The sequence below is a fragment of the Myxine glutinosa genome, chromosome 13 (assembly GCF_964187855.1).
Source record: "Myxine glutinosa chromosome 13, kmMyxGlut1.1, whole genome shotgun sequence".
Classification (NCBI taxonomy): domain Eukaryota; kingdom Metazoa; phylum Chordata; class Myxini; order Myxiniformes; family Myxinidae; genus Myxine; species Myxine glutinosa.
The window spans coordinates 11,741,330-11,885,508 of record NC_136273.1 but is presented as its reverse complement, the minus strand read 5'-3'; the positions used below and the strand labels follow the sequence as shown (position 1 = coordinate 11,885,508).

Below are 144,179 nucleotides of genomic sequence, written 5' to 3'. Positions count from 1 at the left end.
AGGCAAAATGCCATATAAAACTAAATTTACTGGTTCTAATTGCTTTTATTTATCAATCCTCACATAGAAGAGCAGTTTTTAGTAATGAGCAGTGAGGAGAAGACCCCTCAGCCAATGATGCCACCCCGCAGCCAATGATGCCACCCCTCAGCCAATGATGCTACCCCTCAGCCAATGATGCTACCCCTCAGCCAATGATGCTACCCCTCAGCCAATGATGCTACACCTCAGCCAATGATGCTACCCCTCAGCCAATGATGCTACCCCTCAGCCAATGATGCTACCCCTCAGCCAATGATGCTACCCCTCAGCCAATGATGCTACCCCTCAGCCAATGATGCTACCCCTCAGCCAATGATGCTACCCCTCATCCAATGATGCTACCCCTCAGCCAATGATGCTACCCCTCAGCCAATGATGCTACCCCTCAGCCAATGATGCTACACCTCAGCCAATGATGCTACCCCTCAGCCAATGATGCTACCCCTCAGCCAATGATGCTACCCCTCAGCCAATGATGCTACCCCTCAGCCAATGATGCTACACCTCAGCCAATGATGATGATGATGCTACCCCTAGACGACCCATGACCCGTTGGGTCAATGTCAGTTTGAATAGATATGAGAATAGAACTAAAGCGAACGCTGGACATCATCAGGGAGATTATTTGAGCCAGCAAGCCATAAGGCTCACCTCTCCAGCGTTCTAAATCACTTACCTGTGACACGTGATTTCGGCCCTTATCTCCGATCACGTTGACGGAAATCACCACAGCATATCGTCAAGATCCCTCCAAAAGGCTCGTCTTTGTCACATACATCACGCAACGTGCGATCCACAGCCTCGAAACTCTGTCTCCTGATCATAGGACACTCATCCCACACGATGGGTTTTGTACTTCGAAAGAGGTCTGCGATAGTGGAATTTTTATCGATGTTGCATACGCCATCTTCCCTCGGTGTCAGAGGGATTTGGAACCTTGAGTGCGCTGTTCTTCCACCAGGCATGAGGGTAGCAGCTATGCCAGATGAGGCCACTGCAAGGGCAACTTCTCCACTCGCTCTCACTTTAGAGAGAATCAGGTTAATAAGAAACGTCTTCCCTGTGCCTCCAGGCATGTCAATGAAAATCATTGATGACTGATTCGTGCGGATGTTGCTATTCGCGTCCATAGACGTGAGGTGTGATTCGTTGTCTGCGTCCGTAGCGCCGTCGGAGGGTTGATACGACATTCTTCCTGCAAATAGTATTGTGTTTGTGCTATCATTTTGCCGATCATCAAATGACAAATAAATTACATTGTGAAAATTAAATATTTCAAATAAAGCTATTTAAAGTGTATGCGCATATAAATAATTTAGAAAATCGAAGAAATATCTCTCGGTAATTTCCTGAAACATATTTTACTTCCGGGTAATAATGTCGAATGAAATGACGAAGATATATACTGTATGCCTGTTATTTTAGGCGGTGTATTTTCGTATATCAACGTGGCGCAATTTTTAAAATATATCTCTGCAATTTCCCGTGTGTGCGTGAATGTTCTCAATTATTTCTTTTACCGAGTCTAAAACCATCGATAAAAATGAAATCAGATGGCGACTTAGATTGAAGATAAAGGTGTGAAACAGACTCAATGGCCTTGAAGATACAAGCCTTTCAGAATTCATTTCGTTCTATAAACGGAAACTTTCATCGGATTTTCTTCCCGTTTTTTTTCAACCGAGTCTAAAACTATGTTAGCGACTGTGAAAAACGAAATGATATATCGAATTTGATTTGAAATAAAACTGAGAGAGAGAGAGAGCAAGACACCACGGGCCTACAAAACAGGCCTCAAAGCTATGCGAGTTAATAAAATGGTGGATATTACTACTCTCTCAAAGGGGTAAGCCACGCCCCCGAACCGATCGAATGTTACATACAAACACGCAAGATTTCAATTTTATAATTACATATATATATATATATATATATATATATTGTTATGGAAACGGAGTACGGCACTCCCCTTAGGGGGGGGGGGGGGTTAATCCCCCCTTCTATTTTCACTGGCCGTCTCCGCTCCTGACGCTGCACAGCTACCTCCGGAAAGGCAGGTGCGCAGCCCTGTTCGTACCGCGGACAGATGTTAATTGCCGAGCGGTTTTAGCAACCGCGGCACGAACTATTAACAAGGACTAGACCGGATTCTTGAACGTTGGCCAAAATCGCGCCACAGGTTTTCAATGGGGAAATCACTAAAACGACCGAATGTGAAGAAGAAGCAGAACAAAGGTGGGAAATACAAATATGATTTATTTACTAATTACTATTTACACAATCAAAGAAACCAAGGAAGAAGGAAGAATAAGAAAATAATTACAGAAAGAGGGACGCACCAGAAGGACACAGTGCAACGCTAGCTTACCTATGGGTCTGACTTAAAAACCCAGGACAGAACAAACAAAGACAGACTCACACGAATGGGAAATGAAGGCAGGCACGAATGGCTGGAAAGGGAAGAAGGTTCAGCTCGGACCAGAGGGATGGCTGGACGGACGAGGCGGGATCACAAGGCGGGGAGGATGCGGGTCCGGTCCGTATAAACGGCAAAGCTCGAGGTGAGCGGCCGCTGACCCTCCGCAATCTGGGTCGCACGGTGGCGTTGCTTCGCAGCGGCGGGTCGAAACTGTGCATCAAAGCTCAACTTCTCCTCAGCTGAACTCCAATGGCACTGCGGTCCACTGAGCTCTCAGCTCCTCCTCAACTGAACTCCAACTGAACTGCGGTCCACTCAACTCTCAGCTCCTCCTCAACTGAACTGCTCAGTGCGTCCTCCTCACTCATCTCTCCTCAAGCAGTCCCTCCGTCGCCCTTTTTATTGCCCTCCCCGAGATCAAGCCGCTGGCTACCAGGGCACGCCTACCGGGCCGCTCACTGCAGTGCCGGTTGGCTGGCACGGCTCTTTTGCTCCACCTTTGATGACGATCGGCGGAGACACGCCTTTCTTCCCCAACTTGACCGCATGCGTAATGGAGTTTGGGGTGAAGGTGGTGCCAATAACCCCACCCAAAGTTACTGGCACTTCGAAGATGTCATGGGGGCGTCGGAGGGATCTATCTTATGTCAATTCGGTGCAATGCAGTGTCAACTAGTGGGAACAGAGCCTTAAACTAATACACATAATAAGGAGATAACTACTGAACAGGGAGATCTATGGTTTGCTACGTGATGCGATGGAGTAACTACGAGGACGACCTTTTGACCTTTACACTACGGAGGGTGATATTTTCACACAAAAAAAACACAAATCTCAAATCCACAACAATATATATATTATATATATTTTTTGAAGGTTAGGTGAAAGTGGATCTGAGTGGAAACACGTGGTCATAGTCGGGGGAGGGGAAGCCACGAGGAGGGAAGGAAATTATTATTAAGTGGGGAAAGTGGTGGAACAAAAGTGGTGGAACAAACAAAAGTGGGGAAAGTGGCTTTTCAATACTTGCACAAGTGCGAAAAGTGGTTTTGCATTGCTTGCCAAAGTGTGGAAAGTGGTTGTGCAACACCAACAGAAGTATGGAAAGTGGTTTTCAATGCCACCACAAGTGCAGAAAGTGGTTCTGCAACACTAACACAACTGTGAGAAGTGGTTTACAACACTAACACAAGTGCGGAAAGTGGTTTTGCAACACGACCACAAGTGGGGAAAGTGGTTTTGCAACACTAACTCAAGTGCGGAAATTGGTTCTGCAACCCTAACACAAGTGCAAAAAGTGGTTTTCAACACGAACACAAGTGCGAAAAGTGCTTTTGCATTGCAAGCAAAAGTGTGGAAAGTGGTTTTACATCACTTGCACAAGTGTGGAAAGTGGTTTTGCAACACGAACAGATGTGCGAAAAATGGATTTCAACCCTAACAGGAGCGCGAAAAGTGGTTTTGCAACACCAACACAAGTGCGAAAAGTGGTTTTCAACACCAACACAAGTGTGAAAAGTGCTTTTGCATTACCAGCACAAGTGTGGAAAGTGGTTTTGCAACACAAACACAAGGGCGGAAAGTGGTTCTGCAACACGAATACAAGTGTGAAAAGTGGTTTTCAACACTAACATATGTGCGAAAAGTGCTTTTGCATGACCAGCACAAGTGTGGAAAGTGGTTTTGCAACACAAACACAAGTGTGGAAAGTGGTTCTGCAACACTAACGCAAGTGCGAAAAGTGGTTTTCAACACGAACACAAGTGCAGAAAGTGGTTCTGCAACACGACCACAAGTGTGGAAAGTGGTTTTCAACATGAACACAAGTGCGGAAAGTGGTTATGCAACACCAACACAAGTGTGGAAAGTGGTTTTCAATGCCACCACAAGTGCGGAAAGTGGTTCTGCAACACTAACACAACTTTGAGAAGTGGTTTACAACACTAACACAAGTGCGAAAAGTGGTTTTGCAACACGACCACAAGTGTGAAAAGTGGTTTTCAACACTAACACAAGTGCGGAAAGTGGTTCTGCAACACTAACACAAGTGCGAAAAGTGGTTTCAACACGAACACAAGTTCGAAAAGTGCTTTTGCATTGCTAGCACAAGCGTGGAAAGTGGTTTTGCAACACCAACACAAGTGTGGAAAGTGGTTTTGCATTGCCAGCACAAGTGTGGAAAGTGGTTATGCAACACGAACGCAAATGTGGAAATGGTTTTGCAACACGACCACAAGTGGGGAAAGTGGTTTTGCAACACCAACACAAGTGTGTAAAGTGGTTTTTCAACACCAACAAAAGTGGGGAAAGTGGCTTTGCAATACACGCACAAGTGCGAAAAGTGGTTTTGCATTGCCAGCACAAGTGTGGAAAGTGGTTGTGCAACACCAACACAAGTGTAAAAAGTGGTTTTCAACACTAACAAAAGTGGGGAAAGTGGCTTTGCAATACTCGCACAAGTGCGAAAAGTGGTTTTGCTCAAGTTCAAGATGGCCTTAGGTTAATACTCCTGATTATTACAAAAATGATGCCTAGCCTACATTAACTTGCAAAACATCCTCCAGCATTCGACACCCGTGTCCCATTGAAATGGAATCTTTCACATGCATTCAGCAAATAATTATTGTGGAGGTGAACATTGTTGGTATGGCTGGGCAGGATGTCCTAGATGGAGGTACGTACACTCACCTCTCTGGAGGTACGCACACTCCAGCACAGCTGTTTCGCCTGGTTTACATTCCGACCCAGCTATAAACTGGGCAAATTCGAAACTCCTGCCTTAACTACAACTGGAAAGGCAATGGCAAAACCATCCGGTATTTAACCGTTGCTAAGGAACTGCTGCAGTAGCACCGACGCTGTGGTATAGAGTTTCAGAGACACTGTTAGTGGAGGACATCTTTCATGACGTCATTCTTGTGTATAAACCTTCATGCCCCCAAGGTACTCTTTAATACACGAGTCACTAACTGTCAGTGATCATTACCCTGCGCTCGCGAAGCGAAAAGCGGGGTTAAGAATGCCGGTGCGTACGTGTGCCGTATGTGTCTGCATTTAAAAAATTCATTTTCTCGGCAACCGTTGGTCTGATTGACACGAGATTTTACCATAGAATCGCCTCCGCCTGTATAATTTTTTTATTCATAATTATGACGTCATAGGTCACGTGGTACGGACGCCATCTTGGAAAAACGTTACACCTCTATATCTCCCAAACCGCTCAATGGAAAAAACTTGAAACGTGGCTCATTGTCAAGTACTCTCCATGGGGAATAAGATATGTTGATGATGATGTCATCGGTGCCTTAATTATGACGTCATAATTCGACAAGTACAATGCTTGATTTGATCAGTATATATAAAAAAATTCCTCTGCAACTGTTAGAGCGATGGACACTAAATTTTCAGAATATATGTGGCTCCTGTGGAATTTTTAAAATTATAATTATGATGTCATAGCTCACGTGGTACAGGCGCCATCTTGGAAAAATCTTTTTAAAAAGTTGCACTTCTATATCTCCGAAACCACTCCATGGGAAAAAATTGAAACATAGCTCATTGTCAAGTACTCACCATGGCAAATAAGATATGTTAATGATGATGTCATCAGCACCTTAATTATGACGTCATAATTCGACAAGTACAACGCTTGATTCGATCAGTATGAATTTTTTTTTTCTCTGCCATTCTTGGTCTGATTGACACGAAATTTTCACCATTGGAGGGCCTCTTCCTGTAGAATATTTCAGTGATTATTATGACGTCATAGATCACGTGGTACTGGTGCCATCTTGGAAAAACTTCGCACCTCCATATCTCTGAAACCACTCCATGCAAAAAATTGAGACCTAGCTCATTGTCAACTACTCCCCATAGGAAATAAGATATGTTAATGATGTCATCGGTGCCTTCGTTATGACGTCATAATTCGACAAATACAATTCTTATCCATCCGATCATTATTTAAAAAAATATTCAGCAACTGTTGGTCTGATGGACACTAAAGTTTCACTATAGGAGCACCTCCTCCTTCAGACTATTTTAATGATAATCATGACGTCATAGGTCATGTGTTACAGGCGCCATCTTGGAAAAATCAAAAAAACGTTGCACCTCCATCTCCAAAACCGCTCTATGGAAAAATTGAAACGTGGCTCATTGTAAATAAGTCTATATGGGGAATAGGTATTGTTAATGATGACGTCATTGGTGCCATAATTATGACGTCATAATTCAACAGGGACAATGCTTAATCTGATCAGTTTGAAATTTATTGAGCATGACCTATGCAACAATTATATTAGACAATATAAATTTATGATGTAATCACTCACGTTGTCTGGCAGCCATATTGCATCAAAAAAAAGAAAAAGAAACGTTCAAAAACAAAAGTTGGGTCACACCAAGTTGACTGCGCAGTGCAAGTATTCTATGAATACCATCTTGTTACAAAGAGGGCAATGATGCTTATGTTGACCAGGAGTGAACTAATATTTCTCTGTTTTCATCCTCCTTTTCCACCATCTTGATTTGGTGCACATACTGTACATCAAAGTGGGAAACATGGTATTGTGTGGTTATTACCAATGTTTTCAAGCAATTAATCTACAAGCATGACTGATTCGATAAACAGAATTCCTGGTGGATATTGAACCCCCTTTGTAGCCTCCAATAGGTGTCGAACATTGAAATAAACACACACGATTCAGGTGGCAACGAGAAGGCCGATGTACCCATTATTGATGTAATCAAGTATCAGAGAGGGTGAAGATGGAGTAAAACGTGTCAGGGAAGAGTAAAAGGCACAACAGCAATAGCCAATGTTTCTGGTCCTCTCAACACGAGTAGATGGATTAGAGTCGACGTGTGTGACTGGGTGAAGATGATCCTGCTTGCTGCCACCGCTTCTTGCAGCTGATTGGCTGAGAGTGCAGGTTTCCCATTGATCAACACGACTACATCGCCAGCCTTGAGTCCAGCTCTAAGAGAGAAACAAGGCACAAAGAGGGATTTTTGAATGACTATGAGTAAATACAGTATATAGTATACACAGTTGCTAATAAGTAGAATGTACATTATAATAAAATACGCCATTTGGTGTCTGTCTGATGAATTTTTGACGCCAATACATTCCGTCCTTACTTATCCAATCTCAACCAAACTTGACAAGATAACCAAGGATTGCACAATGAAGGTTGCAGCACATTCATTTGCCCCCCTCCCCAAGGGGGTTTTCTCCCCCCCCCCCCCACCCCCCTCCATCCTGACTTATCCAATCTCAACCAAACTTGACAAGATGACCAAGGATTGCACAATGAAGGTTGCAGCGCATTCATTTGCCCCCCTCCCCAAGGGGGTTTTCTCCTCCCCCGAGCGAGTTTTCCCGCCATTGCCATCAATGGTGTTGCATGTTGAGGTGTATATAAATGTTAAATTCGCTTTATAGTGGCGTTTTTCCAAAGAAGAAGATATATCGCGGTGTTTTCCAAAAGACGCTTTTAATAACAAAATGAATGATAATCGCAGATTGTTAATGTTATTACAAAACAATATTAATAGCCAGCGAAGCCGGTGTTGTCAATAAACGAGTACGTATTATGTTGAAAACCTGATTATGCCTTGGCTCGAGAATCCGAAGCGCAGTGGAGGCAGCCATCTTGCGGATGCGGAAGTATGCATAACAAATTTAAAACGTTCATTAGGAGTTTCTTTCACCCGTCATCGTTTGATTCACAATCTTATGCACCTCCAATGTATTAATAAAATAATTTAAGACCAACATCGGCCCGCACGGGCCTGGTTATCTTCAACAAAACGCGTCACCAAACACCGGACCCAATGAGAGTCGAGCATTTGCGAAAATATTTCTAAAATGAAATCACTCAATGGAGACCGCCATCGACCGGATGCGGAAGTTTGCATAAAACAATTGCGAAAAAGTTCAATAGGAGTTTGTTTCACCCGTCGTTCTTTGATTCACAATCTAATGAAACCTCTAAGTAGTAATTAAAATACGTTAAGACCAACCTCGTTATCTTCAACGAAAATCGTCATCAAACACCAGAACCAATGAGATTCGAGCATTTGAAAAAATATTATTACGCGTTTCGGATGGTGAAAACGGCGTTAAATATTCTAACATGACGAAGAATTATTTTTTAGAAATCTCGTGGCCGTATGGGATAGTTTTTCACGGCCAGAAATATGGTATAAGCGGTTTACATATTTAGTTTAGAAATACGGATAGTTTTTCACGACCGGAAATATCCGAAGTTGGGACGGAATTCACCGAATTAATCACTGCAAGCTAACTTCTTCTGGTGGAGGAAGCCGCAGTGCCCGGAGAGTCAGAGAACCAGCCCTGGCGCCTGAAGTTAGAAGACTACACACATACTGTGAAAACGTATGTTAAGCCCAGTTAAAATATCTTAAAATAGGCCTTAAGCTAGCACATCGTATAGTTACTTCCTTAAGCTTCTTGTATGCAGGTATTGCCATTGGGGAGGACTGTCTGCTCTTCTCTTTTACCAAGTCTTACCAGGTACGGTACCTACTACACCTACCTACTACCAACTACCTAACCTACTGATGCCATAGTGATGGGTAAAATAGTGGCAAGAGGCTTTGGCTTCGCCGGCTCATTGCGGCTTTGCAGTCGGTACTAGTACTAATAACGTCCCACTTCCCCAAGGCGTTTTCCTGCAGTGATAAAGTGTATAAATAGCTTATAGTTATAATGGCGTTTCCATGGGAGCATGGCTTCTACAGGAAGTAAAAATATTATAAACCACAAACACGTATGCTTAGCTTTTTAAACAGTCGCTAATGCTTTTTATAACACTAAATGAAGAAATTTGGAGGAATCCCAACATCCGTGAAGTAAGGTTTATGTACAGAACTGAGCGAAAATCTACTGTACTCTATATACCCAACAAATGTTGGGTTAATAACACGGCCCTTTCTGGCGCTACTGTGGCATTTTTCGTAGCGAACTTTTGAAATTCGCTCCTGCTGTTTGATACAAAACCGAAAGGGAGAAGCTCGGGTTGTGCTCTTTTACCAAGCAGCTAGCTAGCGCTTGCCAAGCCAGCCGTTCCTTAACGGTTTTGAATGGAGTGCTTGCTCGAATGCTTAAACCACTTGGCGATCTCTTCACAAGAAACTTGGCAAATGAACACACACCCAATGTTCTTGAGACCCGACCATAGATCGACTGTAATCTATATACCCCAAAGAGGAATGACCCTTCCTGCCCCTCCCGGAGTCTGCCGGTGTACTGGTGTTTCAAAATTCTGCTTTGGGAATAACAGGGATAATAGTGTTGACAGGTTGACAACCACCACGAAGAGGTGCCCCCAATAGTTGTGGATGCTCGTGTAAAAAGTGGTTGTGATGTTCAGTCTGTGTAATCCTTTGTCTTCCTGTTATCCTCAACGACAATCATGAGAGACTTCCAGACATAATCGTTTGGAAATCCTGGGAACCTGCTCGAGGTAACTGAGCAGATCGACAGTTGTACAAGTGAGAACCACCATCGCAACCATGGAGCACAAGGTCTTGAACCCACTGGATGTAGACTCAAGGTGGTGTCGTGATCAGAATCTGATGATTGGTCCAACACTTGGGCTGGAGAGAAGTTGTGTCCTCTGCTTGCTTTCCTCATTCAGATTTTGTCAAACCATTTAATTTCCCACCTATTCTGTTTTAATCCGACACTGTATTCAATAATTTATGTGATTTACTATCATCAAAATCCTTAGTCAATAAATTAAGAGACAACATTTTATGTTGGAGACTGTAGCCCGTAGGGCAATGCCACCTCGAACAGCATTTGTCTGTCCATATGTATGTTTGTCCCTCACAAGCGTCCACCAATCAGAGTTGAGGATCTGGTCACATGACAGGGGGACAGAGTTTATTACAGTTGCAAATTTTACTAAAAGGTAATATAATAACCTTATGTGGAATGTTTTGGGGGTAAGGAAATGACGTAAGAATTTCCATCCGTGACATTCGCGGATTCCCCATTTGCAGTTTCGTCATTGACTAGATATAGGGACATTCAGACTGGGTACGTTTTTTGTTCAAGTCCTTCACGAACCTGCTGTCAATGCCTGACGTTCGGCTGAAGGTGGCACAGGAACGTGGAATTTATTGGTTTATCATTTGGCATTCGCCGTTTTTTTTACCCAAGTCATTCACGAACCAGCTGTCCATGCCTGAAGTCAAAACAATTTAATATACACTATTTGATAACTGCTAACTGGTATCCCCACCCAGGTTATACTATCCCGGCGGGTTATAATGTTGTTAGACTATCGGTCCTGTTTTTGTTTTCCCGCTTCGATGATTTTTGGCTTCAGTACGGCTTGTGATTGTGATTAAAATCAAGTATTTTTCAGTTTTAAATATTGTTAAAAGTAGGTCAGGTGGCAACTCCCTTGTGATGTCATTTGTTCAACTGACACAGTGACCCCTGAGATCAAACATGAGGAATGCAAGGACATGTGACCAAGCAATAAATAAACAGTCGTCAAATAAGTTTCTAACTACTTTGACTGAACTTCCATCTAATTATAATAATTAATTTACGACATTATGATCACTGTACATTTCCAAATATATACATAGTGTCATTATCTATATATATAAAAGAAAGTTTTTGTTTGTTTGTTTGTTTGTTTGGCTGCACACACTAATCTCCTGAACGGTGAAAGATAGGAGGAAACCTCCATAACTAAAAATGTTGGAACCTGGCAAGGTTATAGGCTAGGTGCTATAACTATGAAAGTACGGTACCTTTGCTTTGCCCTATAACTATGCTATAACACTATAACTATGAAAACTCGTGCTCGCCAACTTGAAAGACTCCGCAATAAAACGGGTCTCACAGTTCACTCCCAAGCCTACAAGGACCACATACAACACTACAAAGATGCCCTCTCCCGCGCCCGCTCTGCCTACTACTCTCAAATTATCCACTCTGGCTCCGGAAACCCAAAAGCACTCTTCTCGACAATAAACAAACTCCTCCGCCCCCTGAACACCACCACCCAGTCATTCACAGTAGACAACTGCATCTCCTTCCTCTCTTTCTTCCAACGCAAAATTGACAACATCTACAACAGCTTGACCACCGCCGCACCCGCTCCCCCTCCAACCACCTGCCCCCCCTTGTCCTGCCATCCCCTGTCTCGGTTCTCCCCAATCTCTCCTACTGACCTCTCTGAACTCCTCATAGGAATGAAAACTGCCACCTGCACTCTTGACCCCATCCCCTCCAGCTTTGTCAAAGCCTCCCTCCCTGCTCTCTCTCCACTTATCATTGCAACAATAAACTCCTCCCTGTCTACAGGCATCGTCCCACCTTCCCTCAAAATTGCTGCTGTTACCCCCATTCTAAAAAAACCTGGTCTAAACCCTGACACCCTAAACAACTTCAGACCCATCTCCAACCTACCCTTTCTGTCAAAAGTTTTGGAACGCGCTGTAGCCACTCAACTCAAACATCATCTCTCTGCCAATAACTTGTATGAAACATTCCAATCCGGATTCCGCTCCAACCACAGTACTGAAACTGCTCTCCTCAAAATCACCAACGACCTTCTCCTCTCCTCTGACGCTGGCAACCTCAACATTCTCGTCCTCCTCGACCTCAGCGCTGCCTTTGACACCATCGATCACACTATCCTCCTCACCCGACTTGAATCCACCTTTAACGTCACCGGCACTGCCCTCTCTTGGATTAAATCATACCTCTCTGACAGATGCCAGTTCATCTCCATCAATAACTGCAAATCCCCCACTGCTCCCCTCCCCCAAGGTGTCCCCCAAGGTTCAGTTCTTGGCCCCCTCCTCTTCATCCTTTACCTGTCCCCGCTCGGTCACTTAATCCGCCGTCATGGTCTCCAATTCCACTGCTTCGCCGATGACATCCAGCTTTTCATCTCCACCAAGTCCGTCTCCACCGACACCCACTCTATCCTGACAAACTGCATCACTGAAATAAAATCCTGGCTTCAAATCAACTTCCTCAAGCTTAACTGTGATAAATCTGAAATAATCATCATTGGCCCAAAAACGCTCACAAAATCCACCCATAACTTTGCCCTCAACATCGACGGTATCCCAGTATCCACCTCCCCTCACATCCGGAATCTTGGCGTCATCTTTGACCAAACCCTTTCCTTCGACAAATACACTAAACAGATCACAAAGTCAGCCTTCTTTCACCTGAAAAACATTGCCCGTCTCCGCTCATCCCTCTCCTCCACGGCTGCAGAAACCCTCATCCACGCCTTCATCACCTCCCGTCTGGACTACTGCAATAGCCTCCTCTATGGTTCACCCTCAAAAATCACCAATAAACTCCAATACATTCAGAACTCCGCTGCCCGTCTACTCACTCATTCCCGGACCCGTGACCACATCACCCCCGTCCTTTACAAGCTTCACTGGCTCCCCATCCCCCAGAGAATCCAGTACAAAATCCTCCTCTTGACATACAAAGCCCTCCATAACCTGGCCCCATCCTACCTGGCTGACCTCCTCTCCAGACACACTCCCACCCGCAACCTCCGCTCTGCTGGTACCAACCTCCTGACCCCCTCCATCCGGACCAAATTCAGATCCTGGGGGGACAGGGCCTTCTCCATCGCTGCTCCCACCCTCTGGAACTCACTACCTCACACCATCAGAGACTCCTCCTCACTCACCACATTCAAAACATCACTAAAGACCCACCTGTTCAACGCTGCATTCAACATTCAACCCACAGCATTTAACCCCTGACTATCTCTTCTCCTTCTCCCTCCTTTTGCTTTAAATATTTCCCTATTGATTCTTGTCTTGTCTTTTTGATTCTTGTCTTATATATATGCCGTATATCGCTGCTGTTTGTTTTCTTGATTCTTGTCTTTTTGCAATTGTTGTTTTCATGTATTGTTATGCATTATGTTTTCCACTCTGTCAAAGCGCCTTTGGGCTTCTGGAAAAGCGCTATACAAAATAAATGAATTATTATTATTATTATTATTAGGTGGCGAGGCCGGTCGAGGCTGCTTCCGCCGGGCTGGGCCCATTTCACAATTAAAAGCTGAGCTGAATTATAGGAGTCAACCTTCTATGGCCGCGAGTAAAAGCTGAATTATAGTAGTAAATTCATTCCAAAAGAACCAAAAATGTCTGGACGGGCCCGGAGAAGGTCATCGGCTAGGTGGCGAGGCCGGTCGAGGCTGCTTCTGGCAGGCTGGGCCCATTTCACAATTAAAAGCTGAGCTGAATTATAGGAGTCAATCTTCTACGGCCACGAGTAAAAGCTGAATTATAGTAGTAAATTCATTAAGAAAAAAAAAATGTCGGGATGGGCCCGGGGAAGGTCATAGGCTAGGTGGCGAGGCCGGTCCAGGCCGCCTCGGCCGGGCTGGGCCCATTTCACAATTAAAAGCTGAGCTGATTTATAGGAGTCAATCTTCTACGGCCGTAGGTAAAAGCTGAATTATAGTAGTAAATTCATTCAAAAAGAACCCGGGCAACGCCGGGTGCTTTCAGCTGGTATTGAATAAAGAATAATATTAGTCGTACATTATAGAGTACAGCGAAAATACATGCATCGTAAATTACAAAACAAAAATTAAAAACAACTCGGGGCAAACAAAAACAAAACAAAAACAAAAAATATAACACACGAGAGATTGAAATACAGCATTACCTGTGGGCTGGGGAACCAGCGATGACGTCATGGACATATACACCTCCATTGACGTCGGGCATGACACTTCCAGGACTCAATTCTCCCCACAGACTGAAAAGAAGAAGAATCTATTCTCATCACCTGTGCTTTAAATTTATAGGGCATTGCCCGTACTATATCTATATCTAAAATTATATCCCCCCCCTCTATTTACATGAAATGGTTTGGTCCAAAGCGAACGGCTTCCGGAGTTTGGTAAAGCAATCGCCATCGCGTGCACAAACGCGCAGGAAAGCGAATGAATCGCAAATTCGTTTTTATTAGTTTAAAAACTTTATTAAAACATAGTTTAACGGCAACATAGTTTGCAAACGTGAAATAAATGAATACGCTGTCAAATGTGCCATCCGAGGCAGAGTGTGTCCGCCACGTTCGGCACACGCGATCGTTCGATGCTCTCTGATTGGTTGAATCGTTTTTTGGACATAGCTCGGTAAGTAATTGTCCGATTAATATGAAACCTTGAAAAGGCACATCCTCGGGTCCCCAGCAATATACCTGGCAAGTTAAAAGTATATCGGACCCGTGGTTGTCGAGAAACAGCGGTCACAGACAAACGTACAGACAGAGATTACTGGAATTATAGATAGATAAAACATAAGAAGGACACAAGAGTATTTCAAACACAGAGGAAACCCATTGGACGATCATGTGTGTCACATACATTCCTTATTTATACTTATCTTATACACACCCATTTCATTAAACCTACATTTCCTTAATATCCACATATATGGGGAATTCAAAATGTCCTCGTCTTTCCCATTCATTGTCTCGTTAGTGTGGGGGTTTGTTAAGAATTACATTAAGTGAGCATCATGAGTATTTGTCTCATTACACATTTCTCTTTCCTGTAATTTGTTTTAATGTTTCCCCACCCATTTTTTTTTTGATTAATTAAAACCTGTATTTTCCTTTAATTTCTGTGGTTATTTGGAGAGGAAGAGGTTGGAGTCTGGAGGGAGGGGAACGGGTGGAATGAGGGACGGTAAGGGGTGGGGTATGAGTCCGGAGGGAATGAGTGGGATGGGAGGATGTGGGAGGAAGGAGGGGAATCGGTGGGAGGAGAGAGGGGAATTGGTGGGAGGAGTGAGGGGAATTTGTGGGAGGAGTGAGGGGAATTAGTGGGAGGAGTGAGGGGAAGTGGTGGGAGGAGTGAGGGGAAGTGGTGGGAGGAGTGAGGGGAATTGGTGGGAGGAGTGAGGGGAATTGGTGGAAGGAGTGAGGGGAAGTGGTGGGAGGCACGAGGGGAAGTGGTGGAGGAGCGAGGGGAAGTGGTGGGAGGCACGAGGGGAAGTGGTGGGAGGAGAGTTGGGAAGTGGTGGAGGAGCAAGGGGAATTGGTGGGAGGAGTGAGAGGAATTGGTAGAGGGAGCGAGCGAAAGTGGTGGGAGGAGTGATGGGAAGTGGTGGGAGGCACGAGAGGAAGTGGTGGAGGAGCGAGGGTAAGTGGTGGAGGAGCGAGGGTAAGTGGTGGGAGGAGCGAGGGGAAGTGGTGGAGGAGCGAGGGGAAGTGATGGGAGGCACGAGGGGAAGTGGTGAGAGGCACAAGGAGAAGTGATGGAGGAGTGAGGGAAGTGGTGGGAGGAGCGAGGGGAAGTGGTGGGAGGAGCGAGGGGAAGTGGTGGAGGAGCGAGGGGAAGTGGTGGGAGGCACGAGGGGAAGTGGTGGGAGGCACAAGGGGAAGTGGTGGAGGAGCGAAAGGAAGTGGTGGCAGGAGCGAGGGGAAGTGGTGGGAGGAGTGAGGGGAAGTGGTGGGAGGAGCGAGGGGAAGTGGTGGGAGGAACGAGGGGACATGGTGGGAGGAGCGAGGGGAAGTGGTGGGAGGAGCGAGGGGAAGTGGTGGGAGGAGCGAGGGGAAGTGGTGGGAGGAGCGAGGGGAAGTGGTGGGAAGAACGAGGGGAAATGGTGGGAGGAGCGAGGCGACGTGGTGAGAGGAGCGAGGGGACGTGGTGAGAGGAGCGAGGGGACGTGGTGGGAGGAGCAAGGGGTAGTGGTGGAAGGAGCGAGGGGAAGTGGTGGAAGGAGCGAGGGGAAGTGGTGATAGGCGTGAGGGGAAGTGGTGGGAGGAGTGAGGGGAAGCGGTGTGAGGAGTCAGGGGAATTGGTGGAAGGAGGGAGGGGAAGTGGGGGGAGGAGCGAGGGGAAGTGGTGGGAGGAGCGAGGGGAAGTGGTGGGAGGAGCGAGGGGAAGTGGTGGGAGGAGTGAGGGCAAGTGGTGGAAGGAGGGATCCAGAGTTACCAGGCAACGCCGGGTACCATTGCTCGTAAGTTAAAAAAAATTAAGCTAGTGATGCTCCGTGGCCACAGGGGTATTGTAATGTTCATCCAATACAGTTGATTTCCCACATATGCGGTTGTGTACTCTCTGGCGTCATGTTCCCTCTGCCCCCGTCCTTTGTTTTTTGAATAAACGACCATCATTAATAATAACCTGTTTTGTGGCCATCAAGGAACAGGATTTCTGTAGCACATAGATTATTGGCATATAAGTCTTTAGACGGGCAAATTGCATTTGCGCATTAATGCGCTCTTAAAATTGCGATGTCTGTCACAGTTTGCTCGGCCATTTTGATATGCGGGTTTGCCACGGTCGTGTGGTCTTTACTACCGACCCTCATGCGTTTGTGTGACTTTCAAAATTATATAATCTGCACCAGATTGCTCGTTGTGCATGTGCAGAAAGCCCCTATAAACAGTGGTGATCAGGGCACCATAAAGTATATCTTGTGTGTGAGATAAGGATTGGGACCTAAAATGCTCCCAAAGCTACTAAAGGAAGCAGAAAATTATTGGAAAAGTAGCTGAGAGAAAAGGGCTGTGCCTTTGGAGAACGGAAGACTTGGAAAACTTTCTCAGCTTGCCGAACGGGCAGCTGCCCGCATTGCAAATTCTCGACCATGTTGGCCGGTGCAAGGCCCGAGTGAACGGGCTACCAGTGAATGGACTTTGAACCTTGTGGGAGTGCCTTCTGTGAACATGGCAGGCTTGGTGATTTGTTTAATATTAATGGACGTCTGCAATTGGAAAGATGATGCTGTTTGTCATTACCAAGTAACGGTAACCAACTCTTCGGAAAAGAACATGTTGACAAGAAAATACAAAAAGCTTGTGCCGGCTGTATTTACGTGGGAGCCAGATGCATCCAGTAGACTTTCCAAAGGAAGACACCGTATCGGGTTTGGGTGCTTATTAACACCGTTGCAAAGGTCATATATGGGGCTCATCAAAGCACAGGGTTAAAATGTCGATATTTACTATTAATTATGTTTGGGAGGAGTAGGTGTGGGAGTGAGAGCTGTATGGGCTGTGACGGCCGTTATAGAAAAAACAATTCTTTGGTTTCCGAGGCACAGAAATTATACCAGATTTTTTCATCTATTGGTAAAAGGAGAGGTGTCAGTCCATATGTGTGTATATTATATCCACTGCCACCGCTCCATAGTACCAACAGGAAATGGTACAAATTTGACACCTCTCATCCACGGATACCTCTCGTATTTCCTACATCTCCAAGAGTCCAATTTGCATTCAGGAGCAGAATAATTATGGTTAACTATTCTAAAATTGCCACTCTTTCATATCTAATGCTGAAAATTGTTTTGAAAAAATGATTCGAATTACAGATTTTGCGCTTGCAACGGCAGCAAGCAGAAGTCACTGAAAACGCATACACAGCACATGCACAAAAGGCCTCGTTAGAATTCATACGTCATTTCTTAACTCCTGTATTGGCCAGAATTTGCTGACCAACCCTAAATGTGCAGATGATTATAACGCTGAGTGGTTTCAGATCGTGGCTCTAACACGTAGCATGGCACATTTACGCATTCCTGAAGCCACATTTATACGCACAAGCTCCTGTTCTTTTTAATCAAAAATAGTTTGTGCCAAGATTTCACTCGTTTGACCCTGTTCCAGAATTATGGGAAGTTAGGTTCCTTCCTTGCCACATCGCCATGAGATGTATATTGATGTCAGCAGCAGTCCAAAGAGCTCATCAGGAGCTAGGTCTGGGCATAAATCATTTTGAGCGTCCATATCTGGTATTCATGCGAGTGCCTCGACAAGTGAAAGATGAAAAGCTTTGGCAATATCTATTCTTCTTGTGATATTTCGATTTTGTACCACCAAACAATTATTCTCTCCCCCCCCCCTCCCCCTTTTAATATTGGAGTGATGACTGATCTAAGATTGTAGCCCCAAGCCAATGAAACTGCCTCTCCAGACTTATATATCTGCCTGACAGCATGAACAGGATGAACAAACGAAAACTTTGACTTTTCTTGAACGATATTGAGATTATCTCGTTCATAGAATGTTTTGAATAAACACACACATGGAAACGCTGCAATTTTGCTTTCACCTTTAAATACGGAAAGGTGTTGTGGATAACAGCACAGAGGTAGGATAGCATGTTTGCCTCTGAAGCTTAGCCAGAGTTTCATTTATAATTTGAATAGGACTGACTACAAACTATCAGTTTGATCCAACAAAAACTACTGTAAATGAATGGTTAAAAGTTCAATTAATATTCACCTGCTAACTATGAATAGGAAAAGAAAAGTTAGAATACATGTCATGATAGCAAAGAGACAATATATGGAGTTAAAGAGGAAAAGGATGCAAGAGGAAGACAAACATCACACTGTCATGGGTATGTATGTATATATTGTGCAGAAGGAATGATGAATACCTGGGAGTAAGAGTGAGCATACGAATGCCAATAAACTGTCTGCTTTCCTCACTGTTGTCTGTAATGGCATCGAAGAGAAACAAAATGGCATCGAAGACAAACAAAATGACATCGAAGACAAACAAAATGGCATCGAAGACAAACAAAATGGCATCGAAGACAAACAAAATGGCATCGAAGACAAACAAAATGGCATCGAAGACAAACAAAATGGCATCGAAGACAAACAAAATGGCATCGAAGACAAACAAAATGGCATCAAACAGAAACAAAATGGCATCAAACAGAAACAAAATGGCATCGAACAGAAACAAAATGGCATCTAACCGAAACAAAATGGCATTGAACAGAAACAAAATGGCATTGAGCAGAAACAAAATGGCATTAAACAGAAACAAAATGGCATCGAACAGAAACAAAATGGCATCAAACAGAAACAAAATGGCATCACACAGAAATAAAATGGCATCACACAGAAACAAAATGGCATCGAACAGAAAGAAAATTGCATCGAAGTGAAACAAAATGGCATCATTGAGAAACAAAATGGCATCAATGAGAAACAAAATGGCATCAATGACAAACAAAATGACATCGAAGACAAAGAAAATTGCATCGAAGACAAACAAAATGGCATCAAACAGAAACAAAATGGCATCAAACAGAAACAAAATGGCATCGAACAGAAACAAAATGGCATCTAACCGAAACAAAATGGCATTGAACAGAAACAAAATGGCATTGAGCAGAAACAAAATGGCATTAAACAGAAACAAAATGGCATCGAACAGAAACAAAATGGCATCAAACAGAAACAAAATGGCATCACACAGAAATAAAATGGCATCACACAGAAACAAAATGGCATCGAACAGAAAGAAAATTGCATCGAAGTGAAACAAAATGGCATCATTGAGAAACAAAATGGCATCAATGAGAAACAAAATGGCATCAATGACAAACAAAATGACATCGAAGACAAAGAAAATTGCATCGAAGACAAACAAAATGGCATCAAAGACAAACAAATTGGCATCCAACAGAAACAAAATGGCATCGAAGACTAACAAAATGGCATCAAACAGAAACAAAATGGCATCCAACAGAAACAAAATGGCATCGAACAGAAACAAAATGGCATCGAACAGAAACAAAATGGCATCTAACCGAAACAAAATGGCATTGAACAGAAACAAAATGGCATCGAACAGAAACAAAATGGCATCGACCAGAAACAAAATGGCATCGAACAGAAACAAAATGGCATCGAACAGAAACAAAATGGCATCGAACAGAAACAAAATGGCATCAGACAGAAATAAAATGGCATCACACAGAAACAAAATGGCATCGAACAGAAAGAAAATTGCATCGAAGAGAAACAAAATGACATTGAAGAGAAAAAATGCCATCGAACAGAAACGAAATCACACACTAGTTTTCCAAGAGAAACAAAATCACACACGAGTGTACAGATCCATAAACATGGAGTTGCGAATGCACAGAAGTATAAGTAGTTGTCAGTATGGGTGCAACAAGATAATGAAAACGGTAAGAAAATCATCCATTTACCTGCCATGAAAGATGAAAATGTGCTGAAGTTTCAGCCTTTCCCATTTGTTAAAGCAAAAAGAGGGTGAAGCCTGAAAACTCAGCAACCATCCATCTTTCACAGGAGATGAATCAACTATTTTCTTCATCAGATTCCATAAACAGTTATGGGCGGATTTCAACGAAACTTGGTGGACAGGTCGGGTGTTTGACAAGGAAGAATCGATTCGATTATGGTGAAGATCCAAATCCGGATACAAGAATATTTAAATTTTCGAATGATTCTTCACCTTTGAGAGCTGTGGCCAAAAATGATATATAGCATGATATTTCAAAACTTTGTGGACGACTTATGACAAAACCTGGTGGACCAGTTCATAAAAAATAAAAAAAAACACCTTTAGAGGCCATTTTTCCCCACAAAGCGGAGGTTGGCCTTTTTCGGGGACCGTGGTTGTTGTTGTTTTTGTTGGTTTTGTTGGTCCCCTTTTTGAAGCAATGTTTTACGGCCGTATGCCCTTCCTGACGCCAACCCTTTTTGTCGCCTTTTACGACAAACAGGGAATTACCAGTGAACTGGTAAGGACGAGTTCATAGGTGACATGAAAAAGCCGATTAGATTTTGGTTCAGGTCCAAATCCAGATCTGGCCTATCAGTGGGAGACAAAACATAAATGGTTCAGCCTGGTGGAGGTATGCGCTCTACCGAGTGCCTTTCCAGTTGTCATCGTGTTTAATAGTTGTTTATCATCTTTGTGTTTGGGATTGCATTATGCGTCTTGTTTAACAAGCATTCTGAGTATTGCGCTGCAATACATGTCCCCTACCAAAGTTAAAAGTGCCATAACTTTGTCATAAATGATCGAATATGCAAATTTATGCACGGTTCATGCTGGTTTTCACACTTGATCTGAGGTATGCTGAGACATGTGTGTCACGCCTCGCCTCATTGATAAGCCTGCAAGGTCGCTCCGTGGAGCGGCCTGCACGTGTTGCACTGTGTGAATTATATAAATTATTACCAACTCACGGTCTGAGGTACTAGTGATTCAAGAGATATCCATTTTTTAAAATATTTCCGTTTAATTAACGATATCTGCCAAACCACGTGCCCTATCGCAAATTCCAAAAGGACATTTTAGTAGACTGACATGCTGAACAGATCTGTGAAGTTTCCCCTCGATTGGATCAAAAATGAGGGAGGGGCTCGGTTTTAAAGGTTCATGCTTAAAAACGTCATAACTCTGAAACCATCAGTAATTTATTATATTTTTCGGTTCACGATCAATGATCGATGTGTATATATATGTTGCTCGGCTTGGCTCCGGCCCTCCGGAAAGCGCGCGCTATGTCGCGCTGTTGACGTTTGCGAGACGAGGCTGAGGGAGCGTGGTGCGGCTTGAGGAGAACTCGAGAATAAACAAGAGATATCCATTTTTTAAAAATATTTTCGTTTAATTAACGATATCTGCCAAACCACGTGCCCTATCGCAAATTCCAAAAGGACATTTTAGTAGACTGACATGCTGAACATATCTGTGAGGTTTCCCCTCGATTGGATCAAAAATGAGGGAGGAGCTCGGTTTTAGAGGTTCATGCTTAAAAACGTCATAACTCTGAAACCATGTGACGCATGACGTCATGCTCGCTGACTTTTTTGTTCGTCATGGGTATGCGATTCTGCCTGCAAAGTTTGGCCTCGATCTGTTCAGCCGCTGCAGAGAAAAAGGGGTTTTCGTGTTTTCACGAAAAACAATATGGCGGCCGAACCACGGGACCTGTGACGTCATAATTACCATTAAAATATTCTACAGACCGAGTCCATCATATGGTGAAAATTTTATCTCAATCGGTCCTATTATTGCAGAGAAATTGGTTTTGGTTTTTAAAGGAAATTAAAACTTAAAATGGCACTGAGTTAAGGATCATCAGAATTATCAGAATTACCAAATTTCAAAGTGCCATAACTTTGTCCAAAATGATGGAAACGTCGTGAAGTTCGAACTTGACCTGCAACTTATCATGAGGAAACCATGTGCCAAGTTTGAAATCATCAGCATGTAGCGTTTAGAAAAAAAGTCCGGAAAACTGTTCTTTGCGTGACAGACTGACGGACCGACAGACTGACGGACGGAGGGACGGCGTGCAAACCTATAGTCCCCTCCGGTGTACACCGGTAGGGGACTAATAAATTATTTATCTCGTACAAGACTGTGTGCTGCAGTAACATCTGATATGCTCATGTTCCTGCCATTTTTCCATGCTGCCAATTGGGTTTATTTGGGATACCTGAAGGATTAACGTCAATGTAAAATCCTCGTTGATAACCGGAATGGTGCCAGATTGCGCCGACACATGGACTGACATTCACTCCTCACTATTGAATCATTCAGTCCTCGCCAATCTTTTAAACGAAGCACTAGCCTCAGTGTGATTTGCAACCACATTGATTGCAGTTATCGCATGGTTGTTGTCCTCATGGCAACATTTAGAATCAGACCATTTTATTACACCTACATGCATAACAACCTTTGCTAAATGAAAATCCTCACTTGAAGTCTATCGCAGTGTGGTACTATGTTTATTTTACCAGTCTGATATGTACCTCAATATTTATACACTGTTTTTAAATATTGCCCATAATTAAACACATGTGGTGTGGTGTGTAGAGGTTGCAGGTGTGGGAAAGAGGAGTGACAGAACAAGAGATACAGTAACGTACTTCTGTGAGAATGTGACAGGAACAGCTGGATGCGGTCAGCAGGGATAGCAAATGAAATTCCTGCTGCAACTTTCAGAGAATTCATTCCAATAACTTCACCGTCCTGGAACAAAATGGAAGAAAGCAATAAAAAATGAATGAATTTGGTGAAACAAGACATGTTGCACTTCCCTCCCCTTGCTCTATCTCCCACCTCCTCCATCAAATTTCAATTCCCATTCCTAAATTCCTCTCCATTTATTTTACTTCTCCTATCATCCTCCTTTGTCTCAGTTCAAACACAATTATAAACACAAGGGTAGATCTCTTTCTATTGTCGCATGGACGATGACCACTCGAAAAGGGCACAACCACAACCAAGCAGTTACCAAACACACTGGAGTCTAAGCTCCAAGGATAGCCACATATTCACGGTTCTTCATGGATCCATGCCGAGCGGTGATCTATTCCAGTGGGATTTATCAACATGTCCGCTATTAAACAGATTAATACCAATTTAGCCTTCCACGGAGACCAATTGAACCCAAATGAAGGGGCAGAAAAACGTCAGTAACGCAAGGTGCACACAACCTCTTAAACTAGAGAGTTCATAGAACATGACACCCTGTGCAGTGTTACTTCAATTTCAATAAAATCGTGTTTAATGATTGTTTTTAAAAAATCCAAAAGTTTATTGCTATTGAAGTAGTCCAGAAGCAGTACTGTACAACACGCTTATACACCACTCCATGGAACCTTTATTCAAATTGACGTACCGCAAAACTGGAGGTTCTTGGAAGTATTATGAATGCACTTTGTGTTATATAGTGTTAAAATATATAATTCAATTTCAATAAAGATTTTGAGGTTTAAAAGTGTATAAAAAAAATAATTCCAGGTTCTACTGCCGTTTTCTCCAGTGGCTTTTACACCACCCTATATAACACACTACATTAGTTATTCCTACCTGGTGTACGAGTCCATGATGACATTCTAAAAAAGAGTAAGTTTCCTCTTTGGAATGATTTTCAATTTTGTTTGACTGTCAGACAGAAAGAGTAAAAATATCTGAATATGAATTCTAAGCTAATTCGGGATGAATTATATCAGCCAAGGTATATATCAGTGTTGTCAAAACAACAGACTTGTCTTCTTATGCATGTTGCGGTTCGTGTTCAAAATATAACATTCGATTCAAATACGTTGTTCCTCGATCATAAACTGATGAGGCAGAACAATCGACGGATGGACGGACATGAGCCAATTGCATAACCCGCTTTTCGCTTCACGTGCGTGGGGTAATAAATAAATTATTAAGCACAAGTCACGGCTATGGAATCCTGATAGATATTGGACAATACAAATCAGAATCTGTACCTGAAAAACTAACCCCTCTATGATACCACACACAAACAGCTACACAAAAACCTGGAAAGTAAGAGGGGGAGGCATGGGGGGAAAAAAAACTCAGGCTTGCACAAAATCTGAGCATACAGCACTAGTGCAAAGACCCCAAGCAGGATGCAGGCCGATGAGGGCACGGGGCTGTCTAGAGTGCAGAGCCAAGAGCGCAAGATCCATCGGTCCCAGACAAGTGAGTGAGACACGAGCATGTGCTTTTATGACCATGTCCCCTCCCTTCCGACTGATGGCTCTGAACCAACCACTGTCTCCATGCGCTAATATATGTGGCACGCACCATATGTGGTCTCTCGCCCTGTGGAGAAGGCCAATCGCTGTCCTACACGTGGATAGATGACAGTGGAGAAGGTCAATCATAGTCTTCTGTCATGCATAGTCTTCTGTCCGAGGTGGTGCAGACCAATCACGGACCCAGAATTGTTGAAGGCCCGCCTCCCACACGCTCTTATGGACAGCTGGTAGGAGTCTTCTCGCTCTGTGGCTAGGAGGAAAACGTGCTGTCTCCCCTCTACATTTGGCCAGATTCAACCAGTTCAACATAGCGGAACGGAAGTGATGAAACCCCCTTAACCATTAACTATCATACTAAAATACGCCATTTCTGTCTGTCTGTCTGATGAATTTTTGACGCCAATACATTCTGTCGTTACTTATCCAATCTCAACCAAACTTGGCAGGGTGACGAAGGGTTACACAATGAAGGTTGTAGCACATTCATTTGCCCCCCCCTCCCCAAGGGGGTTTTCTCCCCCGAGCGAGTTTGCCATCAATGGGGTTGCACGTTGTATATAAATGTTAAATTAGCTTTATCGTGGCGTATTTCCAAAGAAGAAATATCGTGTGTTTTTTTTCCAAAGACGCTTTTCATAACAAAATTAATGATAATCGCATATTATTAGTTATTACAAAAGAATATTAATACTAATAATGTCCCACTTCCCCAAGGCGTTTTTCCTGCCGTGATAACATGTATAAATCGCTTATAGTTATAATGGTGTTTCCGTGGGAGCAACGGGTTCCACAGGAAGTAAAAATATTATAAACTACAAACACGTATGATTAGCTTTTTAAACAGTCGCTAATGCTGTTTATAACACCAAATGAAGAAATTTGGAGGAATCCCGACATACTTGAAGTAAGGTTTACTTACAGAACTGAGTGAAGAACTACTGTACTCTATATAACCCACAAATGTTGGTTTATAACATGGCCCTTTCTGCCGCCACAGTGGCATTTTTCATAGCTAACTTTTGAAACTCGTTCCTGCTGTTTGATACAAGACTGAAAGGGAGAAGCTCGGGTTTTTTTTGGGGGGGAGGAGGGGGGGTGGGGGTTTGTGTACATAATCGAGGCTCGTGAAAGAGCTAACATTTATCACACAAACAAATCAAACACACAAACAAACAAAGTATATAAAAAGGGGAGCGGTAGACAAGATGGGGAGAGAAGGGGAATCACATAAACACAACATTTGAGAGCAGGGACATCGGGAATGTGTGGGAGGGAGAGGGCTTGGGGGGAGGCGGTGTGGGAAGGGGGGGGGGGGCGTGGGAGAAGTATAAACACAAGGACACCAAGGACTTCCAGGAAAGAAGTTGGTATTTCAAAAAAGTGGATTTGGGGTGAAATTAGCGGGGGTAGAAAAGATCAAGGTTTTGGATGGGGATGGGGATGAAGCACAACTTCACCTATTTCGTATAAGAGATGCTGGTGAACAGCTGTTTTAATGACCTGGAGGGAGGAGTGGGATTGAAGAGAGTGCGGGAGTTTGTTCCAGATGCGGGAGAAAAAAGGAATGAAGGAGTGAAGTTGTGCTCATTTACCAAGCAGCTAGCCAGCGCTTGCCAAGCCAGCCGTTCCTTAACGGTTTTGAATGAAGTCCTTGCTCAAATGATTAAACCACTTGGCGATTTCTCCACAATAAACTTGGGAAATGAACACACCCAATGTTCTTGAGACCCGACCATAGATCGACAGTAATCTATATACCCCAAAGAGGAATGACCCTTTCTGCCACTCCCGGAGTCTGCGGGTGTACTATTTATCTAAATTGGACAACACCATTCCCTCGCGACAGTATCAATCACAACCTATCCTAGCCATGCTGACTTAATACATGAAGAAAAGGACTAAATGCTACAAAACACATGCGGTATCTGAAGCGTTTTACAACTTTAACATCCTTCGCCACAAACAAAACAATATATTTTTATGAAACATTCTGCTTACCATATTGACAAGTGGGCCTCCTGAATTTCCAAACTGCAACAACAGTGTAAAAAGTTATCATTAAACATTGCAGTTTTATTGCAAAATGGTCAAAGTGAGTTCCTCGACATAATTTAGATTCCATCTCCATACATTGATGGTGGCATCTGTTTGAATGAAGTCCAGGTCGGCCTGGCGCAGGCCGAGTCGGTGCCCACGTCGAGCCACACTGCTCACTACACCTGCTGTCACGGTGTCTGGAAGTGCCAGGGGACTTCCCAATGCCAACACAAACTCACCCGGGCGCACGGATGCCGAGTGGCCGAGGGGCAGGTAAGGAAGAGAATCCTGTGGAAAAAGGTAAAGTAGATAAGACCATGGAATTGATGAAGAACCTCTTATACCGAAGAAAAGAAACTTCTTCATATTGATAAAAGCAACGAGTTTACCTTAACCTGCCAACACCCAAACACTCCTGATATTAATACAAAATAGCTCTTCGTCATCACCTTCAAATATTACAGGATGTTTTGCTCTATTGGGCAAAAGGTAACAGACAAAAGATGGGAAATTTGTATACAGGAAAAAAGAAGGGTTTTGTACCCATTGCTTCTGCGTCCGAAGTTGTACCGTGAGTGTTTTAGGAAAGAAACAGCATTTCTGTGTCAACACCCACATCCCTAACCCTATGACTCCATCGATAAGGACGTTTTCATAAGAATCCGGGAAGTGCAACTCAGTGTTGTTACCTCCGCCACTGAAGGTGGATGGAGGTTATGTTTTCACCTTTGTCTGTTTGTGAACAGGATATCTCAAAAAGATGTCGACGGATTTGGACGAAATTTGGTGGACAGGTTTGGTATGTGATACGGACGAAATGATTAGGTTTTGGTGAAGATCCCTCTGCCAGCCACCCTCTGATGGTTAAACTGCCGAAATCTCGGCTCTCTGCTCACCTTCACTCTTTCATTCCTCTTTTCTCCCGCCTGTGGAACAAACTCCCACACTCCCTTCAATCCCTCTCCTCCCTCCAGGTCTTTAAAACAGCTGTTCACCACCATCTCTTATCTTCCCCCATCCATAACCTTGATCTTTTCTACCCCCACGAATTCACCCCAGATCCACCTTGTTTGAAATTCCAACTTATTTCCTGGATATCCTGGCAGTGTCCATATGTTTATACCTCTCCCACCCCCCCCCCCCCCCCTTCACATGCCTCCTCCCCAAAGCCCTCTCCCTCCCACAGATCTCTCGATGTCTCCATGTCTCTCGGTCCCTGCTCTCAAATGTTGTGTTTGTGTCCTTCCCCCTCTCTCCCCATCTTGTCTACCGCTCCCGATGTTATTTGTTTTATGTGTCTGTTTGTCTTTCTGTGTGATTAATTTTCGCTCTTTCACGAGCCTCGATCTTGTATACAAAAAAAAAAACAAAAAAAAAAAAAAAAAAAGATCCGAATCCAAAATTTTTTAAAGTGATTCTTCACCACGGAAAAAAAGAAGAAAAAAAAAGAACGTACGATATCTCAAAAACTTATGGATGTACGGACGAAACATGGTGGATAGGTTGGGTGTGTGACAAGGAATAAATGAGTCCATTTTGCTGACGATTCGAATCCGGATCTTGATTAGAGAATTTTTTTTTTAAGTGATTCTTCACCATTAAGTGATGGGGCCAAAAATGATATATAGCTCGATATTTCAAAAAGTTGTGGACGACTTACGACGAAACTAAGGTGGATGAATGAGTTGGTTAGACAACAAGAACAAGTCAAACGGATTTTGGTTCAGGTCCGAATCAAGATCCGGCCTATCCGAGGATAAAAACGTAAACTGTTCAGCCTGGCGGAGGCATACTCTCCACCGAGTTCCGTTCTTGTTAATTTTATAATTATAAGGAGTTTAAAAAAAAAATTCCCTTTTTAAGGCCAGTTTCCCTGCTGGAGCGGGGGTTAGGCTTGCGGGCCCCATGACAATCAGATTGGTTACCTTTTTGAGGGAATGTTTTTATGGTCGGATGCCCTTCCTGAAGCCAGCCCTTTAGTCGCCAGGCCCTCTTACAACACGCAGGGAAATGGTGTACCTATTCTAAGCCGGGGTACACACCGGCACATTCATCCCAGCAAGTTGGTACTCAATTTGCCGACCTCGGATGGATGACAAGCTGAGTCAACCCCCCTGGCGTTAATTCGACAATGGACCGGGATTCAAACTCAGGATCCTAGGTATCCCAAGCCGGCACCCTAACTGCTAAGCCAACACCCTAACCGCTAAGCCAACACCCTAACCGCTAAGCCAACACCCTAACTGCTAAGCCAACACCCTAACCGCTAAGCCAACACCCTAACCGCTAAGCTAACACCCTAACCGATAAGCTATCGCCCTAACCGCTAAGCCAACACCCTAACCGCTAAGCCAACACCCTAACCGCTAAGCCAACACCCCAACCGCTAAGCCAACACCCTAACTGCTAAGCCAACACCCTAACCGCTAAGCCAACACCCTAACTGCTAAGCCAACACCCTAACCGCTAAGCCAACACCTTAACCGCTAAGCCAACACCCTAAACGCTAAGCCAACACCCTAAACGCTAAGCCAACACCCTAACCGCTAAGCAAACACCCTAACTGCTAAGCCAACACCTTAACCGCTAAGCCAACACCCGAACTGTTAAGCCAACACCTTAACCGCTAAGCCAACACCCTAACTGCTAAGCCAACACCTTAACCGCTAAGCCAACACCCTAACTGCTAAGCCAACACCTTAACCGCTAAGCCAACACCGTAACTGATAAGCCAACACCTTAACTGCTAAGCCAACACCTTAACCGCTAAGCCAACACCCTAACTGCTAAGCCAACACCTTAACCGCTAAGCCAACACCCTAACTGATAAGCCAACACCTTGACTGCTAAGCCAACACCTTAACCGCTAAGCCAACACCTTAACCGCTAAGCCAACACCCTAACCGCTAAGCCAACACTTTAACCACTAAGCCAACACCTTAACCGCTAAGCCAACACCTTAACCGCTAAGCCAACACCTTAACCGCTAAGCCAACACCTTAACCGCTAAGCCAACACCTTAACCGCTAAGCCAACACCTTAACCGCTAAGCCAACACCTTAACCGCTAAGCCAACACCTTAACCACTAAGCCAACACCCTAACTGCTAAGCCAACACCTTAACCGCTAAGCCAACACCTTAACCGCTAAGCCATCACCTTAACCACTAAGCCAACACCCTAACTGCTAAGCCAACACCTTAACCGCTAAGTCAACACCCTAACCGCTAAGCCAACACCAGGCTAATTATAAAGAGTTATACACCTTGTAAAACTTGTCCAACAAAATGTGCACAAATGTGATTGTATTGATGAGCTCATCATAATGACTAGACTGGATTAAAAAGAGGATTTACTCTTGTTACCCTGCGCTCACGAAACGAAAAGCAGGGTTGGGCATTCGGTTGTGTGCGTACGCGCGAATGTGTGGCGTGTCATTTTCTCAGCAACCAGTGGTCCGATTGACACGAAATTTTACCATAGCAGCGCCTCCGTCTGTGAAATTTTTTCATCATTGTGACGTCATAGTTCACGTGGTACAGGCGCTATCTTGGAAAAACCGAAAAACATTTCACCTCTATATCTCCAAAACTGCTCCATGGAAAAAAATTGAAACGTGGCTCATTGTAAAGAATTCCATATGGGGAATAATGTTAACGATGACGTCATTGGTGCCTTAATTATGATGTCATAATTTGATAGGAACAACGCATAGTCTGAAATTTATTGAGATGATCTACGCAACAATTATAGAGGATATAAATTTATTATATAATCACTAACGTGGTCTGGCAGCCAAATTGGATCAAATAAAAAACCCTTCAAAAACGGAAGAGTTAGCTCGCACCAAGTTGACTGCACAGGGTAAGTATTCCATGAATACCATCTAGTTTACTTATTCATTCATTCTCTCGTTCTCTTTCTTTCTTTATTTTCCTGTTTGTTCATTCCCTTACTTCTTGTGTCCATCTCACTGCCCCACTGTCAGGTCAAAGCCTATTTGGTCTTTACCCATTACCCTCTGTCCCTTTTATATTCCATCAGTTTTGATCTTGCAGAAAAAAAACATTATCTAAAATGTATTTGGAACCTGAAGGGATGCCTTTGCGATACATCACCTCCGAGTGTAAGTGGAGAGCAGCGATGTCGAGGCGAGCGTCCATTTGGGTGAGGCTTGTGGCAAGAGCATGGCCGTCACGAAGACGTGCACGAATTATCTGCTCCTCGCCAGGCCCAGCCCAATTAGTGGCAGCCAATATGAGATGTGCATTGGTAATAGCAAGGCCAGAGGGAGAGAGCAAGAATCCAGAGCCTGACGACACAGGGATCGCTGAGTCTCCACTTTGTGAACTGAGGGTTGGGTGAACCATAAAAGTGAAAAAGAAACAGTGAACACTTCAGTATGGTGGAATTTTATGTGGGAAAATTTATATATATATATATATAATAATAATTTTTCACATTGAGTCTCATCCCGGAGACTCAATAGCTCAGTGGACTGTCACCGCGGAAGTGATGAGGTTCCTGGGTTCGATTCCCGGGTTGAGTCAGAATTTTTTCACACTAGCCCCACGCAGGAATTTACTTAATGTTTCATAAATTACTGTATATATAAAGCTCTTGCTAACCACTGACTCACTGATTGACTGATATGAATTTATGTTTGGTACCTTCCGGGTGTCGTAGAAAGCCGATATGAAAGCTGACGTCAAAGTCAGTATACCGGGGAAAATCACAGAACGGTCGGAAAGCATCCGAAAATGAAAATTTACGTTAAAAAATAATAATGTAAATGCATACGTAAAAAAAGAAAGAAAAAAAAGAAACCTCAAATCAACATCTAGCATTTCAAAATTGTAATTTCTATAACTGTTAACTGTATCTAGCATTTCAAAATTGTAATTTCTATAACTGTAAACTGTGAAATAAACATGACAATAATGTCCATAAATGGAAAAAAAGGGTCCGTAAATGAAAATTTACATTAAAAACTGTAAAGGCATCGGCAAAAAAGAACAACCTCAATCGATATCAAGCATTTGAAAATTGGAATTTATATAACTGTAAACTGTGAAATAAACATGACAATCATGTACATAAATGAAAAAAAAAAGAGAAAAAGCGTCCATAAATAAAAATTTATGTTAGAAAAACTATAAACGCGTCCATAGTTTTAACCTTAATTTTAAGTTAACTTTTTTTAAACTTAATTTTTTAACTTTAAAAGTTTTAACTTAATTTTAAGTTTAAGTTTTAACCTTAATTAAGTTAAAACCTTAATCGGTATCTAGCATTTGAAAATTGTAATTTATATAACTGTAAACTGTGATATAAAAATGTCAATGCAAATTTACATAAAACCTGTAAACGCATCCGTAAAATAAATAAATAAAGCTAAATTGATATCTACTAGGAAGTCGGTGATGCTTGCCTAGCAGGAGGTATAATCACAAAGATTCTATTTATTCTGTACCTACGTAGGAAGCATAGCTTGTTATTGCTTACACACAATGTGTAAGCATGCCCCACTAGTGTGTGTGTGTGTGTGTGTATTTATATATATATATATATATATATATATATATATATATATATATGTTTATATATATTGTTACGGACACGACTTATTGAGATGTTATGCTGGGCCGAGCGGAATGGCCGCCGTGTTCGCACAAGTTACCCGATTACACTCGAACGTTGGCCGAATCGCGCTATGCTAAATCAATGAAGGAAAGGACACAACGGCTGGGTTAAATGACACGACACCAGGGGTACAGTTCTCAAGACCTCCGGAGGAGGATATAATATGGGATATGCAGAACGTTTAGATTACACGGACAAGAGGTACAGCACAGAAAGGTAGGCACTTATACACGGTCTTATCTTAGCCCCGACAGACCACAGACAAACGGGACAAGGCTGACTCACACAGGGATTGATGGCAAGGAGGGGCAGGTAGTCGATGGCTCAAGGTGCACCTTGGCTCAGGGGCAGAATCGACCCGGTCCGGTCCAGAGATGCGGGAGGTATCGTCGCGCTGGAGGTGGCGTCCGTTCTCCTTCGTAGCTGGGGCGCATCTGACGTCACCTCCGGTAAGTGGCTGCGTATATCCAGCGGGGAGTGACACGCCCTCGGCTCGTTAGCTCCGCCCCAGATGGAATCGGTCCGCCACTTCTTATTGGGTGCGGGGGGTTACCGGGCTCCGCCCTTGACGAGGAGCTGACAGTGAGCCCCTTCGTGGTAACCCCGTCGGAGCACATGGTCAATGGCGGCTAACCAAGCCGGAGTGAGGACGCGCACTCCCCGCGCCGCTGTTGTTGTTGTTGTTGTTGTTGTACCATGAGGAAGAGCTGCGGGGAGGTATTGGGAGGTCCTAAACTTTCTAACGGTGCCATACAATCACATTCTGGTGCAACGAAGAGTCAGAATTAATGGAAACGAGTCCTTAACTGACATAGACTAAGAATAACTAGCAAGATGTCCTATAGTTGTCTACGTGAGATGCGGTGAACCTGGGCACGACATTTAATGGGGGAAAAAGGGGAAGGTCGGGGCTACAGAGTGTTGTTTACAGACAATGGGACTAGGGAATGGGGGATTGGGGATAGTTGGGGAGTATTGGGGAAATAGGGGAATATTTACAAGCGGATATGGATGGAGGCCAAATCCCATATCCGCAACATTGCACCCTTCTCTACCTCGGGGCGTCCCGACCCGATAAATTTTTACCTACTTTAGTGTGGCACTCAGATGTAGTTCCCTCTACTATTAACTCTACCCTGAGTGCGACAGTTTTACAGATGTTCACAAATGAGTAAATATGTCCCCCTGCGACGTTGCACCCTTCTCCTCACAGAAACACACCCACAGGATAACCGAATCGCGGAAAGAATTCTCAAACTAAACATACAGCCGGTAGGGAGCATTATTTACACAAGACTACACTGATATTTACACTACGATCCAGGACCTGTTTTTGGAGGAACACATGCAGATGTTATGCATAGAGAGAGCACGCATGCCAGCATCGATACACCAACCCACGAGTGCTCTGTGGCCCTACGGCCTTTAATAATGTGCAGAGCACCCCATCCAAGCACCAAAAGCACCACCCCATCATGTACAGTCAGCACCATCCGGTGCACCAATAAAGTGTTCAACAATCACCGGTGGTGTCGCAGCCGGCCGATGTTCTGCCGCTGGTCTTGCCTTCATGTGGTGCACTTGGCCTTCCGGCTTCTTTCAAAAATAAAGAAAGGCGCCAACCGCGTCCATTTCTGTATTGTGGCCGTCAGGGGGCCAACTAAAAGTGGTTCACCTGTATGGCATAGGTGCCACGTTGACCCATAGGTCCATCCATGGGTGGTGCTTGCCCACAAGAGAACTGCGGTCCATTGTGGGCGGCCACAAAAATTGCGGTCCATATGGTGTATCGATCCCGGCAGCAAGCAGCGAAAGTGCAGGCCCACAACTGCGGAGCCAGCACCTCTCTCTCCTCTCTCTCTGCCCCAAAGCCAGATCCTCGGAGGTGGGAGACAAAAGAAGAAGACAAGTGAGTAAGGTGGTAAGGGTGCAAAAGTGCACGCAACATAAGGTAATGCACACTGGGGGCACATGGGAACCAGGTGAGACAGGTACGTTCCTACCGTACGCCCCCCCCCCCCACCAGGTAACCTACATTGCCCCTCCCTTACCCCTTACTGTATCCACAAAACACAACACTACCCATAAACATCTACTTTACAAATCAACAAACGTCCCTACTGTCTTCCCCGTTCCTCCCATAAACCAAATTCGTCTTCTCTCCCTCCTAACCAATCAAATTTGCCATTTTCAACTCTCATCAAAATTTGCCATCTCCAACTCAACATCATAATTTGCCATCACCAATTCATCATCAGTCCCTCCTAGGGAGGGAGAGATGGAATCACCCCAATGTCTCATCCACGTCGTGATGCGTCTCACAAATCCTCCCAGCAATTCTCATTTCCTGCACACAGAACAAAGAAAACACAGGTGTGGAGTCATCATCATCACCACAGGTAAGTGGCTGCGTATGGTGCGACAGGTTCATCAATCCTAACTATTTCCTAAATGACTTTAACAACTTTACATTACCCAGGGTCTTTCTCCTGCCAAACCATTGGCCCTCTTACACTATGGGTTCTAAAAACCAATTCCCATTGACCAAACTGTGGTGCTTTTCAATTAGGGGTCTCACTCCCCGGATTCATCTCCCGGTGCCTCGCACAATTTCTGGGCTGCGACGTGTAGCTCTCCCAGCAGGTCTACCCACCTGCACACCTCCACCACTGTAGTTGCCTCCGAGCTTACCTGCTCCTTACCCTAACCTAACTACCTGGGGAAGGCCCTCTGGCGCTCTCCCCACTCGGTGCCCTCTCTGGCACTGGGCTACCCGGGTCCGTCCTCTGGATCCTCGGGCCCCACTGACACTAACGGCTCCCAGAGCCCACCTGCGGCCTCACCTGGCCGACATCCTCACAGTGGTGGAGTGCCCAACCAACTACACACACTAACAGGTTACACGCCCAGCCATTTCCACAACACTAATGCACCCATCCGCAATACCATTCTGCAACCGCACCACAAATGCCAATATCCAACCACAATTTACCTATACCCTCTACCTAACACTTACACTACCCGCCCCGGGTATCCGTGATGGGGTCCACTCTTCCCCCATTCACACCTTCGCACCATGCACACCACTCCGTACCACTTACTCCAACTCTCTCCACACACCTGTACTTGCACACCTGTGCTCTCACACCTGGTGCCACCTGCACCCTTCTCTCCCCAAGCGCATTCGCGCTGATCCACAACACTCACTACTCATCCACTGCTCCACACTGCTCCCCACACCTGTCCAGCTCTCACACAGCATCATCTCATCTAACTACTCCCCTCTGAAACTTGCGCTTCCCAGTCGTCCCTTTAAACTATTGCGCTCCCTCGTCATTATAATCCACACTAATCTACCTGCGTCCCCACTACAGGTATCAGTCACTAACTAATCTTATCGTCACCTACTGTCATCTTCGCTAGATCCCTATCAATATCCTAACCCACCCGGGCTAGTTTTCACTGCCATACACCCCATAATCTATAGCTCCTTTGCCCCACCATGGGAAGGGTGGCAGGGATGCCACCCTTACCCACCGGGCCCATCGCTCATCAATCCCCCAGTCCTCTGGCACTAATAAGCCCCCCTTATTCAGAGGTACTGGGTCCCGCCTCGGCATCTAAAGCCAAGGCAATCCACGGGGGCGCCTGCTCGCCGGTGTAAGGCCGTATCCGGTCGGCGTGGACGATCCGAGGGAGGGCTCGTGGCCCCATTTTGATCTTAATGACCACGTCACAGATTTGCGACAGGACGACTCCTGGGCCTTGCCAGGGGGAGGTGAGTTTTGGGCACCTTTCCTTCCGCCTCCGGGGATTAAAGAACCAAATCTTCATCCCCGGAGCGTATTGACTCCCCTGGCTCCGGTCGTCGTACCTGTGCTTCATCTTTTCCCCCGCCAGATGGAGTTGGCGGCGGGCGAAGGCATGGACTAGCTCCATGCCTTCCTCTAGGTGACGTGCGTACCCCTCCCTCGGCGGGTTAACCACTGTGTCTGGCACGGGACCGCATAGCAAGTCGGCGGGAGCCCGTAACTCCCGCCCATACATAAGCAACGCTGGACTGCATGCGGTGGCCCCGTGCTGGCTGGTTCGGTAGGCCATGAGCAAATAAGGGAGATGTTCGTCCCAGTCATCCTGACGGGTGGCGGTGAACAGTGCCAGTTGTTGGATTAAAGTTCGGTTGAATCTTTCCACCATCCCGTCAGATTGAGGTCTTAAAGGCGTTGTTCTGGTTTTCCGAATTGACAGGAGACTGCACACATCTTTTAGCAATTTGCTCTCAAAATTTCGTCCCTGGTCGGTGTGCAACTCCTGTGGAATCCCATGCCGGCACACAAATCCTTCCACGAAGGCCTGCGCTACCACCCCTGCTTCTTGGTTGGGGAGGGCGTAGGCCTCCGGCCACTTGGTGAAGTAGTCCATCACAACGAGGATGTACTTATTACCTAGGCGTGTGCGGGGTAGTGGGCCTAGGATATCCATGGCCACCCGCTCTAGGGGGGGCCCCCACCTGGTGTAATTGAAGGGGGGCCCTCATCCTCCGTGCTGGTCCCTTTTTGGCAGTACAGGCGTCGCATCTCCGACACCAGTCCTGTATGTCGCGCCCCTTATTCACCCAATAAAACCTCCGGCGTACCTGCGATGTCGTCTTTGTCCTGCCCAAATGGCCGCCGGGGCAGGTACCATGCACCTGTTGCAATATATCGGTCTTAAATTTATTTGGGACTACCACCAGCCAGGAAGTTTTATCAGAGGGAACCTCCACCCACTTGCGATACAAGATGTTATCCTTCAATTCCAGGGTCTGCCACTGAGCCCAATATGCCTTTGTTTGCGCCCCGAGGGGGGTGACCTCTTCCCCCTTTGGTCTTTGCCCCAATTTGACCCAATTGAACACTGGCCCCAGGACAGGATCCTCCTGCTGGGCCGTGCTCCATGCCAAAGTTCCGAATTCCTCATCTGCGGTTAGTGGCAAAATTGGCCCTCTCACCCGGTTGCCCGGACAACGAGGGTCGGGTCCGAATCGCCCAATTGTTCCCTCTCCTCGTGTCTCGCACAAAATTTGCAGTTTTCCCCCAGACAAGGACGCCGAGAGAGTGCGTCCGCATTACCATGGGCCTTCCCGGCCCTATGGGCCACATCAAAATCGTACTGCTGCAACTTTTCCAACCACCTTGCAATTTGGCCCTCTGGTTCCTTGAACCGAAGGAGCCATTGCAAGGAGGAATGGTCAGTTCTAACCAAAAATTTCCGCCCGTACAAGTACGGGTGGAAATGGTTCATGGCAGCCAGCATAGTCAATAACTCTTTGCGAGTGACGCAATAATTTCGCTCGGGCCTACTTAAGGCCCGACTATAATAACCAATCACTCTCTCCACGCCCTCCTGTGTCTGAGACAAAACTGCGCCCAATCCTTCCTGGCTCGCATCCGTGTCCAGGGTAAATGCCCCGTTGCTAGTGGGGTAAGCTAGAAGGGGTGCGGATGTTAGACACCCCTTCAATTTTTGGAAGGCCTCGTGGCACTCCCGTGTCCAATTAAATCGCGTCCCCTTCTCCGTAAGCCGGTGGAGGGGACGGGCCAACTCCGCAAATTTCGCCACAAAGCGCCGGTAGTAGGAGCAGAGTCCCAAAAATCCCCGCACCTCTTTGATGGTACGTGGTGCGGGCCACTCCTCTACCGCTTTAATTTTGTCTGGGTCCGTTTTTACCCCCTCGCAACCGATGACGTGGCCTAAATAGGCCACCTCCTTGGCAAACAAGGTGCACTTGCTCGGGTTCAGCTTCAACCCTGCCTGTCTGAGGCACCCGAACACCTGGTCCAAATTAGCTACTGCCTGGGGGAACGTTTTGGCATGTACTAGGACGTCATCCAGGTACACCAGGCATGATTGCCATGGCATGCCGCCTAGTACATGCTCCATCAATCTTTCAAAGGTGGCGGGGGCGTTACACAAACCAAACGGCATCGCAGTAAACTGATACAGTCCCTTACCTGTGGAAAATGCCGTTTTCTCCTTCCCTGCCCTATCCATCTCCACCTGCCAATACCCACTCTTGAGGTCCAAAGTTGAGAACCAATTTGAGCCCGCAACGGCATCGAGGGTGTCATCAATCCTTGGCAGGGGATACGAGTCCTTGAGTGTCACGTTGTTTAGCTGGTGATAGTCCACGCAGAACCGCGTGGTCCCATCCTTCTTTTTGACCAGCACAACAGGTGACATCCAAGGACTTCCCGAGGGCTCGATCACGCCTGCGTCGAGCATTTTTTCAACCTGCTCGTCAGCTTCCGCCCTCTTGCTCCAAGGGAGCCGTCGGGCGGCCTGACGAATAGGCCGGGCCTCACCGGTGTGGATCTGATGTTTCACCAGGCCCGTACGTCCAATATCCTCGGTGGACAGGGAGAAGAGGTCCAAATGGGACCCAACCAGTTTGTGTAAGGCCTCCCTCTGGGTACCTCCCAACTCTACGCTACTACGATTTACCATCTCGCAAATGGGATCGGGCCAATTCCTACTTCTTATTGAAGGCTCCCCCCGGGGTCGGCTCGGCTGGACGTTCTCGCCCCTCACTGTCGCGACTTCCTCAACTGGGGTGCAGCCAGCTACCCTCGTGCCCCTTACTATAGTGCGTGGTTCTGTACTCATATTTATTACTCGGACAGCCACTACCGGTCCGTCCGTTTTTACAAGGGTGCGGCCCACGATTAAACCCGGTATGGACTGCGCTGCCACCAGTTCGACCAGGCCGCAGGACTCCTGCCACGTTGGGCGAGCTGCCCACCGGGCTGGCACTATCGCCTCGGCCCTTGGGGGGATGGTCACGGCCTCGGAAGCCTCCAGCTCCGCTCTCTCGGCCGTGCTCACTCCCCCTAACGGCAGCTCTTCTACTCCCACCTGCAGGATCCCCCGGCACAAGTCGATTTTACAACCGCTGGCAGTCAACAAATCCAACCCTATTAAACATGGGTCGCACACCTCCGCCACCCAAACATCTATCTCCCTCCTTACCGACCCTAACTTGAGGGTCACAGAACCACGCCCTATGATCGGGGCCGTTACCCCGGTAGCAAGTTGCAAACTATAATTTTGCAGGCGCTGGACCTTATCCCAGCCACCTGCGCTCGAATCAAGGACCACAGGGCTGATGATCGTGGCGCTAGCTCCTGTGTCCACTACGGCGTCTACCCCCACGCCGGCAATTTTGCATCTGATTGTCAGGCTACCGGTTCCAATTTGGCCACAATAAATGACCTGTCGCGTCAATGAGGGCTCTCCTCCATCCTCTTCTGCCGAACACCACCCTACGTGCCCGACACCTTCTAGTTTCCCGGGGTCTGGCGGGGGGGTGTCTGGGATCGGCTAACCCGCTCCCCCCTGGGCGGAGTTGAGGACCTCAACCGCCGGGGATCATCCCGGCGTGTGGCTCGACAGTGCCGCGCCAGGTGACCCAGACGGTTGCAAGTATAGCACCTCACCTGATAAGGTGCTTGTCTCCGGAATTCCAAATTTCCCCCCCTGTAGGTCCGAATTGGATTACCCGCTCGTGGTCCACCGCGGGCCACCTCCGGGGCCGCCTGCCATGGTCCAGGTCCCGCCAGGCGCTGGTCCACCAGCCTCCGGACCATGCCCACCAGGTCAGGACTCACGTCGGGGGCGGGCCCCCTAAGGGGTCCGCCCTCCATCGGGGGTCCCACCTGGCGGACCGCCATTGCGAGACGCTCACCCCCCCCCCCCCCCCCGGGCCAGGGGCCTCGCTGCTTCCCAAACGGGCCACAGCGTCAGCCGCCTGGCTCAGAGTCTGCGGGCGCCACATGGCGAGCTGTTGCCGGAGCTCAATATCCGGGAGGGCCTGGATAAAATGGTCCAGCGCCAGGCTTTCCTGGGAATCCGCTGCCATGCTAGCATGTGCGATCCCCACTGCGCGGCGAATGTCGTGGGGCAAGTTCCCCGATGGCTTCCTGGGGCTTGCGTTTTCGCAGCGCGAGCTGAGCTTTAACAAGCTCGCTCTGCTGTTCAATGCCGAATCGATTATTTAGGGCATCATGGAGGGCTGGCAGGGTGAGAGCACCCGCTGGTAATGCCGTCAGCACCTCCGCCGCCGCGCCACGCAATGCGGCCACCAGGTGTACTCCACCTTCGTCCTCACCCCAACCGTTGCCCTTACACACACAGTCAAACTGCGCCAGGTACGCGCGTAGATCACTCTTGCCGTCATACGGCGCGAGTGGGACCTTGTGGGACCACCTCGTATGCGAGTCGTTGCCCGCCTGCCGGACCCCGTGCGTCGCCCCTTGCGGGGTCAGCGCGGGGCCGAACCGGCCGGGCCCCCACAGTACATTACCCCCAAGGGGCTCTCGTGCCTCCCCGGTCCCTCCAACAACTACCCCTGTTGGTGTCGATGCATGGGTCACACCTCCGCAACCCGCTACCCATTCCATACCACCACAACCTTGCTCACCCACACCTCGCACCTCTCGTTCCATACCCTCCGGACCAACCATACACCTCACTCTTGGCCTCTCACGAACATCCGGGTCTATCTCGACCCCCAAGCTTATTAAATCACCTGGCGCATCATACGCACGACCATATTGGTCACCACTTACACCGGGTCCTCTTTCTCTTCGCTTCTCCTCCATCACCTGCGAATCCCTCATCCGGTTAATGAGCACATCATCACGATCCGAACACAGACTTTGGACCAATTCTTTTACTTCCTCCTTTATCTCTTTCTTATCCTCTCTCCGTCGCTTCTTAATTTCGCTCACCCCTTCTTCCACTTCTTCTAATTTCTGCTTCACCTCCTTCATCTCCTCGTGCGCCCCTTTAAGTTCTTCCTCTAACTCCACTTTATTTTTTTCTATGTGCTCCCGCACCTCCCACTCTTTAACCTCCATTACCTCTACCACCTTGTCCATTTTCCTCGTCAGGTCCTCATGTACCGTCTGACACTCTTTTTTAATTACCCCTACGTCCTTTTTCATCTCCTTCTGTGTCGATTTTAAACCCTCTATTACCGCTGTGTTCTTCTTTACCTGTCCCCCAACTCCTTTTGTCCCACTGTCAGTTGTTCTACTCCCAGCGTCAACTCCTCTATACCCCCTTGCAATTTTACAGTCCCCTTTCTCACCTCCTTCTCCATGCGCTCCTTACAGTGCCTCGCCTCCTCGCGCACTCCTCCGACCTCCTCACTCACACCTCTTCTGATCTCTTCTCCCATCACTTGCATCTCCTGCCCAGATGCCACCCTCATCTGCTCCATTTCCTCCCTGTGAGCATCCAGTTTGGTCTCTACCCCCATTCTGACCCCCTCTATCTGCTGCCCCATTTGTTTAACTTCCCTTTCCGCTTGGTCCCTCATGTCCCTCAATTTGCCTTCCATACTGTTTTCTAACCCCTCTAACCCCTTTTGCATCCCTTACATTTGATTCTCTTGAGCGGCCATTCTGTTTTCTACCCCCATTAACCCATTTTTCACCTCTTTTATCCCGTTGTCTAACCCCTCAAATTTGTCGTCTAACTTCCCAAATTTCTTGTCTAATCCCTTAAAATTATTGTCTAACCCCTCACCGGTACCCCTCGCTTCGTCCCTCATTACCCCCATTTGGCCCATAAGGGCCCCCATCATTCTGTTTTCCATTTCTTCATTATTCTTGTCCATAAGGGCCTTCATTTGCATTAAAAAAAGGTTCAAATCCACCGGTGGCGCTACTACGGTCGCGGGCGTGGACGCCGTGGCCATGTGCGAGGCGCCATTTTGCGCGCCCGTAACCTCGTGCGCGACGACGCTATTTTGCAACCCTGCCACCCTCACTGCTTCGCTCTCCTCATGTCCCTCATTTTGGTCCTGGATCGACCCTGCCTCACTCTCCTCTACCGGAACCCAGCCGTCTTGGTCTGCCATAGCGAGACTTTCAAAATTCGGGTTTTTATTTTTTTTGTAAAACACAATCAAATTTCGCTGTTATAATTTCGAGCGCGTGACACGCGCTCCGGGACCGAACCCACTCCTGACACCAATTGTTACGGACACGACTTATTGAGATGTTATGCTGGGCCGAGCGGAATGGCCGCCGTGTTCGCACAAGTTACCCGATTACACTCGAACGTTGGCCGAATCGCGCTATGCTAAATCAATGAAGGAAAGGACACAACGGCTGGGTTAAATGACACGACACCAGGGGTACAGTTCTCAAGACCTCCGGAGGAGGATATAATATGGGATATGCAGAACATTTAGATTACACGGACAAGAGGTACAGCACAGAAAGGTAGGCACTTATACACGGTCTTATCTTAGCCCCGACAGACCACAGACAAACGGGACAAGGCTGACTCACACAGGGATTGATGGCAAGGAGGGGCAGGTAGTCGATGGCTCAAGGTGCACCTTGGCTCAGGGGCAGAATCGACCCGGTCCGGTCCAGAGATGCGGGAGGTATCGTCGCGCTGGAGGTGGCGTCCGTTCTCCTTCGTAGCTGGGGCGCATCTGACGTCACCTCCGGTAAGTGGCTGCGTATATCCAGCGGGGAGTGACACGCCCTCGGCTCGTTAGCTCCGCCCCAGATGGAATCGGTCCGCCGCTTCTTATTGGGTGCGGGGGGTTACCGGGCTCCGCCCTTGACGAGGAGCTGACAGTGAGCCCCTTCGTGGTAACCCCGTCGGAGCACATGGTCAATGGCGGCTAACCAAGCCGGAGTGAGGACGCGCACTCCTCGCGCCGCTGTTGTTGTTGTTTCATGAGGAAGAGATGCGGGGAGGTATTGGGAGGTCCTAAACTTACTAATGGTGCCATACAATCACATTCTGGTGCAACGAAGAGTCAGAATTAATGGAAACGAGTCCTTAACTGACATAGACTAAGAATAACTAGCAAGATGTCCTATAGTTGTCTACGTGAGATGCGGTGAACCTGGGCACGACATTTAATGGGGGAAAAAGGGGAAGGTCGGGGCTACAGAGTGTTGTTTACAGACAATGGGACTAGGGAATGGGGGATTGGGGATAGTTGGGGAGTATTGGGGAAATAGGGGAATATTTACAAGCGGATATGGATGGAGGCCAAATCCCATATCCGCAACATTATATATGTTTATATATATATGTTTATATATACAGTCATCCCTCGCTATATCGCGGTTCACTTTTCGCGGATTCGGTACATCGCGGTTTTTTCTCGCTAGTATATGTAAAATTATATCGCGGATTTTTCGCTATATCGCGGGATTTTGCGGTATAAATGTATTTTTATATACTATTATTTTAAATATTTTTGTGGTAAAATAAGCATTTTCTAGCCTAAAAAATTAAAAAACGTAAAGAAATAAGAAAAATACAGTATTTAAAACATATTACAAGAAATAAAATACTGTACATAGTGTACAGTGGAAGGGTAGACAAAGAGTCGTGCGTATGGAAAACGCCAGTACATTCATCATCGTCATCACCTTCATCGTCATCAGTACTGCACAGCTAATTCATCATCATCTTCATCACGCAAGTTGTAGTATTGAAGAGCCGGGGCTCTTGCTTGATACGGACGAAATGACGGGCAAGACACAAACTCGTCCGAGAAGATATTTATTCTCAAAACCAACTCGGGAACACTGAAAAGCCCATTTATCGGGCTGCATTATAAAGCACAACCAGAAACCGAAAGCCACGCCTCTCAAGCGTGGCGTGCTTCGGTGAATCGGTGGTCACGTGATCAACAGGTGTAGCTGATTATACCCGCAAAGCGCGGCACGCTTTAGCGGTCACGTGACCAGCCACTCTCGCGCCGGGAATCCCCGCCGGTGACGTCACCGGCTGGAGCAAGGAGATTCTGATGCTGGTCTTGCTTGGGGAACCCATGGGTAGCTACAGTATCTTCAATGGTGAGTACCCATTAGAATTTTATATGTTGTTAAAATTACGTATGTTTAAGAGTGTAAAAAGTGTTTAAGAGTATAGGAAGTGTTTATAAGAGTATGGGAAAGGTTAATAAGAGTGTGGGGAGTTCATAATGCTTTAAAATATATATAAAAAAAAAAAAAAATATGGTCGCTACTTCGCGGATTTTCGTTTATCGCGGGGGGTTCTGGAACGTAACCCCCGCGATAAACGAGGGTTCACTGTATATATATATATATATATATATATATATATATATATATACACACATACATATATATTGCTATGGTTTTGAGGTTTGTAAAATGAGCCTAATAAAGGTTAAAAGTTGCCCCCCATAGATAGTCACACAAGCAACATGTAGCCTCATTTGTAGTATAGTTATTTCTTAGTATGTGTGGGAATAGGCCCTTTCCAGTGTTAATTCTGTGTTGTGTAAAGCCAGGAAAATAGGCCCTACTGCCACCGATCATCCTACGTCCGTAACCTCAATACAGTTTGTTAACGTTGGTTCATTTTGGGCGAGTTAACACGAGGGAGGCGGAGGAGGATCGGGGCAGAGTCAAGGCGGAGCGGCAGTAGCGATGACGGTAAGCATGAGCCGCCAATCAGAGCTCAGGGGTGGTGGCGTCAGAGGGCGTGGTGAGAAGAGTCTGGTGAGTTCCAGAAGGTTCGCGGGGCGTTCCTATATAACCCGCTGCACAAAGCCCTCGAGAGGACTGAAGCGGAGGACTAGTGCTGGAGACCCCAAAGTACTTGCTGGGAGAGAGAAAGAGATTAAAGTGAACTTACAACCAGAACGCGCGGTGCTTGATGAGCTTGATGCGCCTTGCCGCACTTGCATGAGAACGGCTGAGTAACCACCCTTTGCCGTAAAAGTCCCTCCTTGCCGTTCCGCCCGATATATCGCCTTTGTTCAAGAGACGCGCTACGAGTCCCTGTCTTCGCCGATCACCATCTTCGCGGGATGCACGTAGACCACAGAGAGCCGGACAGGGCCGAGCCTGGACTACCACATTGGTGTGTTGGTGAACATCGGCATCTGCAATCCGCTGTGTGAGTGTGAGTGAGACGGGCCCGTTGTCCAGGGATAAGTAAGACTGTCTAAGCTTGCTCTGTGTCTCTTCGTCCTGAACTGTAAATACGTGTGGGAATCATTAAACCCATCTGTTCTTCCTTTCTTCTTGATTCGATCGTTCCCGTGATTTCTCCATTTGACTAAGCGTGGCACGAATAGAACCGCTTAAATTGGGGTCCATTAATTGAGACTGCGCGGATCACGTGTACGCAAACCGCTCGGCGTACTCCAACCTCACGTGGTTCGTGCGAGGCTTGCTACCTCGTTTCCGGGGCGGCGCGAGTACTTAGGTACGAGCGAGAATTTGGTCCCGAAACCCTATTTTGCGCTCGCCCGGAAAGGTTGTAATAAGTCTCGGTTCCGCCAGGCCACTAAAGACAAGGGATTCATCCCCCCTTGATAAGGGGAAGAAGGCCAGCGAGAGAACCGCAACAATATATACATACATGAGGTATATTTACTTCTCAATGAGCTGGATATCAATACTAGTAAATGAGACTACACTCGGATGACCTCAGGACAGGGACTTGCTGAAGACTTTTCTGATATCAAAGTTAAAAAGAGAAAAACATAACGAAGCCACGTACCGCTGAAACACTTCGATGTGCACAACCGCTGGGGCAGTGCGTTCCACTACATCCGCCATGAAGTTAAATCTGCTTCTCATACTTACTCTCTGAACCTTTTCTCCCTTCTCATTCCAAGATGCTTCACCCTCTCCCTTCTCCTTCGGTGTGTCCTGCTTCCTAGTTTCATCTTTCCTATTCAGATGTGCCGTTCCTGTTTTCCTGCTGCCCTCTGCTCCTTCACTTGATCCTTTCATAGGAAACGTTATTCGTTCTCTCAAACCTCTCCCCTCCTGCCTACTCTTTTCATTTTTTCCTCCTGATTTCCTCCCCATGCCTCTCCGAGATGCTCTCCTGCCTTTGGCATTTCGAGCATCTTTATTCTTTCTCTCTTGCCCTTTTTTGTTTCTCACCTGATGCACACCTTCTTCCTTCACTTGCTTCTGTGGTTCTACTAAGGCTCTCTGACCTCCTCCATTTCTCATCCTCACTGTTCCTTTCCGGCTTTGGACACGCTTTCCTTTCTTCCTTTTTCTCAATTTCTCTGTTTTCGTTTCATTCAAGGAGCTATGTTTTACGTTTAAAGCTTGAGGTTGCGTCTTTTCTCCGTCGCTTTCCTTCCATTCCTCCCTGATTGATGTTTCCGTATCAGGTATTCTTCTCGAATTTCTCACCAGGTCTTTCCTGTCCAAATATCTTCCATCCTCCACTTCTCTTTGGCTTCTATCTCCTTCTCTAACATTGCGTTCTCTTTCTGTTCCAACTCTACTCATTTTAAATTTTTGCTTTTTGCTCAAGCTCTGCACTTCTTTGTTTGCTCTCCCTCTGGCCTCCTTGTCTATTTCATGTCTTCCTTGCCTCTCACGTTCCTCTTCACTGTCTCTCCGCAGGTTCCTTTCCCATCCTTCCTCTCTGCTGATTCGCGTGATATCTCCGCCATCGTGTTGGTTGTGGATACGAGAGTGTGTCGAGGTGTGATCACCTCCTCCTGCGGTGCAAAGGACCCTTTCCAGCCGCAGTTGTGCCTCGATTTGTGCATCTGTGATTAAAAACATAAAAACAAAAGATTAAACTAGTGGCAATTCACAACTTCTTTTACATTCCTCTCTCACGCTGCCACGCTTTAAGGAAAGAAGAGAGGTCATAAATTAATATCGTCATGTTTTTGACTCCACGCCATGACTGCTGACGAGTCAGGTATGGATCAGCAAATGCTGAAACCGACCGCTTCACGAATGGCAGGCCTATGACCGAATTTGGTCGCTGACGCACCTGAGCAGAGAATGCACGAGCATGCGGAACAATGTATAAACAAAGTCAGCAATAAATAAGGTTGACTGATTAACCCATTTTAGATCTTCCAGGGATTATGAGATGTTCCAACCTGAGTTTACCTACAGGAAGACTGGCAATAAATAAATAATCACACAACATAAAACGGAAACTCGACATCAAAGGTGCCCCACACACGATAATGTATACAGAAACTGGCGATATAGAGGCATCCGCCCACCGTGGTGTCCACCGGAGCAGCTTGCAACCCAAGAGGAGGACGAGCAGTGATTCAGGTGGCCATTCATCCAATTTTAGTGATTCAGGTGGCCATTCATCCAATTTTATAGTGGTTCAGGTGGCCATTCATCCAATTTTATAGTGATTCAGGTGGCCATTCATCCAATTTTATAGTGATTCAGGTGGCCATTCATCCAATTTTATAGTGATTCAGGTGGCCATTCATCCAATTTTATAGTGATTCAGGTGGCCATTCATCCAATTTTATAGTGATTCAGGTGGCCATTCATCCAATTTTATAGTGGTTCAGGTGACCATTCATCCAATTTTATAGTGATTCAGGTGGCCATTCATCCAATTTTATAGTGATTCAGGTGGCCATTCATCCAATTTTATAGTGATTCAGGTGGCCATTCATCCAATTTTATAGTGATTCAGGTGGCCATTCATCCAATTTTATAGTGATTCAGGTGGCCATTCATCCAATTTTATAGTGATTCAGGTGGCCATTCATCCAATTTTATAGTGATTCAGGTGGCCATTCATCCAATTTTATAGTGATTCAGGTGGCCATTCATCCAATTTTATAGTGATTCAGGTGGCCATTCATCCAATTTTATAGTGGTTCAGGTGACCATTCATCCAAATTTATAGTGATTCAGGTGGCCATTCATCCAATTTTATAGTGATTCAGGTGGCCATTCATCCAATTTTATAGTGATTCAGGTGGCCATTCATCCAATTTTATAGTGATTCAGGTGGCCATTCATCCAATTTTATAGTGATTCAGGTGGCCATTCATCCAATTTTATAGTGGTTCAGGTGACCATTCATCCAAATTTATAGTGATTCAGGTGGCCATTCATCCAATTTTATAGTGATTCAGGTGGCCATTCATCCAATTTTATAGTGATTCAGGTGGCCATTCATCCAATTTTATAGTGATTCAGGTGGCCATTCATCCAATTTTATAGTGATTCAGGTGGCCATTCATCCAATTTTATAGTGATTCAGGTGGCCATTCATCCAATTTTATAGTGGTTCAGGTGACCATTCATCCAAATTTATAGTGATTCAGGTGGCCATTCATCCAATTTTATAGTGATTCAGGTGGCCATTCATCCAATTTTATAGTGGTTCAGGTGGCCATTCATCCAATTTTATAGTGATTCAGGTGACCATTCATCCAAATTTATAGTGATTCAGGTGGCCATTCATCCAATTTTATAGTGATTCAGGTGGCCATTCATCCAATTTTATAGTGGTTCAGGTGGCCATTCATCCAATTTTATAGTCATTCAGGTGGCCATTCATCCAATTTTATAGTGGTTCAGGTGACCATTCATCCAATTTTATAGTGATTCAGGTGGCCATTCATCCAATTTTATAGTGGTTCAGGTGGCCATTCATCCAATTTTATAGTGATTCAGGTGGCCATTCATCCAATTTTATAGTGATTCAGGTGGCCATTCATCCAATTTTATAGTGATTCAGGTGGCCATTCATCCAATTTTATAGTAATTCAGGTGGCCATTCATCCAATTTTATAGTAATTCAGGTGGCCATTCATCCAATTTTATAGTAATTCAGGTGGCCATTCATCCAATTTTATAGTAATTCAGGTGGCCATTCATCCAATTTTATAGTGATTCAGTTGGCCATTCATCAAATTTTATAGTAATTCAGGTGGCCATTCATCCAATTTTATAGTGATTCAGGTGGCCATTCATCCAATTTTATAGTGATTCAGGTGGCCATTCATCCAATTTTATAGTGATTCAGGTGGCCATTCATCCAATTTTATAGTGATTCAGGTGGCCATTCATCCAATTTTATAGTGGTTCAGGTGACCATTCATCCAATTTTATAGTGATTCAGGTGGCCATTCATCCAATTTTATAGTGGTTCAGGTGGCCATTCATCCAATTTTATAGTGATTCAGGTGGCCATTCATCCAATTTTATAGTGATTCAGGTGGCCATTCATCCAATTTTATAGTGATTCAGGTGGCCATTCATCCAATTTTATAGTAATTCAGGTGGCCATTCATCCAATTTTATAGTAATTCAGGTGGCCATTCATCCAATTTTATAGTAATTCAGGTGGCCATTCATCCAATTTTATAGTAATTCAGGTGGCCATTCATCCAATTTTATAGTGATTCAGTTGGCCATTCATCAAATTTTATAGTAATTCAGGTGGCCATTCATCCAATTTTATAGTGATTCAGGTGGCCATTCAACCAATTTTATAGTGATTCAGTTGGCCATTCATCCAATTTTATAGTGATTCAGGTGGCCATTCAACCAATTTTATAGTGATTCAGGTGGCCATTCATCCAAATTTATAGTAATTCAGGTGGCCATTCATCCAATTTTATAGTGATTCAGGTGGCCATTCATCCAATTTTATAGTGATTCAGGTGGCCATTCATCCAATTTTATAGTGATTCAGGTCCAATTTTATAGTAATTCAGGTGGCCATTCATCCAATTTTATAGTGATTCAGTTGGCCATTCATCCAATTTTATAGTGATTCAGGTGGCCATTCAACCAATTTTATAGTGATTCAGGTGGCCATTCATCCAATTTTATAGTGATTCAGGTGGCCATTCATCCAATTTTATAGTAATTCAGGTGGCCATTCATCCAATTTTATAGTAATTCAGGTGGCCATTCATCCAATTTTATAGTAATTCAGGTGGCCATTCATCCAATTTTATAGTGATTCAGTTGGCCATTCATCCAATTTTATAGTGATTCAGTTGGCCATTCATCCAATTTTATAGTAATTCAGGTGGCCATTCATCCAATTTTATAGTGGTTCAGGTGGCCATTCATCCAAATTTATAGTGATTCAGGTGGCCATTCATCCAATTTTATAGTGATTCAGGTGGCCATTCATCCAATTTTATAGTGGTTCAGGTGGCCATTCATCCAATTTTATAGTGATTCAGGTGGCCATTCATCCAATTTTATAGTAATTCAGGTGGCCATTCATCCAATTTTATAGTGATTCAGGTGGCCATTCATCCAATTTTATAGTGATTCAGGTGGCCATTCATCGAATTTTATAGTGATTCAGGTGGCCATTCATCGAATTTTATAGTGATTCAGGTGGCCATTCATCCAATTTTATAGTGATTCAGGTGGCCATTCATCCAAATTTAGTGATTCAGGTGGCCATTCATCCAATTTAATCGTGATTCAGGTGGCCATTCATCCAATTTTATAGTAATTCAGGTGGACATTCATCCAATTTTATCGTGATTCAGGTGGCCATTCATCCAATTTTATAGTGATTCAGGTGGCCATTCATCCAATTTTATAGTATTTCAGGTGGCCATTCATCCAATTTTATAGTGAGTCAGGTGGCCATTCATCCAATTTTATAGTAATTCAGGTGGCCATTCATCCAATTTTATAGTAATTCAGGTGGCCATTCATCCAATTTCATAGAGGACAGACCGGGTTTTGTCCTCCGTCCTCTATGATACGAAACCGGACGCCTTTATGTCCTCTATTTTTCCTCTTGAGCCACCCAAGCTTTCGACCCACAATTTAGGTTTTGATTGGAGGTTTTCATTGCTTGATATTGTCGTGTGATTCCCCGAGTGAACACCACAGGGATCACGGATAGCTAAAGCAAGCTTTAACTCCGAGGTGATGCCCAAATGCGGATTTTATATATGCGGGGGAAGAAAGGGGCGGGGAAGATGAAGCTTACCTGTCACGATCGCCGGCAGTCCCAAAGCCTGCAAAGAAATAACTCAAACGGGAACAACGGTTTAAAATGTACAGAAAATAACGAAGGGGTTTATTAAACGGAATGCCGATAATACAAAATAAAACACATGATAATAAATAACGTTCCTAAATGGGACATCCCCCACAAACAGACTTGGAAACAGACGAAAGGGAAGAATAATTGAAAATAATTGTGTGGTGTGTAACTTAGCTCCGATCACTGGTGGGATCTCGTCAGTCTCCGAATGGCCCCGGAGGTCCGTGCACGCAAACACGCCTTGGCGCGAAGTCCGTGCATGGAACCAGGCCTCAAGCGTGCAGTCCCGAATGTTCGTCCACGCGTCGTTTCTTCTGCCTGCCAAACCTGCAGCTCTCTGTCTGTGGCTCTTCCTCCTCACGTCAGACAAAAAGGGGAACGAGGATATGATGCTGGCCCACAATCGCTTCTGCCAGAACTGAGGTCCAGAACGTCAAGACAAGGGGGGAGAATTGTCAGCGCTCAACCGTCTCTCACCAAAGTCCGATACCAAAAAGGGGGACAAGATGTCGGTCAGCGCGTTCTTTTATCGGCTGTCTCATGATGTCATCTGTGCCTCTCCACCAATGCCCTCTCTCCGAAAAGTCCCTTCCTATTTCTCCGAAAAGACCGACTGGACCTCCCATCCACTTTCTGAAAAATCCTCTCCAAGAAGTTCTGTCACTCAAGCTTTTGGGTCTCACTATCTGCCATGATCTTTCCTGGGAAAACCACATTTCAGATCTGGCCTCCAAAGCCAGTCAGCTTAGGCATCCTCCGTCGCATCCTCCGTCGTGCGAAGTCCTTCCTTGGCACACCTGAGCTCCTCACCACATACAAGGCTTTCATCCACAGCTCAATGGAATACTGTTCTCCCATCTGGGCCGGTGCTTCTGCCTCACACCTAGCTCAGCTTCACGCTGTTGAAACCAAAGCTTTCAGAATTATTGGAATCTCCCGCGATGAAGCTAACTCCGAGGGCCTTTCACTTACTCACCGCATGCAGGTTGGTGGTCTTTCTTTCTTCTACCGACTCCTCTCCGGCCTTGCTCCCCCAGCTCTCTCTGGGCTCTGTCCCCCAAATATTTCTACAGGTCGCACAAGATCTGCCTGCAACCCTCTTATGGTTAAACTGCTAAAATCAAGACTCTCTGCTCACCTTCACTCCTTCATTCCTCTTTTCTCCCACCTCTGGAACAAACTCCCTCACTCTCTTCAACCCCACTCCTCCCTCCGGGTCTTTAAAACAGTTGTTCACCACCATCTCTTATCTTCCCCCATCCACAACCTTGATCTTTTCTACCCCTGCTAATTCACCCCAGATTCACGTTTTTGAAATACCAACTTCCTTCCTGGAAGTCCTTGCAGTGTCCTTGTGTTTTATACCTCTCCCACCCCTTCCCCTCCCTTCCCATGCATCCTCCCCCAAGCCCTCCCACAGATCTCCCGATGTCCCTGCTCTCAAATGTTGTGTTTGTGTGCTTCCCCTTCTCTCCCCATCTTGTCTACCGCTCCCCTTATTATATACTTTGTGTGTCCGTTTGATTTTTTTTGTGTGATAAATGTTAGCGCTTTCACGAGCCTCGATCCTGTATACAAAACAAAATGAAAAAAAATGCCCGCAGGCCACCACCACATGCTCAGCTCTCCATCAATCCACACGCAGTCTGCTTCTGACGTCATCAATCGAACCTTGCCAATCAGCGCACTGCTTCCTCCTCGTCCTTCCTTCACCAATCAGTGAGTCCCTTCCTACCCCGGCCTTCCTGTTGGTCAACTCCTGCCCAATCACTGTCCTTCTGGGCGTGGCTCTCGACCTGCCTGAGCTAGGGGTGCCTGCCAGGTGGGATTGTCAGCCCTCGTGCTTGATGCCTGGCTTCCGGTTGGTTTTTATTATTAAGTGTGGTTTAATGGGCACTTTCTCACTAGTGTCTATAGTGTGGTGCCAAAAGGGACATCGGAAATAAATTACTGAGGTTTGACGAACAAGGTCACTTATTCCATAATCCCGACAACTAGCTATCACGAGGGCCATCCTCGTATGACCACGAAGATACACTTAACCCGACATTCGGCTAAACAAAAATTACATGGTGATGGTTCATACTCAACATCCGGAGTATTGTGGTGCTGTGCACACACGACTCGATTGCCAGAGAGGTAGGCCACAACGCGTTGGTTCAAACAGAGTCTTTATTAAGAGCTCGCACTTCAGCACTGGGTGGGGCCACGGCTCGAGCTTAGAGCCCGCATATATGTCCCGAGGCCACGCCTTGCCCCTGGGCGTGGCTGATCGGTCGAAAGGCGGGGCATGCGTTTTCGTTCCCCGCCTGGACGCTCGCGCCACCCACTGGTGCGCGGAATTATTGTCCCTTGTGCCCGCCACAGTATGTTAATTTATACAAATCTACCTGACTCTACGTATCACTACCCCACCGACATAACACAGCCCCCCCAAGGAACCGTAGCCCCACAAGGTTCATTGCAGGCACTGCCATCTCAGTCTTACCAGTTACCCACTCACACTTAATTAACCTATTAAATAAATCAGGAGGGCTGTGGGAAGTGAGCCGAAGCTGCTTACCTATTCTCCTTACCGTTCGACCCCCTTAAGCAACCATGTACATTTCAAATATTTACAATCATTAGGATCCTCGTTCATTAGGATCCCATGGCGAGCCGTGGACCGAATGGCAAGCTGTAGACCCAATGGCAAGCCGTGGACCGAACGGCGAGCCATGGATCCAATGGCATGCCATGGATCCAATGGCGAACCGTGGACCCAATGGCGAGCCGTGGACCCAATGGCGAGCCGTGGACCAAATGGTGAGCCGTGGACCCAATGGCGATCCGTGGACCCAATGGCGAGCCGTGGACCCAATGGCGAGCCGTGGACCAAATGGCGAGCCATGGACCCAATGGCGAGCCGTGAACCCAATGGAGAGCCGTGGACCAAATGGAGAGCCGTGGACCAAATGGTGAGCCGTGGGCCCAATGGCATGCCGCCTTGCCTGCCGTGACGGCTGTACGAGATGGCAGATATTTTTCCTCTTTCCTCGGGGTGTGGAAAACCTTGCTGCGGCGTGGACAATGACGCTTCTCTCTCGTCTGGCCCTTGCCCGGTTCGACGTGGGAGAATGAAGGAACAATATGGCTTAACCTTCCATCGACACTACTAGTTCCAACATGGTAAAGGGGAACCCAGACACAAACATTTTTTTTCTTCTGAAAACCATTGAAAATCATTATAGTCAGGGCCCTTAGGGATATTTTGGTTCAAATTCTTCCAAAAGCATCAAATTTGGCGCAGATGTTGCCCATGCCATACTCTTTCGATTTTTGACGGGCACCAAGGGCGGTATGATCTGGGGACCATACCGGTCCATTCCGCCATGTCACCTGACCTATGACGTCATAATTAGGATATGCATCCAATCACATGGCGTACTATAAGTGGTCAAAGTTCAAAATGAATCGATCGAAAAATGAAGGCAGGGATCCATTTTTAAGGTTTTCATAAAATCCAATATGGCCGCCAGGTCACATGACCTATGACGTCATATTTATGACATGTATACAATCATGTATACATGAACCCGGACCATGATCGCACAAAAATTAAACACAAGGATATGGCATACAGTTCATAAAACATCAAAATCCGTACCTTTGTAATTAGACTGATGAACTGCATATGCCTGAAAATTAGGAAATAGACATGTAAATATTTCCTCTAATTGTCAAAAATAAGGTCAGAGTTCGATTACGCAACCCAGAAATATAAAATGGTGAACCTCGCGTAAATCTTGACAAAAAACTCAAAAACCGACATGTTTGACTCAAAAATGACCTTTAAGATGACCTTGAGGGTTGACCTTGACCTCGAATCATCAAAATAACAACATAATTGGATTCCTCGACCTCGAAAACCCCTGAAAAGTGGTATCATACATGATTCCAACCCTTTTGGTTATTTAACTGATTTTCCTCTAATCCGGGTGGCGGCCATTTAGTATTTCGCCAATATGGGGCCCCCGGGGGGGGGGGGCGCCTGTCTTGGCGCCCGTCAAAAGTCGAAAGAGTATGGCATGGGCAACATCTGGGCAAAATCTGGTGCTTTTGGAAGAATTTGAACCAAACGGCCCCAAAATATCCCTAAGGGCCCTGACTATTAACAATATTGTCTAAGTTGAAGGGATTTTTTTTTGTTTGTTTTGCCATTCACATCGTGCCCATTGATTCCACCGTTATTAGTAACTCTGAAAGTTATCATTATGTTGAAACCGATCAGTGGGATTTGAAGAAGCTCATGGAGACAAAATTAGTGATGGAAACGCTTTTGGGGGAATTGTGGAGCCGGATCGTTTGAAGCCTTATGCGAGCAATTCAGACGAACATAGTGTTAGTGAAGATGGCGGTGTTATATTGGTAGTGCAGGTGTTAAACGCCCGTCGCTTGTTCACTACCATGGCTGGGTTTTGTTTTTGGTTCAATTGACGGTTTATAAGGGGTTTTGTAGTAATGAATAAATCAGTTCTATTACTCCAACAGAAATACGGCACGGACACGACGCGGAACGGACTCAGCACGTACACGGCACGACTCAGCACGAATCTGCACGTACACGGCACGACGCAGCACGAATCTGCACGTACACGGCAGAACTCCTCAGAACTATATTACTACAACCAACCACCAAGGACACATTGACGAGGCATATTTGTAGAAAGCCAAAAAATTATTCGCCGTTTGAGTTGTATCGTAGTGTGATGTAACCCGTAGACAATACAAAGATGGCGGTCAACTTCCTGGTGTGACGTCACGTGTCACACAGAAAAAAAATTGGAAGAAGAAGAGGGTTTCACTATTAAGCGCAAAATTTCTCCACTTTATAAGTCGCAAGTCAGAAAAAGACATCATATCTATTTTGAGGGTATAAAGGAATAGATTAGGATCGAGGTGACATGAGCGTTTGGGTTACATTGTCTTTTTTGAAGAGGAGGTGGAATATCACCAGGAGAAAATCTCCACCAAAATCACCTTCATTGAATATGAGGTCTGGCCAGCCGGTTCGTGAAAGACTTGGGCCAAAAACTTGCCGAGAGCGATCCCACAAGGTGGGAATAGCTAGGGGGTGGGGGGCGTGGTAGTTGTGGGGGGGGGGGGCGTGGTAGTTGTGGGGGAGGGGAGCGTGGAGGGGAAGGATGTAGGAAGTGGTGGTGGTGGTGGTTGGCCTCGAGGTGCACACACTCACCTCTAAGCTCTCTCGCCTGGGTTTGAATCCCGACCCAGCTATAAACTGTCATCCCGGTGTTTTACATGCAAGGTGATTAATCAATGCTGTGCCGTCCTTCGGATGGACGTTAAAATGGGCGTTGCGTCTGCCAACATTAGTTGGTGGACGTTAAAGACCCCAAGAGTGTCCTTCACGAATTGAAGGCGAGCCATCTCCGGCACCCTGAACATATTCCAAATTCCTGCCCTAGCTACTGCTGGGAAGGCAATGGCAAACCCCCACAATGGCAAAACGTTGTAACCCCCACACACACCCCCCCCCCCCCCAAAAAACAAACAAAAAAAACTTTTATTTCCCTTTCTCCTCGTGTGCTTTTGCCTCTGCCCACGTGCGCTGTCTCGCCCCGCCCCCATTTTCTCCTTGCCTTCCACCTTTTGCCCTGTTCAAGTGACTCGTGGTCGTCGCTCTAGGCTTCCTCTCCCCATTGGTATTTTTGTGAATATAAGATTGTTCTTCACAGTTCTGTTTAAATATGTTTCAACTATCCCCTTCAGTGTTTTATTCAGTGGTTTATCACAACACGCTGTTTTTCTTCTTATTTAAAAGGCTCCTTTCAATTTCCTCTTCAACTCATTCCATTTCAAAAAAATATTCAATCTCTTATGATTCCAAATCACTCCATGCTCTAAATTCTCACTCATTCCATCCCTCCTCCATCGTTCTTAAACGAATCGCTAACTTGAAAATCACAACAAACCCAATTTGTTAATTATGTTCATCTTTCATTAATCATCCACTTTCTAAACTCCCCCCTTGCCCCTCCCCTTCAAATCTCCCCCCCAACCATCCCTCCCAAATTCTCCCTCCTCCCACCTCCTTCTCAAAGCTGCCTCCTCCCCACTTCCTCTCCCTCCTATGTCATACCTCCACCTCCCCCAACCTTCTACTTTCCTCTGCCCCCCCTCAAGCAAACTCTCACTGTGCCTCATTCCATCACCATCAAACCTTTCGTCCTCCTCATCCTTCCCTTTCTTGTAACTCTTCTGTAATCTCTGACACACTATCAACTGCTCTTCCTACATCCCCCTCTCACCCTTCATCTGACCCTACCCCTCCCCTCCCCTGTCCTGCACCCGATGCTCCCCCTCTCTCCTCACTAACGGTATGGACCTCAAACATCTGGGGCCTTCGCTCAAACCTGATTGATCTCTCCATTCAGGTTGCTTCTGAAAATCCAGACTTGATCTGCTTAACAGAAACTTTCCTCCTTCAAGATGTCTCTGATTCCTTAATATCTCTTCCTGGTTACTCCCTCCTCCGGTACGATAGACCTGAGCCTCGTCCTGGTGGTGGGGTGGCTATCTTTATCAAAAACTCTCTTCCTCACTCTCCCTGCACTGCCCTCTCTCCACCCCACCCACAGGAGTACCTCTGGCTACGGCTTCCTCTCCGCTCCCACCTTTTGTTCATATGTGTTCTGTACCGTCCTCCAAACAGTGATGACTCCATTTACATTTCTGTGTCGGACAACATGGACCAACTTCTATCAACTCATCCAAACTCTCTCTTCCTCATATGTGGCGACTTCAACTGTCATCATGCCAGCTGGCTGGGTGTGGGTTCATCTCTCACCAGCCATGGCACCTCAGCAAAGGACTTCTGCGACTCATTGGGACTGACACAATCTGTCAATTTCCCAACCCGATCTCAGTCAATGGAGTATCTTTTCTTCTGGACTTGGTTATGACTAACTTCCCTGCAAATGTCTGCTGCTCTTCTTCTGCTCAAATCGGTTCTTCTGATCATGTGCTTGTTAAAGTGGACATCTCACTGGCCATTCTCAGAGAGCCTCCTCAGCGCCGAAGAGCCTGGCATTTCACTCAGGCCGACTGGCACGGTCTGCAAACAGCCATCAATCAACTGGACTGGTCTCCCATCTCTAATGCCTCTGACATCAATTCTTCCTGGGAATTCTTCCAAAGCAAACTGCTCTCTCTCTCATGCACAGATTTATCCCATCTCGTCTTCAGTTGTCTTCCCCTTCCTCCCGTCCATGGTACACTGAATCTTGTGGTGAGGCAGTTGCCCTGAAACAACTTGCCTTTGCGTCTTGGAAGGCAAATCCAACTGAAGGCAATCTCAGTTCCTTCCACCAAGCTCGAAACAAGTGTGTTTCTACCCTCAGGAGTGCCAGGAAGCACGATCTCTCCACACTCAAGATTGAACTCTCAAACCTGTCTCCTTCCTCCAAATCCTGGTGGCATCTGGTCAAATCCGTTTCTGGTGTTTGTTCCCCCTCCATCCACTCGCTTACCTCAAATGGCTACACAGTTGACACCACACGTGACAAAGCCGAATGCCTCAACTCTGTGTTTGCCTCAAAATCTTGTGTCCCAAACCCATCTCTCTCTGTTCCCACCTTTCCCAGTCGAACCCAACTGCTCCTGGACTCTGTGTCCTTCTCCCCTGACGAGGTGGAGAAGTTTTTATCAAACCTCGACTCTGCTTCTGCAACTGGACCAGATGGCATCAGCCCTCGGGTCCTAAAATCCTGCTCTGCCGCTCTATCTCACCCTCTCTCTGTTCTTTTCACCCTCTCTTTTGCTCAAGGTCATCTGCCAGCATCTTGGAAATCAGCAAACATTACCGCTTTACACAAAAAGGTGCAAAAACAGATCCTTGCAACTACAGACCAATCAGCCTGCTCCCAATTATCAGCAAAGTCATGGAATCCATCATTGCTTCAGATATCAAATCCTTCCTCTTCTCCAATGGCTTGATCTCTGATCATCAATTTGGATTCAGACCAGGTCATTCTACTCTGGACATGTTGCTTCTGCTGTCTCAACAATGGATGGAGGTCCTCAATGCCAAACAGGAAATCAGAGCTGTCTCACTTGACATATCACGTGCCTTCGATACGGTCTGGCACCCAGCTCTGCTCACCAAACTCACCTCCTATGGTATTCAGGGAGATCTCCACTCATGGCTTGCGGATTTCCTCTCTGGTCGTAGGCAACGTGTGGCCCTGAATGGATTTCTCTCATCTTCCCTTCCTGTTCTGGCTGGAGTTCCCCAAGGTAGTGTTCTGGGCCCTGTGCTATTTCTGGTCTTCATCAATGACCTCTCCGACTCTCTGGAAAATCCTCTCTATCTCTTTGCTGATGACTCCACTATCTGCCGCTCCATTCCTCATCCCTCAGATCGGCAGTCTGCAGCCTCCTCACTCTCTGCAGACCTGGACAAAATCACAGACTGGTCAAACAAGTGGAACATGTCTTTCAACCCTGACAAATCTCACACTCTTACAATGTCTCTCCGAAAGGACCGACTGGACAACCCTCCCATCTACTTTCTCAACAATCCTCTCCAAGAAGTTCTGTCGCTCAAGCTTTTGGGTCTCACTGTCTGCCATGATCTTTCTTGGAAAACCACATTTCCAAGCTGGCCTCCAAAGCCAGTCGCCGACTGGGCATCCTCCGTCGTGCGAAGTCCTTCCTTGGCACACCTGAGCTCCTCACCACATACAAGGCTTTCATCCGCAGCTCAATGGAATACTGTTCCCCCCTCTGGGCTGGTGCTCCTGCCTCACACCTTGCTCGGCTTCACGCTGTTGAGGCCAAAGCTTTCAGAATCATTGGAATCTCCTGCGATGTAGTCAACTCCGAGGGCCTTTCACTCACTCACCGCAGGCAGGTTGGTGGTCTTTCTGTCTTCTACCGACTCCTCTCCGGTCTTGCTCCCCCAGCTCTCTCTGTGCTCTGTCCCCCCAATATTCCTTCAGGTCGCACAAGATCTGCCTGCAACCCTCTTATGGTTAAACTGCCAAAGTCTAGGCTCTCTGCTCACCTTCATTCTTTCATTCCCCTTTTCTCCCGCCTCTGGAACAAACTCCCCCACTCCCTTTAATCCCACTCCTCCCTCCAGGTCTTTAAAACAGCTGTTCACCACCATCTCTTATCTTCCCCCATCGAAAACCTTGATCTTTTCTACCCCCGGCAATTCACCCCAGAGTCCTTGCAGTGTTCGTATGTTTTATTCCACTCCCACCTCCCCCCAAGTCCTCCCGATGTCCCTGCTCTCAAATGTTGTGTTTGTGTCCTTCCCACTCTCTCCCCATCTTGTGTGCCGCTCCCCTTGTTTTTGTGTTTTGTGTGTCGGTTTGTCTGTTTGTGCGATTAATGTTAGCTCTTTCACGAGCCTCGATCTTGTATACAAAACAAAACAAAACAAAAAAAACAAAAAAAAAAACAGAGTATAACCCTTGCCAAGAAACTATACTTCAGCAGCACCAATGCTCTGTTACAGATTATGGCACATCAGAAGTAGTAGTAGTAGTAGTAGTAGTAGTAGTAGTAACAGTAGTAGTAACAGTAGTAGTAACAGTAGTAGTAACAGTAGTAGTAACAGTAGTAGTAGTACTGTAGTAGGATGAAGTAGTAGCAGCAGTGGGATGTAGTAGTAGTATTAGTGGCAACAGTAGTAGCAGCTGTAGGAGATAGGAAAGTAGTAGTAGTATTAGGTAGTAGCAGTAGGTATCAGCAGTAGGAGTAACAGTAGCAGGTAGTAGTAGTAGTAGGAGTAATAGTAGTAACAGGTAGTAGTCATAGTAGCAGGAGGCAGTTGTAGCAGTAGCACAAGGTAGTAGTAGGTAGTATTAATAGCAGCATTAGTTGTAGTAGTAGTCGTTGTGGTAAATGACTGAACCAAAGTAGCTTTTTGTTCTTTTACAAAACATGAGTTTTGGATGTTTTGTTATAAAATAAAGGTGATGTCACATTTCATATCACAAGGTGAACAGGTATACGTATACTGATGAGGTGATGAAGTTAGTCATTTATAAACGAACATCTTTGGAATGTGTTAACATTATAATTCGTCCACAAATAGAATAAGTTCAATTACAACGTAATAACATGATAGGAACACGATAGGAAAGGTCAACGTGTGTCGTTTTCCATGTTATGATATAAAACCAGGTGTCATGTCGATGCTGCCATTCGGGCCACAGGTATTCCAGCTAACGATAAATTGCGTCAATGTTCTAGAATTTTCCCCTTTACAAAACACGCTTTATCTTTCCAGTGGATTCCAGAAGGACCGAGAAGCTTCGTGCTGCCATTACACGAGTGTAAAATCGTGTCGGTAAAAGGAAACCGACACGAACGTACGGTTTACATAGCGAAAGCAATCTTTGAAATAAGTTCATAGCAATAAATTCATTTCTGTACAGGTAAAAAAAAATTACATACAGTTAGGAATGATGGAAAGAGTACCATGGAACTTGGAAGTGGGTGAGTGAGGTCTTACCAGTGTATCGAGTCGACCTGTGTCTCGCATCAGCGGAGCAAAACCAAACAGACAGCAGACAGAGTAGAAGCCACAGCAATGCAACGCTCGGAACCAATCGATGTGAAAGGTAGTGTGCAGACATTGGAGGTAGCCTACTTCACTTCACCCCACACTACACAACCTGTGAAAATTCGAATGTGAAAGAAGAACTAGCCCTCCCCTTAGATTCGTGTTTTTACAACTTTCCTGCTTGCGGGAATGGAATGGGGGATCGTACATCCGTTGTTTATTATCCTTGGCAATTGTGCAATGGTCCACACAAACCTTCTGCCAATCAATCACTCCATATACACCAACCAATCACTCCTCATAAACCAATCAATCACTCCTCATAAACCAATCAATCACTCCTCATAAACCAATCAATCACTCCTCATAAACCAATCAATCACTCCTCACAAACCAATCGATCACTCCTCATAAACCAATCAATCACTCCTCATAAACCAATCAATCACTCCTCATAAACCAATCAATCACTCCATATACACCAACCAATCACTCCTCATAAACCAATCAATCACTCCTTATAAACCAATCAATCACTCCATATACACCAACCAATCACTCCTCATAAACCAATCAATCACTCCTCATAAACCAATCAATCACTCCATATACACCAACCAATCACTCCTCATAAACCAATCAATCACTCCTCATAAACCAATCAATCACTCCATATACACCAACCAATCACTCCTCATAAACCAATCAATCACTCCTTATAAACCAATCAATCACTCCATATACACCAACCAATCACTCCTCATAAACCAATCAATCACTCCTCATAAACCAATCAATCACTCCTCATAAACCAATCAATCACTCCTCATAAACCAACCAATCACTCCTCATAAACCAATCAATCACTCCTCATAAACCAATCAATCAAAATAATCACAGAGTTCAATAGTCAAAATAATCACAAGGAGTTAAAGTCAAAATAATCACAAAGAGTTAAATAGTCAAAATAATCACAAGGAGTTGAAGGGTCAAATAATTACAAGGAGCTAAATGAAGACAAGTGAGGCATTGGGTGTCTGTCTGGAGATTCCAGAGAAATGAAGTGCTCTTCAAACGTTTAATGGAAAAAAAAGTCAAGGTCCACCCTCGCAGTACCTGGAGTTGCATCAGCCTACAATATCTAAACGAGATGGTATTCATAGAATACTTGCACCGCACAGTCGACTCGGTGCGAACCAACTCGAGGTTTTCTAGGATATCGAATGACGTCATAAATTCCCATTCTCCAATATAATTGTTGCGCAATTCCATGACGTCGTAATTATCACTAAAAAGTTCTGCACGAGTAGACATACTGTGGTGTAACGTTCATGTCAAGCGGACCAACGGATGCTGAGAAAATGGATTTATAAAATGCAGACGTGTACGTACGCGCAAAGATCTCTTAACCCTGCTTTTCGCTTTGGGAGCACAGGGTAGGCTAATTATCAGGATATCGAACACATGGGAAACGGTGAAGTCTTGCCTGAAACGGGAGGTGCCTTAACGTGCTCGGCTCGTTAAACAGATAACCTTCCGCCGACCGTAGACACAAAAAACGTATCGACTTTTAAACACGATTGAGGGTGAAACTACCCCAACGGTCGTCCTAACATTATTACGACGATTGTACAACAAAAAAGAAAGTTAAAGGAGTTTGGATCATCTGGAACCCCTCGAAGGTTTGTGCATTTACCTGCGAGGAGCTGGGAGTCACGCTCAAATTGACATGGAGAATGCGAGAGAATGAAGAGCAGGACCAAGCCGACCAACGCCTGGAATTATAAACAAAAATAAACTTGCTCAAGCTCGCCAAACCTCATGCACATTTCACACACATGTGCTCAACACGTGAAGGAGTCCGAAAGGATGGCTGGGACTAGGATGGCTCAACACACCTGCTTTTGACCTGTCTGGGTTGATTCCCGACCCGATTATAAACTGTGGCATTAATGCGTCGGAGTGACGTCTCACTGGGAAAATACCCGGTGCTTTGATTGCTGGAGAACGTTAAATATCCCAATTTTTCTTATTCATAAGAATGGAAGAGTTTGATTGCTGGTGAACGTTAAAATATCCCAGAGTTTTTGTTTTTCATAAGAATGGAAGAGTTTGATTGCTGGTGAACGTTAAAATATCCCAGAGTTTTTGTTTTTCATAAGAATGGAAGAATTTCATTGCTGGAGAACGTTAAATATCCCAGAGTTTTTGTTTTTCATAAGAATGGAAGAGTTTGATTGCTGGTGAATGTTAAATATCCCAGTTTTTCTTTTTCATAAGAATGGAAGAGTTTGATTGCTGGTGAACGTTAAATATCCCAGAGTTTTTCTTTTCCATAAGAATGGAAGAGTTTGATTGCTGGTGAATGTTAAATATCCCAGTTTTTCTTTTTCATAAGAATGGAAGAATTTCATTGCTGGAGAACGTTAAATATCCCAATTTTTCTTATTCATAAGAATGGAAGAGTTTGATTGCTGATGAATGTTAAATATCACAGTTTTTCTTTTTCATAAGAATGGAAGAATTTCATTGCTGGAGAACGTTAAAATATCCCAGAGTTTTTGTTTTTCATAAGAATGGAAGAATTTCATTGCTGGAGAACGTTAAATATCCCAGAGTTTTTGTTTTTCATAAGAATGGAAGAGTTTGATTGCTGGTGAATGTTAAATATCCCAGTTTTTCTTTTTCATAAGAATGGAAGAATTTCATTGCTGGAGAACGTTAAATATCCCAGAGTTTTTCTTTTCCATAAGAATGGAAGAGTTTGATTGCTGGTGAATGTTAAATATCCCAGTTTTTCTTTTTCATAAGAATGGAAGAGTTTGATTGCTGGTGAATGTTAAATATCCCAGTTTTTCTTTTTCATAAGAATGGAAGAATTTCATTGCTGGAGAACGTTAAATATCCCAGAGTTTTTCTTTTCCATAAGAATGGAAGAGTTTGATTGCTGGTGAATGTTAAATATCCCAGTTTTTCTTTTTCATAAGAATGGAAGAATTTCATTGCTGGAGAACGTTAAATATCCCAATTTTTCTTATTCATAAGAATGGAAGAGTTCCATTGCTGGAGAACGTTAAATATCCCAGAGTTTTTGTTTTTCATAAGAATGGAAGAGTTTGATTGCTGGTGAATGTTAAATATCACAGTTTTTCTTTTTCATAAGAATGGAAGAATTTCATTGCTGGAGAACGTTAAATATCCCAGAGTTTTTCTTTTTCATAAGAATGGAAGAATTTCATTGCTGGAGAACGTTAAATATCCCAGAGTTTTTCTTTTTCATAAGAATGGAAGAGTTTGATTGCTGGAGAACGTTAAATATCCCAGAGTTTTTCTTTTTCATAAGAATGGAAGAGTTTGATTGCTGGTGAACGTTAAAACATCCCAGAGTTTTTGTTTTTCATAAGAATTTCATTGCTGGGGAACGTTAAATATCCCAGAGCTTTTGTTTTTCATAAGAATGGAAGAGTTTCATTGCTGGTGAACGTTAAATATCCCAGGGTTTTTGTTTTTCATAAGAATGGAAGAGTTTGATTGCTGGTGAACGTTAAATATCCCAGAGTTTTTGTTTTTCATAAGAATGGAAGAATTTCATTGCTGGAGAACGTTAAATATCCCAGAGTTTTTCTTTTTCATAAGAATGGAAGAATTTCATTGCTGGAGAACGTTAAATATCCCAGAGTTTTTCTTTTTCATAAGAATGGAAGAGTTTGATTGCTGGTGAACGTTAAAATATCCCAGAGTTTTTGTTTTTCATAAGAATTTCATTGCTGGGGAACGTTAAATATCCCAGAGTTTTTGTTTTTCATAAGAATGGAAGAGTTTCATTGCTGGTGAACGTTAAATATCCCAGGGTTTTTGTTTTTCATAAGAATGGAAGAGTTTGATTGCTGGTGAACGTTAAATATCCCAGAGTTTTTCTTTTTCATAAGAATGGAAGAATTTCATTGCTGGAGAACGTTAAATATCCCAGAGTTTTTCTTTTTCATAAGAATGGAAGAGTTTGATTGCTGGTGAACGTTAAAATATCCCAGAGTTTTTGTTTTTCATAAGAATTTCATTGCTGGGGAACGTTAAATATCCCAGAGCTTTTGTTTTTCATAAGAATGGAAGAGTTTCATTGCTGGTGAACGTTAAATATCCCAGGGTTTTTGTTTTTCATAAGAATGGAAGAGTTTGATTGCTGGTGAACGTTAAATATCCCAGAGTTTTTGTTTTTCATAAGAATGGAAGAATTTCATTGCTGGAGAACGTTAAATATCCCAGAGTTTTTCTTTTTCATAAGAATGGAAGAATTTCATTGCTGGAGAACGTTAAATATCCCAGAGTTTTTCTTTTTCATAAGAATGGAAGAGTTTGATTGCTGGTGAACGTTAAAATATCCCAGAGTTTTTGTTTTTCATAAGAATTTCATTGCTGGGGAACGTTAAATATCCCAGAGTTTTTGTTTTTCATAAGAATGGAAGAGTTTCATTGCTGGTGAACGTTAAATATCCCAGGGTTTTTGTTTTTCATAAGAATGGAAGAGTTTGATTGCTGGTGAACGTTAAATATCCCAGAGTTTTTGTTTTTCATAAGAATGGAAGAGTTTGATTGCTGGTGAACGTTAAATATCCCAGGGTTTTTGTTTTTCATAAGAATGGAAGAGTTTGATTGCTGGTGAACGTTAAATATCCCAGAGTTTTTGTTTTTCATAAGAATGGAAGAGTTTGATTGCTGGTGAATGTTAAATATCCCAGTTTTTCTTTTTCATAAGAATGGAAGAATTTCATTGCTGGAGAACGTTAAATATCCCAGAGATTTTCTTTTTCATAAGAATGGAAGAATTTCATTGCTGGAGAACGTTAAATATCCCAGAGTTTTTCTTTTTCATAAGAATGGAATAGTTTGATTGCTGGTGAACGTTAAAATATCCCAGAGTTTTTGTTTTTCATAAGAATTTCATTGCTGGGGAACGTTAAATATCCCAGAGTTTTTGTTTTTCATAAGAATGGCAGAGTTTCATTGCTGGTGAACGTTAAATATCCCAGGGTTTTTGTTTTTCATAAGAATGGAAGAGTTTGATTGCTGGTGAACGTTAAATATCCCAGAGTTTTTGTTTTTCATAAGAATGGAAGAGTTTGATTGCTGGTGAACGTTAAATATCCCAGAGATTTTGTTTTTCATAAGAAGGGAAGAGTTTGATTGCTGGTGAACATTAAATATCCCAGAGTTTTTCTTTTTCATAAGGGAAGAGTTTGTTTGCTGGTGAACGTTAAAATATCCCAGATTTTCTTTTTCATAAGAATGGAAGAGTTTGATTGCTGGTGAATGTTACATATCCCAGAGATTTTGTTTTTCATAAGAAGGGAAGAGTTTGATTGCTGGTGAATGTTAAATATCCCAGAGTTTTTCTTTTTTATAAGAAGGGAAGAGTTTGATTGCTGGTGAATGTTAAATATCCCAGTTTTTCTTATTCATAAGAATGGACGAATTCCATTGCTGGAGAACGTTAAAGATCCCAGAGTTTTTGTTTTTCATAAGAATGGAAGAGTTTGATTGCTGGTGAATGTTAAATATCCCAGTTTTTCTTTTTCATAAGAATGGAAGAATTTCATTGCTGGAGAACGTTAAATATCCCAGAGTTTTTCTTTTCCATAAGAATGGAAGAGTTTGATTGCTGGTGAATGTTAAATATCCCAGTTTTTCTTTTTCATAAGAATGGAAGAATTTCATTGCTGGAGAACGTTAAATATCCCAGAGTTTTTCTTTTTCATAAGAATGGAAGAATTTCATTGCTGGAGAACGTTAAATATCCCAGAGTTTTTCTTTTTCATAAGAATGGAAGAGTTTCATTGCTGGTGAACGTTAAAATATCCCAGAGTTTTTCTTTTTCATAAGAATTTCATTGCTGGAGAACGTTAAATATCCCAGAGTTTTTGTTTTTCATAAGAATGGAAGAGTTTCATTGCTGGTGAACGTTAAATATCCCAGGGTTTTTGTTTTTCATAAGAATGGAAGAGTTTGATTGCTGGTGAACGTTAAATATCCCAGAGTTTTTCTTTTTCATAAGAAGGGAAGAGTTTGATTGCTGGTGAATGTTAAATATCCCAGTTTTTCTTTTTCATAAGAAGGGAAGAGTTTGATTGCTGGTGAACGTTAAAATATCCCAGATTTTCTTTTTCATAGGAATGGAAGAGTTTGATTGCTGGTGAATGTTACATATCCCAGAGATTGTTTTTCATAAGAAGGGAAGAGTTTGATTGCTGGTGAACGTTAAAATATCCCAGATTTTCTTTTTCATAAGAATGGAAGAGTGTGGAAGAGTTTGATTGCTGGTGAATGTTACATATCCCAGAGATTTTGTTTTTCATAAGAATGGAAGAGTTTGATTGCTGGTGAATGTTACATATCCCAGAGATTTTGTTTTTCATAAGAATGGAAGAGTTTGATTGCTGGTGAATGTTACATATCCCAGAGATTTTGTTTTTCATAAGAAGGGAAGAGTTTGATTGCTGGTGAATGTTAAATATCCCAGAGTTTTTGTTTTTCATAAGAAGGGAAGAGTTTGATTGCTGGTGAATGTTAAATATCCCAGAGTTTTTATTTTTCATAAGAATGGAAGTGTTTCATTGCTGGTGAATGTTACATATCCCAGAGATTTTGTTTTTCATAAGAAGGGAAGAGTTTGATTGCTGGTGAACGTTAAATATCCTAGAGGTTTTCTTTTTCATAAGGGAAGAGTTTGATTGCTGGTGAACGTTAAATATCCGAGTTTTTCTTTTTCATAAGAAGGGAAGAGTTTGATTGCTGGTGAACGTTAAATATCCCAGAGTTTTTCTTTTTCATAAGAAGGGAAGAATTTCATTGCTGGTGAACGTTAAATATCCCAGAGTTTTTCTTTTTCATAAGAAGGGAAGAGTTTGATTGCTGGTGAACGTTAAATATCCCAGAGTTATTATTTTTCATAAGAATGGAAGTGTTTCATTGCTGGTGAATGTTACATATCCCAGAGATTTTGTTTTTCATAAGAATGGAAGAGTTTGATTGCTGGTGAGCGTTAAATATCCCAGAGTTTTTCTTTTTCATAAGAAGGGAAGAGTTTGATTGCTGGAGAACATTAAATAACCTAGTTTTTCTTTTTCATAAGAATGGAAGAGTTGGATTTTTGGAGAACGTTAAATATCCCAGAGGTTTTCTAGGGGACAGGGAAGGAAAGCAGGAGAGGGAGGGGAGGGGCATGGAAGGGAAATAGAAGGGAGAGGGGTGGGTGAAGAGGAGGATGGATGGAAAGATAGAGACAGAGACAGAGAGAGAGAGAGAGAGAGAGAGAGAGAGAGAGAGAGAGAAGGGAAGAGAAGTGGAGGGAAAGGAAGTAAGGGGAGGGAGAAGAGGATGGGGAGGTGGAATGGGAGAGCGGAATGGGAGGGGAGATATATGCTGCATAGACATCTTTTGGGTGGGGTTTTGACAGGCCCCTCCATTTTGGAAGACGCAACACGCACAGGGAAAGGAGAGACACACAAGCACATATACCTGAGCACAACAAGACATCACATGAGATGCTTATAAAAATGAATGCGCAGTGGCAAGCAATTGCTATTATGTAGGAATACTTGGCCACAGTTATTTCATCCCGTACCTTGAAAGTTGTTTTCTACTTCCATCACTTCTCCCCAACCCCAAAAAACCCGTAAAGACCACCTGGACATATTTGATCATTTTAATTGATTGATTTGATGTACCGTACTTTTTAGAGCATTGGTGTTGCCAAAGCAGTTTCTTGGCAAAGGTTATACTGGGTGGTTTGCCATGCATTACTGGCGTTGTTTGGCTGTGCTCTATGCTTTTAAATGCCGAGCGTTAAGCAAGGTAGCAGCACGCACCATTTTTCAAAAGATTGGGAATGACCAGCAGGATTCAAAACTGACCTCCGAGACTCAACGTGAATGCTTTAACCATTACACCACCGCATCTGATCAATTCGAATTAAACACCCAGATGTATATATAAAACTCTTCTTCATTGTAGAAATTACCACACTGATGAAGGGCAAAAGGTAAAAACTTCAACTGCTTTCCCACAGTGGTAAACAAGAATTCCCTACCTTTAACAACCCATCATTTCTACGAAGCATCATCAAAATGGAGGACCATTTCGTGAAGGTTAATGTCGATCTGCATCAGCAGACAAGTATGTACAACAATGGATGGAAACAGAACATTGGTTAAGGTATGCTAACCTCCATGGGAAAGTGGATCGGACGTCGTGGACCAATAGAATGGCCACCAATTATTCCAGATTTAATGCCACTTGATTGTTGTTTTTTTTCTTTGCGGACACCTCGAATCAGTGGTTTACACCACGAGACCATATACTATTGAAGATACGGAAAATACAACAAGAGCGTGCATTTTAAGCCCATTTTCCCTGCTAGAGCGGGGGTTAGCCTTGTGGTCCCCATGACAATGTTCTCCATTTTGCCCTATTTTCTGCATTTCTCCATGTCAAACACTTGCCCACATTTCTTCTTCCACCATCTTTAGCCAAGTCTTTCTCGGTCTTCCCCGTCCTCTACTTCCTTCTACATTCATTTCCATCACTCTTCTCAACCAGTCACTTTCATCCTTCCTCAACACATGACCAAACCATCTCAACCTGTTCCTCTTCACAGCATCAATCACAGGCTCTATTCCCATCATCTTTCGCAATTCATCATTTGTCTTCCTCTCTCTCAACGATACTCCGCACATCCATCGAACCATTCGCATTTCCACCCTTTCTAGCCTTCGTTGCTGCTCTAAGTTCATTACCCATGTCTCGCTCCCATAAATCATAACACTTCTCACACATGCAGCATACACCTTTCCATACAGGTCTAAGGGTCGGACTTCATCGCCGACTTCACATATTCCTTCGGTCAGGCTGATGGAGGTTTCCAGTTGTCCATTGGACAGAATTACCTGTCCTAGACAGTCCTGTCACTTACAACCTTATCTATTTCACCCTTTTATTAAAATTAGGCTTAAAAAGTATTTGCAAGGCCCCTTCCTATGACAACTCATGGTTTAACAGAAAGCATGTCTTTCAATCCTGCATGTTCAACATGTCTTTCAATCCTGACAAATCTCACACTCTTACGATGTCTCTCCGAAAAGATCGACTGGACAACCCTCCCATCTACTTTCTCAACAATCCTCTCCAAGAAGTTCTGTCGCTCAAGCTTTTGGGTCTCACTATCTGCCATGATCTTTCTTGGGAAAACCACATTTCCAAGCTGGCCTCCAAAGCCAGTCGCCGACTGGGCATCCTCCGTCGTGCGAAGTCCTTCCTAGGCACACCTGAGCTCCTCACCACATACAAGGCTTTCATCCGCAGCTCAATGGAATACTGTTCTCCCCTATGGGCTGGTGCTCCTGCCTCACACCTGGCTCGGCTTCACGCTGTTGAATCCAAAGCTTTCAGAATCATTGGAATCTCCCGCGATGAAGCTATCTCTGAGGGCCTTTCACTCACTCACCGCAGGCAGGTAGGTGGTCTTTCTGTCTTCTACCGACTCCTCTCTGGCCTTGCTCCCCCAGCTCTCTCTGTGCTCTGTCCCCCAAATATTCCTACAGGTCGCACAAGATCTGCCAGCCACCCTCTGATGGTTAAACTGCCGAAATCTCGGCTCTCTGCTCACCTTCACTCTTTCATTCCTCTTTTCTCCCGCCTCTGGAACAAACTCCCACACTCACTTCAATCACACTCATCCCTCCAGGTCTTTAAAACAGCTGTTCACCACCATCTCTTATCTTCCCCCATCCAAAACCTTGATCTTTTCTACCCCCACTAATTCACCCCAGATCCACCTTGTTTGAAATTCCAACTTCTTTCCTGGAAATCCTGGCAGTGTCCATATGTTTTATACCTCTCCCACCCCCCCCCCCCCCCCTTCCCATGCCTCCCCCCCAAAGCCCTCTCCCTCCCACAGTTCTCTCGATGTCTCCATGTCTCTCGGTCCCTGCTCTCAAATGTTGTGTTTGTGTCCTTCCCCCTCTCTCTCCCCATCTTGTCTACCGCTCCCGATGTTATTTGTTTTATGTGTCTGTTTGTCTTTCTGTGTGATTAATGTTCGCTCTTTCACGAGCCTCGATCTTGTATACCAAAAAAAAAAAAAAAAAAAAAAGCTGAGGCTTCTATAACAGATAAATACATGTTATTCAAAAGCAGATTTAGGAACCAATACATCACATGTTTAGGAACCAACACATCAAAAAGCTGAGTTTTGAAAATAACTTTCAAAGTTGCAATCACATCAGCGTTCATAAACAGATTGTGTGATGGTCGCCATTTTCATATACATATTCGATAGAATCCAAAGAAACTAACTTGATCCAGTCGTAAATGGTAATACAAACAATGTTCATGCTAAATCTAGTACTTCCGTGATGTCTCAAAGGGAATGTCAAACAATTTGATCAACGTTAGTGGTTTGCGAGTTGAACAACAAATAAACAAGAGCCAAATTAACTCCACTACAAAGGAGCGGGTGTTAAATGTGCCGTATCAAAATATTAAGTGTGAAAAGCAATAAATTGTAAGGTTTTTATTATTCCTTTTCATTTACAAACTCCATCATGATCATCCTTCTCGACTCGCAGATTCTCGTGTCACATCGCTTTCATTTCAACCCTTTCTGTCCAAGATTCTGAAGAAGAGCGGCGATGCCTCCGTTCATCATGGTTCTCTCTCCTGTGGCTTTTACAGCCGGATTTCCGGAGGGAAGCGACTGACAATTTGAAGGCTGAGAAGACAACTTCGCCTCCAGCTGAGGGACGAGAGACTTCAGAGCCGAGACGACGCTTGAAGTGGCAGAGGGTGGAGAGTGCTTGAGGAAGCTGTTTTAGATATGCATGTAATTGCGAGTCCAAAAGATGAGACATGAGCGTGTAAAGAAAACGCAAGAGATAATAAGAAAAAGACAGGAGGAAGGAGAGGATGAAGAAAGATGATGAGATGAGGAATTCAAGGTTGAGTTGAAGGAAGTTAAAAGTGTAAAATAAATGTTGGAGGAAGTGGGGGAGATGGTAAAAGGGAAGATATATTAAGATTTCATGTCATGGAAACTTCACTGTACATTCAGGTGAAATTTTACACCAATTGTTACTTGTTGGCAAAGCACTATAATTATATGCAAATATTTTCCAAATTTTTAAATTATGTGGCAATTGCCTCACCCAATACAGACTGCCATTCTCCCTCAGAGAGAGAGAGAGAGAGAGAGAGAGAGAGAGGGAATACGACTGCAGCTATTTTTATTCATTTGCTCCTGCTACTCTTACCAACCAACCGCTAGGGGGCGCCTCTCACGCTCCACCCAGTACAGTGGCGGAGAACCATGTACAGTCACGGATTAACAAAAGCAATCTTAGAAACCACAACACAATTGCTCGAAGAAAAGAATGACTGCACTCTGTATCATGCAATGCAATTATCAACATACTCTTAATGAAAAATAACCCACGTCATTTGCACCTTATAATCCCAGCTACAGCCACCATCTTCGGGTAACCAATCAATGTCGACGCAGTCACATATCTCGTACAATTATATCAACAAGCAAGCGACTCCATTACATTGTCCGAGAACAAGAATCAAAATAAATAAATAAATAAATACTTACCAACACAGGACAATCGCCCCACGGTTTACGAAACTCCATCGAGCTAGTGATTCTGGACCAACGTTGGCAAGCAATCTTGAGGCGAGTTCTAGGTAAACAGAGGTGAGGTAATATGAAAGGTGCACACAAATATCCTGTATGGCCTATGCTATCAACCGCATCTTCAAAGTAGCCTTTCCGTGTTCACGATTTGATTTTAAACACGTACACTACACTTAGTCACCAACACACAACTGATCTATGCCTCATCAGAACGTATTAAGTATCTAGCGAGACAAAAATATATATAAACACACATCCCATACTTGAACCACTCTCAGTGCAGCTCAGCTCAGTAACACCACCACCTGTATCGGAGCTCTCTTTCTCTTTCAAAATTATTCACTAAGAAAATTGGACTGGAGTGAAAACTGTACTCTTGGTGAGTTAACAGGCAGGGTACTGCAACGTAGGGTAGACCACACTTTCACAAGGGCATGAAGCCAGCTGTCCCACCTTCGAACACTCACCTGTGGATGTTATAACCACCTCACGGTATCCAAATGAAAATAAACGTGGCGGTGTTTGAGAAAAAACAAATACCTGCCCCACGATTTGCTGGCCTGTCTTTGCTGACCCTTACCGTAATGGTGTAATAAGACAGATTAACAAAGGCTATAAAGAGCCCAACCTCAACTACGTATATTTCCATTACAACAGGTGAATACATGAAAAAAAGGAGGAAAAAAAACAACCAACTACTACAACGGCACTCGATAGAGCACAAACCTCTGCCAGGCTGAACAGTTTACATTTTGTATCCCACTGATAGATCTGATCTGGATCCAGACCTGAACCAAAATCGAATCAGCTTGTTCTTGTCACCTAACCAACTCACCTTGTTTTGCCCGAATCAGTCAACAACGTTCTGAAATATCATGCTATGCATAACAGTACAGTACATAATTTTGGCCCCATCTTTCAAATGGTGAAGAATCACTTTCAAAACTTAAAAACAAATTATCGGATCCAGATCCAGATCTTCACCAGCATTGAATCAATTGTTCCTTGTCACACACCCGACCTGTCCACCAAATATCATTAGACTATCTCTTCTCCTTCTCCCTCCTTTTGCTTTAAATATTTCCCTATTGATTCTTGTCTTTTTGCAATTGTTGTTTTCATGTATTGTTATGCATTATGTTTGCCACTCTGTCAAAGCGCCTTTGGGCTTCTGGAAAAGCGCTATACAAAATAAATGAATTATTATTATTATTATTATTAAATATCATGCTATGCATACAGTACAGCACATAATTTTGGCCCCATCTTTCAAATGGTGAAGAATCACTTTCAAAACTTAAAAACAAATTATCGGATACAGATCCAGATCTTCACCAGCATTGAATCAATTGTTCCTTGTCACACACCCGACCTGTCCACCAAATTTTGTCTGAATCTGTCGACAACATTTTTGAGATATCCTGGTCACAGAAACAGCCAGGGGTGAAAACATAACCCCCATCCACCTTCCGTGGTGGAGGTAACAACAATAAACTTTGCATTGCATGCATTGCTCTCTCCATGGCATTTACCTGTTTGTCTCCCTCCCTCTACTTTCAGAAGTCTTTTCAGCAGCAGGTGACCAGCTGGATGCTCAGCCATGTGAAGCTGGAAAAAAACATCAACATAGAATCAATGAGTAAAGGGTATAAAAATGGTGGGGGCATTCTTGCAATATAGTAAAATGTATCCAGTGAGACAAAGATTTTTTGGGGATACAGAGTCAAGGATCATGGAAGAGTGAGAACACTGAATGGATCATGACGCACCAGAATGAAAGGCACAGCACAGTTGAGAAAGTTGAAGGGGGGAGGGGTATGGAGGAGAGGACACCAACAGCAGAGTTAAAAAGCCAAGTTAGAGGCAGACTTGGACAAACAATGGTGTGGAGTGGAATGGGCGGCAGGAAAGAATGCATGGGGTGGACAAGATGGAAATATGGGATACAGAAGGAAACTCGAGGGAAAACTTGAAATTTGGAGGGCAAGGGGATTGGGGGAGGTTAATAACAAGGGTAGAAAAGCCCATGCATGGGGTGAAACTGCAGAACTTTTGTCAAGAGGAAAGCAACGAGCAAAACCACTCTTTACTATGGGGGTCTGGGGCATTCCCTCTTGATTTAATTTGGAAAGACTGACGTAAAAGTATGCTTTTTGGGAGTGATCCTGTCGAAATTGTGACAAAAAAAAAATCCGAAGGAATCGGTTCAGTTTGACATTTTTAATATGAAATAGGCAAAGCCTAGAAATGAATGAAACCCTTTAGAATGACCCTTTAGAATTACCCTCTAGAACCCATTCGAATTACACTTTAGAATCACCCTTTAGATTTAGAACCTATTTAGAATTACCCCTTAGAATCACCCTTTAGATTTAGAACCTATTTAGAATTACCCCTTAGAATCACCCTTTAGAACCTATTTAGAATTACCCCTTAGAATCACCCTTTAGAACCTATTTAGAATTACCCCTTAGAATCACCCTTTAGAACCTATTTAGAATTACCCCTTAGAATCACCCTTTAGATTTAGAACCTATTGAGAATTACCCCTTAGAATCACCCTTTAGAACCTATTTAGAATTACCCCTTAGAATCACCCTTTAGAACCTATTTAGAATTACCCCTTAGAATCACCCTTTAGAACCTATTTAGAATTACCCCTTAGAATCACCCTTTAGAACCTATTTAGAATTACCCCTTAGAATCACCCTTTAGAACCTATTTAGAATTACCCCTTAGAATCACCCTTTAGAACCTATTTAGAATTACCCCTTAGAATCACCCTTTAGAACCTATTTAGAATTACCCCTTTTAATCACCCTTTAGAACCTATTTAGAATTACCCCTTAGAATCACCCTTTAGAACCTATTTAGAATTACCCCTTAGAATCACCCTTTAGAACCTATTTAGAATTACACTTTAGAATCACCCTTTAGATTTAGAACCTATTTAGAATTACCCCTTAGAATCACCCTTTAGAACCTATTTAGAATTACCCCTTAGAATCACCCTTTAGATTTAGAACCTATTTAGAATTACCCCTTAGAATCACCCTTTAGATTTAGAACCTATTTAGAATTACCCCTTAGAATCACCCTTTAGATTTAGAACCTATTTAGAATTACCCCTTAGAATCACCCTTTAGATTTAGAACCTATTTAAAATTACCCCTTAGAATCACCCTTTAGAACCTATTTAGAATTACCCCTTAGAATCACCCTTTAGAACCTAATTAGAATTACCCCTTAGAATCACCCTTTAGATTTAGAACCTATTGAGAATTACCCCTTAGAATCACCCTTTAGAACCTATTTAGAATTAAACACGGTGGTTAGAAAGGTTTTTCTTCTTCATTTTTTACGGCGTTCCCATGACAAAAACAGCAAAACGTCAAGGTTGGAAGGTCGCAATACATTTTGCAAACCATTTTTGCAAAGATACTAATGATGAATAAACATAGTTTAACAACAACCATATCATAATTACAACCTCACATGCATGCCAGGCAAATATGAACAGCAAGTGGCCATTAGCGAATTTTGGAGTGTTCATAACAGATTGCAAAAATGGCCGACACGACACCACCAGTGCTTTGCAATAAAGATCTTTACTTCCAATCCCATAATACTTCCAATCCCATAATGCAAAGCACAAGCCCGCACACAACGGATCCATTTTGAACGTTCAAATTGTCAGGAAAAACAACACTGCTTCAGGTGCATGAGAATGCAGAAAGCCAGATGACATGTCGGCCATGCGTGCGTTTCACCTTCACGTAATAGATTTTCTGTTTGACGACTCGGGTACAATTTTTGAACAGTGGTTTCGAACACTACCCGTAACATTTCCAGTATGCAAGTACCGTAGGCTTCTTCACGATTACCAATTTCGTGGAAAGGGCAACTTCGATTCATAATCGGAAAGTGAGGGGGGGGGGGGGGGGGAGAAATCGCTATTTCGTACATACAATACAAAAGGGAAATACGAACACGTTGTGGACAAAATATTTGTTACTTCCACCACCGAAGATGGGCAGAGGTTTAGTTTTCACCCATCTGTCATCTGTTTTCTGCAGGCATTGGTTGCAGGATGTTTCACGTACCAAAGTCAAATTGACGCCAATTTTACTTTCAAAGTTCACTTCTCAGCTATTGCATGAGGCAGGGCAAATGTACAATACGATGCACTTTGCTGCATGAAAAGGTCACCGATTTACAGCTAAGAAGCTGTAAACGATTAGTTTGATGAAAATGGCCGAATATATTAAGCAAAAGCTTTGATGTGCATTGCTATAAGTGGTTAAAAAGATTGTGTCAAAAACAAAAGTGGCAACATTAGTGTTTGATCTCTAGTCAGATGTATTACAGCAACAGGACAAATCAAGCTGCTTATTATTTTAGCACAAAGAGAAAGCCGAGAGCAATTTCAAAAAGACAAAGGTCATAAAGAGGGGAAAATATAAGTAAAGGGTAAAACGGAGGAGAGGCAGAGTGAAGAGAGAAGCCAGCATTTTTACCTCTCCATCTACTCCACCTGGTACAAACTCCACTGCAGCAGCCTTTGCAATGGCTTCAATAATAGGGCGAGCATCGTGCTCACCCTCGTCACCCGCATTACTCGCACTTTCCACGAGGGCGGCAAGGAGAGGTGCCCCACCGGGGCTCTGTGCAAGCGCGGGGACAACGGAGGCGGCGAATGCGGCGACGCCAGGCCAGGTGGCGGTCCGGAGCTCAGAATGACGCCGGGACGCCTCCTTCTTGCTGGGGAAAGGGGAAAGGCAAAAGGCAAATTCTGATAAACTTGAAGTTGCAATGACAATGGTAGATAAAAAATAATTATATTCACTTTATTCATTCAACAGGTATTAAACTAAATAAATAAAAACATCAAAATTAAAATAAATAAAAACAAGTGAGTGAATAGTTAAAATGAAAAAAAATATCAACCCTGAGAATTGAGAGCTTAGGATTAAAGGCAAGACAAATGGGTATTGTACGCAAGGCATGCCTATATGTCCCGGGTTCTTCCAGAACACCGATAAAGAAATAAAATGATTATCTAAATGCTCTTGTTGCTGTTGCTTGACAAGTAGAAAAAAAAGAATTTTAATTCCTGTAGTCCAGTGCGTAAAATGCAGCCGAGTGAGGCTCTTAAAAGAGGAAGGTCACAGCGTTTGAGTTTTTTTGGCCTGTAAGTGAGGGAGGAATGCAGCTGATAACGAGGTGAAGAGCTGTGTCTGAGCTGGTGGTTAGAATCTAGCATTTTGCAGCTATAAAGTGGATTAATGGTGGAACTTTAACCTTTAACTTAGAATTTGACAAGTCAACTATGATTAATTGGATGTTGATCCAGATATCCCGATTTAACTGCTATAAATCATGTCTTTGTCCATTGTCCATCAATCTCCTTGTAAATTCATGTTAATGTACACTGTATCTGTTTGTTTTGACCAAAGAACGAAATAATTCTTGGTAGGTTCATGAAAGTGCTTAAGATGGTAAGAGAAAGTCTAATAGGATGGAGCATTTTGCAGTGGCAAGTGCAGGGCAAGTGTTTTTTTTTTAATGCATGATGGAAGGGTCTTCGAACCAATGGATAAAAGGAATAGTAACGAGAAAAATAGTTAGATTGTTATTTTGCAACGATCGATGATCAATGAAGAATCACACATATACCATGGTCACATACAGACACACCAGCCACATCAGGATAAAGATAAGGCTTGTATGGGATTGATACATATTTAATTATCTCTCCACAACATGCTAAGTATGTGAATAAGAATTGTTGCTGGACTTGTGCCAATGTCATACGGCTGAAGAGACAATGCTGAAGGTATGTGGCATCTCACATGCGTTTGCTTATGCCAAGCCCCAAAAGCCATCTCAGAAAATATCAATCTTGTGATTTTTTTTTGGTTGTGTACAAGATCGAGGCTCGTGTAAGAGCTAACATTAATGACAAAAAAAACAAAAAACGAACACATAACACGAAATAAAGGGAGCGGGAGACAAGATGGGGAGAGAGGGGGAAGCACACAAGTACAACATTTGAGAGCAGGGATATCGGGAGATCTGTGGGAGATAGAGGGCTTGGGGGAAGGCAGCGTGGGAAGGGGGAAGGGGTGGGGAGTGGGAGAGGTAAAAAAAAAAACACATGGACACTGCTAGGACTTCCAGGAAAGAAGTCGGTATTTAAGAAAAGTGGATCTGGGGAGAATTAACAGGGGTAGAAAAGATCAAGGTTTTGGAAGTGATGACACTTCGCAAACTACAGCGCAGAAAAAACTGGTCAAAAACTGGAAGATGCTCGGCAACAAACTGCCAACAGTCTTGCTGATTTAAACTGCTAAAATACTACAACATCCCAAACTCGGTTTCGTATTATTTGTTGATGTACATGGGCCTGTCGTATTCGTCCACAGTGATCACCTTTACAGAGTGATTGGGGTTACAGCATATCTGTGCTTCAGTCCAACATCATGGCGGCCATCTACCACGCCTCCAGATGGAGCCAGCATCAGCAACTGAAGTTGTTTTCCCAGTCGGCATGACCTGATGCAGTTCCTGGTGTTCGACAAGGATGGTACCGCTCCACCAGCAGCACGGATGGGACGAGTCCTGGGAATGGACTGGGGTAAGACTATCTGTATAATCATGCATTTGCCCTCCACATCAACCCTCACAGTTCTGCTGGCTCTCTGCTGTATGGTTCTGCTGTATGGTACAAGCCATACACCGCTCTGACTGCGCCAGTGATCCAAGCATCCTCGCCGGAGCATGTTTTCAGCTCCAGCTCCCACCTTGGCGGGACAATGTGGTGGCAGACCAGCTTTCCAGCTCCATTGGCACCCTGTTTCTACCAGCTGTTTCGACAGTGACCTCATTCAGCAGCTTCACCAAGTGCCAGATCCTTCAGATGAAAGAGCATTACAACTATCTGGAGAGCCAACGACGGGTGAGATCTCAATGGAGAGGCAGCCTATGAGGTAATGGCATGTCACTGCTACCCCTAGTGACATCACTGCAACAGAGTCTACGTTACCTCGTGCAAGATTCAATAAAGCGCACCTTTAAGTGGCCTAAAGGGCCATAACATTTGGCTGGGCACTGTGTTCGTACTAGGAGTGCAGTCCTAGAAATAAAATGTAATGTATAATAGGTAGCCAATTTATTTTGCTGGTTTATACCAATATTTGCATGTAAAGTGTAAACAACGTTTCATGATTGAAAAGCCCCTTTAAAGTATGTACGCAACCATAAATTGAGAGATTATGAACCCCCCCTTCATTCAAGAAAAACAATGGTATTATAATCATAAACACAGGCTTGAATGCGAGTGTACAGTCACTGTGTGTCCCCAAAGACACCAGCAATGCATAGGCCTAGGCCTACACTAAATCGTAAATGACGTTTGTGTCATATATAAAATGTGGGCTATCCCCCCCCCCCCCCCCCCCACCCCCTCCCGCGATGCGAGCATAATTGTTTATGTATCGTCTTATTTCTGGGTCTAGCGGAACATGCCTGCCATAAATATAAATAGATTGGCCAAAATTCTACGAAACGCCGACGTACAGTGACGAGTGCATTTGTACACTACACTCAGTAGCGGCAGCCTGCGTGTCTGTGGCTACGCCATGATACAGGCACAAGGCGATCGGGTTTTTACCGTTTTATCGATCAAAGTCACTACTGCAATAACACTCGCTTGATATAAATATTCCTCGCATATTTAACCAAAACTATCAACAAGTACGCTAGCCCAACACGTACCAGTAATCTAAATCTGCGAGCCGTTCAGCATCATCTTCGTCGTTTTCCACATCGACCTCCATATTGGCCTCTGGATCTTCGTCGGCATATTCTGGCTCAAACTGATATGGTTGAACACCAAATTCTCTCCGTTCTATATCAAATTCTTCTACAATACTTTCCTCAGCCTCTGATACGTATTCATCGGCTGAAAAGTCCGACAGATCAGAGGAAATAGAGCGATTCGGAGTCAGAAACTTCTTCTTCTGCCATGTCTGCCATGTTTATGCACTGTGTGCACCGCGATCAGCTGAAATCTATACCTCGTGTGACGTCAGTGACGTCACAAGGATTCCAGAACTAGTTTCTTTTTTTTTTATCGTAACTTTTCAAAAACGCATTTTACGACTAATTTAGCGTCGAATTTTTTTTTTCTTTTGAAAAATTAAACATTACCTAATTCTAAAGATTTAAATAATTCAAAAAAAAATTGGGTCTGGAGTCTTCCTTTAAAACACCATAATCGCCGACAGTACACAGACACGACGACCTCGCACAGCCAAATCTTCTCAATTGGCCGTGAGGCCGTGAGGCCACACCAGTAGGGCTATTGGTTGGGACGATTCGATGGCGCTTGGTGATTGAAGCGAGCGTGATGTCAAAGGGAACCTTCTAGAAAGGGGAAAAGAAGAGGCAAAGCACCCGCCATTTTTCTCTCTGGCCTGGGCTACGCGGCAGGCGGTTGCATTTCCTTCGCTCTCTCTGTTCTGGCGATGGTGGAAGCGGACGCATACTTTCTCTCTGTCCCTGGGCCTTTGGTGCAGGCTGTCATGCCATTGTTCTCTCTTTCCCTGGGCTATAGGAGGAGGGATTACGGTTGCCTCGTGCAGACCGGCTGGATGAGGCACGACTTCATGCCCTCGGGCGTTTTCCCGCACAGGGCCTGGGACCCAGTCGACGACCATCAGGGTCTGAGTGCTGTTTGAAGAGACCAGAGCTGAGTCCCGGCCAACACACCACACCACATTTTATGTTATTTATTTCTCCCTGTGTCTGTATACGAGTCCGAAGGAGGGTCCCTCATTTAGGAATTTTAGTTTACCATGCGTTCATTTCTTTGCTGCCTGCATTATTTTCAGTATACCCTTATTTGTTGCATTTCCAATCTCTTGTCCTGTACGTTTATTTGCTTGTGGGTTCGAGGATGAATCCCACCCCGTCACGTACGTCCATTCAAATAAGACCAGGCACCTCCGTTTCCCTCGCGCGTCATAAAGAGATAACACCGCCATAGTTTTGGGTAAACGCCTCGGAGTTAAAGCTCGTTTAGGCCATCCGTCACCGAGAGGTCTTAATCCCGGGGAACCGACAATACATATGTTGTGGAAAACCAATCAGGTCCACACAACTTTAGTCCAACTTGTGGTTTAATTCCATTTACATCATGACATCATCCTGTAATGCAGGAAATGCAATAAGTATACGATGTGGCATCACATGGGACCATTCATAACATTCAATGCAAGCAAGCTGGATATTCTATGCTGGCGTACCGTTAGCGAGTCTACCAGATGTAACGTGTCACAGGAGAAGTCTCGGAGCACCGTCCGCAGCAGCGGGTCTTATAGTCACGCCCCTAGCGGTGTCAACGAGCAGCGAGCATCACCCCGGGTTCAGTACGAATACGATTTCACTACATTCTCCCCCCCCCCGTCAGAATTATACGGCGGTGCGGTTAGAAGCGAGCGAGCGTCAGCACGAACAGGGTGCGGAACATCAGTCGACCCAACCGTATCGGGCCGGGCGGCGAATTTCTCTGCCAGCACGCGTCCGAAATTCCCCGGGTACGGCATCACGTATCCCTGTGTCCCCGGCGTCGGAGGCGCCATCAGGGTTTGGGTGACGAAGGGGGTAACTCCAAGTCGTCGGGCCCAGGTAGACCCGGCGAGGGAAGAGTCGGTAGACTTTCGGCGATGGGAGCGTCGGGAGAGGCCATAGTCTCATAGATGGGTTCGGTCGGTCCGTCCGATTCCCTACTCAGGTCGGCGACCCCGCAAGGGGCAAGGTGACGGACGGAGACAGTAGTCTCACGGCCATCAGTCGACATCACACGAGCATGCTCAGGATTAGCCTGGAGAATCTGCACTTCGTCCACTAGGGGGTCGTACTTGCTCGCGCGAACCGCCCGTTTAAGGTAGGCCGGCCCGGGCCCAGCGAGCCAACTGGGCAAAGACCGTATACACCCCGTGCTCCTGGGGTGGTGGAAAAGTCGCTCGTGGGGAGTTTGGTTGGTTGCCGTACTCAGGAGAGCCCTGATCGAGTTCAACGCCGCAGGTAGCGACCAAGCCCATTTATCGAGGCCCCGGCCGAGGGTCCGGCGGTGGAGCATGACGGCCCTCCAGATAATCCCGTTGAAGCGTTCGATCTGCCCATTAGCCTGGGGTCTGTACGGCGTGGTGTAACTAGAAGCAATGTTATTTTGGAGCAGATAGCCGCGCACCTCCTGAGACAAGAAGACCGCACCCCGGTCGGTATGGACATAGGCCGGGTACCCGAACATTGAGAACAAGTTCTGTAAGCATCGCATCACCGTGGCAGCAGTCATGTCCGCGCACGTATAAGCAAAGGGGAATCGCGAGTACTCATCGACGATAGTGAGCAGATAGCGAGAGCCGCTCGACACAGGCAATGGGCCCTTGAAATCCATCGCCAAGCGTTCCCACGGTCGCGTAGCCTTAACCAGAGTCCCCATGGGAGGGTTATAGAAACGCGGTTTGATTTCCGCGCAGATAGCGCAGTCGTGACAGATACGGTGGATATCGTCAATCGAGTATGGGAGATTGCCACGCCGCACAAAATGAGCGAAACGCGTTACGCCGGGATGGCCCGCAGTGGCATGCAGCACCCGTAGGCCCTCCAAAGAGGTGATACCCGCGCATGTAGCTGGTCGTGATAAGGCATCGGCGGCCCGGTTATCCTTCCCCGGGCGATATTTGATGGTGTAACAGAAGTCGGCGAGTTCGATACGCCAGCGAGTGATTTTCTCATTCTTAATGCGCTGGGCGTGTAAGGTGTCGTACATGAACGCAACGCTTTGCTGGTCCGTGATGATTTGGAAGCACCGCCCGAATAAGTACGGGCGCCATCGCCGAATAGACTCGACGATCGCATACGCTTCCTTTTCGATGGACGAGTGTCTCCGCTCAGCGGTGGTAAGAGTCCGTGAAAAGAAAGCCACGGGACGCCCCCCTTGGGAGAGGGTCGCCGCGATGGCCTGATCCGAGGCGTCACTTTCGAGGACGAAAGAGCCGCTCTTGTCGATTGTCGCCACGGCGGCTCGGGCGATGTCGGCCTTAAGGCCTTCAAAGGCCGCCAATGCGGCCGGACTCAGTGGGAAGGTGTCGCAGGCCACGAGGGGGCGAAGTTTCGCGGAGAAATTTTGCACCCATTTGGAGTAATGGGCGAATAGCCCGAGGGCGCGCTTCAGGGACGCCCGATCACAGGGAGGGGCCATGTCGAGCAAAGGTCGCAGACGCTCCTTATCCGGAGCGACAGAGCCATGGGTCACGGTGTACCCCAGAAGATCTATCGTGCGTAGGAAGTATTGGCACTTATCCTCGTTCATAGTTAAGTGATACCTCTGCGCGACCTCAAGGAAGCGCTTCAGATTAGCATCATGGTGCCCTTGGTCATATCCACAAACCGTAAGATTATCGAGGTAGACGAAAACATCGGTTAAGTGCTCCCGCGCAATGAGGTCATCCATGGCCCTCTGGAAACAAGAGACCCCGTTCGTTACCCCAAAAGGCAATCGCGTAAATTGGTACAACCGCTGCCCCGACTCAAAAGCGGTATAGATACGATCCGCCCTAGAGATAGGGATCTGGTGGTACGCACTATGGAGATCGAGAGTGCTATAGACCGAATACTGGGACACCTGTTGCACCAGCGCGTCCATCCCCGGAAGGGGGTAGGCACCCAGCTGTGTAAAGCGGTTAATCGTTTGGGAATAGTCGATTACCATGCGTCTGCGGTGGGCCTCGCTGCGCACCACCAAGACCTGGGCGCGCCACGGCGACCTGCTAGGTTCTATGATGCCGTCTTTCAAGAGCTGAGCCGTTTCGTCCGCAATGAATTGCATGTCTGCGTGAGAGTAGCGCCGTGATTTCACCGCGACAGGGGTGCAGTCGGAGGTTAGATTGGGGAACAGTGAAAGCGGCTGGATGTCCATTTGTGCTAGGGCGCACACCGCAAGCGCGTCGTCCGCCCCCACAACAAGCGTGTCAGGCCCACCAAACTCCATTACCAGACGTCCATGCAGCTTAAGAAAATCGTGTCCTAACAGAATATCAGCACATAAAGCGGGTAAAACCATAAGGTGTACATCAGGAAAAACCCGTCCCTTTAGCACGAGTTTCAATCGGCATTCCCCCTTCGTGCTGAGTCGAAGCCCCTGGGAAGCCATGAAGATCCGTCTCGTAGACCTCCAGATCCGCCATCCATGCCCGAGCACAAGTCGCTGGTCGATAAAACTATCCGTAGACCCTGTATCCACCAAGGCCCGAACACAATGGCCTTCGACCATGAGGGGAATAAGGGCTTGAGCCAGGCCAGACGAGGCTGCTGGGAGTGGGACTGAACCCCCCGAATGGGTCGGACAAGCCTCGCGGGTGGATCCTTTGCCAGCAGCAGTTTTGCGGTCGTGGCCGGAGTATGCGTTGTCCATGGGGAATCCATTAATGCCATCAGAGGGCTTTCCCAAGCATTCCGGTGTTTCGCGATTCAAAATCTGACAATTCTGACGGAAAAAGGCCTCCGTAGTATTTGAAAACGCCTTTTGACACTTTTGGCAGGAAAAGGCCTCCGTAGTATTCGAAATCGCCTTTTCCGGGGTGAGGGCCACCGTTAGCTCGTGGACGACACGAGGAGAACGTTCCGCTGGGGCTTGGCGAGGCTTCAAAGCCCCTTGCGTGGCCCGGAGTTTGGTCAAGGACACGTACTTCGTGCCCGATTGAGGATGAGACTGTGGTGGCTGTCCGGTGACGCCCGCCAAAGACGTCTGAGCGCCCAGGGGCCCGCAGAGAGGGGCCCTCCCCTTCGAAGACGGGTAAGGTGCCGGGTTTCGGGCTCGGCTCGCAGGCTCCGCAATGAGCCCATTCAAGGTCGCCGCGACCGCGACCGCGCGATTCAATGAGCCGCGAGCCGTGTGCCGTTTTCTGGCACACTTTCACGTGATGTCGCTTTTGCGAGCACAAATGGCATATAGCGTCTCGTGCCGGACACACGGGCCGGGCATGGCGTGGCCCCCCCACAGAAAAAGCATGCGGCCCCGCGTAAGGCCTTGGGTCTGGCCGTAGCGGCAGCCGTCAGGACTGGCTCTTCCTCCGGAGCATCCCGGAGTTCCGCGAGCAGGTCCGCGTCCTCGGCGGTAGCACTCTCCGGCCAGGCGTGTAGTGTAGTGCCCGCCAAGAGGCGCGTGCGATCATAGGTGTTCGATTGCATCCGCGCTTCGGTGTATACTTTCCCTTGCTCGAGTGCTGTAGCGAAGGTCAGGTCGGTCTTCTCTAGGAGTTTGAGCCTTAGTTCCTGGGAGGAGACCCCTGCAATGAAGGCATCTAAAAGAAGATCATCCTGAGATTGCGCGGGAGTCCGTGGCTCCTTGATGCTGTCCAGAAAGAGCTGCCGGAGCTCCTGGGCATAGTGGTCCATCGCCTCGTTGGGTTGCTGACGTCGCGTTAGCAGCAAATATCGTGCATACACCGGGCTTTTTACCTTTATGTACAGCCGTTTGAGCTCCGCGATCGAGAGGTCATACGTCGCGAATTGAGCGATGGAATTGTACACCTTGTAGTCGATTTTTGAATGAAGCGTTGCTAGCTTCGCGGCAACCGTCGGCGCGGTCTCAGGCTCCTCGAAATGATTCTCCAATGTTCTGAGCCAGTGCTTCAGTTGCAAGCCACCTTTCGGGGCTTGCGGGTCGGCGCAGAATACGGCAACCGCCAGCGTCTTGTTGCCAGCCATGTCGGTAGATATAAATGGAATTAAGTGTTGTGGAAAACCAATCAGGTCCACACAACTTTAGTCCAACTTGTGGTTTAATTCCATTTAGATCATGACATCATCCTGTAATGCAGGAAATGCAATAAGTATACGATGTGGCATCACATGGGACCATTCATAACATTCAATGCAAGCAAGCTGGATATTCTATGCTGGCGTACCGTTAGCGAGTCTACCAGATGTAACGTGTCACAGGAGAAGTCTCGGAGCACCGTCCGCAGCAGCGGGTCTTATAGTCACGCCCCTAGCGGTGTCAACGAGCAGCGAGCATCACCCCGGGTTCAGTACGAATACGATTTCACTACAACATATACACACACGTCATGCTCATCGTTAGTTTTCAGACAAAAAAAACAATTTAAGAGTCCCCTCTCCCTTTAATTTAAGTCTTCTCCTCTTCAGGTCAAGGCTGGAGCACCACAAAGGAAGTGTTCTCAGCCCCATCCTATTCCTAATATTTATCACTGACTCTCTTAAAAATCCTATTTATCTTTCCTGATGATTCCACTCTCTGTTGTGACAGCCATGCAGCAGCCTCTTCCCTCTCCTTAGAACTTGGCAAATTAAATTAAACTTACTCAGACCATGGCAACATCACAAAATGGTCAAAAAAACAAACATATATATATATATATATATATATATATATATATATATATATATATATATATATATATATATATATATATATATATATATATATATATATATATATATATATATATACACATATACAGTGAAACCTCGACTTACGAGTGCACCAACTTACGAGTTTTCCGAGATACGAGCCGTCGCTCGGTCGAATTTTTGCTTTGTGATGCAAGCCGAGATCTGAGTTACGAGCTTACGCCACCCGTCACTAGGTGGCCCAACGAGCGTTCAGGTCACGTGGTTATCTTGCCGTGCAAGCATCTCTGCCGTTTCTCGCTGTTGCTTTGTTTTCGCATTTTGGTTATTTTGGAAAATTTCTTAGTTTTCACCATGGGTCCTAAGAAATTGAGTGCCAAGGGCAATGCTGAGAAGAAGAAGAGGATGATGTGCTTGGATATAAAACACGTAATCGTCGAAAAACACGAGCGAGGTGTGCGTGTCGTCGACTTGGCGAGGCAGTACGATCGTAGTACTTCTACGATATGTACGATTTTGAAGCAGAAGGAGTCGATAAAGGCTATAACGCCAGCCAAGGGCGTTAAGATTATTTCAAAGCTCCGGACCTCTGTCCATGAAGAGATGGAGAAGTTGTTGTTTGTGTGGTTGACGGAGAAGCAGCTCGCAGGAGATACCGTGACCGAGAGCATCATCTGTGAGAAGGCACGAGACATTTACGGGGATTTGGTGCAGCAGACGGCGGGAACATCAATGGACGAGGCATCGGAAGAGTCATTCAAAGGCAGTCGGGGATGGTTTGATAATTTTAAGAAGAGGACCGGCATTCACTCCGTCGTCAGGCATGGTGAGGCAGCAAGCTCGGATGTGAAGGCAGCTGAAGATTTTATTATAACTTTTGCCGAACTGATAGAAGCCGAAGGATACATCCCCCAGCAAATCTTCAACTGTGACGAGACAGGGCTCTTCTGGAAAAAGATGCCGAGGAGGACGTATATAACGGCAGAGGAGAAGAGCATGCCAGGCCACAACTTGTTCAGAGTGCCGGCGATAGCTCGCCTTCTCTTTGTGGAAGACACGGTGAGATTTTTTTTTTTTTTTTTGTATACAAGATCGAGGTTCGTGAAAGAGCTAACATTAATCACACAAAAAGACAAACCGACACACAAAACACAAAAAACAAGGGGAGCGGCAGACAAGATGGGGAGAGAGGGGGAAGGACACAAACACAACATTTGAGAGCAGGGACATCGGGAGGACTTGGGGGGAGGTGGGAGAGGAATAAAACATATGAACACTGCAAGGACTCTGGGGTGAATTACCGGGGGTAGAAAATATCAAGGTTTTCGATGGGTCATTGATGAGGTCATTTCGATGAGGTCATTGATGAAGACCAGAAATAGCACAGGGCCCAGAACACTACACAGATCCTTAACATCCAACAACTAATGGGACGCAAACGGGGCGCCCAGTTTAGCGGCACACACATTGATGAATCACCCTGCCTGTGAAACACCGACATGACAGGTTATAGCTGGGTCGGGATTCAAACCCAGGCTGGACAGTTTAGAGTCAAGTGTGCGTACCTCCAGTCCAGGCCATCCTGCCAACTTGTATGCTGCATACAGGTGAAATATAAAGCGCGAGATATTTATATATATATATTTCAAAAACAATTGGTGTGGTTTTTGGGGGGCTGGAACCCCAAATTGGTCTCAAACAGGCAGATTTTCAAACAGTAGATCAATTTCGCCATCCACCTAGCTTCGTGTAAGGCACCAGGACGCTGAAATGTTGTAGTAGGGTAGTCAGGATCGAGATAGACTGCACACAGCTGTAGATATTCTTTGTAGTCGTCCCGTTTCTGGTCAACTTGTGATGTCACGAGTTGCAAGGTTTCTGCACGCCATTCATCAATTAGATCTTTACCTTCCTCGGGAAATGACGCTAACTGTATTCGGTGCAGTGGCTGATCGCTCTCATGGGGAACCAAGTTCCAATTTTTCCTGAGACGAGTGAACAGCATGACATCTGGAGACTTGGATGTCTCGATCTTGAGATCCTCAAACACGTGCGTAAGAATGACTTCTCCTACGTGATGCCGACAACCAGACAACAAAAGTGGACGTTCTAGGGTTTCCTGTATCTGAATGCATGCTGCGGACACATGCCCTGTGTTGCTAGCTGTCGTATCAAACACCATGTTGCAAATGGAGTCTGTGCAGTTCCAACTGCACAGCAAATCAAATGTGAGCTTTGAAATGATTTCTCCAGATTTTTTTATCAGTTCCAGGTTTGTAAGCAGGCACACCAAGAACCTTGATGTCTGTCACATCTCCAACCGCCACAGTCAGCCGCTCCTCATTTTCATATTTATTTGTGAGCGAGGGAAGCAGCTTGCCATCCCAGTGAAGAGAAGCAAACTGTGGAACATCCCACTTCTCCTGGTAACTTTCAGCTATTTGCTTTCCGATTTCTCGCCTGGATTTATCAGCCACAGCATACGATGTATATACTTTGGACACATCCCCTCCAGCTTCCTGGACGAATGCCTCAGTGAAAGCAGCCTGTTGTGATGGAGTCATCTTCATTCTGGTAGCAAGTGCAACCATTTTGGGGGATTTCATGTTATGAGGTATGAAAGCCTCTGTCCCAGAATGTACCACTCGTCTGTGCTTTCTTCTCGGATGTGTATCCATAGAGGTTCCTGGCAAGAGATCCACTCCATCCTCAGTGTCACCAGGATCAGTATCAGAACTGCTCTCAAATGTTGCTGTAGCAGTTAACTCCGCCATCTCAGCTTCTGCCTTTTCTTGCCTTCGTCTGTCCAGAAGCTTGCGTTGTTCTGATCTGTTTCTGTTTCGCGAGGGAAGCGTCAAAACCTCCAAAGCTAGCAATACGATCTGTCTTCATGGACTGCAGGAATTTGATGTCCTCAGGAGTTTTCATTTTCTCTTCAGCATCAAGCAGCCAGAGTGGGAATGTTTTGGAAAGATCCTGCTCATGTTCATGGACTTTGCTCAAAACAGTTGGCATGTCATGGCGACTTTTGGGGATTTGTCTTAGTTTGGAGTTCTCATCGTGCAGCTTCAAGATCTTTTCACATGCTTTGCGATCACATATCAAAGGAACGTTTGCTTTCTCATAAAAAGGCTGAATCTTTGCAAGCACCAGCTTGGAACAATCCCACTTGGTTTTGTTGGTAGAATATCCATCCTGTATATGGAATATCAGACACCGAAGGACCTGTAGTGCTGTAGGCAAGCGAGATCCAGTTATTTCTGAATCAACGTCCGTGATCGATTGACCTAGTGCAAATATCTCAGAAGAGTTTCTTGTTTTCATTCTACTAACTTGATCCTGCTGCAGTTGCTGGCGAGCCTGGCGTAGATTCATGCTGGAGTTCATCAGTTGAGCAGATATCAAGAACACCAGCATCTTGTGATGATTTATCCTCCTCCATAATATTTCCTCTCTGCTAGTAATTCTGGCAGCGCACACAAACGTATCACAAATGTGTGTCAATATCTACAACTGGGTAATAGCATCTGTGTCATGACAGGCCAAAGGCAAACATGTCAGCTACATCAGGATCAGTTCCTGCATAATGCATATACTTGCTACAGAGCAGATCAGTCAATCAGCTCATATTGTGACTGCATTGTTATGTCTAGACAATGTCTAGACTGTGCATGTCTAAAAATAGCCCAAATCTAGCAGCAGTTTCCATGGCAACTGTCTGGACATTTCATCCCTGGCATTTCTATTTACAACTTTACACAGGTAAATCAATTCACATTGAACTATCAAGAAAAAACAACAACAAATAATGATACTAGTGCTGGAATTAAAGACAGCCTATTTACCATAATATTGTTATAATGGCGGCTTATGGCCATTTTTGTGGAAATATTCAAGTGAATGGTGGGACACATAAATAGAGTCCAATTTTCATAAAAATTGACTAGGACTATTATTTTAATGATTGGAACAAAATAAAAACAGGGACAGGGCAATATGCTCATATGGGGGCACCGTGTGCACCCTAATGGAGGGGGGAAGGGTAGGGGAACGGGGGATGGGAAGGGGGGAGGGGAGGGAAGGGGGAGGGGGAGGGGGAGAGGAGGGAAGGGGAGGGAGAGGGGGAGGGGGAAGGGGAAGGGAGGAAGGGGAGGGCCAGTCAACAATGACGTTGCAGTTCTCATGGGAGGAGAGCAGCACAACAATCGCGACATCGTCCTGCATCTTCGAACAACAGCACGAAGCGGATTTTGGAGCCTCACCGATCCTGTGACGCCCTCCAGTACCGGCGTTGCCGGGTGGGGGAAGCGAGACCCATACATTCCCAACCCGTACATTCACCCATTAGACTCAAGCTCTCGGACAAAAGCCTCGCAAAAATTACACCGTGAAGGCCCAATGGCCATGTCTATGCCACAAATGAAGTACGTGAGCGAGTCTGGCGCACTGAATTGAAAATATATAGAACGCTCATACTCGGTGAAAAGTGTAGCCACCGTGTCGGCATCTTGGTTAACATGACTCGACCGACTCGCTTCGCGGATCTCGTTTGTTTTGAACGTGTCCCAGATTTTAAAAGCGAGACAACTGTTAAAATGCCATTTTGTGCTGCAATAAACCGCTTCAATCGGTTAAGGAAGGGTTGTGGAAAGACGTTTCACAGCTGTTTCAAAGACGTTTAATTCATATCGCACAAAATCGACAAAAAACACGATCGCACAAAAGGTGAAAAAACTCAATCGCTTTTCGCTCTGAATTACGTGCAAACGCGTGATGGAAATCACCATCGCCCAGCATCGTGTGCCAACCAAGATGGCGCCCAGTAGCTGCATCTCCACCTATGTGGTGTGAATGGCAATGGTCATTCTATATATTTTCCGTTCAGTGGACTGGCAGCGAGGATGGAACATCACGTGATCGCTCTGAGCAAATCAGCGAGCTGCTCTGGCACCGGCTGAGATTCCGTGTATAATGTTCCTCGCTGAAATGCGCTGAGGTAAATATTAATAAAAAAATATGGATCTCGTCAAATATTTTTAGGTAGGCCATGTCATTCCCAGGCTCAATGGCCATGTCTATGCCAAATATCAAGCACGTGAGCCTCTCCGTTTAGGAGTCTATCGGTAACATACACACACACACACACACAAACTGTGTTTTATTTATTTATTTATTTATATATATATATATATATATATATATATATATATATATATATATATATATATATATATATATATATATATATATATATATATACACAAAGAATTAAGTTAAGCACCCCCCCCGTTTTTTTACAACCTCGCACATTACAAGTTTGTTGTCGTCAAAACAGTGTAATATACCCATGATATTGCTATATTTTCTGGAGAAGTGATATTATGGTCACATAAAAACATAACAATCATGCCGTTTTCAATATTTTATTCTGAATAATTTAAGGTGAAATTTTTTGGGAATTTTAGGCATATTTTCACCTCAATTTAAGTATGGAGCTATAGGTCCATCACGGACAGTGTGGATGACGTTTATGTTTTCTAACGTACAGTCATTGTTCTGAGAAGACCTCTAGCGATCTTTGCGTCAATAACGTGTGTAGGACCCACGTGATCGGATCACTGACTCAACCCTACGTCTCATAGACCCTGTAAGCCGTCGTATGCGTTGCTGTGGCAGGTTGTTCCATTCCCGATGTAATGCACGTTCCAATTCATCCAGATTGGCTATTGGAGGGACCATCTTCGCAATTTGTCGTCCCAACATGTCCCAAACGTGCTCGAGGGGGTTCAACCTGCCACAGCAACGCATACGACGGCTTACAGGGTCTATGAGACGTAGGGTTGAGTCAGTGATCCGATCACGTGGGTCCTACACACGTTATTGACGCAAAGATCGCTAGAGGTCTTCTCAGAACAATGACTGTACGTTAGAAAACATAAACGTCATCCACACTGTCCGTGATGGACCTATAGCTCCATACTTAAATTGAGGTGAAAATATGCCTAAAATTCCCAAAAAATTTCACCTTAAATTATTCAGAATAAAATATTGAAAACAGCATGATTGTTATGTTTTTATGTGACCATAATATCACTTCTCCAGAAAATATAGCAATATCATGGGTATATTACACTGTTTTGACGACAACAAACTTGTAATGTGCGAGGTTGTAAAAAAACGGGGGGGGTGCTTAACTTAATTCTTTGTGTATATATATATACAGTATATATATTTACGGAATCCGAGTACGGCACTCCCCTTACCGAGGGGGGTTTAATCCCCTCGTCGTTAAGCTGGCCCTCTCCGTTCCTGGACCCACCCCGCTCCTCTGTGGGACAGGATTGGCCAAGGTGATTGGTCAAGGGATTCCCAGACACCTCCGCCAATCCCTCCACAAAGCAGGTGGGTGGCCCCGCTCGAATCCCGGACAAGATGGTAATTGCCGAGCGGTTTAGCAGTCCGGAATCCGAGCCGTTAGCAATAGACTAAACCCGATTGCGAAGCGGTTCGGCCAAAATCGTGCCACAGGTACTCAATCGGGAAATCACTAAAGCGATCGGATGAGAAAGAAACCAAAGTAAGGAGGAACAGGTATTTATTATTATTTACAACAAACCAAAGAAAGAAGAAGAAACGAAGGTAATTTACAGAAAATGGAAGGAGCAGAAGGACACAGAGCAATTCCTTATACAGGCTTAACTTATTCCCAGGGACAACACAAAGGACAGACCACGGACTTACACGACAAAGGGAAATTGCAGGCAGGAATGGCTCAGGGAGCGAACGGTCCAGGCCGATGGTAAGGATGCGTCAGGGAGAGAAGGATCCAGGCAGCGGTGAGCGTTGAGGATTCACGCTCCAAGTTCACGCTCCAGGCTCGGAGCGAACAACAGCCGGCAGCTCCGCGTCTTCACAACCGGCGACAATAGGGCCCTAGAGGGTCTCGGTTTATTGCCGCAATATCAGCACCCCCTCATATCTTTCTCTCGTTCAGCTGGATCAGGCGTCTGCTTTCTCATGCATCTCTCCCTCATGCGTCCTGTCGTGGGGGCCTTGCGCCCAGGGTTTTATATCCACCCCCGTGGAACCTTCCCGAACCTGCTAGATCTTTCTGTCCACGCCCTCAAGCCGTGCCCACCGATTCCTGGTTGGTCGTAAGGGCTTTCTGGCTCCACCTTTTGGTGACGAGGTGGGGCCACGCCTGTGAGGTGGTAGCTCCTCCCCCTTCTTCTCCGAGCTGAGCACATGGCAATGGCGGCTTGCGGGAATGGAAAACCACCCGCACCCCTTTTTGAAAGGAAAATGGGCCTACTCTTATTTGATTGAGCAACACAGATTCAACTATTGGAAACATTGCCTTACCTGAAACACATAATAATGATATAACTACGAAAGGGCCTATGATTTGCTACGTGTTGCAATGTGGACTAACTAACGTGCGATTATTTCATTTAACAAGCCAATGAAGGGGAAATGTACACAGGGGTTTATTTATAAGGAAGTTTAATACTAAATTTACATGTGAAGGTTCTAAAAACCACAATATATATATATATATATATATATATATATATATATATATATATATATATATTATATTAATTATATATATTATATATATTATATATATTATATATATTATATATATTATATATATTATATATATATATATATATATATACATATATATACATATACATATATATATATATATATATATATATATATATATATATATATATATATATATATATATGCAGGGGGAGTCAAAAGTAGCGCCCGATTTCTGTTTATATATATTGTTACGGAACCGGAGTACGGCACTCCACTTAGCATGGGGGGAGTTAATCCCCTTGTCTTGTTAAGCTGGCCGTCTCCGTTCCTGGAACTATCCCGCTCCCTTGTGGGGTGGGATTGGCCAAGGTGATTGGTCAAGGGATTCCCGGACACCTCCGCCAATCCCTCCACAAAGCAGGTGGATGGCCCCGCTCGAATCCCGGACAAGATGGAGTTTGCCGAGCGGTTTAGCAATCCGGAATCCGAGCCGTTAGCAATAGACTAACCCGATTCATAAGCGGTTCTGCCGAAATCGTGCCACAGATATTCAATTGGGAAAACACGAAGACGATCGGACAAGAAAGAAACCAAAGTAAGAGGAGGAACAGGTATTTATTAATTACTATACAAAACCAAAGAAAGAGAAGGAACGAAAGCAATATACGGAAGAAGAAGAAGACAGCGCAAATCCTTAAACAGTCTTACTTATACCCACAGGACAATACAGACAGACTCACACGAATAGGGAATTGCAGGCAGGAATGGCTGGAGGAGATGGTTCAGGTATGGCGTCAAGGTAGCTCGTTCTCCAGTCCCCAACTCGCACCGCGAAGCAGATGAACCAGACCGCAGGAGCTCTCCGCGTGTCGTTTGGCGTGTGCGGAACTATCACAGGGTAATGGTAGGCCGGCTTCGGCGGTTACCCTCGCGGCTCAGCCGCGTACGTAATAAGCGAACAGTTCCAATAACCGCGAACGATGCGCTCTTCAGTCGCTCAATGCGTTCTCTCAATACCATTCGCTCGCGATGCGTGACCCCCTTCTCATCTAAAGTGAACTCGCCGATCGCCTCTCCTCACTCATCTGCATAAGCAGTCCCTCGCAGTCCCTTTTATTGGCCTTGGCCGTATCAAGCCGCCGGCCCCGCTGACACGCCTACCGGTGGGCTCACCTCGGCGATGATTGGTTGGTAAGGGCTCTCTGACTCCACCTTTGATGACGAGGTGGTGCCACGCCCGTGATCTGGCGGCTCCTCCCCCCTTCTTCTCCGATCTTGGCCTCGTGTGCAATGGAGTTTTTGGCGGTGTAATGCCAACGAAACAACCCAATGCAATGGCGACGAACGCCGCCGAAAACAGCCCAATGCAACAGCGACGAACGCCGCCTTACTGTTACTTTGAAGAGACGATTGGGGCATTGAAAGGGACCTGTCTCATTTGATTGATGCAACATGGAGTCAACTATTGGAAACACAGCCTTACCTGGAACACATAATAATGACATAACTATAGAGAGGTCCTAAAGTGTCCTATGTGTTGTACATGGACTAACTAAGGTGCAATCTTTAATTAACAGCCAATTAAGGGGACATGTACACAGGGGTCATTTATAAGGGAATTTACTACTAAATTTACATGTGAAGGTTCTAAAAACCGTAACAAAATATATATTTCTGTCAGTCGATTGTTTGTTTGCCATTTGTATTACAGTGTACAAGAAGGTAGAAATAAATGAGTGACATGTTTATCTAACCATTTATTCGGGGGAAAATTATTACGGAAGTGTACCAAGCTGTTTTACTTGCAATTTTCAAAGTGCCCTCCCTCATGATCGATGCACAATTGCAGCCGAGCAGGCACAGAGTGGCACACATACTTGGAGTTCGATATCAATTTCCTCAAACTTTGCAGTGATTTGAGCCTTCAATTCCTGAATGGTACAAGGCTTTTGACGATAAACAAGGTCTTTCATGAGCCCCCAAAGAAAGAAATCTGGAGGTGTAAGGTCTGGGGAGCGTGCCGGCCACTCCGTCGGACCGCGGCGGCCGATCCACTTTCCAGGAAAGTTTTCATCAAGCCACTGACGAACATGACGTCCATAATGAGGTGGAGCTCCATCTTGCTGGAAATAACAGTCATGATCCTATGTAAAAACAGAAATCGGGCGCTACTTTTGACTCACCCTGTATGCGCGCGCGCGCGCGCACACACACACACACACACACACACACACACACACACACACACACACACACACACACACACACACACACACACACACACACACACACACACACACACACACACACACACACACACACACACACACACACACACAGTCTCTGTCTGAGGACCGTTCTGCAAATCCTCCCATATACTTTCTCAACAACCATCTCAAAAAGGTTCTGTCACTCAAACTCTTGGACCTCTATTAGCCATGATCTTCCTTGGGGAAGACACAATTCAAAGTTAGTCTCTAAAGCCAGACACTGACTGAGCATCCTCCATCACGCAAAGTCCTTCCTTGACACACCTGAACTCTCCACCGATAAGGCTTTCATCTGCAGCTTGATGGAGTACTGCTCTCTCCTCTGGGCTGGCTCCCCTGCCTCACACCTTGCTCAGCTTGAAAGCGTGGAAGCCAAGGCTTTAAAAAAAGGACGCACATGGTCCACCAGCAACCCCTTCCTAGCAAAAATGCCGAGATCCAGAACCACTGCTCACCTCCACTCATTTATCCCTCTCTTTTCCCACCCGTGGAACCACCTTCCACTCTCTTCAATCTCATGCTTCCCTCCTGGTCTTCAATCAAGCCAGCTGTTTACCACCATCGCAGGTAAATTATCTCTCCCATCCAAAGCCATGATCTTTTCTACACCTGTTAAACCACCATACCCATCACAAAATTTTGCTTTTGGATCTATCTCGTCCAACCTTTGCATTCTCCCCTAACCCTCATAGTTACCTGCATGCCTTGTTTGGCCATCTCCATACACCTTCGCCCTGATATTGGTGTTCTCTATGTTATGTTGTGTTCTCATCTGTTCTGTGTCCTAGCACTTCTCCACAAGTTGAGACCATGTATTTAAAAAAAAAAAAAAAAAAAAAGCTTGGAAAATGATGCACCTTGAGGCACACCTTTCACTCCAGTCTTGATTACTTATAATACCGAGTGAGATAGAGCGAGAATAGAGTTAATCAACAATACAAGAGAGATGCTAAAAGTAGAATTCCATTTCTTGATGACAAATTTATATCGATAAGTTTGTGGGACCGTATTTCATCGTGTACCTGTTGGGGTTAACGTCTCCTTTAATCAGGAATGATACAAGAGATGGCGCAAAGTGACTCGCGTGTCGAGGTTGGAGGAGGTACAACAGCACCTTTCTGCCACGTTTGTCCCAAATTAACCTCTCAACTGCTGCAATCAGCTCCTGAATAGAACACGGCATGTCCATTAAACATTTGAGGACGAAATTGTGGTCATCAAAGTCGAGCAGAATGAAAAGGAATGAGAACAAGGAACTTACCGCAACGACTATTTTGGCCAGAATATTTGTGTCATCGACACAATCAAATGCTGCCAGCAGGACCAGATGACCAAACTCATCCTGAAAAATAGCAGATCAGTATCAGCGCAGAAAACCACCACATTCCACACCAGGTAGGTTATATATATCTTATTATAATGGTGCAAACGTATATGGTTATGTATGTATGTGTGTATGTAGGGGCGTCGAGAGAGGTGGAGGGTGGGGGAGTAGGGTGGTCCTCAAATGTACACCAAAAAATAAAATTGGACTTTTTTCAGGTGCTTGTTGCTAAAATTGTTCCTTATTGTGAAACAATGAAATGTGCCAAAGATGGTTTCTATACGACTTTATTTACTACTGTCACACATGGGTTGAAAATTACAATGTTTCAGTATCGACACACAAAATAGTTTTTAATAAACTAACACTCAGATGTAATCCCAAATCAGTAAGAATGTATGACAATCATCATAAACACACCGAGTAAGAGTCCTCCAGACCATTGATTCCTCATTAATAAGTTCTGTGGTAATGCTATACAATGCTACTCGCACGCTTTCGGCTCTGCCTCTTTGAAGCAGATAGAACAGCAGAGTCGTCATGATCACTGGCTTCAGCACTGCTGTCTGTTGATGATGCTAGCTCAAGAGTCTCCTCTCAGGCTGCTTGCTTCCCTTTTTCATGCTGCTTTTTCATGCTGCTCTCTTTCAGTCAACACCTTGTCGCGTTGATGTGCCCGCTCCTCTTTTCCTGCTAGCACCTTGTCAACACCAACCATAAAGCCCCGTCGACCTGGCTCCCGTTGTGCCTTAAGGAATTCACGGTCCTCTGGTATTTTGATCAGATCAAGGACATCAACATGAGCAATGTCAAATAAGTCACGTAGACCGGTTTGAAACTGCTCTTCTTTCTTTATCTGAGGGACAGATCGCCGGCTCTTTCCTTTCAGGATGGATCTGTATTATTCTACTTTTCTCTCTAGTTTTGCAATGATATTCCGCTCATCTGCAGTGGGGATCCGTGCTTTCTCCCAGATGCATAATGTCTCACGAACAACAGTTGTTGCGGCACTGCTTATGTCCAATTTCTCAGCATGATGTAGCTTAAAGTATCGCTGCAGAATCTCTTGCCAAGATGGGAGCCGGGTTTCTGGTAGTTTTTCAAGATGGCAGCCTATCAGCCACACATGGTTCTTTTTTCTGGTTGCTCTTCTTGAAGTACGTACTTGCACTTGCCATAACTGAAACAAACCGAAATAATTTCTGTGTAGTGCTGATTAGCAGGGGCCATGTGACAGTGGTAAAAGTTTTCAAAATGAAATGAAATTTTACCCAATTTGTTCTCTCTACAGGTGTAATAAAAATATGGAAAAGCACTTTAGAAAAGTTAATGTTTACATTTGAGGACCACCCTAGTGGGGGAGGTTGGAGGGGGGAGTCAGGGGGTTGGGGGAGGGGGGGGGTGTCGCTGCCTCGGGCCCGGTGTCCTGTTTTGGGGCCCGAGCTTTTCCTGTAATTTTTTTTTAAACAGTACAGTGAATCCCCTCTTCGGTTTACCCTCACGTCCACATCGTTACATTTAAACTCAAAAGATGCTTTTGCTTTCCTTGCCGGCTTTCTTGCCGGAAACGAAACATTTACCGCTGTTAATGGTACAGTTTCAAACTTTACATAAAATGGTTATGAACCAGAAATGTGCGTTACAAAGAAATGGGGTTGTAGCCTCTGTCCAAAAAAATATTTTTAACCATCTTTTCACATTTTTTGCCAATCTTATGGAGAAAGTGTTCAACAGTTGAGGGTGCGAATTGATTTGATCGGTCGAAACATCCCGCTATCTCCTATATTTTCGATCACACAGCTAAATAAAAGTGACCATTTTTTTTTTTAGTTTTTTGTTTTTCATAAAATAAAGTTCCTTAAAAAGTTATAAAATAGAGAAAGGGTGGGGGTGGGGGTCTCAACGCTCATGTATGCATGTATGTAGATTTGTGACCAAAATGTCTTCTTCAAAATATATAAAATGGCAAAACACTGTCCTTGAGGCGGTGAGGGTATGTGACGATACAGCGATTAATTATGTAGATTGAACATTGGCTGCATCCTGTCTATTAATTACGCACGTCTATTAATTGCATACTGTTGGAATATACCTTTTGACCCTTTAGACTGCCGAGATCCCTTAGTTAGACCATTGAGAACACCAAGTTCCCCCAGATCTTCAAGAAGACTGAAGACCCAGAATACCCTTAAAACCACCTTTAGAGGCCATTTTTTCCCCGCAAGCGGGGGTTGGCCTTTTTCGGGAACTGTGGTTGTTGTTGTTTTTCGGTCCCCTTTTTGAAGCAATGTTTTACGGCCGGATGCCCTTCCTGACGCCAACCCTTTTTGCCGCCTTTAACAAGCAGGGAATTACCAGTGAACTGGTACTCAATTAGCCGACCTCGGAAGGATGACAGGCTGAGTCAACCCCCCTGGCGTTAATTCAGCGATTGACCGGGATTCGAACCCAGGATTCTAGGATCCTAAGCCGGCACCCTAGCCGCTAGCCCAACACCAGGGACAGGGACAACACCAGGGACACCAGGGACCAGGGACCAGGGACAACACCTTAAATAACCCAAAATACCCCGATGACCCAAAAGACCCCGACGACCCAAAAGACCCCGACGAACCAAAAGACCCCGACGAACCAAAAGACCCCGACGAACCAAAAGACCCCGACGAACCAAAAGACCCCGACGAACCAAAAGACCCCAACGAACCAAAAGACCCCGACGAACCAAAAGACCCCGACGACCCAAAAGACCCCGACGAACCAAAAGACCCCGACGAACCAAAAGACCCCGACGAACCAAAAGACCCCGACGAACCAAAAGACCCCGACGAACCAAAAGACCCCGACGAACCAAAAGACCCCGACGAACCAAAAGACCCCGACGAACCAAAAGACCCCGACGAACCAAAAGACCCCGACGAACCAAAAGACCCCGACGAACCAAAAAACCCCGCCGAACCAAAATACCCCGACGAACCAAAAGACCCCGACGAACCAAAAGACCCCGACGAACCAAAAGACCCCGACGAACCAAAAGACCCCGACGAACCAAAAGACCCCGACGAACCAAAAGACCCCGACGAACCAAAAGACCCCGACGAACCAAAAGACCCCGACGAACCAAAAGACCCCGACGAACCAAAAGACCCCGACGAACCAAAAGACCCCGACGAACCAAAAGACCCCGACAAAACAAAAGACCCCGACAAAACAAAAGACCCCGACAAAACAAAAGACCCCGACAAACCAAAAGACCCCGACAAACCAAAAGACCCCGACAAACCAAAAGACCCCGACAAACCAAAAGACCCCGACAAACCAAAAGACCCCAACAAACCAAAAGACCTTGATGACGCAAAAGACCACGAAGACCCCAAAGGACTCAAAAGACCCTAAAGACACAAAGGCACATAAGACGCTTTAGACCAATTACATGGTTATATCAGCTTGGACCCTTGACCAGTTAGAGCTTCAGACCACTTGTACACTTTTAGATTACAAAAATAAATTACAAACAAATAATATCACTAATATTACAAATAAATTTTGCCAAAAAAAGTTTGTATTATGACTGATGGAAATCATGACAACACACAGTGTGTGTCCAAGTCATCATGGCCACCTCAATCCCCAGATCTTGCATCATCAGATTTCTTTGTGTGGGGATATTTGAAGGATATAGTGTATGCTATAAATCCACGCACCCTTGGCGAATTAAAAGGAATAAATCAGTGACACAATCAGTACTGTTACCCAAGAAATGCTGCACTACTCTGTGTCGGAGAGCAGCTGTGAAGAATGAAATTATGCCTGCAACATGGTGGTGGACACTTTCACCACTTCATTTAAGACAATTGTTACGTGCTTCTCCCCGACCCCCTGGTCATGGTGTACCTCCGAGCCCCGAGAGGAGTCACGGCAGAAAAAATGTGCTATTCTGTATGTCAAAGATCAGTGGTGAAGCCACACCGATTTTTACAAACAAACCAGTATTGTATTAAGATTACACAAGAATAACAGTACAACAACAATAGTAATCAATTGTACAACCAATATATATTTCCTATGATGGTACCATCAGGTTCGTACAATATAACTCACTGTGCTCCAAGTGAGCGAAAAGAAAAAGATTCCCAATGTCTCTAATTCCCGGCTTCAAGCCAAAGTCGATCCGCTCCAGCGATTGTCAGAACGATTTCTAATCGAGACCAGAATCCCGTTCGGATGATAGTCACAGTCACGCGGCCAAAGCTGCGTAAAGGCGCCCTCAAGGTGACTGGGAAATCACACCCTCGGGTATGGCCGTTCCACGGCTCACAGTCGGCGAACCGCAAATTAATCTTCAAAAGCGACGTTGCACACACACACACCAGATACGTCTGAAAGTGGTGAAAACAGCTGACGAAGCAAAGAAACCTTGCTCGACGCGCAAAGCGCGTGAGTCAAAATGGCCGACGGCCCGTTCTCGAGACGGAACGGCCCTTCGATGATTCTCTTCGGAATCAATCGCAAAACCTGACACGCACGTTAATCTGTCACAGCGATAACTCTGTCACAGGAATCCCTTTCCTGGGAAACCCAAAGTTCACTCGTGACTCTTGCTCGCCAATGTTCGCTCCAGGCAGCAAAGCAACTATGCTTCTTGTCTGACTCCACTCGCTCCGCCTTCTTTTTCTCCTCCTACTCTTCGTCGCCGTCCGGTTCCAGTTTCATTTAAAACATTAACCTTTTACCTTTTGACAATAATAATTGCTATTTCCCTCAAACAACAATAATAATAATACATGGAATCAAAAATGTTAACAGTGGATGAAAACCACAACAACGGAAGTGACGAATCCGTAACACTTCCCCTCCTCAAGAAAGTTTGAACATAGTGAAAATTTTCTTTGCAGGCAAAAATTCTTTTCACCAACAAAAGTAAAACTCACACCCAAATCATCAATTCCCGTGAGCAACGATAATTAATATTTCCCAAAATAAAGCAACAAAACTTCCAAACCACCTCCAGAAATTTCCAAAGTTAGTTCACTCTGGACAAAGCATCAGCAACGACATTGTCCCTGCCCTTTACATGCTCAATTTCCAAGTTGAACTCCTGCAAAGCCAAACTCCATCTCATCAACCTATGGTTTTTATTTTTCATTTTTTGAATGAAGGTTAAGGGGTTGTGATAAAAAAAAAATCCAAAGCAAAGCAAATCGATAGCACTTTTTGAAGGAGGCCGAGCTGAGAGCCAGGTTTCATGGTGGTTGGGTGGTGAGGCCTGGAAGTATTCACTACATGGACGCCTTTAGGAACGTGGAGATCACGGTTAATCCGTGTAGGAATCTTGGCTCGGCTGCTCCTGAGCACTCAGTGCTTCCAACTCTTCTCTTGATCATAAAAATCATAATCACAGTTGTAGAGTCGGGTGCTGTAGTCATGTGAGTAGTGGTCCCCATCTCGGCTACCACCGTAATAGTCATCCCGTCGAGAGTTGCCAAAACTGCGCTGCTGCTGCTGGGAGCCTCCGTAGTAATCTCGACTGCGGCCACCACCAAAACTACTACTCCCACCCCGGGAGCAATAGCCACCCCTGAAACTACCTCCACATCTTCCTCCTCTGTAGCCCCCTCGACGCCCATGGCCTGCCTTCTCTACTGTTATGGTCCGACCATCCAAATCCTTGCCATTCAAATCCTGTTCTGCATTTTTGGCGTCCTTTGTATTTTCAAACGTGACAAAGCCAAACCCTCTCGGCTTTTGCGTCTCCCTGTCTTTTATCAACAGCACTTCCAAGAGTGGTCCATATTTGCCGAAGACAGAGTCCAGAACATCTTCCCTTGTCAAAGTTCAGTCCACCTACAAAAAGCTTGCAACATTGCCTCCATCCCTGACTTGTGTGTGTTGACACTTAGTTTCAGGATACTTGACAAGACGTGTCTGTGCAAAGCGTGACGTCAGTACCTTCCTCTTCCCTTCAGAGCACTTCCTACCCATAGCATGAGTCGCAGTACAGGATGGAAAGATACCTGGAATCTTCTGCTCTAACTGTGCAGTGTTATTTTCCATACTAGGCTTTTCAACAAACACCGGATTACCAGAAACTTGACCACCGGCCAAATCATTCCCGATAACAAAAGAGATTCCCTCTACAGGAAGAGTGGCTTGTAAACCTACGGTGACCAGTCCTGACACCAAATCAGACTTCAAATGGATGACATGAAGTGGAGCTTTAACATATCCACCAACCCCCTGTAAAAGAACACTAACACCAGTTGCCGTCTTCTCTGACAATGGCAAAATGCCCTCAAGCATCAAAGATTGATGTGCTCCTGTGTCCCTCAATACCCTAAACAGGTCTCTGGTTAGTCAAGTCTCCATCCAGTGCCACAAACCCCTCTGAAATAAAAGGTTTGTAACTCTCTTGAACAAGGTCGTTCTGTGATGCCGTAACTTTGGCATGGGAACCTTCACAAGGCACCGTCCTCCAAGGACGATTTCTCGCATTTGCGAATGCATTCGGAGTTGTACTCGTCTGACTCCGCTCCTGATTTTTCCTTTTCAGGGCATAACATTGGGACATCAAATGCCCAGGTTTCTTGCAAAAAGCGCAAGTAGGCCCGGAGGGAAAACTTGAGGTCTGCCTCGGGCCCCCCGGAAGATAAGTCTGTCTTGGAACTGTAGTCTTCTGATCCCTAAAAGTCACGGTATCAGATTTGTCCCCATAGTCATCTCGAGGCCGCCTCCATGAATATTTGTTCTCCGCACCGGATTTACCATAACTCCCCTGGCTAACTCTAGGCGGGAAGTTAGGTTTGTGGAACCCCATCCTGTGTCAAGGCATAGTCATCTGCCACGGTTGCTGCCTCATACAACTCTGGTACTTTCTTTTCATCCAGATGTACTTTAATGTCCGCGTGGACACACTGTTTGAATTCCTCCACCAAGATCAATTGTCGCAACAGTTTGAAGTCTTTCCCAATCCCCTTCGAATCACACCACCGATCAAACATGGTTTCCTTCATTCTGGCAAACTCCACATGGGTCTTACTCTCCCTCTTCCTGGCATTCCTGAATTTTTGCCGGTAAGCTTCAGGGACCAATTCATAGGCTTTGAGAATGGTTTTCTTCACTATCTCATAATCTGCACATTGGTCAATCGGTAAAGCCTAATAGATATCTGGAGCTTTACCCACCAAAACACTTTGCACTAACATAGTCCAGGACCCCACAGGCCATTTTAGCATTTGAGCCACTTTCTCAAAGTGCAAAAAAAAAAACTTGGCTACCTCCTTTTCATTGAAGGGTGGAACCAGCCTCACATGCCTACCAACATCCCAAGTGTTCTGACTAGTTGTCAAACTAGCCGGCATGGATATGACTTCTCTCTGTTCTCCCATTAATTCCAGCTCCTTGAGTTTAAGTTCCTTCTGATACTCCATGTCACGTTCCTTTAACTCTCTTTCGGCTCTCCTTTCCTTTTTTTTTTTCTTCTTTTTTTTTTTTTTCTTTTTTATTTTTATTTTTTTTTATACAAGATCGAGGCTCGTGGAAGAGCGAACATTATCACACAGAAAGACAAACCGACACATCAAACATATAACATCGGGAGCGGTAGACAAGATGGGGAGAGAGGGGGAAGGACACAAACACAACATTTGAGAGCAGGGACCGAGAGACATGGAGACATCGAGAGATCTGAGAGAGGGCGAGGGCTTTGGGGGGGGGGGGCATGGGAAGGGGGCGGTGGGAGAGGTATAAAACATATGGACACTGCCAGGACTTCCAGGAAAGAAGTTGGAATTTCAAACAAGGTGGATCTGGGGTGAATTAGCGGGGGTAGAAAAGATCAAGGTTTTGGATGGGGGAAGATAAGAGATGGTGGTGAACAGCTGTTTTAAAGACCTGGAGGGAGGAGTGGGATTGAAGGGAGTGAGGGAGTTTGTTCCAGAGGCGGGAGAAAAGAGGAATGAAAGAGTGAAGGTGAGCAGAGAGCCGATATTTCGGCAGTTTAACCATCAGAGGGTTGCTGGCAGATCTTGTGCGACCTGTAGGAATATTTGGGGGACAGAGCACAGAGAGAGCTGGGGGTGCAAGGCCGGAGAGGAGTCGGTAGAAGACAGAAAGACCACCTACCTGCCTGCGGTGAGTGAGTGAAAGGCCCTCAGAGATAGCTTCATCGTGGGAGATTCCAATAATTCTGAAAGCTTTGGTTTCAACAGCGTGAAGCCGAGCTAGGTGTGAGGCAGGAGCACCGGCCCATAGGGGAGAACAGTATTCCATTGAGCTGCGGATGAAAGCCTTGTATGTGGTGAGGAGCTCAGGTGTGCCGAGGAAGGACTTCGCACGACGGAGGATGCCCAGTCGGCGACTGGCTTTGGAGGCCAGCTTGGAAATGTGGTTTTCCCAAGAAAGATCATGGCAGATAGTGAGACCCAAAAGCTTGAGCGACAGAACTTCTTGGAGAGGATTGTTGAGAAAGTAGATGGGAGGGTTGTCCAGTCGATCTTTTCGGAGAGACATAGTAAGAGTGTGAGATTTGTCAGGATTGAAAGACATGTTCCACTTGTTTGACCAGTCTGTGATTTTGTCCAGGTCTTCAGAGAGTGAGGCGGCTGCAGACTGCCGATCTGAGGGAAGAGGAATGGAGCGGCAGAGAGTGGAGTCATCAGCAAAGAGATAGAGAGGATTTTCAAGAGAGTCAGAGAGATCATTGATGAAGACCAGAAAAAGCACGGGGCCCAGAACACTGCCTTGAGGAACTCCAGCCTGAACAGGAAGAGGAGATGAGAGAAACCCATTCAGGGCCACACGTTGACGACGACTAGAGAGGAAGTCCGCCAGCCATGCGTGGAGATTTCCATGGATACCAAAGGAGGAGAGTTTGGTGAGCAGAGCGGGGTGCCAGACCGTGTCGAAGGCACGTGATATGTCAAGGGAGACAGCTCTAATTTCCTGTTTGGCATTGAGGACCTCCATCCATTGTTGAGACAGCAGAAGCAGCATGTCCAGAGTAGAGTGACCTGGTCTGAAACCAAATTGATGATCAGAGATCAAGCCATTGGAGAAGAGGAAAGATTTCATATCCGAAGCAATGATGGATTCCATGACTTTGCTGATAATTGGGAGAAGGCTGATTGGTCTGTAGTTGCTAGGATCTGTTTTTGCACCTTTTTTGTGCAAAGCGGTGATGTTGGCTGATTTCCAAGCAGATGGCAGTTGACCTTGAGCAAAAGAGAGGGTGAAGAGAACAGAGAGAGGGTGAGATAGAGCAGCAGAGCAGGATTTTAGGACCCGTGGGCTGATGCCGTCGGGTCCAGTTGCAGAATCAGAGTCGAGGGTTGACAGAAACTTTTCCACCTTGTCAGGAGGAAAGGACACGGAGTCCAGGAGCAGCAGGGTACGACTGGGTATGGTGGGTACAGAGAGGGATGGGTTTGGGACACAAGATTTAGAGGCAAACACAGAGTTGAGGCATTCAGCTTTTTCACGTGCGGAGTCAGCTGTGTAGCCGTTTGAGGTAAGGGAGGGGATGGAGGGGGAACAAACACCAGAAACGGATTTGACCAGACGCCACCAGGATTTGGAAGAGGGAGACAGATAAGAGAGTTCGGTCTTGAGAACGGAGAGATATTGTTTGCTGGCTCTCCTGAGGGTGGACACACACTTGTTTCGGGCTTTGTGAAAGGAAATAAGATTTCCTTCCGTTGGATTTGCTTTCCAGGAGACGAAGGCAAGTTGTTTCTGGGCAACAGCCTCACCACAAGATTCCGTGTACCATGGACGGGAGGAAGGGTATGACAACTGAAGACGAGATGGGATAAATCTGTGCATGAGAGAGAGCAATTTACTTTGGAAGAATTCCCAGAATGAGTTGATGTCAGAGGTGGTAGAGATGGGAGACCAGTCCAGATGATTGATGGCTGCTTGAAGACCGTGCCAGTTGGCCTGAGTGAAATGCCAGACTCGTCGACGCTGAGCAGGCTCCCTGAGGATGGTCAGAGAGATGTCCACTTTAACAAGGACATGATCAGATGATCCGATTGGAGCAGAAGAAGAGCAGCAGACATTTTCAGGGAAGTTAGTCATAACCAAGTCCAGAAGAGAAGATGTTCCGTTGACTGAGATCCGGGTCGGGAAATTGACAGATTGTGTCAGTCCCAGTGAGTCGCAGAAGTCCTTTGCTGAGGAGCCATGGCTGGTGAGAGAGGTACCCACACCCAGCCAACTGGCATGATGACAGTTGAAATCACCACATATGAGGAAGAGAGAGTTGGGATGAGTAGATAGAAGTTGGTCCATATTATCTGACAGCGAGATGTAGATGGAGTCATCACTGTTTGGTGGACGGTACAACACACATATGAACAAGAGGTGGGAGCGAAGGGGAAGCCGTAGCCAGAGGTATTCCTGGGGGTGAGGTGGAGAGAGTGCAGTGCAGGGCGAGTGAGGAAGAGAGTTTTTGATAAAGATAGCAACCCCGCCTCCAGGACGAGGCTCAGGTCTATCATACCGGAGGAGGGAGTAGCCCGGGAGAGATACTAAGGAATCAGAGACATCATAAAGGAGGAAAGTTTCTGTTAAGCAGATCACATCTGGTTTGACAGAAGCAACCTGTATGGAGAGATCAGTTAAGTTTGAACGAAGGCCCCGGATCTTTGAGGTCCATACCGTTAATGAAGAGGAAGGGGGAGCATCAGATACAGAACAGGGGGGAGGAGGGGTAGGGTAAGATGTGGAAGAGGTGGAAGAGGTAGGGAGAGCTGTTGAAGGTGTGTCAGAGATTTCAGAATAGCTCGGTGAAAGGGAAGGATGGGGCGGACAAAAGGTTTGATGGTGATTGGGTGTGGCACAATGAGGTGTTATTTAAGGAGGGGGAAGAGCGAGGCAGAAGGTTGGGGGAGATGGAGGTGAGAGTTGGAAGGGGGAAGAAGCGGGGAGGACGCTTTGAGGAGGGGGAGTGAGAGGGGGGAAATTGAGAAGCAATGAGGGTGGGGAGATTTGAAGGGGAGGGGTGAGGGGGGAGTTTGGGAGGGAAGGGACAAGGGGAGGGATTTGAAAGGGATGGGATATGGGGGAGATTTGGAGGGGAGGGGTGAGGCAGGAGTCTAGGAGGGGAGGGGCGAGGGGGCGTCTTGGCGGGGAGGGATGAGGGGGTAGTTTCGGAGGGAGGGGGCAAGGGGGGAGATTTGAAAGGGATGGGTGATGGGGAAGATTTGGAGGGGAGGGGTGATGGGGAAGATTTGGAGGGGAGGGGTTATGGGGAAGATTTGGAGGGGAGGGGTGAGATTGGATTTTAGAAAGTGTACGATTTATGGGAAACGAACATTTATTGCAAAATGAGTTTCTTGTGACCTTCGAGTTAAAAATACGTTTAAGGACGCTGGATGGAGGATGGAGTGCAGGAGAGTTTAGGGAATGTAGAAAAAAGGCACTATAGGAGATGGATATTTTTTTGGGGATGAATTGATTTGGTGAGCAAGTCGAAAGCAGCCTTTTAAAGAAGAAGAAGAAAAAGGTGTTATAAAATATGACGGAATACATAACTTGAGGGGAAAGTGTAAACATTGAAGGTTAATAACAGTGAAAACTATCTGGGGAAATGGGGGAGAAACACGTGGTCGAAGAACGAACGAACGAACGAACACGTGGTCCTCTGCTCTTTCCTTTGCTCTTCTTTCTTCTTCAGCTCTCCTTTCCTCGGTTCTTCTCTCCTCGAGTTCTCGTTCCTGTTCTACTCTTCTTTCCTCGAGTTCCCTATCAGCTCTCCTTTCCTCTGCTCTTCTCTCCTCGAATTCTCGTTCCTGTTCTACTCTTCTTTCCTCGAGTTCGCTTTCAGCTCTCCTTTCCTCTGCTCTTCTCTCCTCGAGTTCTCGTTCCTGTTCTACTTTTCTTTCCTCGAGTTCTCTTGCAGCTCTCCTTTCCTCTGCTTTTAACCTTTCCTGGCTCTGCAGTTGCATCTCCATTTTCCGAAGCTCCACATTTTCTTTTTCCTCGGGTAACCAATCCAAGGCTACCTCTGTCCATGTTCCTTGTCCCACCAGAGATTCTACCACCAATGTCTGCATCGCTGCTTTCTTCATATGAGCTCGGACCTCCAAGTTAAAATGTTTGGCCAATATCAAGAGTTCCGATCTTTTTAACGCTTGGAACTGTGCCTCATTAGGGGACGCCGCAAGCTGTTCTGCGTCAAACACCATGGTGACTATCAGTTAACACCTGTTAACCTTCACACAAAAATTTTCCAATTTTTTTTTGAAAAATTTGGGAATGTTAGAAAAATTCCAAATTTGGGAATTTTGGGAATGTTAGGGAATACTATCACAGACGCATGTTAGGGAATTTAATCCCGGATGAGGACCCCAATTTCAATTTGGGCCAATTTTGGACGAGTTCCCAATATCTCGGACAAGCCCCCAATTTCTGTTACGTGCTCCTCCCTGACCCCCTGGTCACGGTGTACCTCCGAGCCCCGAAAGGAGTCACGGCAAAAAAAATGTGTTATTCTGTATGTCAAAGATCAATGGTGAAGCCACACCAATTGTTACAAACAAACCAGTATTGTATGAAGATGACACAAGAATAACAGTACAACAACAATAGTAATCAATTGTACAACCAATATATATTTCCTATGATGGTACCATCAGGTTCGTACAATATAACTCACTGTGCTCCAAGTGAGCGAAAATAAGAAGATTCCCAATGCCTCTAATTCCCGGCTTCAAGCCAAAGTCGATCCGCTCCAGCGAGTGTCAGAACGATGTCTAATCGAGACCAGAATCCCGTTCGGATGATAGTCACAGTCACGCGGCCAAAGTTGCGTAAAGGCGCCCTCAAGGCGACTGGGAAATCCAAAGGCGCCCTCCAGGCGACTGGGAAATCACACCCTCGGGTATGGACGTTCCAGGGCTCACAGTCGGCAAACCGCAAATTAATCTTCAAAAGTAATGTTGCACACACACACACCAGATACGTCTGAAAGCGGTGAAAACGGCTGACACAGCAAAGAAACCTTGCTCGACGCGCAAAGCGCGCGAGTCAAAATGGCCGACGGCCCGTTCTCGAGACGTAACGGCCCTTCGATGATTCTCTTCAGAATCAATCGCAAAACCTGACACGCATGTTAATCTGTCACAGCGATAACAACTCTGTCGCAGGAATCCCTTTCCTGGTAAACCCAAAGTTCACTCGTGACTCTTGCTCGCCAATGTTCGCTCCAGACCGCAAAGCAACTATGCTTCTTGTCTGACTCCACTCGCTCCGCCTTCTTTTTCTCCACCTCCTCTTCGTCGCCGTCCGGTTCCTGTTTCATTTAAAACATTAACCTTTTACCTTTTGACAATAATAATTGCTATTTCCCTCAAACAACAATAATAATAATAATAATACATGGAATCAAAAATGTTTACAGTGGATGAAAACCACAACGGAAGTGACGAATCCGGAACACAATCAAATGTGTGGATCATGTGTGGATCTTTCTGTAGGCTACATTTAGGCTACATTTACGCAAAAAATTAGGTTCCCAACTGATATACGTTTTAGTGTATGGGAATTATTTCGGGTTCTCAAATAAAATAAAATAAATCACCCTGTAAATAACAAGACCCAATCACGTCTCTCACCCAAATTAAAAGACCCAATCACTCCACTTGTTTGTGCATTTTACTTTTATGCATTCCTGAACTGCTGGACGGAATGAGTTGAAAACAGGCGGTTGTATTTAAGGTGTGCACGTCTCAACAGGTGGTTGTACTCAGGATGTGCATGTTCTCAACAGGTGGTTGTCCAAAAATTTGGGTTTTCGGCAATAAAAAAAACAATTATTCCGTTGGTTCATGGGGAGGGCACAGTTTTTTCTCATGTAAATATATGGCATACATAGTACCACCTGGTGGAAACCGGTATTACAAATCATAAGGCAACTAGCAAAAGCAACAGCCCTCAGTGACGGGAAAAGTTAAAGTTAATCCATCAATTTAAATTATTTAATTGATTTTAAAAGGTTTAATTGTGTTGAATTCCTGTTTTCACTCAGACCTAAAACTCTGAGTTAAACTGCCCACTGTGAAATGGTGGTGCAACATCGGGCAGCAGTGATTAGATTTGTCTAAAAAGAGGGCAAAATACATAAATTTTAAATTGTGCATTACTCCATGAAGATCTGTATAAAATCTACTTTAATCCAGATGTTCATGTTGATTTGAGTCCATGCTAATACTACACATTCCTATCTCCATTATGGCAATTCGTCACCTACCCCCACAAACGTAACAATATATATACATATATATATATATATATATATATATATATATATATATATATATATATATATATATATATATATATATACGTAAAATCATACAACATATGCTACAGACATCAAAAAAGAGTGGGAATACAGATAAAAAGTGGGTTCCTTGCTAGTTTGTTTTCATTTTTACAAATCACGAAACCAAACATGATGTCACTTACCGTCGCAATTTTTTCAACATAGGTTTTCATTGTCTTTATAATGACTTTACGGTCCTGCAAGGAAAAAGGGGGAGAGTTGAAACATCAAGCAGCATGGGTATCGAGCATGCTGTAATGAATTTAGCAGCAAAAATCATCACCATCAAAATGATAATTCTGCATAATGAAAACCTTTTTCATCAACAAATGGAAGGGAAATCAGGTTTCATCTCATTCTGGGACAATGCTTATCAAACATCTCATCTTGAAAAACATGTTCATGAAATTACAAAGCAAGGATGAATCATGAACAAAACAAAATACAACGAATCAATAACAACAGAAGAAAGACTAGAACATCACTCGGTAGAGTGCATACCTCCGCCAGCCAGAACACTGAAGTTTACGTTTTGTTTCCAACTGATGGGCCAGATCTGGATCGGGACGTGAACAAAGAGCTAATCAGCTTGTTCTCGTCACCCAATCAACTCGTCCACCAAGTTTTGTCATAATCCGTCTACACTACAACTTTTTGGAATATCGTGCTACATATCGTGTTTGGTCCTATTACTCAATGGTGAAGAATCACTTATCAAATTTTTTAAATCTCGGATTTGGATCTTCACCAAAATCAAATTAATTTATTCTCGTCACACACACCCAACCTGTCCACCAAGCTCCATCCGAATCGATCCATATCTTTTTGATATATTGTGCTACATACTAGTTTTAGCCCCATCACTCAATTGTGACGAAACACTTCAAAAAATTATCTGATCCCGAATCCGGATCTTTGCCAAAATCTAATCACTTCGTTCTCGTTATATACCCAACCTCTACATCAAATTTCGTTTGAATCCATCCACAACTTTTTGAGATATCCTGTTCACAGACAGACAAACAGCCAGGGGTGAAAACATAACCTCTGCCCACCTTCGTTGGTGGAGGTAACAAGCTTACACACCCTCTTCAACACAAATTCCACAGTTAGTGATATCCACACTTTCTCCCAAGATTACTCCTTGCAAGGAACATTTTTAATAAGGGCATGGGGAAAAAAAGGAGGAAAGAGGATGCACCTTGGCAGTACCAAACCATAGGCACATCATAGCAGCTCTGGCACCATTTTTGGTATGGACCATGTAGACACAGGTCTCTCTCACAGACTCGATCATCTCCTGCAGACACATACAGGCAGATGCTCCATATCTCCACTGTTAGAAAAGCAGTTTTCTTTATCAATAAAAATATGAGGAACCTTTATATGTCACTGTTGCTCTTGTTTATAAAAAGCAGATAAACCTCTGTAAACAAATCATTTTGAAGTAATTAGTCTTCATCGTGTTTAAAATCAATATGCACAATCTGCTGAAAATCCTACGTAAAAATAAAGATGGCAGCAATGGAAAAAACAGAGGGTGGAACATAGAATAGATATGACGTTGTGGGTTAATGAGAACGCCAAACGTGTTCCCCGTTTTTGTTTTGTGTACAAGATTGAGGCTCACATAAGAGCAAGGTGACAGAGGACGAAAAGGCAATGTGAAAAAAGAGAATGAGTCTCAGGAAGATGGTTTAATCAACGGGAGAAAAAAGGAACAAATGAGTGGAGGTTCGTGGTCAGCCTGGATATTGGGAAGTTTAACCAGGAGGGAGTTACAGGAAGAACATGTGCTTCATGGAAGGGCTGGGGAGAGTCTGATGTGGAAAGACTAGTTTTGTTGCAAATATATTTTCCAAGTAACAAATATTCTTCACGGTTCATGACAAATGCCTCCCAGCAGGGGTGGGGACAAGGGGGGAGGGATGAAGAGCCCACTCACTGATCTCATCGTGCTGTCAGAGTTTTCCAGGAAGTCGAGCAATAGGTGGTGAACAAGGCTGAACCCCAGCAGGGTTTCCCTGGAACAAAGCAGCGCTCATTTCAACTTGTACCTTATTGTCGACAATGAAAAAAGAAGAATGCCTCGACTGTACCATTATACAGTTTAAAGGGAAACCAATCAAACTTCAACAGCTAAGAATTGCCACATTAGATCATTATATAATTTATTAAGACAATAGAACAATGCGCCTGTGTCACCAATATGCCTCCGCATAGTCCCACAACGGGTAGATGCCATCACGCTGCATATGTATGGGTAGGGGATCACGTTTGTGAAGTTTCGTGTTGATCGGATAAGGTTTGTTTTTCTATCCAAGATGGCTGCCAAACCACATGACGATGCCATGACATAATCATTTTCAAACTATATGCAACAGTGCTGTTAGATGATATTTGTAAAATTTCGCATTAATAGGGTGAGCAGTTTCAGAGATATAATTATTTAATATTTTTCTTCAATCCGATATGGCTGCCAAACCATGTGACCTATGATGTCATAAATTTAATATTTCAATACAAATGGGTCATAGATCATGTGCATGGAATTTCAGATTTTTAGGAGAAGGAATACGATTGAAACATTTTTGGCTGGTATACCACTTCACCTATGATGTCATCATCATCATATTTTTGTTCCCCATTGGGAGTACTCGACAATGTGCCAAGTTTCAAATTTTTCCATTCAGCGGTTTCCGAGAAATAATATTTTAATTATTTGCTTTTAATCCAAGATGGCTGCCATACCACGTGACCTACAACATCACAATTATCATAAAAACATTGTGCATGGTTGTCACTCCTACCCTGAACGTTTCGTCTCAATCGGACATATGGTTTCTGAGAAAAACGAGGTTTAGCCCGTACGGACGGACGGACAACTCGAAAATATAATGCCTCCAGCGACTTTGTCGGCGGAGGCATAAAAAAAAAAAACAGCATCACATGCTTTGCAAGGCCACATGCTTTGCATAGTCAATCACAGACTCACAAAGGCAAGACAGAGCCACCTCCACAGAAACTACTGGGAAAAATCGAGTTCTGTTTCAATCCTCATCTATATCAACTTAGAATATCTCATTTTTTGGCAATGTTTCGGCATTCTTTCCCTCACTTGCTGGTGAGGCTCAACAACAATTTCCTCAGGTCCTCCAAGACTGTCCCAAAGTGAGGTACTCCCTTGAAAGCTTGCAACCCCAAACACTTTTCAGGATCTTGCATCTGCCAAAAAGCAAGGATTCATTATGCACGATGTGCAATCCCAAATAAATTTCTCAAAATTCCACCTCAAGATTTGTGGTCCATACCAGCAGAGAGTAAGTCTTTCCATAGAGTTCTCCAAGCACTTGGTGTCTTTCTGTTGCAGATCCATTTTCCCATGCAGTTTGCAGCACCGTGGATGCACAACTGTGTCGAAGCACGCGGCAAGCATTGCCACGCACGGCCTTCAATACCTGCAGCACAGCGTTGCGCCGCCTGCAAACGGGACGAGCGGACCAGTCATTCCTCACTTTTGCACGACTAATCGTGAACATATGCTTCCATGATTGTCACAACTACTCACTCGTATTTCATCAACTTCAAAATTACGTTTCGCCCGTACTTCGATTTGGACAGCAACAGAATGTCAGCTGTGGCAGAAAGACGGGGAAAACGAGAGAGGCATTACACGGAATGTTGGAAAACAGGTGAGGAGACTCTAGCTGAAAAAAGCAGTACTCACGTGTTAGCTCGCTGAGAATCTGTTGTCGCTGGTTTTTGTTTCCAAAGCGGAGGCAACACTGCAGCACTCGCGAGGAGTCGTGGCAAAGCGATAGCTGGAAGGTACAACAACAACAACAACAACAACGACATTTTAAGGCCATTTTCCCTGCAAGAGCAGGGGTCAGCCTTGTGGTCCCCATGACAATCTTCTCCATTTTGCCATATTTTCTGCATCTAGGTACATCAAAATAGCTGGAAGGTACAAGATAAATTAATTACATTTAAAGAAAGTCAGCGGATGAACAAGTAAAGAGCATTATAGAACTAAACTCGTGACACGCTATTTAAAATCAAATGTGGAGGCTCGGGGAAGAACTAATCACAATGAAGAAATCACAAACTGAAAAAGCAGAGCAATTTGTAACCAGAACTTTGGCAAGTCAGAAGGTCACGAGAAAATCTCCAGTAAGTTCGAGAGCTCGAGTGGAAGGAAGAGAAATAAAGAAAGGGGGTGGGGGTGAAAGAAAGAAAAAGAAAGGGAGAAAAGGAAGAGAGGAAAAAGAAAAGAAGGGATGCAAGAAGGAGAGGAGGGAGGAAAGGAAGCATGGCTGCACAAATAGGAGCTGTTTGATTGGGGAAACTACGTCATTCCTTGTGAAAGCAATGATACGTATAGGCCTCAGGCTTCTGGTGTCAGCCTATAGGCCAGTGCAATTGGAATAATCCAAGCTACATACCCACGATGTACAGTAATGGCCAAAAATATTGGCACCCTTGCACTTTTTTCAAACAACTCACAATTTTCTCCAAATACAAGTTACAATTGACAAAAGTATTTGGTCTCCACAATTTTTTCTTTCACTGTTAATATTACAGAGCCTTTGTTTTTGATTCAGAACTTAATATACCCTTCTAAATCAGAAAATAAAAAGAAATGGCAATGACAAAATTATTGACACCTTAGACAATATTTGGAAGCACAGCCTTTGGACAAAATGACTGCAGTCAAGCACTTCCTACAGCCATGAATGAGCTTCCTACATCTCTCCACTGACAGTTTGGCCCACTCTTCTGGGGCAAACTGATTTGGCCCACTCTTCTGATGCAAACTGATCCAGTTCTGCCTTCTCCCAACTGCTGTTTTCAGATCTCCCCACAGATGTTCAATGGGATTTAGATCTGCACTCATTGCTGGCCACTTCAGAACAGTCCAGCGTTTTGTCTTATCCATTCCTGGGTGCTTTTTGAAGTGTGTTTGGGGTCATTGTCCTGCCACAAGACCCATGACCTTCGACGGAGACCCAGCTTTCTGACACTGGGTTGAACATTGTGCTCCAAAATGCCTTGATTTCATGATGCCATGCACACATTCAAGGCACCTAGTACCAGAGGCAGCACAGCAACCCCAAAACATCACTGAACATCCTCCAGGTTTGACTGTAGGGAAGGTGTTCTTTTCTTTGAAGGCTTCATTTTGTTTTCTGTAAACGTAGACATGATGTGCTTTACAAAAAAGCTCTAATTTGTCTCATCTGTCCACAGGATATTCTCCCAGAAGGATTTTGGCTTGTTCAGGTGTGTTTTGGAAAACTTCAGTCAGGCTTTCTTACGTCTTAAATCTCATTAGTAGGGTCCTCCTGGGTCTCCCAACATAGAACCCCCTTTCATTGATTTGGCGATGGATGGTGCGAGTTGAAACTGTCGTACCTTGTGTCTGAAGGTCAGCTTGAATCTGTTTGGCAGTTCATTGAGGTGCTTTCTCCACCATTCAAACAATCCTTCGCTGCAATCTTCGATCAAGCTTTCTCTTGGGGCCACATCCAGGGATGTTGGCTACAGTACCATGGGCCTTAATGATGATTAATGAATGATGATGTCGAGTCTCCTTGGGCAATGATGGCGTATTTGCCATCATATTGCCTTTCTATGGCTGGTACACACGAGTAAGTGTGTGCTTCTAGGGGGGGGGGGGGGGGGCGGGAGGTGGCCACTCCTCTCTGTCACTGCTGGCCGTTGGGGAATTCACCCTCTTCTGCCTGTGCTGTCGACTGAACTCTCAAGGGGGGTTGACAGGCACTACACCTTGCCCACAAATGACCTGGGGTTATGCAAGGCAGGGGCATCCATTTCCTACATACCCATAAACTTCCTGACAACATTGTGTATGGTGGACACAGGAACATTCAAGGTCTCTGGAGATGCACTTTTAGCCTTCAGATTGTCATTGCTTGGCTACAATCTTGTGTCTGACCTCCTCAGACAATTCTCTGGTTTTCTTTCTGTTCTCTATGCTCATTGCGGTACACGCAGTGACACAAAACAGCAGAATGACTCCTTTTCTTGATTCAAACTGGTCGAATGAGTGATTTTTATATTGCAGGCATCTGCAACTCACCATGGGTGAGTTCAATTCCAAAGTAAAGGAGAATCACCTGCTTGAAATCTAAATATTTGAAACAACTTCTAAAAGGTGCCAATAATATTGTCCACACCATTTTAGGATTTCTGTGTGGAATAAGCTAAGATTTAGTATTTTTTTCAGCTTCTTTTTTTGTTTTGTTCCATGGCAAACCAAAGAAATACATATGTGGATACCAAAATATTATTAAAGTTCAACAATTTTCTGGAAGAAATGGTGCATTATTTGAAAAAAGTGCAATGCCAATATATTTGGCCACGACCATTACAGTATATATGTACAGTCACGTGAAAAAGTAAGTACACCCCATTTAAAGTTTTGACTTTTTCAACATATTTCAACATACAGCTACTTGATCTTTATTTCAACAATATTGATAGATAAAGGTGATATAATATAACAAATATCATGCAACATTTACATTTTGTAGTCCATTGTATAATTTAAATAAACATAAATGCAAATTTCGCATGTGGAAAAAGTAAGTACACCCCTACATTTATCACTACTTCAAATACCTAAAATTAGAATCAGGTGCACCAGCTCAGGTGCAAGTGATTATAACATCGTTAGAGAGTATCTTGGAGGAACCTGTCTTATTTAAAACTCAGACATTTAGTTTGGTTTGCTCTTTGTTGTTGAAGTGTGCGGCATCACCATGCCTCGATCAAAAGAGCTCTCTGAGGCCTTCAGAAAGAAGGTCATAGATGCCTACGAGTCTGGGAAGGGATTTAAAAAGATCTCCAAACAATTTGAAATCAATCATTCGACTGTCCGGAAGATCATCTACAAGTGGAGAGGATTCCAAACAACTGCCAACTTGTTCAGGCCAGGCCACCCCAGCAAGTTCAGCCTGAGAGCAGACCGCAAGATGATGAAAGAAGTCTCTAAAAACCCCAGAATGTCATCACGGGACCTACAGGTAGCTCTTGCCACTGTTGATGTCAAAGTGCACGAGTCTACCATTAGAAAGAGGCTGCACAAATTTGATCTACATGGGAGGTGTGCCAGGAGGAAACCTTTGCTGTCCAGAAAGAACATCAGGGCAAGACTACAGTTTGCCAATGAACACCTAGGCAAAGACCAGCACTTCTGGAACAATGTGCTCTGGACAGATGAGTCAAAGGGAGAGCTATTTTGCCACAGTACCAGAAGACATGTTTGGTGAAAACCAAAGACAGCATTTGACCACAAGAACCTGATACCAACTGTAAAGCATGGTGGTGGAAACATTGTGGTTTGGGGCAGCTTTGCTGCATCAGGGCCTGGGCAGCTCACCATCATAGAATCCACGATGAATTCTTCATTGTACCAGAGGGTGCTTGAGGATAATGTGAGGCCATCTGTCGGAAAGTTGAAGCTCAACCGAAGGTGGACCTTGCAACATGACAATGACCTTAAACATACCAGTAAATCCACTTGGGATTGGCTGAAAAGAAAGAAATGGAGGGTTCTGGAATGGCCAAGTCAAAGCCCGGACCTAAATCCCATCGAGATGTTGTGGGGGGATTTGAAACGAGCTGTGCATGCAAGAAACCCCTCAAACACCACACAGCTGAAAGAATTCTGCATGGAGGAGTGGGGAAACATTTCTCCCAGTCGATGTCAGAGACTGGTCGACAGTTATAAGAAACACCTACTTGAGGTTGTTTCTGCCAAAGGGGACAATACCCCCTATAAGAGCCAAGGGTGTACTTACTTTTTCCACATGCGAAATTTGCATTTATGTTTATTTAAATTATACAATGGACTACAAAATGTAAATGTTTCATGATATTTGTTGTATTATATCACCTTTATCTATCAATATTGTTGAAATGTAGATCAAATAGTTGTATGTTGAAATATGTTGAAAAAGTCAAAACTTTACATGGGGTGTACTTACTTTTTCACGTGACTGTACATAAGCAGAACACGTTTTTGCTTCAAAAGTAAGTAACCCGGGTTATTTCTATTTTCAGGAGCGATCAAGACAGCGATCTTTTGCCTAGACGTAGCCCAAGTAAAGGGATGTGTCACAATAGGTTGTTGCACGCTTGGGACAAGATCGCCTGTGGGGCGGGTACTCTGCTCGTGATGATCTGTTTATAATAGAACAAGTGTATACATCTCCAGCCACCCACTGCACCTTTTTTGTCACAATAAATAAACAGCGTTTATCCATGTTGGTTTGTGTTCCTGTTAGAGCATAATAAAATAAATTGCACGCGTGCTGGGTACTACCCAGGGTCAGGTCCTGGGCTCACACAAAAAAGAATCTCCACTCCACTCCACTCCACTCCACTCCACTCCACTCCACTCCACTCCACTCCACTCCACTCCGGGGATGGGGGGTGGGGGGTGGGGGCGACTTGCAATTTTCACTTGTACACATGCCACATTTCAAGCATCTTACTGACCTCTGCTGCAGACAGAGGGGGACTATTAGCCACCGAACAAAATATATTAGCCAAGGCACACGGCACCTCCCCTATTATCCCCCCACCCTCCATCTCCCCTATCCCCTCAGGCTCTTCTCATAGGGAGCCATGTTCTAGTAATACGATTCAAACTAAAATACGCAATTTTGTATCTACCGTCTGACGTTTTTTGACCGCTATACAATTGGTCATTAGTCATTACTTACCCAATCACAACCGAACTTGACAGGAGTACTAAGGGTCACACGATGGAGATTGTAGCGATTTAACTTCCCCTCTACCGGGAGAGGATTTTCCCTGCCAAGGGGGTTGCGTGCTGAGGTGTATATACGTGTTAAGATAGCTTTAATGTGGCGTTTTTCCAAAGGCACTTCTAATAATAACAATAAATGGAATAGCTTTGTATTAATGTCATCAACAATATATACGAATAGCTAATACTAATAATATCTCCCCCTCCCCAAGGGGGTTTTCCTCCTTTAACGAGCACCGTGTTAACGTGTATAAACAGCTTATTGTGTCACTTTCGTGGGAGCTCCCCCTACCAGAAGTAAAAATATTATAAACCACAAACAGATGTGATTACCTTTTCAAACTAATTAATTGACATATGTGGGAAAATTACATGCCTAGACCAGGAATCGAACCCAGGTCTTCTGGTGAACCATACCAGTGCTCTGCCAACCAACCATCTCAACCAGAGAGTGGCACTTCTATGTGTGGGAAAATTGCATGCCTGTTCAGTGTTGCCCAGATGGCAGAGCACTGGTACGGTTCACCAGAGGACTTGGGTTTGATTCCCGGTCTGGGCATGTAATTTTCCCACATATGTCTATTATTTATAATCCTGGTCATTTATATAACTACCTTTTTAAACAGTTGCTAATGCTGTTATAAACACGAAACTGAAAGAAATTTGGAGGAATCCGGACATCTTTGAGGCAATATATGTTTATCACATCGACGAGAGCACCTGATTGTAGATCTACTGTAGTTTATATACCCCACAAGGGTTAAAAACATGACCCTTCCTGCCGCTAATGTGGCGTTTTTCCAAGGCCGCTTCTAATAACAAAAGTAATAACAACAAAAATTGATAATAGCATAATATTAATGTTATTACACAACAATATCCCCCTCCCCAAGGAGTTTTGTGACTTGCGATATTGCCACCCCACCCCCGACTCACGGAAGTAAATTTTATTCTCGTGGATTTAGAATGGTGAGGCACGGTCTGATCTTTTCAATGACCTGATCTGACATAAGTAATAGTAATAATAATAATAATTTGTAAGGATAATAACATGACTCCCCCTGCTGCTCTCGTAGTGAGTGGGTGGGTGTACTTGTTGCACCAAATGGGGCAATTGTGGAAAATGCAAATAAAAGAGAAACAATTTGGTGCAATAATAACAAACAATATTTGATGGGAGTGGGGGTGAGGGAAAGGAGGGAAAGGACAATAAATCAGTTCCAAGAACAAAAAAAAACAAGCGTTACGCCTAGGTCCCCCGTCAGTGAAGTGATGCGAGTTGACAAAGTGGAAGACACAGAAAACATGGAAGAGTCGATAATATTTGCGAGTGGGTTGGAGACACACCCACACACCAGATTAGAAGTTAGTAGTTGGTTTATTTTTCAAGATATTTCGCTCACAAGGTTGACATATATGGTGGCGGCCATCTTGGATTTTGACGTGGCGACCCAATTTTCAATAGCGTTCTTCCTTATGCCGAGATACAGTTGCACACCAGATTAGAAGTGAGTAGTTGGTTTATTTTTCAAGATATTCTGCTCACAAGGTTCAACGCACGCATGCACACACGCACGCATGCACGCACGGACGCACACACGGACGGAGGGGAAAACCATAGACAACCTTTCGCTCCGCGGTGCGACGGGGGACAAAAATTAAAGATTGTGCAACATCACCATACCTCTTTCATTTTACTGGCTGCCATAGAAACGATGTCTTCGACCAATTCATTCCGCTTTTCAACACTGCATTTCTTTCTGAAAAGACATGGTGGCAACCACTTTGCTTCACATCGAACGTTAAAACCAAGTCGACGTTAATCGGAATGAGGTCAGAAACAACAAGGAGGTAGGAAAGTTGGGGTTCCAACGACTCTCAAAACAAACAATGTGCAGAGCTGTAATGTTATTGCTATTCTACACCAAAGGTCAAATGTACAGAAGTGACCACAAGTTTAACAGTGACTTATTACACATTACGCTTGGTGCTGGCTTTACGGCTAGGGTGCTGGCTTGGTATCCTAGGGTCCGAGTTCAAATCCCGGTGGACCGTTGAATAAACATCAGGTGGGGTTGACTCAGCCTGTCATTCTTCCGAGGTCGGCAAAATGAGCAGTAATGGCGAGGGTAGTAATGCTGGGAATTGCAGGCCTTATTGCCACGACTATCCTCCACAAACTCAGCTTTATAGTCAATATATTCTGCTCCTATAACTCGTATATCATCTCAAACCTTTCCCCTCTATCCCCTCCCATAGTGACGAGATAGTGACGATCCAGCGACACGATTCTTTTGCAACATTGCCACAAATGGAACAGCCATTGTTTCAGGGATGCTAAGTGAATTAGAAGCCTTAGCGTTGCATAATCATCATAGCCAAATCTTTAAACATAGAGATCAATACACTACAGTGCTTTGAGGAAAACCTTGTAATAAGGTCTGGGTCTTCATCAGAAAGTAGATGGGTCTTCATCACTCTCTGAAGACCTGGACAAAATCACAGACTGGTCAAACAAGTGGAACATGTCTTTCAATCCTGACAAATCTCACACTCTTACTATGTCTCTCCGAAAAGATCGACTGGACAACCCTCCCATCTACTTTCTCAACAATCCTCTCCAAGAAGTTCTGTCGCTCAAGATTTTGGGTCTCACTATCTGCCATGATCTTTCTTGGGAAAACCACATTTCCAAGCTGGCCTCCAAAGCCAGTCGCCGACTGGGCATCCTCCGTCGTGCGAAGTCCTTCCTCGGCACACCTGAGCTCCTCACCACATACAAGGCTTTCATCCGCAGCTCAATGGAATACTGTTCTCCCCTATGGGCCGGTGCTCCTGCCTCACACCTAGCTCGGCTTCACGCTGTTGAAACCAAAGCTTTCAGAATTATTGGAATCTCCCGCGATGAAGCTATCTCTGAGGGCCTTTCACTCACTCACCACAGGCAGGTAGGTGGTCTTTCTGTCTTCTACCGACTCCTCTCCGGCCTTGCACCGCCAGCTCTCTCTGTGCTCTGTCCCCCAAATAATCCTACAGGTCGCACAAGATCTGCCAGCAACCCTCTGATGGTTAAACTGCCGAAATCTCGGCTCTCTGCTCACCTTCACTCTTTCATTCCTCTTTTCTCCCGCCTCTGGCACAAACTCCCTCACTCCCTTCAATCCCACTCCTCCCTCCAGGTCTTTAAAACAGCTGTTCACCACCATCTCTTATCTTCCCCCATCCAAAACCTTGATCTTTTCTACCCCCGCTAATTCACCCCAGATCCACCTTGTTTGAAATTCCAACTTCTTTCCTGGAAGTCCTGGCAGTGTCCATATGTTTTATACCTCTCCCACCGCCCCCTTCCCACGCCCCCCCCCCAAAGCCCTCGCCCTCTCTCAGATCTCTCGATGTCTCCATGTCTCTCGATCCCTGCTCTCAAATGTTGTGTTTGTGTCCTTCCCCCTCTCTCCCCATCTTGTCTACCGCTCCCTATGTTATATGTTTTATGTGTCGGTTTGTCTTTCTGTGTGATTAATGTTCGCTCTTTCACGAGCCTCGACCTTGTATACAAAAAAATAATAATAATAATAATAATAATAATAATAATAATAATAATAATAATTTTTTTTAAGTTCCTTCTTTGGGTCAATGTAAGGAAGACTACCTGCCTCATCAATGTATTTATCAGTCTGTAACTGCAGTATGAATCCCACAAAAACTTGAAGCATGGTGAACTTTCAATGAGAGATCAAATAACCCCATGGTTTCCATTTTGCCATTCAAGGTTTGGAGGCTGGTGACACCTGTAACACCTGGAAGGCATATGTATGCCTGACGGTGACGGTAAACAACCAGAGCAAGAAGTAAATCAGTGCAAGGGAATGTTCAAAGGGAATGCAGGATACTGGCCGGGATGCCGCTCGTACCGCCGGGCTTCTTCCCAGACGGTCTTCGCTTTCTGGATGAGCATGGCTTGACCTCCTTGACCCTCTCGATGCTTTCTCCGTTCTTTCCGCTCTTTCATCTCTTTATGTCTCCCGGTCACTGCTCAAGCACGGAAAAACATCAGCAATTATCACAACTTTCTCAGAAAAACATAACGTTCACTCACCTATGAATGAGTCATTTCTTTCCATCAGATTCACTCAACCTCGGGCCCTGAACTCCACTTGAAAATCTTTGCATAAAGTCCCAAAACTTCATCCAAACTTTAACCACCAATCCATTTCTTCCACAATGAGTCCCCCAACCCTCAAGCTGAGGCTTTCCCACCTCCCCCATTCACCTGCAAACTTAAAATACTCCAATTTTCATGTTGCAAACCAGATGTTGACCCTAAGTACCTATAGTCTGCTTAAACTTAATCCACAGGGCACCCTGTTGAGTCATCCACACAATGTCCACCCTCCCCCATCAAACATGTGACACGACGCATTAGCTCTGTATTTATAAAGAGAAATAAAAACACAAAATTAAGAAAAAAGTACATCGGGAGTACCCATCCCATCATTGCTCACCTTCGTTTAAAATTTCAACACTCTCTTCCATTTTTCCCAAGCCTTCCATCTTCCCTCCTCTGTCAACTCCATGGCTTCCTCTTCCTCTTCCTCTTCCCCAACTCCCTCCCTGTATGACCCCACCTCTTCCTCTTCCTCTTGTAAATTTCTGATCTTTGAATTGTTCCCTTTCGTTGCCGTATTTAAACTGCACTCCACCTCTCTGCTTCTTATGATCGCCTGCAAATGGAGCTAAAAATAAAAAGCAAAAATTACAAGGGGATAAAAATCTACTCATATGGAACAGTAATGAACAAGTACAACGTAACTTTATGATATACATTCGCAGATTATGAATCACATTCACACAATAGGAAGATTCTACGAGGGTTTTCGGAGCAAGCAATCTGCTGTTTTGTTATTTTAAGAGCAATCTGCTGTGCTCTGCTTCGCTGAAGTCCTGGAGGGAAGAGTGAGACAGAACAGCCTTTGGAAGCAAGGAATAAAGGAATTGAGGCGTGGTCAACCTGGATTTTGGAAGTTTAAGCAGGAGGGGATTACTGAAAGACCACATACGTACATTCTGGAATAAATAGGGAGGGTTATAGGACGTAGAGAAGAGGGAGCAATATTGGAGAAAAGGTGAAAATATATATTTTAAAATAAAACGACCCACCTGCGATGCAAGAGCAACAAGCCATGTGCTTCAGCCTCATCGTGTGAAATTCCAATAATTTTGAGAGCTCTAGATTCCAGAGAATCCAGGAGACAGATGTGATGCTGGGGAGCCAGTCCATAATGGAGAGTAGTACTCCATTGTATTATAGACAAAGACCTTGGAGATTTTGATTAGAGACCTTGGAGATGTAGCTTTGATTTTCCAGGAACAGCTTGGATCGATGTAGGATGCCCAATTGCAGTTGGCTTTGGGGAGCATACTTGCTATATGGTGCATGCTCGGCGATACCTTTCTCAATCTGCTATACTTCAGCTATACATGGCCACTATACATATACATTATGGAGTATACATCCACTATACATCCCATACCCTTCCCATATTTGGGCTGGTGCCCGTCCGGCATGTCACCTATCTCTTCTTGACAGAATCCAGCGACGTGCTGCCATTCTGTTGGGACAGGAGATGGCATCATCCCTGGAACCTCACGCAGTCCTCGGCTCTGTTGCTCCCTTGAGCCTTTTCTACAGATATTACCACGGAATGTGCTCTGAGGGTCTATCACAGGTTGTTCCACCTGAGCAGACTTTCACTCGCTCCCCACGTTTGGCAGTTCTCCCCATCCATACACTGTATTTGTCCAAAGGAGGAAGACTATGAGGTATTCTTCGAATTCCCCCCCCCCCCCCCCCCCTGCACAGCATCACTCTGGAACAGTTTACCTGTATCCTGCTTTCCTCTCTATCCCAACCTACCTCAATTCAAGAGAAATGTCAATAGATTCCTCCATGCTGTCTAATATCTATACTTTCCTTTGTGTAGCCCCCACCTTGAATGGCCTTAAAGCCTTTTGGTGGGCGATATCTCATTACAAATATAGTTTAGTCATACCTTTTTTTAAATATCATGTTATACAGTGCATTCAGAAAGTATTCAGACCCTGTCACTTTTTCACATTTTGTTATGTTGCAGCCTTATGCTGAAATCGTTTAAATTCATTTTTTCCCTCATCAATCTACACTTAATACCCCATAATGACAAAGAGAAAACAGGATTTTAGAAAGTTTTGCAAATTTATTAAAAAGAAAAAACTGAAATATCACATTGACATAAGTATTCATACCCTTTGCTATGACACTTGCAATTTAGCCCAGGTGCCTCCCATTTCTCTTGATCATCTTTGAGATGTTTCTACACCTTGATTAGAGTCCACCTGTGGTAAATTCAATTGATTGGACATGATTTGGAAAGGCACACACCTGTCTATATAAGGTCTCACAGCTGACAATGCATATCAGAGCAAAAACCAGGCCATGAGGTCAAAGGAACTGCCTGCAGAGCTCAGAGACAGGATTGTGTCAAGGCACAGACCTGGGGAAACCTACAAAAAAATTCTGCTGCATTGAAGGTTCCCAAGAGCACAGTGGCCTCCATAATTCTTAAATGGAAGAAGTTTGGAACAACCAGGACTCTTCCGAGAGCTGGCCGCCCGGCCAAACTGAGCAATCGGGGGAGAAGGGCCTTGGTAAGAGAGGTGACCAAGAACCTGATGGTCACTCTGGCTGAGCTCAACACATCCTGTGTAGAGATGGGAGAAACTTCCAGAAGGACAACCATCACTGCAACACTCCACCGATCTGGGCTTTATGGCAGAGTGGCCAGACGCAAGCGAAACAGTTCAATCTTGGTTTCATCAGACCACAGAATCTTGTTTCTCACAGTCTGAGAGTCCTTTAGGTGCTTTTTTGCAAACTCCAAGCGGGCTTCCATGTGTCTTTCACTGAGGAGAGGCTTCCGTCTGGCCACTTCGGAGTGTTGCAGTAAATCCAATTTGCCATAAATCCCAGATCGGTGGAGTGTTGAAACAACTTTTTGAGATATCTTGTTCACAGACAGACAGACAGACAGACAGGGGTGAAAACATAACCTCCATCCACCTTTGGTGGCAGAGGTTTAAAAAAAAAAAAAAAAAAAAAAAATTGGTCAGCCCAGGAAAGATAATGGCTGACGGACGGAAAGGCCTAGATATTCAAGAGACTGAACCTCTTTTAGTGGATGACTAAATAAATCCATAAGCAGGTTTGTTTGATGATGCGTTGGGAACGATATGGTGAGACTGAGTTTTCCAAGAGTTCCAATTATAAGACCAAAGTATATACATTTCCAGATCAGCAGAGAAACGGATGCAGCTGCTGTCTGCCTAGCAGAGGGATTAGACATACAATAGGAGACAATGTGGAGTCATCTGCCACATCACATTTTTGTGAACAACCCCAATTTGATAAAGGAAATGATAAAGGTCTCTCAATGCAATATAATGAACAGCAAAATGCAGAATTATTTTAAAATAAAATTTTATAAAACCTCTGAGCAATCCTGAAGAAATCAAATTAAATTCTCGAAATGGCAATGTTGTTCAGCGCCGTCAAGATCAAGAAGCCACTGCAGGTCAGGTGGTACAAGGCAAAGTACAGAAATATTTTAATGAGATGCCACAGCATCATGTACGCACGTTCCCGGAAAGCTGGAGGATGCCCTTAATAAAGGCTTCTCGAGGGGTTTCCTCAGCAAGTACTGACATGATGAATTTTCGGTATGGCAACGCATTCACGGAAAGTATCTGTTCAGTAATGAGACCCGACTGTACTGATCACATGATGGAAAGAAAATCAGCCCTAAACAAAATAAACATCCTCAAGACTTTGGCATATGCCCCAAAGAAGAGACTAAAGATTGGGATAACTGATCCCCAACATTATGGCCACCTAGTATTCAAAAATTCAAACCTCCTGTTTTTATCTCACCCAGAACAAAGTTCAGGGGAGCTTATGCGATGTCGCGTCGTCCGTCCATCAGTCAGTCCGTAAACACTTGCAACTTCTTCTCCGAAACCACTGAAGCAAAGTGGTACCACTATTGGACATTACAGATTGGTGTCTCTCCAGCCAGGAGCATCTGCCATGTCGCGACTTTCCTGAGAGTTCCCTTACAAGTAAGAAATGTTGTTGAACGCATAATACTCCAAATATTACCGTGTATTCACACCACTCACCCTCATCTCTTTCTCTGAACCTCTTCACACCTCCCATCTTCTCGCTTTCCACCATAACAATGCTAAGATGAGAATGCGTGTTATAAATATACTTTTACTTTCAATGACAAAATACAATATTGTACATTTCCACAATCAAGTGTTGTGACAAGCTGCTAATTAGTGCAGAAAAGAATTCTCATTCTTGCAAAAACTAGCAATAGCAGCGCTACTGGCATGGTGAAGAAGAGGCAACTTTCCCTCCAGAAGAAGAAAAAGCCAAAGGTGCAAAGGCAGTGAGGTTTGGGTATCTCCCCCAAGTTGGAGAAAGAGAAAACGTTACCCCTTTTACACTGCTTATTAATTAATGCCTCATGTACGTATACAGGAGAAAACAAATGCCAACTATTCCTGAATATGGGCCGTTGCTACGGAAAAAGAAAACGCACTGGTTTGTGATAGCACCATTGAATGGTGCATTTGTAGAACACAGGCATGTGGCTTTCTCACACCCAGTAGTTTGCTAAATAAATGAAAGGTGTGTGTATATGTCATTGATTGTTAACTCCATTTGCAAGTTAAAGAAGAAAGTGCAACAGAGTCCTCCCAGGTCTCGAATTATCCACCTCTATTTCGGTAAGGGATCACGATTCATGGACAACTCTCTGTGAAGAACTCTGTCTCTACTTCATATATATATGGGCGAGTCAATAAGTAACCTTAAAATGGCGATATAAATTCGAGAATGTAATGTGTGTAGTTGTAGACGACATGTTATAAATATGGGTAAGAGTCATGCTTTGCCCGTTTTAGATCTGGCAACATTGAGCGTATGACGTCAGTAGAGCAGTTCCAAGATGGCGGCTCCCTCAGAAGCATGCACCAGGGAGGAGCAACATTCTGTCATCCGTTTATTGGGAAGTGAGGTGTGAATCCCAGTGAAATCCATCGCAGATACAATATGGTGACGCATGTTTATCGCTGCAGCAGGTGTACGACTGGGACAGGAAGTTTAAAAGTGGAGTGTCCAGTGTGGCAGACACTGCTCGCTCGGGCCGGCCACACACAGCTGACACACCAGAAATGGTTGCAGGAGCTGAGCACGGGCTAAGGGAAAAGCGTCGCATTACGCTGGATGAAGTGGTCTCCGAATTGAACATCAGCCATGGTTCAGCACACCACATCTTTCACAATGTGATGGTGTTCCGCAAAGTGTCTGCAAGGTGGGTGCCGAGACAACTCACACCCGAACTGAAAGAACGGCGAGTGGCCGCATGTGAAGAACTTCTGCGACGTTACGAAACAGAAGGCAACGCTTTCTTACAGCGCATAGTGACTGGAGATGAAAGCTGGGTCCACTACTTTCAGCCAGAAACGAAGAGGGCAAGCAGAGTGGCGCCATACAACTTCACCGAAGCCCAAAACATTCCGCACACAGCTGTCCGCTGGAAAAGTGATGCCGACGCTCTTCCAGGATAGCTGAGGCCCACTTGTAGAGCATTACATGCCCGGAGGGACCACAGTCACCAGTGCATCATACTGCGACCACCTTAAAAATCATCTGAACCCAGCAATCAGATCAAAACGTCGTGAACTACTCACTACCGGTGTTTTGCTGCAGCATGGCAATGCTCGGCCCCATACTGACCGCGCTACAGCTGCAACAATCGAGGACCTGCATTTTGAGTGTCTTCCTCATCCACCCTACTCGCCAGACCTCGCCCCTTCGGATTACCACATCTTTGGGCCACTTAAAGAGGCGCTTGGTGGAACCACTTTCCGATCTGATGGAGAGGTCCAAGAGGCAGTGCAAGAATGGCTACACAAGTAGCCAGAAAGATTATTTTTTTTCCAGAGGAATCCAGGCCTTAGTAAAGCGCTGGAAAATATGCATTGAACGCAATGGAGATTATGTTGAAAAATAACAGTTGTTGCACACGTACATGCAATAAATAAGTTGTGAAAAATATTTTAGAGTTACTTATTGGCTGCCCCTTTATATATATATAAATCAGTACTTATGTGACTCCATACTGTGAGTGGAGAACCACCAGTAAGGTGCACCATACACCCCTTGCTGCACCTTCCCAGGAGCAATAAGCACTGTCTAAGCACCCTCACATCCCTCTCTCACACACCTAACACGGATTCTGACCAAACCACTCCACCACCACTCTTCTCAGAAACTTCACACAAAACACCTTTGAAGGCTTCAACAATAGAAAACCACCAAAACTCACTATTTTCTCCACAGTAGACATTCAGCAAAGTGTTTGACACACTCCCAAAGCTCTTTCTCACAAACATAATACTCAACACCAAACGCTGTCTGGTCAACTACCTATCATGCAGACAGTCATTCACATTTTTAACGGCAGGTCATCACACACATGATATTTTCTGAATGGAGTCCCTCAAGGCTCAGTCCTCTACCCCACACACTTTAATCTGTTCATGCACAACATTCCACAACCACCCGAGAACATACAAATAACCTCGTATGTGGATGATATATCCATCACCTCTACTCGTAGCAACATCAACACCACCACAGCACAACTTCAACCCTTCCTTAGTATAGGACCTTCCAAACCTGGCTCACCAGCAACAGACTAAAAGTAGCCTCAAAACTACCCCTCAAAATCAAGTCGCTCTTCTAACAAATTACACCAAGGAACATAGCGCTGCACCACACACCATACTAAATGACATCTCTCTCTCTCTCTCTCTCTCTCTCTCTCTCTCTCTCTCTCTCTCTCTCTCTCACACACACACACACACACACACACACACACACACACACACACACACACACACACACACACACACACACACACACACACACACACACACACACACACACACACACACACACACACACACACACACACACACACACACACACACACACACACACACACACACACACACACACACACACACACACACACACACACACACACACACACACACACACACACCATCAAATTTGATCAGTCTTTGTGACTTTTAGAGCTTGGACGTCGTCCAAACTGATGTTTATGGGTCAAGTCATGTCATAGGTCACGACGGTCATTTTTTGGACATCGTCAAAACCCATAATATATGTGATGAGGTTTGTTACATACTGTCTACACACCAAGAAGTACCAGATTGACAAAAATAGATTTTTCAATATGGCCGCCCTGCCGCGCCCATTTTTGGGCGTGCAACACCCAAATGCAATCCCAAACTAGTTTATGTCTAAAAGATACTGCATAACAAGTTTCATCACCAAACTGCCAGGCCGTTCCTGCAATCACCAAACTGCCAGACTTATGACTAGACTACAGATTTTTATGTTAAGAAAATAGGCCTTTTATGTTTTGAAAAGCGGCATTTTTTTTTTTATGTGAAAAAATCCCGAAATATTTGTTTCCCCCGTTTTATTCATTTTTTATTATTACCAAGTTTTTTAGAAATCAGTCAAAAAAAGAACAAAAAATGGTAAGCTTTTTCCTGCACAACATTAAGCACTCTGGGCTAGTAAACAGGTAAAAAATGACGTTCAGGTACCTTTATTGCAACCGCATTGTTTGATAAGTAGAGGACTAGAAGAAATTGACAAGACCCTTTTAGGAATGGTTAAAGTAGGTGTTTGAAATCATTATCTTGGTAATGTTCTCCTTGGTGAGGCGGTGTCGGCGGTCGGTGAGGACGTTTCTGTAGACGGAGAAGGACCTTTCCACGTCGACGCTGACGATGGGGCAGTACCTCAAGAGGGGGATGTCAGCAAGCTTGACTCCAGCCGGCACACCAACCTCAGATCCGTGCTGATCTCCATCCAGGATCAAAGCCACTGTTCTCAGCACACCAATGTCGGGATTGCGCTGCAGCACCGCCTTGAACTTGGTGAGCAGGATCTCCTTACGGCAGCCTCGGATCTTTTCGAGCTCCTCCTTGGCCTGATCAAGGAGCTGGAAGGCCTTGGCCAGCTCCATGCCGGCCTCCTCCAGCTGCTTAGGATCTTCGGGATGAACGACACGTGGGCATTTAAGAAGACCAAACTGAGCTTGATGTCCGCCTTTCCGAACAGGTCCTTGGCACTCCGGCCATCGCGTCGTCATCGTTCAGCTGGTCCACAATGTCCTTGACGGCCTCGAAGTGCTCGGCGTAAAACACCGCGGCGTCGATCCACGTCCCCCACCGAGTCAGAATGGGCTCCGGGGGGAGAGAAAGATTGGGCTGCTGCTCCTTCCAAAAGACAACACGCGACGGGGCTTTGACGAACACCTTCTTCGTCGTGGCAATCAGGTCGTTGACGTCCTTGAACATTTCTCGGACTGTCTCGCAGACACGGTGGAGCGCGTGGGCAACGCAAGCCACATGCAGCAAGTCCGGGAAGAGTTCCTTCAGGGCATGGCCGGCCTTGATCATATAGGCCGCGGCGTCGCTGACGAGGACCTTGAGGCACTCCGGCTTGAAATCAGGCCAAAGATAGCGCAGCGTGTCATTGACTGCACGCACGATCTCCCCGGAGTTGGTCTTCTCCAGAAACATGCACTTGACGAGGTGGGGACGAAAGTACCCCTCCTTGGACAAGCGTCCCACGATGATGTTGGCCACATATCGACCTGCCGAATCGGTCGTCTCGTCGACGGACAGCCAGATGGGCTGCTGTCCGAGGTCGGCACGGATCCCCGCCAAGGCCTCGTCGTAGCACTTGTCGAGGTAGTGCTTTCGAATCCAGCTTTCATCGGGGATCTGGAGAGTGATGTGCTTCTCCAGGAACGACCGGAGGGCAGGGTTTTCCAATTTCGACCATGGGATGCCAGCGGCCAGCATGGCCTGGCACAGCTCCTGAGCCACGACGTCGCACTTGTGCCTCTTTCCGCCACCAAAGTCCTCCATGGTGGCTTGCGTGACCGTCCTCTTCTTCTTCAAGGTCAAGTTGCTCTTGTGGCTGTCTCCTCGGACATGTTGGGCCAGCTCAGACTTCTGCTTCGCCCGGAAAGTCTTTTCACAAGCTCGACAGAAAGCCATGTCACTCGACACGTACTTGAAGGTGGCCCCATCACCGCCAGCGTTTTTTTTTTCTTTTTTTTTTTCTTTTGTATACAAGATCGAGGCTCGTGAAAGAGCGAACATTAATCACACAGAAAGACAAACAGACACACAAAACAAATAACATCGGGAGCGGTAGACAAGATGGGGAGAGAGGGGGAAGGACACAAACACAACATTTGAGCAGGGACCGAGAGACATGGAGACATCGAGAGAACTGTGGGAGGGAGAGGGCTTTGGGGGGGAGGCATGGGAAGGGGGGGGGGATGGGAGAGGTATAAAACATATGGACACTGCCAAGACTTCCAGGAAAGAAGTTGGAATTTCAAACAAGGTGGATCTGGGGTGAATTAGTGGGGGTAGAAAAGATCAAGGTTTTGGATGGGGGAAGATAAGAGATGGTGGTGAACAGCTGTTTTGAAGACCTGGAGGGAGGAGTGTGATTGAAGTGAGTGTGGGAGTTTGTTCCAGAGGCGGGAGAAAAGAGGAATGAAAGAGTGAAGGTGAGCAGAGAGCCGAGATTTCGGCAGTTTAACCATCAGAGGGTGGCTGGCAGATCTTGTGCGACCTGTAGGAATATTTGGGGGACAGAGCACAGAGAGAGCTGGGGGAGCAAGGCCGGAGAGGAGTCGGTAGAAGACAGAAAGACCACCTACCTGCCTGCGGTGAGTGAGTGAAAGGCCCTCAGAGATAGCTTCATCGCGGGAGATTCCAATGATTCTGAAAGCTTTGGATTCAACAGCGTGAAGCCGAGCCAGGTGTGAGGCAGGAGCACCGACCCATAGGGGAGAACAGTATTCCATTGAGCTGCGGATGAAAGCCTTGTATGTGGTGAGGAGCTCAGGTGTGCCTAGGAAGGACTTCGCACGACGGAGGATGCCCAGTCGGCGACTGGCTTTGGAGGCCAGCTTGGAAATGTGGTTTTCCCAAGAAAGATCATGGCAGATGGTGAGACCCAAAAGCTTGAGCGACAGAACTTCTTGGAGAGGATTGTTGAGAAAGTAGATGGGAGGGTTGTCCAGTCGATCTTTTCGGAGAGACATAGTAAGAGTGTGAGATTTGTCAGGATTGAAAGACATGTTCCACATGTTTGACCAGTCTGTGATTTTGTCCAGGTCTTCAGAGAGTGAGGAGGCTGCAGACTGCCGATCTGAGGGAAGAGGAATGGAGCGGCAGAGAGTGGAGTCATCAGCAAAGAGATACAGAGGATTTTCCAGAGAGTCGGAGAGATCATTGATAAAGACCAGAAAAAGCACAGGGCCCAGCACACTGCCTTGGGGAACTCCAGCCTGAACGGGAAGGGGAGATGAGAGAAATCCATTCAGGGCCACACGTTGACTACGACCAGAGAGGAAGTCCGCAAGCCATGCATGGAGATTTCCATGGATACCATAGGAGGAGAGTTTGGTGAGCAGAGCTGGGTGCCAGACCGTATCGAAGGCACGTGATATGTCAAGGGAGACAGCCCTGATTTCCTGTTTGGCATTGAGGACCTCCATCCATTGTTGAGACAGCAGAAGCAGCATGTCCAGAGTAGAGTGACCTGGTCTGAAACCAAATTGATGATCAGAGATCAAGCCATTGGAGAAGAGGAAAGATTTCATATCCGAAGCAATGATGGATTCCATGACTTTGCTGATAATTGGGAGCAGGCTGATTGGTCTGTAGTTGCAAGGATCTGTTTTTGCACCTTTTTTGTGTAAAGCGGTAATGTTTGCTGATTTCCAGGATGCTGGCAGATGACCTTGAGCAAAGGATAGGGTGAAAAGAACAGAGAGCGGGTGAGATAGAGCGGCAGAGCAGGATTTTGGGACCCGTGGGGTGATGCCATCTGGTCCAGTTGCAGAATCAGAGTCGAGGTTTGACAAAAACTCCTCCACCTTGTCAGGAGAGAAGGTCACAGAGTCCAGGAGCAGTTTGGTTCGACTGGGAAAGGTGGGAACAGAGAGAGATGGGTTTGGGACTAAGGATTTTGAGGCAAACACAGAGTTGAGGCATTCGGCTTTGTCACGTGCGATGTCAACTGTGTGGCCATTTGAGGTAAGGGAGGGGATGGAGGGGGAACAAACACCAGAAACGGATTTGACCAGACGCCACCAGGATTTGGAGGAAGGAGACAGGTTTGAGAGTTCATTCTTGAGTGAGGAGAGATAGTGCTTCCTGGCACTCCTGAGGGTAGACACACACTTGTTCCGAGCTTGGTGGAAGGAACTGAGATTTCCTTCAGTTGGATTCGCCTTCCAAGAGGCAAAGGCAAGTTGTTTCAGGGCAACTGCCTCACCACAAGATTCAGTGTACCATGGACGGGAGGAAGGGTAAGACAACTGAAGGCGAGATGGGATAAATCTGTGCATGAGAGAGATCAGTTTGCTTTGGAAGAATTCCCAGGAAGAATTGATGTCAGAGGCAGTGGAGATGGGAGACCAATCCAGACGATTGATGGCTGCTTGAAGACCGTCCCAGTCGGCCTGAGTGAAATGCCAGACTCGTCGACGCTGAGGAGGCTCTCTGAGAATGGCCAGAGAGATGTCCACTTTGACAAGCACATGATCAGAAGAACCGATTGGAGCAGAAGAAGAGCAGCAGACATTAGCAGGGAAGTTAGTCATAACCAAGTCTAGAAGAGAAGATACTCCATTGGCTGAGATCCGGGTCGGGAAATTGACAGATTGTGTCAATCCCAGTGAGTCACAGAAGTCCTTTGCTGAGGTGCCATGACTGGTGAGAGAGGAACCCACACCCAACCAGGTGGCATGATGACAATTGAATTCACCACATATGAGGAAGAGAGAGTTGGGATGAGTGGATAGAAGTTGGTCCATGTTGTCAGACAGTGAAATGTAGATGGAGTCATCACTGTTTGGGGGACGGTACAGAACACATATGAACAAAAGGTGGGAGCGGAGAGGAAGCCGTAGCCAGAGGTACTCCTGGGGGTGAGGAGGAGAGAGGGCAGTGCAAGGAGAGTGAGGAAGAGAGTTTTTGATAAAGATAGCCACCCCACCACCAGGCCGAGGCTCAGGTCTATCATACCGGAGGAGGGAGTAACCAGGAAGAGATATTAAGGAATCAGAGACATCTTGAAGGAGGAAAGTCTCTGTTAAGCAGATCAAGTCTGGATTGTCAGAAGCAACCTGTATGGAGAGATCAGTCAGGTTTGAGCGTAGGCCCCGGATGTTTGAGGTCCATACCGTTAATGAAGAGAGAGGGGGAGCATCGGGTACAGGACAGGGGAGGGGAGGAGTAGGGTAAGATGAAGGATGAGAGGGGGAGGTAGGGAGAGCAGTTGTTAGTGTGTCAGCGATTGCAGAAGAGTTCCAAGAAAGGGAAGGATGAGGAGGATGAAAGGTTTGAAGGTGAAGGGATGAGGCACAGAGAGGGGTTGTTTGAGGGGGGTTGTTTGAGGGCGTTGAATTCCTTCAGCCACTTGTCACGAAGAGCAGCACTCATATTGATAGGAGACTTGTTCACACTTTGTGTACACTCTCTCACTGTAGTACACCGCCTCACTGCTGTACACGCTGGGGACGCAACGCACGCAAGTGGACGCAACGTTTTGTTTTTGAGATCGATCGCAGTTAAAAATTTCGACCGCAGTTAAAAATTTCGATCGCAGTTAAAAATTTCGAAAAATTTCCTAATTTTTTTAGCGTTGCCAGACATTTTCGACCAAAAAGGGCATTTTATTTTATTTTTCCCCAAAAAGGGCGAAATATTTTTTTCCTCCGAAAATAGCAAAATATTTTTTTTGCGTGCAAAAAAGCCGTTTTGTGTGAAAAAATCTTTTTTATTTTTTCACATAAAAATCCGATGTATACTTATGACACCTGCAACCACTGCCAGGCCGTTCCTGCATCACCAAACTGCCAGACTTATGACACCTGCAACCACTGCCAGGCCGTTCCACACACAATAAACCATTTGTGACTTTTAGAGCGTAGACGTCAAATTGTTTACAGACAGACAGAGGACAGACGACGGACACTGGGTGTCGACAAAAACTCAGCTGGACATAGTCCAGTTGAGTTAATTTTTAAAAAACATGCACACTCAGGCTGAACACACCTAGGGTGGGCACAGGCACCAAACCTTGTACGTCACAAAGAAACAACATCACCAACATACAAACAGTGCATCAACTACATCAGCTCATCTTGGACCTCCAGCCTATCAAACACACATCTCAACACCTGCAGACCGACCATACAAAACAAATCCCTTCACATAATCACAGGTTACACATTAACATCCATCGAGCACCTACACACAGAAGTAAAAATGTAAAAATCAAAGACCACTTGGACATGAGGTGCTCAGTTCCTTGCAACGGCAAATGCCAACCCTAATAACCCATGTCACTACATGTACAACCACCCAAGGCCTCTAGACACATTAAAACTCCACCACAAAGACACGACAGTGACATCCTTCGTAACATCCCCCCACCAAACAACGGAAACTACAAAAAACACATCCACACCCAAATCACCATAAACACAATAAATAACCTGGGCCCAAACAGAATCTTGGGCACAAAACCCCCGTCCATCGATGACACAGAGAAACTACTCCGCAGGTTTGATCATGTTCACCTTTCACACTTTTGCTGTGGACACCACCCACAAATTTTACACTACAAACATAGACTCGCCGACACCACTTATGACACCTGCAACCACTGCCAGGCCGTTCCACACACAATAAACCATATCATGGAAGACTGTGCAGTCCTGGCTTCACGTCGGCAAAAGCACAACGTCTTGCAGAAGATGATGATCCCTCATCAATGACCTGCCGGCCTCAATCCCAAGCCGTATCCAACTCTACGTTGATGATGCCAAAGTGTATGGACCATCTTTCGACCAAGCATCAACTTCAGTCATCCAGAATGACCTAGATAGTGCCATGGGATGGTCACAGCTACGGTTACTTCCTTTCAATCTGAACAAATGCAAGAATCTGCACCTGGGTAGACGTAACATCAGGAAGCCGTACCATATGAGGAATGCAGAGTTGCGGGAAGTGATCGAGGAGATCGACTTTGGAACTATCATGGATAGGGAATTGAGCTTTCATAAGCATGTGGCAATTCGGGTTAACAAGGCCGAACCAAACACTTGGGGTAATCAAACGATCCTTCACGAGTCTGATGAAGAAACCCTCCCTGTGATGTTCAAGGCAATGGTACGCCAACTGTTGGAGTATGGGAACATTGCCTGGCATGCTAGATTCCTGATGGACATCGATGAAGTTGAGAAGGTGCAGAGACGAACTACAAGGATTATTCCCACCCTCCGTGAACTTTCCTATCCGGAGAGACTCCGGCATTTGAATACGTTTTCGCTCTTCTACCACCACCGCCATGGTGTTTTGTTCCAAACGTTTAAGGTGCTACACGGCTCGACAAGATTAGACCGCAACATTTCTTCACTCCGGCTCAATACCCTTAAACTCTTTATGCAGTTAGACGTGAGGAAAAGTTTCTTCAGTCAGAGGGTAGGTAAAGACTGGAACAGTCTTCCCTGGAATGTTGTGGATGCTCAACCTGTTGAAACTTTCAAACAGGGTCTGGACAAGGTTTGGTGGGATGAGCGTTTCCACTTGCGCTGTGACCATCAATCAATCATGAGCTCTCCATCCTGCACCAACCACCAAATTAACAAAGTACCATCAATAGTGCAGACCAGAAGATCTACGTGACTACCTTCACTTAGGAAGAGGATGAAGAAGGAGAGGATGAAGAAGGAGAGGATGAAGAAGGAAGAGGATGAAGAAGGAAGAGGATGAAGAAGGAAGAGGATGAAGAAGGAAGAGGATGAAGAAGGAAGAGGATGAAGAAGGAAGAGGATGAAGAAGGAAGAGGATGAAGAAGGAAGAGGATGAAGAAGGAAGAGGATGAAGAAGGAAGAGGATGAAGAAGGAAGAGGATGAAGAAGGAAGAGGATGAAGAAGGAAGAGGATGAAGAAGGAAGAGGATGAAGAAGGAAGAGGATGAAGAAGGAAGAGGATGAAGAAGGAGAGGATGAAGGAGGAAGAGGATGAAGGAAGAGGATGAAGAAGGAAGAGGATGAAGAAGGAAGAAGATGAAGAAGGAAGAGGATGAAGAAGGAAGAGGATGAAGAAGGAAGAGGGTTGGAGCAGAAGAGGTTAAAGCAGAAGAGGTTGAAGCAGATGAAAAAATATGAAGAAGAAGAGGAAGAAGATGATCAGCTATCTCCGTGCCGGAGAACTGACTGGGACAAAAAAACAACAACAACGTGTTATAAAAGATGCCTTATTGATATTCGTGTTTCACTATCGATTCATGTGTCATGGACTAACGCAGCCAAGAAACCACCTTAGGCTTTTAGTCGTTTTATCATCTTCATCCCTTATGTTATATAAAATCAGTAAAGAAAAGTCGAATCTCTTCATAGTCACATTTGCTGCGTCTAAAAACGCCACAGGTAAAATCAAAAAAGTCTATCGAATTAGAATACAGACGTGGTAAAAGCACTCCGGTACAGGCAATAAAATCACAAACAACTCCTAAATATCCATTCGAACCTGCCTGGTCGTTTTTCGGACGTTTTCAGTGTCACTTCATGTACAGTGCAGGCCGAAGTGTCCGCAGTGCTCTCAATGGGACAATGTCATTCGGCCGATGAAGACGATGTCACTCGACTGTGCGAGAACGTGAAAAAAATACGATTATTAAAACGCTATCACCAATTTTTAACGATAAAACAGACACAAAACCCGTCAGAAAACGGCAATACATACTTAAGCACGTGTACCAGAGTGGTCACGTGAGCAAATTCCCTCAAAACAGAGGAACAATTCGGATTTTCCTTCGATTGGGATAATTTATTATTCGCACAAAACAAGTCACTTCATCCTCTTCAAATAATTTCACATAACTAATAACTTTAACTGAAATAAAATTAATGGGGAAAGTTACATACTGTACAGAAAAATAACTGTTATACACCGCCCCTAAAGAATGACCATACTCTTCACTCGCTGTCAGCATAAATTAGGTGATTTTCGACGGAACTATAAGAAACTAACGAAGCAGATTATACAGAGGGTGATATCTATCTATAATTCCAGTAATCTCTGTCTGTACGTTTGTACGTCTGTTTGTCTGTGACCGCTGTTTCTCGACAACCACGGGTCCGATATACTTTTAACTTGCCAGGTATATTGCTGGGGACCCGAGGATGTGCCTTTTCAAGGTTTCATATTAATCGGACAATTACTTACCGAGCTATGTCCAAAAAACGATTCAACCAATCAGAGAGCAGCGAACGATCGCGTGTGCCGAACGTGGAGGACACACTCTGCCTCGGATGGCACATTTGAGAGCGTATTCATTTATTTCACGTTTGCAAACTATGTTGGCGTTAAACTATGTTTTAAAACTAATAAAACCGAATTTGCGATTCATTCGCTTTCCTGCGCGTTTGTGCACGCGATGGCGATTTCTTTACCAAACTCCGGAAGCCGTTCGCTTTGGACCAAACCATTGCATGTAAATAGAGGGGGGGGATTGTCACCGTACTCGCAAGCCGTTCGCTTTGGACCAAACCATTTCATGTAAATAGAGGGGGGGGATATAATTTTAGATATAGATATAGTACGGGCAATGCCCTAGTACATGTAATGGACAGTGCAAATCATCTCGGTTACATATTGAGATATATGTACGTATATATTGTAAGTGGATGTTGGAACATCCGTGTAGTAAGTTCAGAACATTGATTGAATCAAGTTGTTTATTAAAGACGATGCCAAGCTCTCACAGAACACACAGCCATCATGACTCGCTATAAGCGACCACCAAAGCCACGCCCCCAGACGTCACGACGCAGTACGTAGTACCAATCACAACTTCTCCCTTTCATTGAAATTATTATGTTGGTGTGCAACAAAACACTACCAAACGAAATCAAAATGAACATATGTCACCCACAGGGTGAACCGTATCTTGCCAAAATGTGAAAATTCCGTTTTTTCGTCATGACGTCATCAAATGACGTCATAGCGTCAAACTGTTTACAGATCTGGGAAGCACTCATCAAGGGCATTCATATGAGGTATTACTCGATATGGTACCTACGATTTCAAAATTTGACCTTGGGGTCAATAATTTTCGACCTCCAGCGCTAACCATGAAGGTCAAGGTCGATCGCCACCAAAAACTAATCAGCTGAGCGCCGGACCATATACTAGATTCCCATGAAGTTTGGAGACGATCCGATCAAAGTTACTCAAAAAATTAGTGTTTCGTCGACCTCCATGATTGACCACAAAGTGACCTTGACCTTTGACCTTGACCTTCAAAATTTTGTGTGCTGAAGGGTATCTCTATAGGACTCTGATATGCGAAGTTACAGGAGTTTCCAATAATAACTGTGGTCTACAGAGTGATCTAAACGTGAAAAAAAATGATTAACCACAAACAAAAAAACAAAAAAACATATGTCACCCACAGGGTGAACCGTATCTTGCCAAAATGTGAACATGAGTGACTTGCTTCAGGTCACACTGAGGTGAACACCTCCATGATTGGCCGCAAAGTGACCTTGACCTTTGACCTTGACCTTCATAATTTTGTGTGCTAAAGGGTATCTCTAAAAGACTCTGATATGCGAACTTACAAGAGTTTCCAAAG

At 45.1% G+C, this 144,179-nt stretch overlaps 2 protein-coding genes across 4 annotated transcripts; both read right to left on the bottom strand.

The window, feature by feature from the left end:
* Nucleotides 1-6,712: 6,712 nt before the first annotated feature.
* LOC137438303 (uncharacterized) lies at nucleotides 6,713-62,042 on the bottom strand. The gene is made up of 9 exons (XM_078767773.1): nucleotides 61,847-62,042; nucleotides 46,048-47,065; nucleotides 30,966-31,197; nucleotides 26,942-27,136; nucleotides 26,810-26,842; nucleotides 23,180-23,282; nucleotides 18,907-18,964; nucleotides 14,172-14,264; nucleotides 6,713-7,442 (listed from the first exon to the last, which is right to left on the bottom strand). Exons 1-9 carry the CDS (start codon nucleotides 61,968-61,970, stop codon nucleotides 7,247-7,249), a joined length of 2,052 nt encoding a protein of 683 aa, XP_078623899.1. The 5' UTR covers nucleotides 61,971-62,042; the 3' UTR covers nucleotides 6,713-7,246.
* Nucleotides 62,043-72,049: 10,007 nt separating this feature from the next.
* Nucleotides 72,050-142,332, bottom strand: PUM3 (pumilio RNA binding family member 3). 3 transcript variants are annotated; one of them, XM_078767084.1, is made up of 20 exons: nucleotides 142,286-142,323; nucleotides 142,070-142,186; nucleotides 130,502-130,563; nucleotides 126,916-127,023; nucleotides 126,793-126,870; nucleotides 126,202-126,319; nucleotides 123,975-124,050; nucleotides 117,218-117,311; nucleotides 117,059-117,125; nucleotides 116,802-116,970; nucleotides 116,609-116,715; nucleotides 115,436-115,514; nucleotides 114,692-114,790; nucleotides 113,634-113,687; nucleotides 99,108-99,188; nucleotides 98,869-99,011; nucleotides 78,098-78,341; nucleotides 75,113-75,188; nucleotides 73,539-73,626; nucleotides 72,050-72,753 (listed from the first exon to the last, which is right to left on the bottom strand). In XM_078767084.1, exons 3-20 carry the CDS (start codon nucleotides 130,554-130,556, stop codon nucleotides 72,537-72,539), a joined length of 1,953 nt encoding a protein of 650 aa, XP_078623210.1. In that variant the 5' UTR covers nucleotides 130,557-130,563; nucleotides 142,070-142,186; nucleotides 142,286-142,323; the 3' UTR covers nucleotides 72,050-72,536. The 3 variants fall into 3 exon arrangements, with proteins under 3 accessions (XP_078623210.1, XP_078623208.1, XP_078623209.1); XM_078767082.1 differs by having other exon boundaries at nucleotides 126,793-127,023; nucleotides 142,074-142,186; nucleotides 142,286-142,332; XM_078767083.1 differs by having other exon boundaries at nucleotides 126,793-127,023.
* Between the last annotated feature and the right edge of the window lie 1,847 nt (nucleotides 142,333-144,179).

Bases quoted from the DNA above. Each gene is read 5' to 3' on its own strand.
- LOC137438303 (XM_078767773.1), bottom strand. From the start codon at position 61,970: ATGTCTGCACACTACCTTTCACATCGATTGGTTCCGAGCGTTGCATTG. The intron at 23,283-26,809 runs GTAAGCAGAATG...ATTTTGTTCCAG, and splicing joins GAGGCCCACTTGTCAATATG to GACGGTGAAGTTATTGGAAT. The intron at 7,443-14,171 runs GTAATGCTGTAT...TTTCTCTCTTAG, and splicing joins GCTGGTTCCCCAGCCCACAG to AGCTGGACTCAAGGCTGGCG.
- PUM3 (XM_078767082.1), bottom strand. From the start codon at position 130,556: ATGGTGGAAAGCGAGAAGATGGGAGGTGTGAAGAGGTTCAGAGAAAGA. The intron at 126,320-126,792 runs GTGAGCAATGAT...GTGCTTGAGCAG, and splicing joins TGTTGAAATTTTAAACGAAG to TGACCGGGAGACATAAAGAG. The intron at 124,051-126,201 runs GTACGAGCGGCA...ATGTCTTTTCAG, and splicing joins GTCTGGGAAGAAGCCCGGCG to AAAGAAATGCAGTGTTGAAA.